At 48.0% G+C, this 144,179-nt stretch overlaps 2 protein-coding genes across 3 annotated transcripts in view; one reads left to right on the top strand and one right to left on the bottom strand.

The window, feature by feature from the left end:
- Map6 (microtubule associated protein 6) overlaps window positions 1-66,700 on the bottom strand; it is a 74,122-nt gene extending 7,422 nt beyond the window's left edge. Inside the window, exons 1-3 of one of the 2 annotated variants that reach the window (XM_036186895.1) lie at window positions 64,712-66,700; window positions 12,034-12,247; window positions 9,634-9,830 (exon numbers count right to left, since the gene is read on the bottom strand). In XM_036186895.1, the coding sequence (XP_036042788.1) occupies window positions 9,634-9,830; window positions 12,034-12,247; window positions 64,712-66,003 (1,703 nt within the window). In that variant the 5' untranslated portion in view covers window positions 66,004-66,700. The remainder of the gene's footprint in view (window positions 1-9,633; window positions 9,831-12,033; window positions 12,248-64,711) is intronic. The other variant, XM_036186890.1, reaches the window with a different exon arrangement.
- A 25,700-nt stretch (window positions 66,701-92,400) lies between these two features.
- On the top strand, window positions 92,401-112,902 carry Mogat2 (monoacylglycerol O-acyltransferase 2). Its single transcript, XM_036200906.1, has 6 exons — window positions 92,401-92,578; window positions 99,581-99,759; window positions 108,215-108,419; window positions 108,763-108,937; window positions 109,477-109,676; window positions 111,933-112,902. Exons 1-6 carry the CDS (start codon window positions 92,488-92,490, stop codon window positions 112,085-112,087), a joined length of 1,005 nt encoding a protein of 334 aa, XP_036056799.1. The 5' UTR covers window positions 92,401-92,487; the 3' UTR covers window positions 112,088-112,902.
- Window positions 112,903-144,179: the final 31,277 nt, after the last annotated feature.

Genomic DNA, 144,179 nt, shown 5'->3' with positions numbered 1-144,179 from the left:
AAGGGGTGTGGCCTTCTCTTTGTTCTCTGATTTTTTCCCCTCTTTATCCACTCTTTGCACAAACTCTATGGAGTGTCCACTCTACTAGGCCTGTGCCAGGAGCACAGAAGCAAGACCCAGGCTGTGCCTAGAGCAGTCCCAGACACATGCTCAGAACACGCCACTGCCGCCGCCGCCGCCGCCGCCGCCGCCACCGCCACCACCACCAGTGAACAGGAACTGTACCAGCCCTGTCTGGCCCTAACCCTGACTGGCCTGTCTCTTCAAACAGACTCAATGTTCTCTCTAGGATCAAAGACCTAACTTTTCTAGGAAGCCTTTCCTCTCTGATCCATGAAAGCATAGCCCCACACAGGCAGACTAGAGGTACCTGGGGCCCAGGCTCTCTGCTGGCATCTTCCTGACCTAGCTGCCTTTAGGGCCATCTCTAGAGTGGGCCCTCTAAGGGCATGGATGATGCTTGCTGCTCCCCTCCCTTCCTGCTTTCGCTCCTTTCTTCCTCTCCTCTAACATTTCACACATGCCTACTGAGTGTGTGGCCACTGAATGTAGCTGGAAACCCAGGAGCTGTGGCACGGGCTGGCATTCAGTAGAGCTGGCATCCTAGACGAGGAGCTAAAATCCAGCTTGCACAAGACCAAATTCTAACAACCATGTGTGTAGGACACGCACGTTTTCCTAGCCTCAGGATCTCTGGTTCTCTTCAACCCTGAGATCTCAGTTTAAGAGAATCTTCCATACGCTACAGCCTTTGGTTTTCAAATGCCGGGCCTGCAGCTTGGGATTGTTCTCACTTGCATTTCCAGAAGAGGAGAGGAGGCTGAGAAGGGAAGTATAAGTTGTCCAATGTTGCCCACAGTAAAAGCAATACCAGGACTCCATGGAGGATTTCGCCTTTCTCTTCAAATACAGAAACCCAAATACATCCAAAGCCTCAGAACCAAGTTTACTTGCACGGCCGCTGACTAGTCCTGGGTGGAGCGGATGACCTCTGCAGGTCTCAGCTCTGAGCTCCCAACTGCATCTGCTGAGAAATGCACCTTCTAGAACAGATCCCAGGAAGTGCCAGCTCAGTGCCCCTTCTCCCCAGTGCTTCCTGAACCACCCAGGCCAGATTGTGTGACCCCCAAGTTTACTTCTAGTTTGCAACACACCCTTACAGAGAAAAGAGCTCCAGGAAGCAGCAGCTTCTGGGCCCAAGGGCCAGCCCTGTTGGTACCATAAGCCCTACCTGAGCACAGTAGCAGTGGGAACACCAAGCCGGGCAGAGTCCACCCACGGTGGCGCTCAACACACGCACAGAAGAGCAGCTAGAATCACAGGTAGGAAGGGAGATGCTGCCTCCACAAGGCTTACTCCCAAGGGAGTGTGCCCACCCCCCCAGTGTGGCCGAGAACCCATGGCCTCCATGTGGAAGGTCACTGTAGTTACGGGAGGGTGCAGGTGTTCTGTGACAGCTGGAATCCTATCTGCATCCAGAGGTTGGACCAAGAATGAGCTGCAGCATCAACCACTGACTTCAAACCCAGGCTCACGCTCACAAGTTGTGGGATTTTGTCACGTAATCACTGAGTTTAGATTTCTTTATCTGTAAAGAACCCGATGATGGGAACAAGTGGTGTTAAAAAAAAAAAACAACAACAGTGTTTGTTCTTGTTCCTTTTCTGTGAGCTGGCCAGACAGAGTCTGTCTGGGAGCAGAGTCCTGGGTCCCAGGGCACTCTAGAGCTCTGGACCTCCTTCTCTCCATGTGGGCATGAGCCTCCAAAGTCAAGTTAGGCCAAGTGGCTAAGTGGCCCTATAAATGTATTTACTCATTTATTTAAAAATCATTGGACATCTTTTCTAGATTTGATTTTCTAAGAATGAAATAAATTCCCAGTTATCTATATAAGAAGTATTATAAAAAACCATATTTGGTTATGTTACCTCTAAGAAGGCAAAGTCAAGGGCAGGATTGATCCTCTGAAAGGGTTGCCAAGAACCTGATAATCCTGCTAATGGCACTTAAAAAAAAAATAATGCACAGGGCCAAGGCTGCCAGACAAAAATAGCTCAGCTCTTATCTAACTCCATGCCCCTGGGAACCTAGAAATTGATTTTTTTTTGTGCTCCCTGCCCCAATGTAAAGCAAAGGGTAGGGTCTTCAGCAATTAATCAAGGTCGGTTCCGGGTGTTTCAGAGAGGATCAATGTAAAAGAACTAATAATTGCAAGACTGGAATCTGTACGGGTGATTTATAGAGGCGCTCAGAGAGGAGGGCGTCCATGAAGGGCTGGAGAGGGGTGCGGCCATGAGAGCCATCTCTAGATAGGCTGGATCTCGGTCCCGCTGCAGAGAGTGGTGTTCCCTCAAGTGGCTGAAGCTACCACACTGCTTGTGGGGGTGAGAGGGAAGTGGTCCTCAGCAAAGCAACAGGAAGCCAACTATTGCCAAAGGCAGTCTATCTTCCCTTCGGCCCCAGCAGCCACTCACGATTTCACAGGGCAGAGAGGTGAATCGGAGACATGGGAAAGGCATCCTAGCTATGAGCGCTCTTCCTACCTGCCTCCTCCAAGCTCCAGCACCAAACAGATTCCAAGACCACACTACTCCTGGATGGCCCACTGTGCACTTCCTGAATTTGGATACCACATCGATTCGGAGGCTAAGGTAATTGGTAAACTGCAGTTTCCCCGAGGCCTTATGAAATTCTGGGACTCAGCCATGTCACACAGCTAGCAAACATCACAGCTTCGATTCGAAACCGGGGCTGCTGCCTCAAACTCCGAGCCAGCTGGGTAGCATCGGGAGAATACCTTTCTGTTATGCCAGAGATAAGGGCTCCTGCCCTGGGCAGGGAATGGGATAAGGCCATCTCTTACGATTACTCTGCATCTGAGAGCTCGTGATTTTCTGAAGTTAAGACTGTATGGAGAAAAGACGGCTACATCAAGTGCACTTAGGGATGCTGACCCAAACAGAGGCTGGCCATCATGAAAGCAGCTGATCTCTGCTTGGTTGTTGCCATGGCCTGTGCGCCACAACTGCTCCCTTCTTATGAACAGGGCAAGTTGTCAGTAGGATAAAGAAGCCTTGTGGAGGCACCATGGTGAATGCGGGACACACGGTGATTATGGTCACTCACCCACCTGCTCCGCTCACTCAGTAGTCACTCAAAAAACACTTCAGAAGACAGTCTCTGGAGTAGACATTGGGCAAGGACATACATGATAGAAGGAGCTAACCCTTCCCCTGGAGAAGCAGGATCCAGTGTTGGGGAGGCGGGGGTGGAGAGCAGGACACACACACACACACATATGAGCTGACACAGGACATGTGATGAGTTCCATGATGAAGATACACACAGGGAGCATCTTACCCAGCCTGGAAGGTGCAGGCAAGGCTTCCTGGAGCGGTCCCCTGAGCCGAGTCTTGAAGGATGAGTTAGCCAGGTGAGAAGCAGGAGAAGGGCATTCTGGGTAGGAGGGACAGCGTGGGGAAGGCATGGAGGTGAGAAGCAGCATGGTGACTGAGAACGAGCTTCCGCAGGCCGTGGGAGCCGGAGCCGATGGTTTCAAAGCAGGGGATGACATGGTCAGACTTGCAAGCCTAGAGAACCCTCCAGCAGCAGCAGCCCACAGCAATGGTAACAATTGACTTTTCTATGTACTTGAAATTTCCTGGGCCCACTGAGACGCCTGAGGCCATCTGTTGAGACAGCTAAGTATGATGCCTCGTGAGCAAGTGGCCAAACCTCTCGCTTGAGGACAGAGCCAGACTTTTCAGCTCAACTCCATGTTGGAAATAAAAAGCACCAAGGAGTGGCCTGCAGTCTGCTGTGGCAGGTGTCAGATCCCTGCTTTATTTTGGCTCCTCCAGTACCAAATGTGTTGCTTAGGAACCGAACATCCTCTGGATTCATCACACAGTTGGTAACAGGAGCGAAAAGATCTGGTCCAATTCTGACTTTCTCCAGTTTGCATCAGATCCCAGTATCTACAGAAAATGCTGGGCACGCTCGCTGGAGGGCTTGCAATGGCCCAGCCACAGTGTGATGTTGTGTGCTTATCTGTCATTTTCCTTAAGGGTCCCACTTGTTGGGAACCTGATTCATCCCAGCCAATCCTATGCTTCCTGTTTCTCAGGCTGGACCAAGCTGTCCAGGGCTTCCCCTCTAAGCTTCCCTGCCTCATCTGTTACCTGCCTCATGGTGCTCACAGGAAGAATGCTTCGGAAACAATTGAAACATAAATCATTTGGACATTATTCAGTCCATAGATTCCAAAGACTCCAATAGTTGAATTCTTTCAAAGCAATTGTTTTTCTCCTTCAGGCTTGTATAACTAGTTCTCAGTTAGCTGCTTTTCTTTCTATCAATGAGAAAGTCATCACACACCATCCCAGTACCACATGGTACTGAAACAATCTGTCTAGTGTCCATGTCCCTTACACCTTGGTGTCACTCTGTTCTCCTGAGTTGAGTATTAGTGTCTCTCCTTCTAGACTCGAAGGGGCTGAGAAAGACCCAGCTTCCAGCTGCCAACTCCACAGTGTCTGAGGCCCTTTCCATCTCAGCCAAACTTCCTGAGAAAAAGCCCAAGCTTTCCTGCTACTGCTTAGGGGGCACTGTCAGCCCTGTTGGTGGTGGGGCAAGAACCTGGGGTACCTGCTTGACTGTGAAGTGTGATCCAGGAGAGGGCCGCTTCTGTGGTCTCCATGGCCTCACTGTCCCAGCCATTGTCCAGGCTGTGCTGGCGACAGGGGTTTCAGGGAGCAGAGGCCTGCTTTAACTGCAGGCAGCCCACAGGTTGCACCCTGAAATATGGATACCTGAAATGTGAGATGCTAATATAGTTGAGCAATAAATGGCCCTTGAAACCAGCACGAGGTACTACAGGGGTCCACAGCCTTTATGAGGTGGGACTGGTGCTGGGTGAAATTGCACCAAATATATATATATATATATATGAAGCGAGAATTGAAACACGTTTCTAACCAATGTAGCAACGGTGGCCAGTTCTAAAACTCATGTCTGGTTTAGTTGTAGGTTGTCTTAGGAAAGCAATATGAATAAGACATATGGAGATATGTAAGTGATGTGTAGATTCATATGCTGGGCCTCTGGGCAGTGGCAGGAGCCACAGGTGTGTGGTGTTGAACCGGCTCACCTTGGTGGTACAGGTCAAGCAGGCCAGGCTGTCCTACCCTCCCACCTCTTCTCTGGGACTTGCCAGTCTGGTTCTGAGTACATCTCTTTTCTCTCTGTTGGGGCTTACTCTGGATGTCCTGATGTGTATTTTTAATTCTCCCTTTCTCTTTTGCCACTGTTTGCAACTCTGTTCAATCTCCCAATCCTATTTAGTCTCCCTTAACTGAGAGCAGAGAAAACTAATAGACATCTCTATCTTTAGTTACTGAGCAGGTTTTTTTTTTGGTGTATCCTGCCTCATATAAAAGTAGCAATGGTTGAAAACAAATATATAGTGACTTTAAAGTATTAATACCTTAGATTGATTTTTTTTTTTTTTTTTTTGGTGCATTTTCGAGACAGGGTTTCTCTCTGTAGCTTTGGAGCCTGTCCTGGATCTTGCTCTGTAGACCAGGCTGGCCTCGAACTCACAGAGATCCGCCTGCCTCTGCCTCCCGAGTGCTGGGATTAAAGGCATGCACCACCACCGCCCGGCCTAGATGGATTTTTGACGCTGCATTCCCAAACTCAGAAGTAGGGCCCGTCATAGAACAGGCGCGCCGCCCTGGGCTCCTGGGATCGATAGCATGAGGAAGGACCTGTGGCTGTGGCATGGTGAGGCAAAAGCACAATGGCAGAAGCATGCAGGGAATGGGTGCAACCTGGGCACGTGGAATGGAGCCCCCAGTCAGTAGCCACCGTAAGGTAACACTAGGCCTTTCTACCAGGGAACTCTGCACTCTCCGGCCTTTGCCACTCCCGCCCCCAAGTGGACTCTCCCCAGAGCCTGAGCTCATCAGGTTCACGACCCCTCTACACCTTGGCTCGGACACATCCCTCCGTTTGGCATGCCTTGGGTATGTTCCATTCTGTTCACCCAATCAACACCTACCCATCTGCTGAGTCCTTTCTCATCCATGGAACCAGCTAGAACAGACTCCTCCTTCATGCCCTGTGATCAGAGGTATGGTCTCAGTCTCCTGGCTCCCCTAGTGCCCAGCACAGAGCCTGGCACACAACAGTATCCAATCGACACGTGTTGGCGAAATCATGAGAGCAAAGTCTTTGTCTCCTGCTTTACTACAAGGATAACAAAGTGAGCTAACACGGATCTCCCCCGACCCCCCCCTCCCATCCCGGAATCTACTCCCTTGCCTTGAGACCTGGCCCAGATGCCCGGAGGACCTCTACCCTGCCCCCCTCCTTAGAGCCCTCGGACAGGAAGCTTTCCGTTATTTCCCACCCCCCACAGGAAAACCTGTTCTCCACTCGAGCTTCCACGTTCCCTGTCTCACTGGGTCCTCCTCTGAGCCACCCTTGTGGCTACTTCTTCTTTTTTTTTCCATCCCCATGTCAGGTACATGCACGACACAGTGAGCCAACCCCTGGTGCAACTTAAATGAGCAAGTGAAGACGCCTCTGCCCCCTGCAAGGAGAAAAGGCCAGGACACACCACTGCTGGCCACAGGAAGGGAAGAGTTAGACGGCAGCTTCTCACCCCGTGAGGTGGCGAGTGGCGCAGGCGGTCACCGTTCCAGGGACATGGCATGAAAACATTACACTACCTTGTTAGCCAGGGCATCTCCAGGTCCATCTTCTCCTTTCCCAACATTTAGCTCTGACTGCTTGCAATTAGTACCTGAGAGGCAATCTAAAAGAGGCAAGCTGCATTATGGGGACCCCAGGAAAACTGCAGGGCACAGCTCATCTTGTACAAAGAGGCCCAGATGCCAAAGGCTGTTTCCTTTACCTACTCAGCTGGGCCTCACCAAGGAAATGCGATCAAGAAAGTGGTGTTCGTCTTTAGCATTTATTTATAACTGGAAAAAAACCTGTTTGCTTTCTGAGCAAGCACAGACCACAAGACGTCACAATCAATTGGCTATACATGAATTTTTTTTTTTTGTCATTCTTTTACTAACAGCAGGAATGAAATAGCACCGAGAGAGGTGTGCACTACATGATACATAGACAATCTGTGGTATGCAACAAAACCCGGGCCACAAAATCATAGACACTTCCTCTCTGCCTCAGAGTGCCACAGCTTCATGTGCTGTCTAGGAGCTGGGGCAGAGAAGAGAAAGCTGGGCACAGCTTGGGTGAGTTTTGCAGGCAGGCAGGCCAAGAAAAAAAAAAAAAAAGGTCTCCATTCTAGCCCTCTTGCCCAAGGTGAACAGGGAACAGTAGGAAAATGTACGGAATGAGGGGAAGGCTTGGTCACCTGCAGAAAGACAACACCAAACACTGTTTGAGGAACCACAGTCAGTTTCGTCCAGTACATGGGAGAGACAGAACAAGACCGGCTGAGTTTTGTTTGTAAACAGTAGAAACCGAAGGAAGTGTCTTGTCAGTGGAGTGAAACATTCAAGAGTCAAAGTGAAGCGCCAACAGCTTTCGTAGGTGAGTGTGTGAGAAAGAACAGAACGACAGCTTGAGAGGGACATTATCCAGGTCATCTAAAGCCGCAGGCAGGGCAGAAACTCAGCCCCTAAGGCTAGGGGGTCCTTGTGGTAAGCTACGGCAAACTACAGTGTGCACAACACCAACTCAACTCAGTCACAGCACATGTGGGATACTCATGCACCTGGGTGTGTTACTATAGAGACCTGTCTGCCCACCAAGCCTGGCACAGTGCCCAGCACAAGGTAGACCATGAACAGTGAGTGAATGAAGGATCCCCTGTGCGTTGTAAACTCTGACTTACTTGATCTACGAAACACACAGCTATTCTACAGGGAAATAAAAGTGTGGCTAACAGCAGCTCTGGCTGATGCCGGGGCTTGAGACGAGCATGCGCTGGCAGCTGCAGTTGGAGTACTTGATAGAGTTCTCAGTAAACAGTAAGGTCGGCTAGCAGGTAGCCAGAAACAGTACGGAGCTCTAGGCATTTCTGGACAGGCACGTGAAACCTGTGAGTTGTGGCCATGAGACTCATCAATGTCTCCTCCCTTCTATAACATGCCTCCCTCACAGTCCGTGCCCTGAGATGGGAAAGACAGCATCAGGGGATGCCATAGACTTCATCTCTGGTTTGTTCTGTTAAAAAAAAAAAACAAAACGAAGGCTTGCACAACACTGCTGAGTTAATTCTCAAACCTGTCTCAACTAGCCCCAAAAGGTGCAAACAAAACCTTCACTGTCTGCCCAGTGAAACTGAGCTGGAGCTCCGGAGCTCCGCCTTCCCAAACTGCAAGGACCTGAAGGAACTTCTGAGAGAAGGAGCCAGGAGAGCTTCCCCTGAACCACGTTTACCACAAGAGAAAGCAAACGGCACCATCCCAGCCACTCAGAAAGCTGAGCAAATAAGGACTTCCAGGACAGGAGCAACCTATATGCCACCAGAACATTTCGGGTTCCCTCATAAGAAGGGTTCCTTTCCTAACCACTCCCTAATTCCTACAACACAACTCTCTAGGGGCTTCGGCCACACACAGGCAGCACTGTAATACACCAAGAACTGTTTCCAAGCACCAAAACGTCATAGATGCTTGCTAAGCCCTTAGCAGGGCACACACTCTGGCCAGATGCTCAGCACGCTGGCCTCTCTGTGAGGCAGAGCAAGAGCTTGGGCTGGAGGGTGTCTCACCGCACTTGCTGCCATGTCTACACACCCCAGCTGCACATCTTAGGAACAGAAAGTCACAATAAGTATGCTATGTGCCCTCTGTGCACTTGACTAGTCTCTGTTAAGCGGGTGTTTTGCAACATCAGCGGTATGCTGAGGGCAAACAGAGAAAAGTAGGTTCCCATCGCTGGGAGCTCCCTCTACAACATCTACAGCATCCCAGATACGCGCTCTGCCACTTCTGGCCGGCCCCAGCCAGTGGCCTATTACTTAACTCACTATTCAAAGCCGACTGATAGGCACGAAACACAGGCACACACTCCTAACAGAGGGGAGGCTTACTTCTAGTTAACAGACAGAATTCCATTTCATTGACAGGAAGGCCAAGGTTGGTTTGCTGTTGTCTTGCCTTTAACACTTTCACAAATTCTAACTGCTGAAGCCGAAGCTGAACTTGGGTAACATGCAAGCATCCACTGAATTTGGGAAAGAACATTTGCCTGGCGTCCAAAATCGAGTGATACAAACTGTGGGAGGCACAGGGGGAGGAGGCCTTGCAGCAGACATGGCCGGTTCCACCAGGGGCTGCACTTGGCAGTAGTTGAGACCTGTCCCAGCCGAGACCCACAGGGAGCGCACAGCCAGTGCACAAAGCTTCTGGTGGTGTCGGGGGGGGGGGGGGGGGGGGGGGGGGCTGGCTGGATGCCGCACCCCACCCATAGGAAGAGGCAGTGGCCTCAGTCTGTGAAACATGATTCCTCCCAGAAAAACCAACCACAGGGCTCCTGGGACACTCAGAACCAAGGCAGATGGGAAGTCTCTAATTAATTTTGTGGCCTTTTGTTTGTTAGTTTAAGTAAAGGGGGGTGGGGGGGGAAGGAAAGTGCAGTGACATTTACTCTTTCGCCTCAGCCAGTTTATTGTTCATCTCTTTGCTCGGCTCCTTGTCGTCGGGTTTGCTGGCACTGGGGCCCTCTGTGGTCTTTTTCTTGGCAGCCTGGCCCGATACCACCTGCTTGTCTTTGGCCTTCCTCGGGGGCTTATGGCTCGTTGAGGTCTTTTTTGGTTTGGAACTCTGAATACTAGGTTTCTCTACCTGCATGGGGAGACAGACAGACGGAGCACAAATATAGAAACACAAAAGAGAGGCGGTAGGGAGAGGAGATTTAGAGAAAGACATTATTAACAAAACGGTAGTGACTAGTGACGGAGTAGACAGGCAGAGTGAGGACAGAATTTCATCGGTGTCTGCGCATCTGGTTTCTGGTGTCCGAACCCACAGGCAGCCTGGAGCCACACCCTCACCTGCCGTTTCTCCCCTGGAGCAGACCAGGTGGTGGGCTAGATAATGGTTACAGAATCTATTGTCCCTCCTTGTGGGAAGGTTATGCCTTGCTCGCCTCAGGTCCAGGCATGGGGTTTGCTGTAGTCAGTGAGTGCAAGATGCTCTGAACATCTGGAGGAGGAGATGCTCAGTCTCCTGGGTCCTAGACTGAAGAGGGCAGGTAGGAATTCATAAGGATGAACCATGGTTGATCCCTGGGGTGGTGAGTACGTGGTTTCGGAACAACTCAAGTGTCAGGCAGGCGATAGGCACTACCAGCCGTATGCCGATCTCTGTCTAGGTATATCTCTGGCTGGATCTAGCCTGCTTCCCCAGAGCAGTCCAGTTTCCAGGCCTCTCCTCTAGATCTTTCCTCTCATTCTGAAGACAGAGACTTGCCTTCTCTTTCTCAGAGAACTCTGGAGTAACTGGGCTTGCTGAGCATCTCTAATTTCCCCAATCTCCCCTCCTTCCTCACTTGGACTCTTCTCTCTTTCATTGCCAACCTATATCCTGGAGCCTGTTTCATCTGTGGACGGACAGAGGTGGTGTTGGGCCTCCCAGGCTAGGCCATTCACTAACAGGTCCACTGACCTCATCCTGATTTGCCTGGACTGGGGCGGGGGTTTGCAGGACCCTGAAACTCAGAGCTGAAACTAGACGCACCCCAGATGAACGGGGTCGACCTGTCCCCTTGGCTCCAAGCTGGTCCTGGAACAGTGGAAATGTCAACTGAGTGCTAGACTTGAGGACGAAAGCGGAGAGTGGCCAGGTAGGTTCTGGAATTACGTTGGTCCCCAGCACGTTCTGCTACTACATGGGAAAAGACGGTTACATGCCCACTCCAGTCTGGCCTGACACAAAGTGAGTGTGCTTGTGAGCACACTTTGCTACTCTGTCCAACACATTTCTCCTGCTAACAAACTCATACTGAGATGCAATTAGGTAGAGTAGTGTTATCATTTAAAAAAAAAAAATGCCCCAATCCTCATTCAGAAACTGCTGCTTCAGTAGAAAATAACCAGGGACATTTTTCTCAGTGTGATGGGAGTGTGTGCCACACTGAGCACTCCACTGGGAAGAATGAGTGAAGGGGGACCTTTCCAGGGACTGAAGCGGGGTGGAGGAGGAGCTGCAGGGCCAATGCCAGCTGCAAGACAGGCCAGGGAAGGGGCTGCAACGCTGGGTCAGTTGCTCAGAGGCCAGAGCACGGCTCCTTTAAAACAAGGGCTTCAGCTCCCAAGTGAGATTTCTCTGTCGTTTTTATTCTGCATTTCTCTGTGGTGGTATTGTGTTCCCCATATATTGTGAACACTAATAAACTTATCTGGGGTCAGAGAACAGAACAGCCACTAGATATAGAGGCCAGAAAAACGGTGGCACACACGCCTTTAATCCTAGCATTCCAAAGGCAGAGATCCGTCTGGATCTCTGTGAGTTCAAAGCCATACTGGAAACAGCCAGGCATGGAGACTCACGCCTTTAATCCCAGGAAGTAATGGAAGAAAGCAGAAAGGTATATAAGGCGTGAGGACCAGAAACCAGGCCTGGTTAAGCTTTTAGGCTTTTAGCAGCAGTTTAGCTGAGATCCATTCCGATGAGAACTCAGAGGCTTCCAGTTTGAGGAAACAGGATCAGCTGAGGAACTGGCGAGGTGAGGTTTGCTGTGGCCCGTTCTGTCTCTCTGATCTTTTAGCAGCAGTCACCCCAATACCTGGCTCTGGGTTTGTTGTTATTAATAAGACCTTTTAAGATTCATGCTACATTCCTCAAATACAGAATCTGGTGTGCCAAATGCTAAGCTAACCTTACACAATGCTCCTTTCTAATGTGCCCTTTGAACTTAACAGCGGTACCTGTTGAAGATGACCCTGGTCCTGTGTGCGGAGGAAGGAAGGATTCATCGGGAGCTCTGGGGTCTAGCCAGAGCCCCACATTCTGCTTCCTCCAGGGTGAGCAGTAAGAGCTATCTCACCTTCGGGGATTCCTTGAAAGGCTCGCTGTAGAGGCTTCGTATTCTTCTACGCTCCATGGCCTTGTTGTCAGCTGCAGTGGGCTTATTAGCCTCCCCTTTGAACTGGGCGCTGTAGCTGGTCTCATGAACCATCTTGTCATCTGGGGGCTTGTACTGGGGCTTGGCTTTGATGGGTTTCACAGGCTTGATATCTGTCCATGCTCTGAATTCGTTCCTGTGAGTCAAAGAATGCACCAGTGATGAGAAACACCACACAGCAGAGAACTGCTCCCCACACCCGCTACCCAGGAAGCTGGCTCCTGAGCCACACTTGTGGCACTAACTGAAGTATGGCCCGCTGGCTGTCGGCATCACTGTCGACACAAAGGCCAACGGATTTCTTTCTCTCAGAGTTTGCCCAGGTGTGGAAATGGCAATAGAGATCTCGGAGAAAGAGATCAGGCTCCTCCCCAGGCCTAGACTCCGGGCATCCAGGACAGCCAGGACAGCCATTCTCAACCTTCAGGTCTCGTGAGCCCAGTCTCTGAAGCCAGCTGAGACACCTGGCACAGTAGGTGCTTTGGGAGCTCAATGACCATGGGATGCCTGAATAAGCAAGGCTAAAGGGCTTCGGACTTAGTTGAGACAGGCACACTGCTGCCTCGCAGCAAATACCAAGGCCCCCTTGCCACATTTTGTGTGGTGGTGGAGACCCGCTTAGGGCCCTGAGCACCAAAGGCAGGAGGTCTGCTGCTCACCTCCAGCCTCCAGCCCTTCTTTCCCCACTTCTCACAGTGAGGGACCTTTGGCGTCCAGAGTCTTCCAGGTGATCCCTCCCATGCTTGCTTCTTATGGCACCAGGCCACTAGCGACCGGGTCACTCTGGACGGAAGTCCCTGCGGTGTGTCTTAGTGCACAGCATGTCCCCCACATCGTTCGGACAGCATAGCCAGGACTTGTGTTGGCTGTGTGTGGGTAGGACGGCCATCGTATGGGTGTAAATGGCTATTGTTCTGTCCCTCACGTGACACATTTGTCACAGACATACCCCCATCAGTGTCTCTACTCTCAGCCATCTCTTGTGGTTTCTGCTCTTCTGATTTGTTGTTGTGTGTGTGGTTCTGGGTGTTGAACCCAAGGCCTCTCACGTGTTAGGCAAGCTCGTTCTCTCTCTCTCTCTCTCTCTCTCTCTCTCTCTCTCTCTCTCACACACACACACACACACACACACACACACACACACACTCTATTCCCTGCTGTTTTACTTTTTAATCTCATGTTGCCCAAGATTTGAATTTACTGTTTACTCAAGCTGGCTGTGAACGTGTTTCCCGCCTCCGCCTCCTCAGTAGCTGGGATGACAGGCCCGCACCATTAGGCCTGGCCACTTGGCTGTTTCTGATCTGTCATAAGGAGGGAAAGTAGGTGGCCCATGAAGCTGAAAACTGTAGGTGCTGAAGGCCCAAACAATCCCCCACTTTGAGGGCAGGAGCATCTGCACAGCAGCTCTGGGGTTCAAGAGATCTTAGTCAGTCTGTTGACCCTTGGGGGTCATGGACAGCTGTGCTTGGAAGAAGGGTTTAGTGTGGGCATCTGTGGGGATAAGTTGGTTCAAGGCCCCCTCTCATCCTCTGTGGTTCCTTTCCTTAAGGCTCAGAGATGAGAGCCACAGACATGGAGGCCATGGGGTCATGCACAGTGCTGTATGGCGGAGCCCAGTGAGCCTCCGTTAGCTTTGCCTTTACCTGCTAAGCAGCCCTTCTGCTTTGCACCTTTGCTTCCTGTCTGTAAGACAGAGGCATCAGGCTAGACAAGGTCCTGACAAGCTCCCAAACGTTCCTGTTCAGTGATGGGAGCCACCTGCCGATCTTTTCATCTGCTCTCTCAATTTCTCTGGACAATTGGCTCCTATGTGGCGAGACCACTGTCTCTGGGAGCCCCTCCTCAGAGCTTCAGGCCCACCTTTCTGGTGCAGCCTGGGCCTTCACCTGGACCTCTCACTGACTCCAACTCAGCATCCCTCCAGCCAGGCTCTCTGGTCTTCCAGCCCGTTTGCCTTCTCTTGGACTCCCATTTACACTCAGTCAGTCAGTCAGTGACTGGGGGGAGACTGGACAGTGTGGAACTCAAACAAGTAAAAACAGATGCCGATCTCAAGTGCAGCAGGCAGAGGCATTTGAGGTTACTACAGGGCAAGACCGAGCCCTGAAAGAGGATCAGTAGGAGCATGGAGGAGCTCCCGCTCCTGCCTGGAAGCATGGGAGGTTTCGGGACCGAGTCAGAGAGGTTGATGGAGTTGGCCAGAGAGGAGGGAGCAGGGAGCAGCTCCAGGAAGACTGCATAGCCCGCCCAGGTATTTCTGAGCAACGTGGCCTTGTAGGACTGTGAGCAGCATGGACCACTGGCTTGACATTTGCCAGAGAAGGGTACACAGACGAGAACAGTCACGGAGGGCCTGCTGGCCATGCTAGGGGGAAGCCCTTCTCTGTACCATGACTTTGCCCAGGGTTTCAAGCCAACGATGAAGCCAGATTTCTTTTGGAAAAGAACCCAGGCAGTGAGTGGTGTGAGTGACAGACCGTGGGGAGAATGGCTACTGGAGACCTGGCAGGAGGCAGTGGCAAACCAGGAACGAAGCAGATGCTGAGCCAGGAGAGCGGCAGGCACAGGGACGGAGAAGGGACTCTGGATCAAGGGCACAAAGGAGCATGGGTTGTGGGAGGAGACTGGGAGATGCCAGGAGTCTGGCGTGTGGGTGGTTGTGCTCTCATGTAGATGGGAAACTAGGAGGAGAGAGAGATACAGGATTAAGGCTGGGGGCTTCCTGTTCTGTCAGGGGCACCCAGCCCTGGGACTTTTCTTTCTCTCCTCCCTTCTCCATCTGCCTTAGCTTCATCCAAGTTCTCATGACCTGACTCCCAGTCAGTGTGGCTCTCCACGCAGGTCAGGGCTGTTGGGCCAGCGTAATGTGGCGCCCCAGCTGCCACGGCCTGCTGAAGATTCTGGACATTCCTACTCCTCAGACAGAGTCCGGCTTGATAGAGGGACCCGAGGAACAGACCTGGATCTCCTGTTATCGAAGCGATAAGATCTATCTAGCCTCCTCAGCTCCCAGTCACAAAGCTTCTAGAACCAGGTCTCAGGATCATGAGTATGGGCCCTAAGCACTGTTTCTTTGTTCCTCCCAGAGTGTGCTGGAAGCATCTTGTGTTTCCTCACAGATCCTGTGGCTGGTGAGTTTCTTGTATCAAGCTTGGAATGGGACCCTGTAGGAGAAGCTCAGTCACCCCAATCCTGAATACCCTTGGTGTATCAGATGAGACTTTAAGAGAGCATCTCATAACAGCTCCAACTGTAGCTTTAAGCCCAAACTCCACCCCTTACAACAGCTACTGAACTCTCTCTAAAATTCTCTCCTAATGAGGCTCTTTGTGCTGGAAAGATTTCCTGAGAAGAGGCCAGTCCAGACCCTCAACTCTAATCACAGAGCCGGTTTGTGGAGACTCGGTGGCAAGTCTCCCGGGCTTTGGATAGCTGCTAGTTACATTCAGAGCAGCGACTGAGGTGCAACTCCCAGGTTTGGTCTGGTTTTCAAAGACATCCACAGATACTGCCTCCACCTCCTGTCTAGACTTATGCCCCCTTTCCCTGGACCAATGCTTCAGATCACAGCATTGGAGTCCTGATGCCCATTCTCACTGCTGACTGGCTTGGCACATGCCACGGGCTATGTTTTCCAAGTTTTGTAATCTGCATGCTGTTCCCTCCCAAAGGATCCTACAAGATGAGGTTCATGCCCTGTTCCTATAGTGCCCACATGCTGCAATTCCTCAGGGTGTCATTCAGTACCAAGTCACCTGTCCAATGTTTGTGCACCGGCTGCTGAGCAGGGCTCTTCAGATGCATGATTGTACGCCATCCTCACCTCAGCTCTTGGCAGAAGTGCTGGCCTGTTTTGCTAGTGAGGACACTGGGCCACCATACCCTTCCCCAAAAGCATGCTGCCCTCCCTTTCAAACTGCCAAGTTCTACTACATCAGTCCACAATTCCAATTACCCAACACCAGCAACCTCTCTCCAGCACTTTCCCCAGCCACAGGCAGAGCTAGGTGGTCTCGTGTGGCCCACCTCTCTCTAAATCAGTTGCCATGTGCTCTCTCCCGAAGCCGTCCTTCCCTCCCACACCTAGGGTAAAGGCAGTGCTGGACTGACAACCGTTAAGCCAGCTCGGGTGTGACTGTATTTCATTGTTATAAATGTCAAGAACGGCCTGTTTCACATTTCTTCCTCTCTCTCAGTGTGGTCCTCATCTGATAGGACAGAGATTCAGCCTCTACCTCCTTGGAAACTGCTCAACAGGAAGACTCTGGTCTTCTGCCTGAAGGGGTGGATATGAAGTTACTGCATAAGCATCACAGGGCATCCGTGTCTCATTCCACAACATGTCCCCAAATCCTTTCGCACTCTAGCTTAGATGGAAGTCAACGGCCTCCTCTTTACTGTGGCTGGGGGGAATGGAATACGGCCAAAGTGAGGTAACTTCTAAGAGTTGGTCAATAAAGGAGTGGAAGGCCCCCCTTTGCTCTCTTTGGGGACAGAAGCCACTGTGTGAGTCAAAGAGCCCTACAGGCTTATCAACACTGTCACAGAGGGAGCATGTTATATATAAGCAGTTATGAATCCCTGAGCACTTACAGGGAGTTAAAGTTGCTACTGGGAAGAACTCTCGAGGCCCCACCCTTCCCCGAGGATCTAATTGTGAAGCAGAAGGGGACCATCGTGAGAAGGAGGAACGAGGGGGAAAAGTGAATATGGCCAAAATGCATTATACCCATGTGTGAAGACAGCAAGTGGTCCCTTGGCTAAAGTCAGGGGTTTGAGCAAGCTAGAAGTGGATCCTAGATCCATGCCAGCCTTCACATGGCCCTAAAACTAGAAGCATCTGGCTAGTTCTTTCTGGTCTCTGATCCTTAAGCCGCAAGGCTCTGGAGTAATCTGTTGCTGTGCAACAGATTCTAATACCGACCCCAATCCACAGCTAAGCTTCCATGCTGCTCCTCAACAGAGAAAGCGATGGGAGCTGAGCACAGAAACTGGAGTTCCCAGCAGAGCCACGGCAAGTTTCTCTAGTTACACACTGGTCTTAGGCAGCAGAAGCAGGCTGAGGAGGTAACCTAGTCTGTAGACAGTGTTTTGCAAGCACCAGGACCTGAGTTTGAGCCCCAGAATCCATGTTAAACAGGCTAGCTATGGTGTCACACTGTGCTGGGGAGGTAGAGAAGGGTGGATCGTGGGGCTCAGTGACCAGCTAGCCTAGTCTACGTGGTGAGTTCCAGGCCAGTGGAAGATGGCACCTGGGAAAGAACACCTGAGGAGGCGTCCTGTGGCCTCCGAAGCACATGCACACGCATGCGTATGTACACTCATCCATACCCCTGTGGAAAGAAAGAAAAAATGACAACCAGAAGCAAAGCTTCTGCCCAGCCGAATGGCTAAAGAGTCACCATGTAGGTCCAGCTCGTAGGAGAAGTCACGCCACACAGACCGTCACAGGAGAGCTCAACACTTTCAAGCCAAGCTAAACATACAGACACTGCTACTGAGCCTGAGCCAGGTCTTTAGAAAGAAATGCATAAGTTTGGTGTAGTGGTACACATCTTTAATCAGCACTCTGGAGGCAGAGGTGGGCAGATCCCTCTGCGTTCAAGGCTAAGATGGTCTATATAGTGAGTTCAAGGACAACCTAGTGATAACCTGTCTCAGGAAGAAAAGGAGGAGGAAGAAAAGGAGGAGGAGAAGTAGTCTTCTCAGCTCTAGGCCTCTGGCCATTTTTGAAGAGTGGCTGGTTGGAGGCCCCATGTGAGGGCTAAAGGCAGAATATAGGTTCCTGTCAGAATCACAAAGCCTGTGATGGATAATCAGATAATAAACATATTTGGTTTTCATTAGAGTCATTCATTTAAGAAAACTTATTTCAGATGTCTTGTATTCCAGGCAAGGATGCAACTTCTGTCTCCCTAGGGTTTATTGGCAGATGGGGAGGTGTCAACGGTTACAATCGGTTACAATCAGATACTTATCCGGCCCTTATTGTTCTCCTGACCTCTGCAAGTCAATACACTGGTACCCAGGGTGGGCAGAATTAGGGCAGCAGCTTCCAGGACGAGGCTTACTACTGAGTGAATTTCCGGTCAGTCTGCACAAAGCAGCCTCCAGTGAACAGCCGATGAACCGAGCGTCCAATACTGAACCCACTATAAGCAGATGTTTATTCTCTTGTCCCACTTAAGCACATTTGGCTGAACCGTCTCAAGGGCAGATACTGAAAGAGCAATTACAGAGGGACAGACCACAGACAGCTTGAGAACCCGACACTGAGGATCGGGGTCCCAAAAGGGGTGGGGTGGGGCAGCGGCTGGAGCACGGGGGAGAGGGTGTGGCCTCGGGAAAGAAGCATTGTGATGGAACAGGGTAGAAGCCATTATTTTGACTCCAGTTTAAAAAGGACTGACAGTTATGTGGAACAATGAAACAGGATTGTACAAGAAACAAGTTTCACGGCTGTTCCTCACAGTGGTCGAGACTTAGAACAATGGATTGTTGCCAATTACATCATGTAAAATTTTCATTCTCTTCCTACAGCCTCAGATTTATTTATTATGTATCTAAATCCTTGGGAAATCAAATTTTTCCCCTAGCCTCTGCACAATAAAAATTTCAACATTTCCCAGTTGCTTTATGCAGGAAGAAGACCATACTTAACTCGTAATGGTCCCAAATCTTCCTACAGATTTTCATAAGTAATTTATGTTGCCATGGAAACATATCAAGTCTCTGTTCAAAAGTCATGTCTGCATCTGCTAAATTAACATGTCTTCCTCGAAATGAAGCAGGCTCGGTCATGAACCCTGGCACAGGCAGCGGTGAGACATGGTCAGCTGCCAAGCTCTTCTCAGGAGGTGGCTCAGGGAAGTGGGATTTGTAGATTAAAAGGAAATGAATGACCCTGGGCCCAGGGTTAGAGCAGCTTGGAGAGCCTTTGTTCTTTAGAGGGAAAGGAAGATTGATTCCCGCAGAGGCAGCCAGGTCATAGAGGAGCTTTCAGACCCGATCCTGGGAACACGCTTGCACATATCTCTCAGTGCTTTTGTGTGAACAGCAAAAGGCAGGTACATACAGAGAATGCCAGTGCTCTTATCACTTAAGATCCAACAAGCTCGTTACACCATGTGAGCAGAATTCCTTAATAGTATTCTAAACAAGGAAAGAATGCTCTCTCTCTCTCTCTTTCTCTCAAAATTCTATGTCATACAAGTAAGGATCTGGCATGCGTAACAGCTGGGAATGACAGGTGTTCATGAAGGAAGTGGCATTCTGCACGTAGCTGCCATTGACGTCTAGTCACAGGCTGCATGCAGCTCACAGGCCTCTGTGCACCTGGTGAATGGTCTCAAACAAAGAAAGCCCATCCCCATAGCATGTATAGAGCCATGAGGATAGGGAGCTGAAAATGGAAACCAGGAATCAGTTCAATCCCTCAGGGATCTAATAAAAAGCTGCTAGGTAGGAGAATGAAAGTTAACGAGGTTGCTGGAAAGCACAGTGATGTGCAAAACCCAGTATTTTCACATGCTGCACTAGTAATAGGAGACAGGAACAATTTCAGAGAGAAATGGAAGAGTTGTTATAAACAGATTCAATATTGTTAGGATGACAATTACCTAGAAATTGGCTTATAAATTAAAGCTACCATTATCAATATCCTAGCAGAGTTCCTTGTAGAAAATGGTAAGCTGATTTTAATACATATATACATATTATATTATATGTATTATGAAAAGAAGTTGACAAAGCAAGTTTGAAGATTTATGATACCTGATTTCAAAATGTAGAATGCTATGGCAACCAAACATGTTGCCCTCATGAGGACAGCCTCATGGGCTTGTGAATATGGAAGGGGAAGGAGAGAGCAGATGCACATCTTTGCAGACTGTGGTGTGCTGAAGCTGACTCCCATTGGCTTACGGAGCTGACAGACTCTCAGGGATTGGGTGGACTGATTGCTAAATGATTGGCAACTCTTGGCCACTATTCCCATCAAGAAAATAGCCAATACCACCCACAAGTTCCCTCCTTTGTTCCAAGTGGTGTTAAGCATTTCCCATGAAACCGCTGGCTTACAGATGTGGCTTACAGGTTAGTTCTGGACAGATGTGCTAAGGCAATTCAGAGAGAAAAGGTTTTAACAATGTTGGGAAAGATGAATATCCAAATAAAAGGAAGACAAATCTCTGCTGGTCACTCATGCTGTAGACAACAATGAATTAGAAATGGACTATAAACCAAAAAGCAAAGCAAAACGAAAAACTCTCAAAGTCATAATTCTCTAAGGAAAAAACAAACAAACAAACAAACAAACAAACAAAACAGAAAAGCTTTGTGTCCTCAGAGTTCGTAAATATTTCCTAGGTAGAATACAAAAGTTAAAAAAAGGTGGTGGAGAAAGCTAACTTCAAATTCATCACAATTAAGCACTTTAAAAAGTCAGGTGGTTGGCAGTGGCGGTACACACCTTTAATCCCAGCACTCAGGAGGCAGAGGCAAGAGGATCTCTGTGAGTTCGAGGCCAGCTGGACTATAGAGTGAGTTCCAGAACTGCCAGAGCTGTTACACAGAGAAACCTTGTTTAAAGAAAGAAAGAAAGCCAGGTCTAGGGGCTGCAGAGACTACAGAGAGAGCACCTTGCTGAATCTCCACAGCACCCACATGGCGGCTCACAGCCACCCACAACCCCAGTTCCAGAGGATCCAACAGGCACACACATGGTGCACATACATGAATGCAGGCAAAAACATGCATACACATAAAATAAAAGTAAATCTTTTTTTTTTTTTTTTAAAACAGGCCAGTTGTGATAATAGCACAGCCCCGTAATCTAGTCCTCAGAGGCAGAGACATGAGCCATTCCAGGAACACCATAGTAAACCTCTGTCTCAAAGACAGAACAAAGACTTCAAGTTAGTAAATGGTGAATTTAATAGATGAAAATTAAGCATCTTGGTTTTCAGAGATGCCATGAAGAAAATAAGCAAACAAGCCATGGTCTGAGAGAAAACGTGGGCTGAACAATGCCTGATGAATTTACAAGCAACCCAATTTCAAAACAGGAACTCCAGGGACATTCCACTGGAGAAGGGATATGGAGGGCACGTGAGCACATAAGAGGTGTTCCCTGCTATGAATAATCAAGAAAACACAAGCCAAAGCCACAGTGTGACACCAGCTCACACTCGCTGACATGGCTACAGTGAGGAACATGGATGATGCCTAGTGTGACCTCGCAGACATTTCCGAGGAGAGTGCAGCCTCTTCAGAAAAAGATTTTTTTCAACTTCACCACACATGTAGCATGTGACCTAGCAATTCTCCTGAGCTGACAAACTGTACATGTGCAAACAACCTGTACATGAGTGTGAATAACATTGTTCATAGCAGCTCCAAAGCCAGAAACAGTGCAAATGTCCATTAACTAGCAAATGGAAAAACAAAATGGGTCTATGCATACAACACTACTCAGATTAAAGAAGAGACACCAGGGTAAATAAAGGGCAAGGAGGTGGCTTAGTCAGTAGAGCGCTGCACAAGCATAAGGGCCTGAGTTTGGATTCTCAGTACCCAGGTGAGTCTGAGCGCAGCAGCACGTGTCTGTCCCAGCACTGGGCAAATGGAGGAAAGAGGATCCCTGGGGCTAAGGGCTTGCTAACCCACCAGTCTAGCCAAATGATGGGCTCCACGTTCTGTGGGAGACCCTGTCTCAAAAATGATGGCAGAGAAAGACTGAGCACCTAGTCTCTACATGAATACAGACATACTCCATGTGCATGGCACACACACACACACACACACACACACACACACACACACACACACCTGCTTGCACACACACCACACATGCAGCATACACACGTGCTTGTACACAGCACACACATATACATACCATGCATGCACTCATATACACACAAACATGCTAAATGAAATAAAACTGACAGAAAATAGTACATGTTATACAACTCCATTTGTATTAAATTTCTAGAAAGACAAAACTGCAGAAACAGAAAGAGCACTAGCTGTCTAGGTGTGGAGTGAGAGGGAGCTGTCTTTTGGATATAGTTGCATAGGTTCACCAAATTTTATCAAAATATACACAAGGGGCTCAGGAGATGGCTCCATGGTTCAGAGTACTTGCTACTCCTTACAGAAGACCCAAGTTTGGGTCCCAGAACCCACATCAGGTAGTTCATTCAGAACTGCCTATGACTCCAGTTCCAGGGGCCTCCACAGACATCTGCATGCATTTCGTGTGCATTCAGACAAGCAGGCACACACAAGTACATATAAATTAAAATATATGCCAGGTGGTGGCGGTGCATGCCTTTAATCTCAGCACTCAGTAGACAGGCAGATCTCTGGGAGTTCAAGGCCAGCCTGGTCTACAAAGCTAATTTCAGGACAGCCAGAGCTGTTACACAGAGAAACCCTGTCTTGAAAAACCAAAATAAGGAGCTGGAGAGATGGCTCAGTGGTTAAGAGCACCGGCTGCTCTCCCAGAGGACCCAGGTTCAAATCCCAGCACCCATATGGCAGCTCACTCCAAGATCAGACACCCTCACACAGACAGACATGCAGGCAAAATGCCAATGCATCTAAAATAAAAATAATAAATTATAAAAAAAGAAAAGAAACACCAAAATAAAATAAAATCCAGTTGAACTGTCCCCTTCTGTGGCATCCCTTCCTTTGTAGGGAGATGATCTCTGCCTCCTTGGGTGCCCCAGGCCCTCTTAGCACCAGCCTTTCAGGCTGATCTCTGTGCTCTGAGGTTTTGTTTCCAAGCATATCTGTGGCGGAGGCCACAGTGGTCCATCTCTGCAACTCTGGCCAAAGTTAGCACACTTCAGCACGTGCTCAGTGTGGCTGCACAAACCAGTGAACACCCTCCTCACCGTCTTAATTCTAAAGTGACATGGAACCACAATGGCCAGTTATTCATTTTTCTTTTTCTTACTAATTTTAAAAATTGTCTACTCGAGATTAAAATAAAAGATCTGAAGCTTTTATGACATTTTTTCCCAGTTTTCCTGTTATCTACAAAAGTTTTAAATTTGGATGTAGCCTGTAATGGTCAATATTATGAACGTGGTAGGATATAGAATCACTTAAGACATGGGGCACTGGATATGTCTGTAAGAAGTTTCTAGACTGGGTTAATTGTGGTAAGACCCACCTGGAACAGAGGCTGTGCTATTCTGTGGTCTGAGTACTAGGTTGGATAACAGGCAGAAGATGAACTGAACAGCAGTGTTCATCTCTGACTACAGACATAGCTGACCAGCTGTCCTCACTCCATGGCCATGCCTTCCCAACCATGACTGACAGCAGCCCCTTGAAATGGAATGGAAAATAGATTCTTCCTTCTGTAATTTGCTTGTTGTCAGAGATTTGATCACAGAAGTGAGAAAAGAAACTAACTCATAGCCTAATCTATATTTTTCCTTTTGCATATTTGCTGAGTTATGCCTTAAAAGTCCTTCCCTAGCCTGGTGGTGGTACACACCTTTAATCTCAGCACTTGGGAGACAGAGGCAGGAGGATCCCTGAGTTCAAGGCCAGCCTGGCCTACAGAGCGAGTTCCAGGACAGCCAGGTCAGTTACACAGGGAAACTGTCTCAACAACAACAAAAAAATAACAACAACAACATCAAAGTTCTTCTCGGCCCTGAAATGGCATCAATATTTATTTATGATTTATTTATGATATTTATGATTTCAATTACAGTCAAGTCTTTAAGCTACCAGGAATTATCACTGCCCTCATATTGACTGACAAGGAGGAACAAACTTAACAGCACCTACCCCTGGCAAGGAGGGGAAAGGCCACCCCTTACTTTCTAGAGGCACCATGGGAGTTGTGGGGAGCTGCAGGGGGCCCAGGGCATCTGGGTGATCACTGATGACTTGTTTAATATGTCAGTTAATGAACGGAGCTTTTCACATTGTTATCCTCAGGCTGGGGACTCTACTACAGGGGACTCATCAGTAAGAAACACCTGGACAGCTGGGTGGTGGTGGTGCATGCCTGTAATCCCAGCACTCGGGAGGCAGGAGCAAGTGGATCTCTGTGAGTTCGAGGCCAGCCTGCTCTACAAAGCGAGTTTCAGGACAGCCTCCAAAGCTACAGAGAAACCCTATCTCAAAACACCCCCCCCCCAAATAAAACCACCTGGACAAAATAGAATATGTTCATGTATCACAAGCTCTTGGTTCTCATTGTTAGTGAGGGTCCCATGTCATATGACTGTTTAGAAATGAATGTGTTCTAAGTCTGACAGCTGGAGACAGGACTCAATCTCAGAACTTAGCCCATAGTTTTAGGTGCAAACATATTAAAATGGTGACCCCTTCTGCCCCAAATGTCATCTTTTGCTGCTTGTAATCCTGCAGGTGATTCCTATTAAGTTCCACCTCTGGCTGTCTTATCTCTCATCTGAAGTGGTAGGAGCCCTGGAGCACCTCACAGAAAGTGCAGCCTGGTGCTAACGGGGCTTGGACTCTAGTTAATGAATCATATACCTTTGTTAGGCACAAATAAGTGTTTATGACTTAATTTCTTTTTCTTTCTCTTTGCTTTTCTTTCAACATAGCAATTCTACTTCTACTAAGTTTTTAGCTTCCTGTTCACTCTGAGAGAAGTAACAGACATACTCAACAGCTAAGGAGATGTAAGGTTTTAAGAAGGGAGAAGCAAGGGAGTTCAAGAGAGAGACATTGAGTTGAATCATCCTTAAGGCTAGAGATTTATTAATATCACAGCAGGCAGTACTCAGGGAATCTGAAAACAGAGCATCTACTTTTAGGTTTCCATGGGAAAGGGGAGGTCTTAAACCATGAGGAAGCATGTTTAGTTAACATGTGACCTATTATACTGTATGATCAAGTTTGGGAAGTAGGATATTTATGATTTAGATTACATGATAGGGGCGACTCTTTCTCTGAGTAGGGGATGTATGATTCATTGGCTAATGTATGATTCATTCAACATGACAGTAGTCAGCCTCAGACTTCCAAGTGGCAGATATGTGTATGAATGCATGCATGCTGAGTGTATTCTTGCCTTATTTGAAGTCCTATCCATTAGTGCCTATGTAACTTGAAGGCTCAGGGTCTCTAACTTTTCTAGCCTTTTTTGTTTATATCCAAAAGAATCAGAAAGCTGATTTTATAAAAAAAGTAGATGGGGGTGCCTAAGGGATTAGTGGGCGTTGGAATCAGTCCAGCTACTTCCTGCTGAATTGGGGCGTCGCTGGGTTTGGAGACCCCTGTTTCATGGTGGGTAGACGGGCGGTGGCCTTTGGATTAGAAGCTGTTTTCTCTGTTCATGCATCAGGAAGACATTGTCCACTTGTAAAACCATTTGGAGTTGGGATTTGTTGACTTCTGGAAGAAATGAACTGTATAAGTTTATCGAGAAGAGGGGGAGCCAAGGGAAGTAGAGGAGTGAAGGGCAGGGCATGAGCCATGAAAGTAAGGAGAGGAAGGACATACAAGACCAAGCTTTTGGCCTATCAGCTCCCTGAAGGATATTCTGATAGCTAGATAAGATAGGTTGGAGGAGGTTGTGGAGGAAACCACTAGAATCTTTCTATATAGGCTTGGCTGTCCTGAAACTCACTATGTTGGCTCCAAACTCACAGATATTCACCTGCCTCTGCCTCCCAACTGCTGGGATTAAAGGCATGCACCAGCATTCATACAGTAAAGATGTTTTTTAAAATTGGGTTGTTGTGAGTGTTTCTAAGGTTACTCCAGTTGAGTGATTAGACAGATTGGTAGAGATTAATAAAGTTTTACACCTGTGGGTGCAAGCTCTTTTTGTTGCATATAGAGAAAGATAACTTAGTTGTTTCTTAGGTTAAATATGTGAGCAACCATATACTAGGGAAGAGTATCACTGTTTGTGACTACTTAGGAATGCATCACATTTTGGGTATTTTCTTAAGTCTGTTTCTGGGCCAGTAGCCCCCAAATGACAAGGGATCAGAAAGATTGGCCTCATGCATTTCCTTGGAAGATGCTCCTCAAAGACCATCTTTGGGCTGGTGCTGGTAGCTCTAGCATTAAAGTATAAGCAAACAGCAAGAATGGGTGAGACTCAGTGGATAAGCAATTTGGTTAGTTAGGCTAAATGCAGTGGGTTCCTTAAGCAGTTTTAATGAGTGAGGGATTTGAAGAGTCAAAAGGAAGATTGTTAGGAAATTCATGACATTGGAAGGCTCAGTTAAAGTGATCCCTGTCATTCCAAAGAACAACTCCACCGTGAAGGAAGTAATGGGTCTCTCATGCAGATATCAGGTATAAGAAGGAGCAGAAGAAAAACTGCCACCCAGAAGGGAGTGTCTCAGAGCCTCCCCATCAATCGTCACTTATCTGTTTGGCTGGGGTGTCTTCTGAAGAGGAATTTTACATCTTTGGTTCACAGGAATACATTATCTGAGGCAAGCTGCTGGACTCTTCAGGTACTGGAGTTCCTGTCACAAGATGTTAGGTTATACACAAAGGTAGGCAATAAATGGCTGTTTAAGGGGTTAGGATAGCATTTGATAATTTGGCTTTGGACTTGCAACAGTTTAATGTCTACAGTCATTGCAGTTTTAAACAGCTTTGGATGTTTAACCCAGGAGAGACTTTTTCCCCCAGGATCTTTATAAAGCTCATGGTTCACCCTGCTGGCTAAGCGTCACATTTTCTGTATGTAGAGGTCAAATACCATCTCCAGTGCTAGGAGATCTCATTCCTGCTATAGATGAGGCTGAGAAAGGCAGGAAGGTGGCCTTTATTAAAGTACAGTAGGCAGTCTGTTGAAGGACCTGAAGTGATTCAGCCCTACCAGACAAAGCAAGGTGCCTACTGTCAAGAGCTTCTGAGGGAAGAAGTCATGTAACATGAAGAAGCAAGCTTAGTTAATATCTCTCCTATAGTACAGGATCAAGGCAGGGGAACAGGAAAGACATGATTATGATTTTGTGACAGGGGTCACTCTTTTTGTGGGCAGGAGAATGGAGCTTGGTAGTCAATAGTCAGGTTGCCTCTAATTCTCAAGTAGCAGGGGCCTGAGTGTGTCCTTACCTTGTTTGCCGTTCTATCTATTTTAGGGCCTGGTTACCTGGGAGGGGGTTGGAGAGGGAGCTGTGTTCTCCAATAGAAATGTGAAGCTATTTTTCAGGTCACACAATATAAAGATGCTTCCTCTTGGGGCTAAAGAGATGACTCAGTGGCTAAGGGCATTTGCTGCTCTTGCAGAGAGGACCCGAGTTCAGTTTCTAGCACCCACAACCATCTGCAACTTCAGTCCTACGGGATCTAGATCCCATCAAAGAACCATAGCAGAAAGCTAAGTCACTTGCCTAGGCTAACCCCCGACGTGATAGAGATTCCACATAGCTGACATCTTTAGGGGCAGCAGGGAGTCACAGCCCATTGGCTACCCTGCTCCCCTCTTTGTAACAGGAAGATGGGCAGCTCACACACCCACTCTCTCACCTCCCAGGGCAGCCAGTCAGGCTGGAGGTTTCTTCTCTGTCAGAAGCACAAGCTGTTCATTGAGGCCCCAGCCAGATGTTGGAACTCAGGTCTGTCCAATTGCACAACTTAAGCTCCTCCCAAGTTCCCCGCAGAAGCCTGAAGCACTTTCTGTAGCCTGTCTCTATATAGCCTGTGCTTGCCTTGAATTTGTTCTTTCTTTTCCTATTGGGGAAACTGCCTTCAAGGTCTATTTCACATGCATCACAGAAAGAAGTGGAAAGAGACTAAAGGTGCAAGCCTCTATGAATGATGGGCCCCACAGGAGAAGGGCCATGCTATCACCTGCTCCCTGGTTCAGCCAACACATGCTGGACACACGCTTTGCATGCCGCAGTCAGCTGCCATTTTAAGCACACTCCAAGCCCTGCTGGCTGGTGTCTTCAGTACACACTGAGGAAACGCCTCAGAATCACACAAAGACACAGACTGACCTTCAACAACCTGTCACGGGGCAGGCTGTGAACCTCACCAAACGCAAAGACAAAGATGTCCAACAAGGGCACTGAGATCAAGGGCCGTGGGAGCCACAGGGCCTCACAGAGGAACTGAAGGTGGTTACAGAAGGGGGTGGGGAGGCACTGCCCGGCACCTCTTCCCTCTTCTGAAGCTGTTCCCGGGAAGGTCACGCCCACAGCCCCACTGACACCTCCTCAGCGCTGGGTGCTGTCCCCATCAAGCTCTTCCAGCTGACAGAGCACAGGCATGTCTCAAGCCATCAGTGGGCAAACAAAGCCTCGGAATATCTAATCTTTCGGGGAATAATGAGCATTTCACGAAGCTGCTCTCACTCCAGTGCCCTGCATTCTTAGCTACCAGCTGTGCTCCTCCTTAGACTGGTGACCTATGATGGGAGAGAGAGAAGCCAGAGAAGAGGATGTTGGGGCCTGGAGCGAGCCAGATGCTTCACAAAAGCATGAATTTATCTTCGACCTTCATGACAATGCTGTAAGATAGACTTTATCTCATCAATAATTGAGAGACCAAGCCGCAGACAGACAACGGATTCGCTCAAGGGCACACGGCTGGTAAACTGCAAGACCAGAAATCAAATTCAAAAGAGAACTACAAACCTGACATTTTCTTGCTATGTTATATTAATCTTTCAAAAATATACAAACAACAGTCCTCTTAAGCTTGCAAACCAAAGCACTCTACATCTCATTTCTCTCTCTCTTTCTCTCTCTCTCTCTCTCTCTCTCTCTCTCTCTCTCTCTCTCTTTTCCCATTTTTCGAGACAGGGTTTCTCTGTGTAGCTTTGTGCCTTTCCTGGATCTCGCTCTGTAGACCAGGCTGGCCTCGAACTCACAGAGATCTGCCTGCCTCTGCCTCCCGAGTGCTGGGATTAAAGGCGTGCGCCACCACCGCCCGGCCATCTCATTTCTCTTAATAACAAAACAAATGGTGGGACCACCTATAATCCAAGCAATTGGGAGGTTATCTATATACTTATGAGTGTATAGATAACCTGGGCTACATAACAAGGCCTTTTATCGAGAAAAGAGGAAAACTGACATTTCAAGATGGGGGTGTGGCTCAGTGATACAGTGCTTGTCCAGTGTGTGTGAGATCCTGGGTTCAATCTTCAGTGTGGCTAAATAAATAAGATAAATACATGAGTAAAATCATATTTGTAAATTATGCTACAGAAAAGAGGCTCACTTTGGGCCACAGAAAAGATGTTCTACCTGAGTAAACAGCCCTGGTAAGGGTCTGAAGGACCAAGGCCAGGTTCCCCAGCCAGATGGCTAAGAGTCTAGCTTAACTCACTAGTAGGCCTGTGGCCTGCCACTCTTGTCCCCTAATAGCTTAGCTATGCCCTCTCACATCTCCGGTTATTGATGATTATTGATATTACTTTCTCCCTCTAGACTACCCACCCAGTAGTCCCCATTCTCTTTGCTTGATCCACTCAAATGTGATTTCTCTTCTCTTTTTTTTAAAAAAAAAATTGCATTTTACACACACACACACACACACACACACACACACACACACACACACACACACGAGTGCCACAGGGAACATGATGGGGTCAGAGGAAAATTTGCAGAAATCAGTTTTCCCTTTCTACCACGTGAGCCTTAGGGACCAAACTCAGTCATCAGGTGGTGACAAGCTCCCTTACTGGGTGAGCCATCCTGCTGGCTCTCAGATGTGACTCCTGTGAGTCCACTGCAGCCACCACCCTCCGCCCCTCACACAATGGCTTTAGCTGTCTGTAGACAAGCCTGTGTCCCTGAGCATAGGAGCGGCCTCGGTTCCCCAGACCTTGTTCAGGGCCAGTGCAAAGCTCAGAGAAGGCTGCTGGGTGAACATGTGGCTGAGAGATGTTTAGAGCAACAAGCTGAACAGTGCCTAAAGACCTCATCTCAATCACAGGAAGTTAAACAAAGGGCAGTGGAGAGCAGTGAGTCAGGTGGCTGCTAGGGGATGAACTGTCGGAGTGGGGACCCACTCAAGCCCTCAGGGTAGGGGGTTGATGGATGTGGTCTGGGAGGTGCTTGGGTGAGTGACTCAGGCACTTGGGCACAGGAAGAGACCAGGGAAAGGGAGAGACTCCAGGCTGCCAGGAGAGGTGCAGTCACCTGTCCTGGGCCTCAGAAACCCAGGCACTGTGCCAGTACCTGGCATGAGAGACAAGGAGCTGGAAGTCTACTGAGGGGCAAGTCAGAAAGGCAAACACTTTGAATCATGTGGTACAGCTTCTGCCATAACCCAGAGAAACAGAGGAGGCTGAAAAGGCCCTGGGCAGAGTGCAACCCCAGGTACGGGGCACTGAGCAAAGTCTTACATGATGGGACAGGAAGAAACTGTCACAGATGAAAGGAGGTTGTAATCTTTTTGTTTGTTTTGTTTTGGTTGTGAGTTTCGGTTTTTTGAGGCTGGACCTCTCTTTCTATGAATTCCTGGATGTTCTGGAACGCAGTAGATAGCCTAGGCTGGCCTCAAACTCACAGAGCTCCTCCTTGCCTCTGCCTCCGGAGAGCTAGGATTAAAGGTGAGTGCTATTGCCGGGCAGTGGTGGCACATGCCTGTAATCCCAGCACTCGGGCGGCAGAGGCAGGTGGATTTCTGTGAGTTCAAGGCCAGCCTGGGCTACAGAGCTAGTCCAGGACAGGCTCCAAAGCTACAGAGAAACCCTGTCTTGAAAAACCAAAAAAAAAAAAAAAAAAAAAAAGTGAGCGCTACCACCTCCAGCCCTAGGTCTACCGTCCTGTTTGTCTCTCCGCTTTTTAGAGCCAAGTCAGACGGAGTCAAACGAAAGAGGAAGCAGAGGGGGACAACGGGCAGCATCAGCACAAACAGCTTCCAGCTCATCACTCAGCATCACTCAACACACGCCTGGAGGAGCCCAGGTTCTGCCTCCCTCTGGAAACTGCACCATTAGGGGAGCCCTGGGGACTCTGGGAAAGATGGCTGGCTGACCAGCCTCAGCTGGCTCTCACAAGCAAAACCCTTAATCAGGCTGTTGCCAGGAGCAGTAGAAAGAGATAAACCAATTAGTGGTGGTGGAGAGGGACCTGGAGGATGGTTGTGGGAGCCTTTCTCAGATGGCCGTTACCTTGTGCCTGGGGCTGGCTCTACAGCCTTCTTGTTAATATGGTGGTTGTTGTTTTGCAGTGCTGAGAACTGAACCTAGGACTTCCCATGCCAGGCTAGCATTCTACCACTGAGCAGTATTACCAAATCTTTAAATTTGCTTGTTTTGAGACAGAATCTCCCTAGGTTGATGAGGCTAGCTTTAAATTTATGATCCTTCTGCCTCGGCCTCCTGAATAGCTGGGGTTACAGTATGCTCTCGTGCGTGTGTGTGTGTGTGTGTGTGTGTGTGTGTGTGTGTGTGCATGCTTTCTTTAATTGTTATAGGGAATGGGATGGTAACAAACAGACACGGAAAGCCAGGTCTTCCCAGGAGGTGACTTGTGTGCTTCACCACATCGGGTTAAGCGATGACAATGGGGGCCACCAGCTCACAACCTTCTCAGGGGCAGAGAGTGGGTAACCACCTTGCACACTGTCTTCTCTCACACCCACAAAGGCCCTGTGAGGCGGACACTGCTGTCATCACTGTCATGTTACAGTGGAGGAGACAGGAGATGAAGAAGTTAGGTGTCCTGACCTTGGACAGGACAATCGGATGCCGGGATTTAACAAGAATAATACAATCAATGGCCATGTCCCAGTCTTGAAAGGGGAAATTCACCCAGGCACCAGGACAATTCCATGTTCCAGAGCGAGGCCTGTGCTCCAGATTCAGGATTTTCAAAGGTGGAGACAGAGGGCACTGTGGCTCTGGGGGCTGTGTAGAGAGTCCAAGGGCACATGGACCTTAAGGGCAGTGATGGACTGAGATGGGACAGAGAGAGGGACAATGGCGGTGGAGTGCACCGCCTGCACACTTGCTTGCACTGTACAGTGCTGCTGATTCTCTGAGTTAGGGGTCAACCCGAGGGGCAACTGGCTCTCAGCGGTAGGTCAGAGGGACTGTGGGATGCTCAGGGGTGAGGAAGGAACATGAGAGCAGCCAGAGAGATTTGAATGTCCATTACAACACCTGCAGGGTGAGCTCTATAGCAGTGGGGGTGGGGCTCTGATCGTCCAGCCAAACACTCAGGACACGGAATCAGCCTCAAACTCCTGCTGGTCCACAGTGAGTGTGCCAGTCTAGGCAAGAGCTCTCCTGCTGACCGGCCTCTATGTTGGCTCCCAAACAAACACACCAGCCAAGACTTTAGATACGCTCTACACTTTCCCATTACACAGAGATTAAACAAAATATAATACAGCTAGCTAGCTCTCCCAGGACTTGACCATTATCCTAATTTTCTCAGGGTCCCCTAAAGACACCATTGCCAGCCAGCCACAGAGGAAGCAGCATGGGCAGTATGGAGAGATGAGGTAACGCCATGTGACAGAACACAGATTAAAATAAATGAGTTAATTTAAGTTATAAGAGCTAGTTAGGAACAAGTCTAAACTATAGGCCAAGATTTTATAATTAACACTAAGTCTCCATGTCATTATTTGGGAGCTGGCTGGCAGGATGGAGAAAAAGACTCATCAGAGGGCATCAGATCTGGAGTAACAGATGGTTGTGAGCCACCGTGTGGGTGCTGAGAACCAAACTCAGGTTCCTTGAAAGAGCAGCAAGTGCTCTTAACCACTGAGCCATCCAGCTCCAGCCTGGGTCTTCCTACTGTTCTTTGTTTGGGACTCCAGCAGGTCAACTTCAGCCAATGGAGCAGTTCCTGTTAGGAGCCAGCACCATGCATTTGCAGTATAATCATTCTGAATTCCTTCTTCTTTCATACAATCAGTAAAGATTTCACCACAAAGAGAAAAAGGCTTTGCTCTCAGGACCAATACAAAATGCAGTCCTCTGTTTGGAGATAAAAAGGGTTGGAAATATATAGCTGCTGCCACTTGAGTGCGTGTTAAAACATTAATATAAACTGCAATAGTCACAGCCAAATAGCTAGTGAAGGTCCGAGTCCATGCCTGTAAACAGAGCTGCATGTTGGCACGGGCGTTATGTGGAGGGAGCTAGGCTCAGAGGAGTAACAGTCAGGGAAACCAGAGAAGAAGGATGGGGATGTAGGTGTAAGACAGTGTGAAGGCAATCTTATTGACATAGGAGCAAAGCCTCACTTGTCCATAAATGACATATTTAACCATTACATCTCCCAATCCACAGCCATGAGAGATCTAGAGGTGGAAGAGGTCAGGCCCTACCTTAGGGAAGAGTATTTGACAAAAATATACTTTGGCTGTCAGACTTGTGTAGATCAGAGTGTGTTGTGTGCTGCTGTCTCTACCGCCACATACTTTCACTGTCCTGGCTGGGATGCTGTGGGATGTTCTGTATGTCAAATGTGTTGCTCTGATTGGTTAATAAGTAAAACACTGATTGGCCAGTAGCCAGGCAGGAAGTATAGGCAGGACAAGCAGAGAAGAGAATTCTGAGAAGCGGAAGGCTGAGGCAGAGAGACACTGCCAGCCGCTGCCATGGCAAGCGAGATGTAAGGTACTGGTAAGCCACGAGCCACGTGGCAACTTATAGATGAATAGAAATGGGTTTATTTAAGAAAGAAGAACTAGATAGCAAGAAGCCTGCCAAGGCCATACAGTCTGTAAGCAATATAAGTCTCTGTGTGTTTACTTGGTTAGGTCTGAGCGGCTGTGGGACTGACGGGTGAGAGAGATTTGTCCTGACTGTGGGCCAGGCAGGAAAACTCCAACTACAAAGAGAAAACTCTAGCTACACTGGGACACTGTTCTAACTGCCTCCCTGTCTGCATCTCCCTTGATAGCTACCTGCAGAGGCAGAGAGTTGGCAAGCCACTTCCCCCCAACCCAGCCTGAACTCCTGTCTACCCTGTAACTTCTGTCTCTGCCTCATTTGAGTGTCACAGTAATGCTGCCCTTGTGGGATGAGCATACCTCCTCTTCCACCTCTTCCAAGTATTTATGAGGAGTCAGCAGTTCTCTGAGTGTTGGTTAGAATCGCCTGAGAATTTGTTTCTGGAACCCACTGTACCTTCAGTACATGTGATGTTCTAGGAAGGATTTCAAATGGAAATAAACTCATTTCTACAATTTTACACCTTATTGATTATAATTTATTACAAACATTTTAACTTAAATACTTGAAGGATTATATATCCTGCTATGTGGGTGCTGGGAATCGAACCCGGGTCTTCTGGAAGAACAGCCAGCATTCTTGATCCCTGCCATCTCTCCAACCCCCTTAGTTAAATATTTGAAAGAGATTTCTACATGACAAGTCACATAATTTTGCAGAAGTCTAGACTGCAAGGCAGATGTAAGGATACTTATATCCAGACTTGAGTTTTTATAGTCGTGACCTACTAGTCAGTCCTCAAAACCCCTCAGATTCCTTTGGGTATCAGATAAAATCCATTCACTTGAACCCTGCCCTGGATTCTAGCTTCCTGTCTGTATCCTTCCCAATCCCACGATTCATTGCAGGAGTCAATGACTGTGCTGGGAGAGCAAAGTGGTTAACTTACAAGGGTAGTGATCTCCAGCATTTCATTAATAACAGGATGTATCCATTATCTCAACAATAATTGCTATCAAATTGTGCATTCAACATGTTGGAGAATTTAACTTAACTCTAGGATCTACACCTTAACAGGTTCCTGGGAGATTTTAACGCTGCCAATCAGAGGGATACACTCTGAGAAAGCCCACTTTGAAGTTGTTAAGGCCCTGTGATGACCAGAGAAAAGTGGCTGGGATAGGACCCTGCTCAAGGCAGCACATGTCTGGGGAGCCAGTGACTGGCTTGGGGCGGAGACCTGGAGTTACTGTGAAGAGGCTCAGAGGGTCAAACCTCAGTCATGGGTGGGGTTACTCACCCAGTCTCATTCGTGCTGGGCAGTTCCAAGTGTGGCCACCAGGAGGGGTTGAATTCGTAACCTCAGTTTGCTGTTGATAGCTGTATGATGTCAAGAACTGCCCTTCCAGGTGCTGGAGCGATGACTTGGCAGTTAAGAGCACATACTGCTCTTATGGAGTGTCTGAGTTCTAACTCCATGCACACACAGTTCACACAACTGCCTATAACTTCAGCTCTAGGGGGACTCTGATGGCTTTGGCCTCGCACTTACACACACACACACACACACACACACACTTTATTAAAAAGAAAATAAATCTGAAAGCCCTTTCTTCTCTGAGCCTCACATCCCTCATCTATAAAATGAAGGTGTCAGTTATTTTTTTCTGAAGTACTGTAAAAGCTGGTTTTTTTTTTTTTTTTTTTTTTTTTTTTTTTGTTCTGGGATGTTAGGGATAAAATGCATGGCTGCCCCATGCTAAGCATACATTGGATCATTTTTCCAGACTCTACAAGTATCTTCTTCAGAGCCCAGCCTCTGCCCAGCCTCCTCTCCAGCTCCCTTTCCAGCTGGGATCATTTAACACAAGAGTCAGCAGGAGTCAGTACCAACGACATTGATGGATGGCCCTCCGGTGATTGTCTCAGCTAACAAAACTCACACAGACAAAGGGAGGAAAAAGAGGCATATTCTAAGGCTGGTGATTCTGTGATCTCCTGCTCACTCCTCACAGGCCTCAGCAGGAGACCAGGGAAATTCAATTGGAAGAGAATGCACTTATCTCCTTTGATATATGGAGGGGGAGAGGAAGGGGCACAAGGCCAGTTCTACAGGAAGATCAGAAGAAAAGGATCGTGTCTGGTGTCCCAGGAGATAAGCACTTGTTTCACTTAGTTGGGATGATCCAATTCCATCCAGCACCACCACCAATAAAGGCATTTCTGTTTCCATTTGCTGTTAAGGATGCCAGACATATAAATGAGTGAATGTATGTTCTTTTTTAAAGGATTTTTTATTTTTAATTGTGTGTATGTGTGCCTGGGGGGGGATTTGTGCACATGAGTGCAGGTACCCGAGGAGGCCAGAAGAGGGTGTTTGATCCCCTGGAGCTGGAGTTTCAGTAAATTGTGAGCCACTGCAAGAGCAGTACATGTTCTTGACCACCTCTCAAGTCCCAAATGAGTGGTGCATTTCTTTTCTTTCTTTCTTTCTTTCTTTCTTTCTTTCTTTCTTTTCTTTTTTTTTTTTTTTTTTTGTATGTGGAGCTGAGGATCGAACCCAGGGCCTTGTGCTTGCTAGGCAAGCGCTCTACCACTAAGCTAAATCCCCAACCCCATGAGTGCATTTCTACCAATGGTGAAATTACCTTTGAGCATGATAGACAGTTCTTACATTAAATCCATTAGTTTAATTAACAAATTTCAAATTCTTAAGAGCTTCTTTTGATTTCTTCCACGCCCACTTCCTAGCAGAGCCTTGGGAACCAGTGTCAGCTCTGAGGTCCTGGGGGCAGTTGATTGACCTCCATGAGCCTCAGATTTAATCCTCACTTTCCCCTACCCCAGCCTGACAGAGGGGAATAATCTGATATAGGAAGTGTGCAACTGTTCCAAGGACACAAGAAGTGTGCAACTGCTCAGGGTACAGGAAGTGTGCAACTGTGCCAAGGACACAGGAAGTGTGCAACTGTGCAAAGGACACAAGAAGTGTGCAACTGTGCCAAGAACACAGGAAGTGTGCAACTGTGCCAAGGACACAAGAAGTGTGCAACTGTGCCAAGGACACAAGAAGTGTGCAACTGTGCCAAGGACACAAGAAGTGTGCAACTGTGCCAAGGACACAGGAAGTGTGCAACTAAGTTAAGGACACATGGGAGATTTATTCTACTTAGGGAAGTGGGACAGTAGGAAAAAATGCCAAAGAAAATATGAGTTCAATCTTGGTGACACAGATTTTCCAAAAACTGGAGGTATTGTGGGGCTTATCACAGCCATGGGGTAGTGAAAATAGGTTCTACCAGACATGGGAGGTAGAAACATGGGGGGAACATGGCTGTCCATGGAGCCTGAGTGTGGGCAGCCAGGCCTCCACTCCCCTGCCCAGATGGGAACCAGGGAAGACTGAACAGCACAAAGCCAGACTCCAGGGGTTTCCAACATGCTTTCAGTAGAAAGGACTGAGAGGTGATAACTCTGGGGAGCCATGACCTGGATTCAAATTTCCATCTTAGCGTAGCATCTTTACCAGTTTTTGTTTGTTTTGGTTTTGAGACAGCATCTCAACATCATAGCCCAGGTTCCCTGTCTGCACGGGGGTCTGTGGATGTGCTTTTCCTGTTAGGGGAAGCCCTGCTGCTGCACACCCCTGCTGACCTCCACCATGACCTGGAGGTGATGGGGCCGTGAGTCCACCCCGGCTGCCAGTCTTCCCCACCAGCACTTCCAACTTCCTCAGAAGTCTCCAGAGATGTGTGTATTGATCCAGAAAGACACCAATGCTTTTCAAAATACTGTACAGGAAAACTTTTCTTAATGAGTGTTTAGGGCATTAAGATTGGCTTTGTCATTTGTAATTTTGAACTATAACAGCATTGTTATTATTATTACTACTATTATTTCATTGAGCTTTCTCACACCAAATTACTAATGAGGTAATTACCAGCATAATAATTGCTGTATAGTTTAGGGAGGCAGGAAGGAAAACACAGAGTGTAACAGGCAGCTGGATGTGGGCTGTTCTGTCAGAGGTCAGAGGCTCATCCAGGGAAGGCTGGTGAAGAATGGCTATCAGTTCATAAAATGGGCGTTTCTCAGAGGACTGTAGAGGTAGCCAGATCGGGAGGGAAGGAGAGGGGGAGGATTTCGGGTCTCTCTGATGCTGGGTGGCCTCTTGGGGGCGACTTGGATGGATGGAGACTTAAGAACTAGCTAGAAATTATCTTCCAGGCAGTATTCAAGCGGTGTCTCAGGCAAGACACAGACCAAGACTTATGCAGCTTCACTGCACTGCAATGAAACAGAAAATGGACCCTCCTGGCGGTGCTGTGAGGACTGACGCCATGACACCAAGGCACAGGTGGCATCAGGGTGCTTAGCAGTTGTTAGTATCCAGCCCTTCAGCCACTGCGGCTCACAGCACTGGATAACAGAGGACCCCATCCCTTACACCAAAGGGCTTATCTGTGTTCAGTTATTTTTATCCATGTATTTTCCCTCGAAATGGCCCAACTCGCTTTCATTTAGTCTGTCAGTTCATATTTTTAAAACGCTGAGGTAAAAATAGAAACCTTGAAGGCTAAATAAGGAATGTGAGTCACACAGCTGCATCCACAGCTGAGTTGTGACTGGAGTGTCCTCAGAGTCTTAGGGCTTGGCTGCTGGCTTCCCACCTTTTGAATGGTATCAGAACATCTGTAACACTAGCCTCCCCGCTCAGCTGGCCTGGGACAGGGGAGCCTTGAGAGGAAGGCTTTAGGGAAGCGTGTTAATTCTCATCCCTGTGACTAATGTTGAGCTCAGCAGATTTGCCAGAGGGAGGCAGCCTACACATGATATCCCCTGCGGAAGACACTAGCATGTGAAAGGTATTAAGTACATAAAATCTCCGTGGATGTGTAGAATTTAAATTCATTCTGGAAGGCTGCTAGCATTGCTCTCTCGGGACTGGTCAAAGGCTCCCACGCTGCTTACGATTACCCAGGGTGGGAATGAGGGCTTGTTAAAGCACAGGCTCCCACCTTCAGAGTCTGGTGGATTCTGGTTCCAGGGGGCTGTTTAAACAGCACCCCGGGTGATTCTGGTTCAGGCCCATGGATGGTGTATAATGAGGTGCTGATCTGCACCAGCCTTGGGACAGACACAGAATGAAGCTGGCTCAGAGGGTTTCTGTAACTTGCCCTAGGCGGTCAGCTTGCCAGTGAAAGGTGGCAGCTGGGCTCCTTCCCCTCATCTGCCCTGCTCAAAAGCCGCAGCTCCTCCATGAAGCCTGGGCCAGAACAAGTAAGAGTGTCCCCTCTCGACGCCGGAGTGTGCCTCTCTTCTGTTACGTACAGCTGTCTACCCTACACATAACGAGCTAAACGGCTGCCTGGCCTCTGAATTTCGGCATGCTGTCTGGTGTTTTGGCATCCAGGGCCTTGCTGCGCTGGCTCGTTTCGTCAACCTGACACAAGCTGTGGTCATCTGGGAGGAGGGAAATACCTCCAGAAGACTGGGCTGTAGACAAGCCTGTAGGGCATTTTCTTAATTAGTGATTGATGGGGAGGGCCCAGCCCATGGTGGGTGGTTCTATCCCTGGGCTGGTGGTTCTGGGTCCTATAAGAAAGCAGGCTGAGCAAGTCATGAAGAGCAAGCCAGCAAGCAGCACCCCTCCATGGCCTCTGTTTCAGCTCTTGCCTCCAGGTTCCCACCCAGTTTGAGTTCTAATACTATGTTGAAAAAGATACAATTCCCACTTTCTCACTTGCCCTTCAAATGATGGTAACTGACTCAGACATTAATGTCCAAGATATATCTTATTTTAATTATGTGTCTATGTGTAGATATGTGCATGTAAATACAGGGGCCCACAGAGGCCAGAGGTGTCAGATTCCCTGGAGCTGGAGTTACATGTGATTGTGACCTGACATGGATGCTGGAAATTGAACTCAGGTCTTCTAGAAGAGCAATACAAACTCTTAACTACTGCACCATCATTCCAGCCTCAGACACAAACATTTAAAATAATAGAAATATATCCAATAAAGTAATCTCAGCTATTCACACTGTCTGGAATGCGCTATCTTTGGAGCATTCTTGTGTGACAAGCAAAACCCTCTGGAGGCTTCCCAGTGACAGACAGACAAGAGCACAGGACCACAGGCCTCAGGAGCTTAGAGAACTTGTTGAGATTCCAACAAATCCATTCCCTACTCTGAAATCATCTCTCCATGCCACTGGACAAGCCACAAATGCATCTTGACAGCCTCAGATGTCACATTATGAAATAGAAGGACAGAGTAGGTCACGTATAAAACTCCTCTGGTCACCAGACTGACAGAGGACCTCAACAGTTGGCTTTAAAAGTGGAGCTGTGCCGGGCGGCGGTGCACACACTTTAATCCCAGCACTCGGGAGGCAGAGGCAGATGGATCTCTGTGAGTTCGAGGCCAGTCTGGTCTACAGAGCGAGTTCCAGGACAGCCAGAGCTGTTACACAGAGAAACTCTGTCTCGAAAAAACAAAAACAAAAAAGAAAGAAAAGAAAAGAAAAAATTGGAGCTGTTTCAGAAAGGGGAGAAGGGAGGAAAGAGGAAGGAAGAGATGGGGGAGGGAGGAAGAAAGGAAAAGGAAGCTGGTTTTGAAGCAGCAGTGATTAAAAAGCCGAATGTAAGTGAAGCGTCCGGTAACTAGAAGAAAGGTTCAATACATTTCAGAGCCATATGACAGAAAGGTGTGCAATCTAAAGATGTGAGTGGTGTACACATTCGGGACAGCCTTGTGACAAAATCCAATGTTTTATACAAATAATATACACTAGTAACTTTTGTTTTTGTTTTTTGTTTTTTGAAACAGGGTTTCTCCGTAGCTTTGGAGCCTGCCCTGGACTAGCTCTGTAGACCAGGCTGGCCTCGAACTCACAGAGATCCACCTGCCTCTGCCTCCCAAGTGCTGGGATTACAGGCGTGTGCCACCACCGCCCAGCTTTTTGTTGTTGTTGTTTGTTTTGGGTTTTGGTTTTTCGAGACAGGGCTTCTCTGTGTAGCTTTGGAGCCTGTCCTGGAACTCGCTTTGTAGCCCAGGCTGGCCACAGAGATCCGCCTGCCTCTGCCTCCCGAGTGCTGGGATCAAAGGTGTGGGCCACCACCGCCAGGCATTAGTAACTTTTAAAAGCTAAATGATATAAACAAAAAGTTTACAAAATTTTAACATTGTATTTATTTGGGGGTGGGGCATACATGTGCCACAGCTTTCCTGTGGAGGACAGAGGTCAACTAGTGGGAGTTAGTTCTCTGATCATGTGGGTCTCAGGGACTGAACTCAGCTGAACTTAAATGCATAGTTTTAGCATCCTAGGGAAAATGCAAGGCGGCCAAGGAGGAGGCTGTGTACTGCCTTTGCTAACCCCGCCCCGCTTTGCTAACTTCCACCACCTCTGTCCCCCATCTCAGAATGGTCCCACAGACCTGGAGAAAAGGAGCCAAGCAAGTGGTCAGGACTCCAGCTGAGAGGCAACTGAAAAGGCCTCCTGGCCTCCTGGTCTCCAGCAGGCAATTCTCATTGTCCCCACACACAGGGTCATGGGTCACAGTGGGGACTCAGCACTCACCAGGGGGAGCTTCCCCAGCTTCTTCCACTCTTCCCCAGGGCCTGGTGGAATAATAACAATATGGTCTCTGGCTGTTGCCCTATTCCAGGTCATTATACCACTGTGAAGTGCAATTTTCTACAAACAGAAGTTTCCAGAAAAAGCCACACCTGTGTTAACCACACACTCCAGGGCTCATCCACTAACCAGAACTCTTTGATTGTAGGGAGTTGGAATGTTGCAAATCCAGAATCAAATCATCTTGGGCTATCTTAATAGACATTCATCGCTCACCTCTTAATAGACATTCATTGCTCACCTCTGTGCCTGACCTAAGACCTTTGGGATGTATCCCTGCAGACTACTGTCTTCCACACTCAATAACATCTGGAACCCACAGTTTAGTCTTACCTGCTTGGGAGTAGCCCTCACCTGTGGTCCCCAACAATGTGTTAGGCCAATACACTGATCTTCCCTTTTCTTTTGTTTTGTAACTAAAGCTCACATAACCACTTCTATGGTGAAACATACTATTCAAGGAATGGAATATTTGTTCCCAGGCCAGGGCCACTTAATATTTTGGCTCAGAATAAACCATCTTTTATCCCCTTTGTGGTGACAGCTGTGTTTGGTGCTGACGGCTTTGGCATCCAGTGTGGGGCCCCAAGGACCTTCCACTTTCACAGAAGAGTCATCTGGATTGAAGCCAGATCCAGCACAGACTCCTTTTTCCCAGCTGCCCTTGTGGCCTCCTGAGCAGACACTGGGGAGATTTTCTGAGCCTGGGCCTCCCTTTTGCTTTAGTCCACAGCTGCTGGTTTATTTGGGCTGGCTGTTGGATACATTTGTTTGTTTTCAGAGAGTTGTTTGATTTTAGAGTGTTTGGTCGGAGCAGCTGGTCGCTAGATCTGCCCCCCTCCCCCATCCCTCTAACAGAATTCAGACTTTTTTCTGTCTCCTCGTATTTATTGTAATCTTTCCTCTTTCGATTTAGAAATTCTATGGGTGTCAGATCAAGACACCAAAACTAAGATGCTCTTGCTTCCTTCAGCCCAGCAGGGTGGAGGAGTGGGGGGGGGGGGCTCTCCCTAAGTGGACAACAGTCTCATAGGAAGCCCAGGCAACACCCCAGTCCTGGGTAGAAGGAATCTTGCTGGCTGGGCTGGGAGAACACATGTTAGTGGTGATCGGATAGTGTCTCTAGCCCCGCAATGTTTTCATAAACATGAGCGATAAACCTGAGACACGAGGGCAGGAAGAGATCTCATGAGACCTGAGGCGGCTATTCCAACAAACTGTACTTGAGTCTGATCCCAACACAGACCGACCCTCCAGCTAGCATAGAGGGTTACAGTTTTCAAGGAAGAAAACAAAACACTAAAATGAGGGAAAAAATTCAAGGAAAGATAAGAGTAAAAAAAAAAAATCATGTGGTACTCCAGCTGGTTTTATGGTTGATAATTATGGAGACTATCTGATATTCCCAAACTGTTTTTTTTTTTTTTTTAAATGCTAAAATAGGAATCCTGGGGAGTCTGGGGGGGAGGGGCGGCTTCCTTCAAAATCTAAAGACATCTTAGGAGGAAAAGATAAAATTGTGTGTTAACCTCCCCCCCAAATTAGAAGCTATGTAAATAAAAACAAAGCAACCTGGTTATTCAAGATCTCCACCTCAAGCCTGTCCCAGCTAGGGTGCAGACCTGCGGAGTTTTAAAATTCTCACTTCTTCTTCTAGTTCTGCTGCAGCACAGGCGTGCAGGTCAGACATGGGCAGCCGCTGCCCAGGGAGTTGAAGCATCCTTATCCAGGCCTGCAGCCTATTAAAGGGCCCCCAGGACCCCGGTTTTAACCCTTTCTTGTCTTGCTGCTCATATTTGACTGACTACCTACCTATACTATCATCATTGCTTTGTCTTATGCCTGAGTTCTAACATAAAGATTACACCACCTTGGTTTATGGTGGAAGTGGTTTTGTCCGATTTCTTTAGATATGTGCTTTGTAATATATTTACACGATAAAGTTCTGCCCTCCCCTAAAAAGTATAAACAGTTTAAATTCCTTAGTTCACATTTGACTGGAGCTTTCAGCTTTCCAAGCTGAAACACTACTACTGGTTCTCCTACATCTAAAAGCCTTACCTCTTTTTTAAAAAATTAATTATCTCTTTATAAAATAATTATGGGGCATTCTATGAGAATGGGCAAAGGACCACATGAGTCATCTATGCTAAAAAGAAAACTACACACTTAAAATGATAAATACCAATTTAAAAGTGGGGCATTTTTACATGGTAAACTTCAGAAGATAAAGAACTACACAAGCAAAATCCAAAACCAGGTGCTTTTATCTGTTAAAGAAGACAGTACAGTGAGGACTTCCTTCAGCTGGGTGGAGAGGATCTCATCAGGCACTTCTCATCACCTCCTGGGTGAGAAACTTCTGGAAACAATACCTTGGGTCTGTATACCTCACTTCAAACTTGTGTCACCTTCTGAGGATACACATATCCCCAGCTGACCCCTGGCTCGAATCAACCCAAAAGCTAAGAGTGCCCTTAGGCAGCACCCAAATTTAGGGCAGAATCTCCTCACTTTATCTGTGCTTCCCACCAGCGTATTTGGTTAGAACTTGCTCTCCCAGCTCCCATCTTTAAAATATTGTGATGTGATGTGATGTGTGTGTGTGTGTGTGTGTGTGTGTGTGTGTGTGTGGTGTGTAGTGTGTATATGTGTGTGTGGTGTGTGTGTGTGGTATGTGTGTATGTGTATCAGCTTGACACAAGTTGGGGTCATTTGAGAAGGACTATCAGTTGATGAAGTGCTACCCCCATATTGGCCTGTAGGGGGATTTTCTTGATTAATGATTGATGTGGGGGTTCCTGCTCCTGTCTGATGGTCCCAGGTCCATCTTTATGTCTGTTCTGAGGGTTGAACTCAGGTCACCATGTATGCATGACCAGCGCTCTACCCTCGAGCCATCTCACTGGCTCTAAAACTTTAGTTTTGAAAAGAAAAGTAAATAAGGGTTCCCCCCCCCCTTAACTTTTCTGTATTGTACACACTACTTTTCCTACTAAAGGAAGAGGGTCTGAGCATGGTGGCACAAGTCCATGAGGGAGGGGTAAGAGGATCTCTTGAGAGTTCAAGCCTAACCCGGTCTACACAGCAAGTTCCAGGACAGCCAGAGCTACACAGAGAGACTGTCACAAACAAACTGTGGTGATATTGTCTTCCCCAATATATCGTGTACCCTAATAAATTTATCTGGGGTCAGAGAACAGAACAGCCACTAGATAGACATACAGGCCAGAAAATGGAGGTACTCTCACCTTTAATCCTATCACTTGGGAGGCAGAGATCCATCTGGATCTCTGTGAGTTTAAAGCCACATGGTGACTCATGCATTTAATCCCAGGAAGTGATGGCAGAAAGCAGAAAGGTATATAAGGCATGAGGACCAGGAACTAGAGCTGGTTAAGCTTTTAGGCTTTTGAGCAACAAACAGTTCAGCTGAGATCCATTTGGATGAGGACTCAGAGGCTTCCAGTCTGAGGAAACAGGATCATCTGAGGAACTGGCAAGGTGATGTGGCTGTGGCTTGTTCTGCTTCTCTGATCTTCCATCGTTCACCCCAATACCTGGCTCTGAGTTTGTTTTTATTAATAAGACCTTTTAAGATTTGTGCTACAAGAGACAGATAAATTGACAAAAAGCGATGAGAGAAGAGAAGAGACAAAACCTGATGAGATTCCTGGTGAGCCTCCTGGGCACGGCCGGCCCTGCAAACCCTTAGCCTGACTGCAGGGTTCCTCTGCAGGCCCCGGGCTGGCACAGCTCTGCTGAGACCCTCCCCTGGCCCTCACCGCTGACTGCTTCTCATTCATTGAGCACACACGAGTCTGTCTTTCTTGGTTCCACTTGATTTCCACTTTTCCTCATGGCCAGCTGCCACAGTGTCCTCTTGGTAACTTCCACACTGGTTCCCATGGATACCCTCCACTCTCAGGCAGTTAGGACTCAGAGCAGATGGCTGCCTGCACTGGGTGGGGACCAGGCTGTAGAATCCCTGAATTATCTAGTACTCTGATTCTTCTGTCTATCCCCTCACACACACACACACACACACACACACACACACACACACTCATGGATACACACACACAAACACATATACACACATTCTCACTTGTATACACACATACATACATATACTTAACACAAATACACACACACACTCATGAATATACACACACAAACACAGATATGCACATTCACACTTGTATACACACACACACATATATTTACCACAAATACACACACACATACACACATACTCATGAATACACACACATACACACTTGGGCACACATACACACATACATACACTTACATATACACATTTATACATATACATCCATACAGATGCTCACACAATCATGCTTGACTCTGGCCTTTACAAGGAGCTGATGATATTTCAAACATTTGCACAGCATCCATAATCTGCTTGACTATGAACTGTATACTTTGTAAAAAAGAGATAACACTTTCCCATGACAGTTTATGAAGTTTATTTTTTTCTGACCCATTTCACAAATGGTTGTCTGGACCAAGACCTTTCTGAGTCAGTGTAGACTGTGGGGTAGGTAAAGGAACGTAAAATAATATTTAAGCTCAGCATTTTTATTGCTATTGTCTGCCTCCTGAGTGCTGGGATTAAAGGCATATGCCCCATACCTGGCAAAATATTTATTGATTTATCTCATTTGTATCAGTGTTCTGCCTACATGTATGTCTTTTCACCCGTGGAGGCCAGAAGAAGGTGTCAGGTCCCCTGGAACTGAAGTTACAGATGGTTGTGAGCTGCCATGTGGATGGGAGGAATTGAACCCAGGTCCTCTGGAAGAGCAGCCAGTGCTCTCAACTGCTGAGCCATCTCTCCAGTACTAGGCTTTTGAAATATCAAAGCCCACCAGTGACACACTTCCTTCACCAAGGCCACAACTCCTAATCCTTCCCGAACAGGTCCACCAACTGGGAACCAGGTACTCAAACACATGAGCCAATGGGGCCATTCTCATCCAAACCACCACAGGCTCCTAAGGGAGGAAATGGGGCCCTTTACCAAGGCCATACAATAAATAGTAAATGGGAAGGCTTGGGTTCAAGCTAATATTTTCTGATCCTAAGGCATTCATTGATCCTCTACACCACGGCTATCAGATCAGTATACAATTGCAGTAGTTCCCCCTCCCCCTCAATTCACAGGGATATGCTCCAAGATTCTCAGAGTATACCAGAAACTGTGGGTAGATATCTACTATCTAAATGTGGGGTGTGTGTGTGTGTGTGTGTATGTGTGTGTGTGTGTGTGTGTATACCTATGACAAATTTTAATGTATAAAGTAGGCAAGTTAGGAGAGTAACAACAATAACTATTAATAACTATTAATAAATCAAGTATAGTATAATGTAATAAGTTGCCATTATCACTACTCTTTTTCTCGAAGCCTTCGAAAAGTAAAATAAGGCTCTGTGATAGCTCACAGTCTGAGAACCATGCTACTCTAAGAGACTAAGGGCAGGTAGCATACACAGCTTGGATGTGCTGGGCAAAGAGATGGCTCGCATGCCAAGTGAGACACAGAGGGTGGTGTGGGGCTTCATCAAACTACTCACAATGGCATCTGATTTTAAATGCATGCTATTTATTCTGGAATGTTCTGTCTAATGCTTTGTTGCCGACACTAACCACAAGTAACTGGAACCATGAAGAGAGGAAGGTTATGTACTAAGCTCCTTGTGATCCTCATCTTTTTTTTTCAGAACTTTCCCCTCTCCTATCCATGCTGCCAGTACTAAAGATGTTTGTTACTTGAAAATATCCATACTTCTTCTGATTTGTCCTTTCTGGCTCCAAGACAACCACTGGGATCATCCCCACCAACACCACCATCATCAACAATACTACCATCATCACCAACAATACTACCATCATCACCAACAACACTACCATCATCACCAACAACACTACCATCATCACCAACAACACTACCATCATCACCAGCAACACTACCATCATCACCAACAACACTACCATCATCACCAACAACACTACCATCATCACCAACAACACTACCATCATCACCAGCAATATTGTCATTACTATCACCAACACCATCATTATTATCGTCAACAACACCATTGTCATCACTATCACCACCACTACCAACATCATCAGGACCACCAGTACCATCATTATCACCATCACCATCACCATCACCACAACCACCACCACTACCAACATCATCAGGACCACCAGTACCATCATTATCACCATCACCATCACCATCACCACAACCACCACCACTACCAACATCATCATTATCATCCTCTTATTTCCCCCGACTTTTTGAGCAGGAACTGGCACAGGGTCTATTGGGACATCTACAAACATGGATCTCACAGTCGTATGCCTGATGCCTAATGAGGTGCCTCATTCAAAGCAAGAGCTCAGCCAACATGAACTGAACTGAACAAGTGACTAGTCTCTGTGCTAAAAAAAAAAACCAGTCTCTGCCATCTAGAAGAGGTTATGGTGGAGCATGCAAAGTACCACCCCATAAATGAGACTGGGGTGACTCCCGTGTTCAGGGTCATGGCAGATAGATTCTGGTTTTGTTCTTGGAGGATGGGGAGGGTTGGTTTTTCTAAGACAGGATTTCACTATATTAGCCCTGGATGGCCAGGAACTTGCTGTGTAGACCAAGTTGGCCTTGAACTTACAAACTTTCTGCCTCAGCCTTGTGAGTGCTGTGATTATTGGCATGTGCCACCATGCCTGACAATCTTTGTTTTCTTGAGACAGGGTCTCAATCTAGCACGGCTGGCCTGGAACTTGTATCAATCCTTCTGCCTTGGGCTCTCAAATGCTGGGGTATGCCTGGCTGGGACGTACCTGGCTGGGTCTTAGGGTGGGGACATCTCTGGCTGGAGCTTACATTAGTGATGTACCTGGCTGAGATGTACCTGCCTACTTGGGGCATACATGGCTTAAAGATTTCTTTTAAATAATACCGTGGTTTGAACCCAGGATGGTGTACATGCTAGATAAACACTCTTATCCTTGAGCTACACCCCCAGTTAGGCTAGACTCCTAGTTGGCATCAAGAAGCCTCTCACTAACTCTAAGTCTGCTTTAGACCAATAGAAGAGCTTCTGTGAAGATATGAAGCCAGGTCCTTCCTCATGGCGGAATGCTTCTGTGCTGCACATAGATCTGAATTCTAAGCAGAATCACTAGTTACTTCCCTGAATGCAGTGTAACACCACTTATTTCTTGTTTATTTACTTTAAAAACCTTGTTCCTATTTCCAGGGAGAAATGCACACAAAATGGCCATAGCAGCTAGAGACTAATACTCTACAATGGCGAGGATTGTACCTTTCTCCCTCAGCCACTAGGAGAAATGGCATGGCTACTGTTATGTACGAAGACAAGGAGACCCTTATGTTATCAGTCTCCCGCTGCTTTTCAGCTCAAAGGAACAAGACAGTGACTATGTATGTCACACGGGAAGAGTAAGGAATGCTCTTTGGGAAGCACAGTCAACCCCAGCATTTCCAGGCACGCGGTTCAGGGAGCGATTGGCTAGTTACACACACAGGCTGAGCATGGGTAGCAATAATAAACTCAATAGCACAGATTAGATGCTGGTAAACTGCGCAGCCCAGGGGCCAAATACAAGTTTGGTCTGCCACAAACTAGGAGTGTTTTTTGGTTGGTTTGTTTTGTGGGGCTGGGGCTGGAACTCAGGGCTTCCCACACGCTAAGTAAGTGCTCTACACTGAAACCCACCCCCAGCCCGAAGGGTGGTTGTGTAGATGACTATTTCCTATCAATCTGCTGAAAGCAACTCTAGTTCTGAACTCAGTCAGCCCATGTTATTTCCCAAAACACTTCTTCTTCCCTTACTTCCTTTTCTTTTCTTTCTTTTTCTTTTTTCTTTTCTTTTTTGTTTTTTTGGGACAAGGTTTCTCTGTGTAGCCCTGGCTGTCCTGCTGGAACTAGCTCTGTAGACCAGGCTGGCCTTAAACTCACAGGGATCCACCTGCCTCTGCCTCCCCAATGCTGGGATCAAAGGTGTGCGCCACCACAGACCAGTTTTTCTCTTCCCTTTTTTTTTCTCTTTTCTTTTCCCCTCTCTCCCTCTCTCCCTCTCTCTCCCTCTCTCTCCCTCTCTCTCTTTCTCTCTCTTTCTCTTCCTCCCTCCCTCCCTCCCTCCCTCCCTTCCTTCCTTCCTTTCTGTTTGAGACAGAGTTTCACCATGTAACTCTGGCTGGTTTGGAACAAGCTATATGGGCTGGGTGGATCTCAAGCTCACAGATTTCCAACTGCCTCTGCCTCCTAGGCACTGGGATTTACAGGCGTGCCACCACACCCAGCAGAACATTGACCCTTCTCATCAATAGTCCTGTGTTACTCTTTAAGAGTGTATTCAGTCAACATTACTATGGTGTTTTACATTTTGGCAACAATATTTTGGGGGAATTTATTTTCTATCTCTTTTTGGAAAGATTGATTTCACTTTTATTTATGTGTCTGTGTCTGTGTGTAGCCTGTGGAGGCCAGAAGAAGGTGTTAGGTCCCTGCAGCTAGAGGTACAGGCAATGTGAGCCACCAATGTGGTGCTGGGAACTGAGTGCCGGTCCTTGGGAAGGACAGCAAGGGCTTTTAACTGCCGAGTCATCTCTCCAGCCCCTCTCCTTACACAGTATCACTAGCTTGGCACGCTGGAACGCAAAGCCTAAACTATTTAGTCTTTCCTTTTACAGAAAGTTAGCTGACTCCTAGTTCAGACTGCAGCCACTTTTCCAGACTCATCACCATTGCGTCTCTCTGTCATATACGAATGTTTGTTGTCCCCAATAAGCATAGCTACTTTCTGTGGCCCACAGTTCCTTCTTCCTAAAATGTGCCCCCCTCCCTACCACAGGTCACATTGTTTTGTTCTCTAAGCCTGACCCTTCAAGGTCCAACTCAGACACTACCTTCCTTAAACACATTCCCTGATATGTCAAGTCAGAACTGGTAACACCCCCCTGCTCAAAAAGTGCATGACACCGTGGGGCACGTAATTTAGTTTGCTATGGGGGTTGACATTATAGCTGCTTCTCCTCCCATGGTGCAACAGTCCCGGGCAGGAAGCGCTGGAGGAGAGTGTTCCCACTCAAGTCTGCTAGCAGACGTGTAATGTACGATGCTCTGCTGTGGAATGCGGGGGGAATGAAAGCTCACCTGACTCCTATTGGAAAAGCAGCCTAACCTCTACAGGAACCATCTAGCTTTTATTTCTGCCAGTTACCTGGGTGTTTGCCTGCTCTAAGGAAAGAGTACCTGTGCCCACCAAGGCTTATTAAGTTACAAGGGTGGAGAGTTGTGTATGAACAACATGCCACAATGTTATGACTTAGAACTGACACTGTGAATCCATCCTCAGAGCCCAGCATCATCCTCCCACATGGCCAGGCTGTGGGGGCACAAGGCTGGTGAGCAGCACCACCCTCTAATCCCCCCTCCCCATGCTCCTCTCACGTACATGACACCCATGAGTCTTCATTTGCCTGCTCCCTGTGCTCTCTGAATGGAGTCTGAGTAACTGGATTGCACTTTCAACCCAGTGGAAGCCATGGAATCCACCAGACAGAAACTGGTCTCCAGGAAACTCTGAGAAGGATGGTAAAAGACTTCATACACTAGATACTTCCTCCGAATTCTAGCAAGCCGTCTTCTGTGCAGGACCAGAGACCCCCCACAAAAGACACATGTCCCATCTACAAGAAACGTAAGCTAAATGGACTTTTGGAAATACATATTTGTTATTTTACTTCATGTATATGAGTGTTTTGCCTGTATGTCTGTATGTGCATCACATGCACACCTCTGGGATCCCATGGAACTGGGGTTATTGATGGTTGTAAACCACCACATGGGTGCTGGGAATTGAACCCAGATCCTCTGCAAGAGCTAGTGCTCATAGCCGCTGAGCCATCTTTCTGTCCCCTAAAAACTTTCTTTTATAGGCCTGCAGAATCATGAGATAGATGCCAAAGGCATAGAAAGCTCCCGGGATGCCTGGGCTCTTGGGGAGATGGAGGAATAAAGTTGTGGAGAAATAAAAATGAATGCTTAGCTCAGTATCATTACAGTCCAAGGGGAAGCTCCATCCAGAGTCTGTGCACCTAGCAAGTTAAAAGCCTGAACTTTGACTAGACGGGAAGAGAAAGGGGGTCAGTCGGGGTGGGAAGGCCAAGAGCGGTAATGGGAAGACAATAGGGTCAAAATGCATTAGATCTATGTAGGAAAATGTTATAAAGAAATCCATTTAATGCCTAACTAATATATGCTAATGATAAACATTAAGACAAATACAAATTAGAACATAGAGCTCTACTGACTACAGAAACAGCTGTAAATCCATTTTCAGAGAAATTTAAGCTTGTTAACAATCATTCATTTCCAATTGCTGTCATTGAGACTCAGATTTTATAGTTTCTGTTTTCAGCATGCAATGTTTTCATGAATACAAAGTAGCAAGAGCCTCACCTCCCCCGTTTAGTTTATATTTGCAAAGACAAAGTATACATCAGTAATTCGGATGACTGGCGGACTACATATGCCCACAGAAAATCTCACTCAAGCATACCATGGTTCCTTCCCAGAAATCCAAGAACTTGATCAAGCAGAAAAGCAAATAGCCAAGAGGCACTCAAGCCCGGAGTACCCAATGAGGATGGGGCCCATTTACTATGTACTGTAGGCTACACACGGTGGTAAGGACTGTGCACATCGTTCCTTCACGTGTTTAACTAATTGTCTAGCTGCAGGGCTGCTCAGCAGTTCTTACAGAGCTCCTGAGTTCAGGTCCCAGCACCCACACCGAGTGGTTCATAACCACCTGTGCTCCAGTGCCAGGGGATCTGACATGCTCCTTTTGGCTCCCACAGGCTTCTGAACTTACACACATATAGATTCCTCCCTCCTCTACATACACATATATTTACATAATGGAGAATAAAAAATTAAAATAAACAAATCTAGCAGCAAGCACATGGTGGCACACACTTGTAATTCCAGCACTTGGAAGGACTGAGGGCTTGGAGCCAGCCGTGACTACATAGCAAGACCCTGTCTCAAAAATCATCTAAATTGGGTGGCGATGGTGCACGCCTTTAATCCCAGCACTCGGGAGGCAGAGCCAGGAGGATCTCTGTGAATTCCAGGACAGCCTGGTCTGCAGAGTGAGTTCCAGGACAGCCAGACAGAGAAACACTGTCTGGAAAAACCAAAACCAAACCAAACCCAAACATAAGGACCCAGCTAGGTGCTGGGAGTGCTGACAGAGGAGTCAGGTAAGAGAGGCGTGGGCTTAATGGGGTGTTTGTTAGGCCTTTCAACATCTTACAAGGTGGGTGTCGCTGGTTGTGTGTTACCAATGAAGAAAAAGGTTATGTCACACATCCAACGTCTTATAGTTAACACGTCAGACAGCAATGGAACCCAAAGCCCCAGACAACACTAGACACCTGGCTGTCCGCCCCCTCACCTCCCTGTCAGATGCCTCCTCCTGGTCCCTTCCTTCCACATGAAGCTAGCTTCTGGGCCCTGACTCACATAGGCACAGCTTCTCCAGCACATGGTTGTGACCAGGCTTCCTCAGTGTTTCCCACAGGCTCCTACTACTGACCGGCTCCTACAGCTGTAATTTTCCTGCTTCGTGCCTCTCACTGGACCAGGCACTCACACAGAGTAACTCATCACCACACCACCAAGGCTTGGCCTAGTGAGTGCCTGAGGCAAGGGGCCACAGGGGTCTCCTGAATGGATAAGTGAAGACTTCCATCCTAAGCCACTCTGTTCCACCCTCTCAGAACAATAACAACAAAGCAGTGGGCGGCATTGGCTGTGGCTGTTGTACCGTATTAAGCATTAACTTCCTCCAGGGTCATCAGGACTCTGCGAGGCCGCTACTGTGTTACTGTCCCCGTTGAACTGACCTTCCCAAGGCCACACAGGATTCAAACTCTGGTTCTGATGGTCACCAACTCCTTCTCAAAACACCAGGACACCTCTCGGATGCAAGCAACTCTTCCCTCCTCCAGTTTTCCAACAGAATCACCCAGCCCCTGCAGGTCTCCCCCCCCCCCCCCCCCCCCCCCCCCAACTCTGGTCCCTGGTTTTCACCTTCATGGTGGCCTGCCGGCAACTCAGATAATGAATTCACGTTGCTCCCTCATGACAGCGGTCCCCTGCAAAAAGGGTCATGTGCTTGTTGCCAGCCACAGAGAGGCCCAGTGTCCCAGCCTTTCATGCTTTTAAGATGGCTGCATTGAACTTGAAATAAAACTATTAATCCCCCTGCGTTATTATTATGGAATTAAGACCACATAAATCCAACCTAATTCCCTGCTTTTACAGCAAAAGCCTCTTTCACAACAGACTAAAAGCCCCCCCCCCCCCCAGGATAGGAAGGATTTAGAAAGAAGGAGGAGGCGGCTCTGAGGAAAAACTGAGTGAAATTGCATACCGGCTGAGTGTGGGGCTCATGACTCAGCTCAGGATGGGATTTGGCCAGAGCACCTGCTGGGGTCCCTGGGACTTCAATGTACAACCATGGCTGAGACCCCACGTCCACCCCCACCCCCCCGGGAAAAGCATCAAGTGTGGGAGCAGGAAGCAGAAAGTCTGGATGCACAAGCTAGGCCTGATCCTAGAAAGTGCTGACCTCAAGCCAAAGTGCTGAGTCTCACCCTGGAGGGAGAGGGGTCCACACAGAGCTCAGGACAAGGAGTGGGGAGACCTCTCTACCCCACCCCAACACACAAACAATGTTGATGGAGGGTGATTGTATTGATTTAGGAGAGGGAGCAGCAGAGGTTGGTTGAGGCAGCAGCCCTTTCTGGAACAGAGTGTTCTAGAATAAGTGAGGGCTGGGAAATACAATGGACATGCTGGAGCTGCACAGGGCAGACAGGGCCATGTTCTGGAATGAGGAGAAGTGGATTTCTGGGCCTGTCAGACTACTGACTGGCCATGGGAACTCAGTTCCCACCTTTCCCTAACTCTGCTTTACATCTTTATATGGCGATATTAGCCTGGCTAACTTAGGAGACAGAGGCAGGTGGATCTCTGTGAGTTAGAGGCTAGCCTGGTCTACCTAGTAAGTTCCAGGCCAGCCAGGGCTACATAGATTTACCTTAAAAGATCATAGAAAAGCCTAAATAGGAGCTGGGAAGACAAGTACACCTCAGTATGGTACCCTGGCACAAGGGCTCAAGTTCAACACACAGCAAGCATACAACATGCCAGGTACGTGGCACGTGCTGGAAAGGCAGAGGGAGGCAGAGGCAGGGGGATTCTTAGAGTTTTCTGGCAAGACACGCCAACCTGATTAGCAGTCCCCAAGTCCCAGTAAGAGACCCTGTCTCAAAGATGGACCTCACCGAGTGTGATATCCTTCGGCAGGCACACACACACACGCACGCACGCACGCACGCACGCACGCACATGCACAGGTGCATACATGCATGTGCCCACGCCCTGAAATAAAGACAGGTGAAAGCATGTGGTGGAGTGGGCACTCAGCAAGCACAGCTGAAGCAGAGCGCTGCCTCTACTGTCTCAGTTTTAGCTTTGTCTGCCTTCCTCTTAATCACTGTGATTTAATTGCGAGTAAGCCTTAGGTAGGAGGCTTGAGAAAATGCACTGTAGGAACTGTCACCAAGTGGGCCAACTTTCTGAAGTTACCGTTAGGAAATGGACAGTGACCACAGGGCACAGCAGAGTGAATGAAGCAAGTGTTTCCCCGGCTCTTAGGGGTTTTGTGGCTTGAGGTCTGGGCACAATTTCCCACCCCACATTAGGCTTGACCCTGCAAAAGCCTTCCATTCATGTGCAAATAATTACGCATCAATGTGGAATAAGTGAGGAGAAGCGTTATTCACTACACAGTATTCAACGTGTCTTGCCAGTGTGGGGGAAGCTAGCGGGTAGCGACAGTCAGTGATGGGCCTACTCTCCTCTTGAGTGGGGCAGGCAAGCATGGGGGACAACAGCCTGTCACTCACTGACCCCCACCCCTACCCTGAGATCAGTGCATGCTGAACTCTGATCTCAGTGTACTTCCCCTCCCCTCCCCTCCCCTCCCCTCTTCTCTTCCCCCACCCAGACTAGCATCTCTGGGCTTGGTTCTCACCAACAGGTGGATGTTGTTCAAATCTTTCTTTTTCTGTTCTGCCCTTTCTCCTTCCTGAGCATCAAACTACATCTTCATTTAGTTACTTTGTATTTTGATTCACACACACACACACACACACACGCACACACACACGCACGCACGCACACGCACACGCACACCTAGAACAAAGTCTACATGTCCTAACCATTGGCTCTTGTAGACTGATGCCACTCTAACTCAGATAGACATCCAGAAGACACTTTCCCAACACCTTGGAAGGTTCCTCAGGCTTCTTCTCAGCCCGCTACCCACCCACTCACTGGGAGCACCACTATTCTACCTGCCATCAGTGATTCCTGCTTGTTTTTGAACTTCATATAAAAGGAGTCTGCCGGGCGGTGGTGGCGCATGCCTTTAATCCCAGCACTCAGGAGGCAGAGGCAGGCAGATCTCTATGAGTTCAAGGCCAGCCTGGTCTACAGAGCAAGTTCCAGGAAAGGCGCAAAGCTACACAGAGAAACCCTGTCTCGAAAAACCAAAAAAAAAAAAAAAAAAAAAGAGTCATGCAGTAAATGCAGTTGTATTTATTTTCTTTCACTCACCATTATGCCTGTGATCTATTTAAATTCTTGTGTGTCACGGTCTTTTTCATTGCTATATAGCAATGGTTCTCAGTTAGGAATAAATCCTTGCTGCCACAGGGATGTTTTATGGAGATATTTTTATTGCTACAACTCAGGGCAGGGAAGGATAGGAAATACCACTGGCATGATGTGAACAGACGAGAGGCCGGGGTGTTGCCAAATACCCTGTGGTGCAAAAAGCAGCCCTTCATGAAAAGGAATCATCCCGTTGAAAATGTCTCAGTGCCGAGATGGGAAATCTCTGTGTATCAGTCTCCTACAGCAGCCGTAACAAACTGTCAGAACGGAATGGTCGGAAGAACACAAAGCTGGGCCTGGTGGCATGGACCTGGAATCCCAGCTACCTAGGAGGCCTTCTTCAGTGAGTTCAAGGCCAACTAGGGTAACTTATTGAGACCCGGTCTGGAAAAACAAATAGGGCTGATGATGTAGCTCAGTGGTAGAGGGTTTGCCTAGTATGCACGAGGCCCTGGGTTCAATCCCAAGGGGAGAGATAGAGGGAAGGAAAAGGAGGAGGAGAGAAGAGAGCCCACAGAAACTTACGGAAGGCCAGCTCTTCCGTCATTTCTAACGGGTCTCACTGGGGACTGCGCAAGCAGAAGACATTTCCTCCTTCCCCCAGCTTCGAGGCTTGCTTGCTTTTTGGACGCACAGACTCTTTTCCATCTTTAAACCTAAAAGCAGGCAGCCAAGACTACGACCTGCATCACCCTAACACTGGCAGCTGTCTTCCTGTTTTTCTGCTCACACTCAGCCTCCCAGGGTTATCCAAGCTCCTCTCCCCACTGCAAGATCCACCTAACAGTCCCCTTTGCTTTATGTATCCACAAGCTCCAGAAATCAGAGCAGGGCAACTCAGAGGGAAGTGTTCTCCTGCCCACTTGTCCCTGCGATAATACTCTCCGTCACCTGTGTGCTCATACACACTTGCATTGTGTGCGTTTCTCTAGTGAAGATGCTCTTTGCATTCTTGCACACATTTGTGTTCATTTCTGCTAGGCATGTTCTAAGGAAGGAGCTGTTGAGTCATAGGGCAAACAAAAGAATGCTATAAAGTGATTGTGCCAGTAGTATTTCTGGTTTAATTTTTGACTAAGAATCTCTTTGTAAACCTTCTGAAGACATTGCCAACTCAACTTGTCCAAACTGCACTGTCCAGCTCACTGAATGATTCACTGTTTCCCAGCTCTACGGAGCAGGCATCAAGGGAATGTCCTAGATGCTGCCCGCCCCTTTCTGTTTCAGCACTAGTATCTTATTCTGTACCATCGACACACGTTTGCACTCTTCCCTTGCTGAAGGTCTTATCCTCTCTCACCTGGACACAGACTTATTCCTCAAGTCCATCCTTCCCACTGCTGGCCAAGTCACCTTTCCTCAAATTCCCACCTGATTTCCTTTGTTTACAGGATAAAGGAACTGGCCTCATCCTGTCTTGGTCCCTCCTTGACCCGTTTCCCACTTAGTGCCCACTCATATCTTGCAAGCCGGAGCGCACCACTCACTTTCTCTCCTGAGTGCTTTCTGAATAACTCTCCAGCAGGGGGGAACTGATTCCTCTCTCTGTGGCCTACCCCACCCTGCACAGTAACTGCACAGCACGTGTGTGCCGGCCGACAAACACTAGACACAAGCTCTTGGGAGCAAGGGACACTGCATCACCCCAGGACTTAGTTCAGGGCGTGACCTAAGGGAGACACAGCCATTTGGTGGCTTGAAAACATGCATGCTAACGAGCCCTGGGAAGAGGAACGCCAACCAGAGGGGAAGACTGCCATACCCAAGGCCTGACAGGTCAAGGACCACCACGGAAGTGACACAGAACCAAAATTTCATTCTTTGGGAAGACAAAGAAGCAAAATTAATCTCAATAAGACTAACCTTGAAAAAAGAAAGAAGGAACACATTAATATTAGGTATGAAAAAGGTAGAGCCACAGGTAAATAGAGATTTAAATTTTTGAAAGAATGCTATTATCAAATTTATGCCAATAATTTTTGTTTGCTTGTTTTTTGTTTTTTGAGACAGGGTTTCTCTGTGTAGCTTTGCACCTTTTTCCTGGAACTTACTTGTTAGACCAGGCTGGCCTCGAACTCACAAATATCAGCCTGGCTTTGCCTCCTGAGTGCTGGGATTAAAGGCCCAGCTAATGTCAATAAAATCTAAAATTAGAAACCAGAAACTATCAACATCAACGGCTGGAATTGGCTCAAGAAGAAATAGAAAAAGTAAACAAACGAATCGCATTGAAGATGTCTAAATTGTAGTAAAATACATTCATGAAAAAAGCAGGTCCAGAGGGTGCATAGGAGATGCCGATGTGATATTCAAGGAGCATTCCCTCTTACACAACTTGTTCCAAGCAACTTAAAGGAGGGGAGTCTATTCATCTAATTTTACAACTTCATCCCAATATTACATGAATCCAATATTTTAAAAAAAATGGAAATGGCAGACCAATTTCCCTTACAAATGCACATGCCAGTATTTTAAGTTAAAAACAACAAGCCAAGCTCAGCATAATAAAAACATTTCTCTTATCCAAGCAAGGTTTATCACAGGACAATAAATATGCCTTGGTATCAGGAAGAAATCTATTAACATAAAAAGTACAACCGAACATCAGATGATATAGAAAAATTATTCAGTGGGATCTAACAGCCATCCACATTTTTAAAAGTTTCTGGCGTAAGTCGAATGAGGCGTTTCCTAACCCGTTCTCTGAAAACACAGCAGACTCCATCCTTACTGATGAAATGTTAGAAGCAGTCCTGTGCTCCCAGACAGACATCTATCATCCCGGACCACTCAAAACAACACTGGATATTCTAACAAATGCAAAACAACGCAAACAGGACCCAGACATATTGGAAACCTGTCAATAGACTACCATGTGCTAGATATGTAAAATCATCCCATAGACAAAACTAATTACAAGTCGGGCGGTCGTGGCGCACGCCTTTAATTCCAGCACTCAGGAGGCAGAGGCAGGCGGATCTCTGTGAGTTCGAGGCCAGCCTGGTCTACAAAGCGAGATCCAGGCACCAAAACTACACAGAGAAACCCTGTCTCAAAAAGCAAAAACAAACAAAAACTAATTACAATGTGATAAGGTTATGGAACACAAGATTAACTTAGAAAAATAAATGTATCAGAGCAATAATACATTAGTAAATGTAACCACTATGCTCCTCACAAAAGGAGCAGAATGAAAGGACAGTGTATAAGTAGGAGAAGACGAGAGTGTGGCATTAGCTCAGGCCAATGGAACAGAACAAGGGGTCCAGAAGTGGTATCCAAGTGTATGTGACACTTCTGCACTGGAGGAGACATCCTCTATTAATGGGGGGAAGGTGAGCCTTAAAAGGGGTGTGGGACAAGGACACATGAGGAGAGAGGGTTTTTTTGTTTTTTTTTTTTGGTTTATTTTTATGTATGTCTGTATGTGTGTATATCTCTGAACATGTGTGTGTCAGACTACCTGGAGCTGGATTACAGGTGCTTATGAGTTGAGTTGCCGGATATGGGTGCTAGAGCTCAGGTCTGCTGCAAGAGCAGCAACTGTTCTTAATTGCTAAGCCAACCTCCAGCTAAGCCAACCTCCAGCCCTAGGGCATTTAATCCCTAAATCATTCTCCAAATGAATATAAAAATCAATGAGGTGACTACAGACTAAACTGTAAAAAGATGATATCAAACTTTAAAAACCCATATAAGATCTTAAGGAGGAAAATTATGTCAGTTAAAGATGTAAGAGACATGAATAAAAAGCATGTTTAGCATGTTTGTACAAAGGCAACTTATTCCTTAAAAACAGACAGCAGTGTTTTGCCAAAGAAAGCCTTAAGTCTAACTCAGCAACAAGAATAGATGTGGGGGTTCCACTTTAAACTTGCCCAATAGGATGTCTGAGGACATGCCCAGGAATCTGATGCTTGGGAAATTCCCTAGGTGGTTCTTCCACATCCTGAAGTTTGAGAACCCTGACTTAGGAAGAGACCACAACCTGGCTGGCTACAGAATCACTGAGAAGTTTAGAATGTTCAGCTGTTCAGACCATAGCCTAGATAAACTGCATCAGAATTTCTGGGTGGGACACCTATACATTAGCATTTAAAAAAAATGTATGTTACCCATTTGTGTGCATGCATATCTGTACACACATGCATGTGGAGGTTGATATCAGGTATTTTCTGTGGTATTGCTGCACCACCTTATTTTTTGACACAGGTCTCTCACTGAGCCTAGAACTCACCAATTCAGGCAAGCTGGCCATTAAGCTCCAGGGATCTGTCAGTATTTGCTCCAGAGCTGGGTTACAGGAGCATGCTGCCCACCCTGACATTTTATATGTCAGGCTCCGGCCCTCACGCTTGCACAGTAACCCCTTTACCAACTGAGCTATCTCTTCAGGCCCTGCATCAGCATTTTTAAAGACTGCTATGCATCGAGGTTGAGACACTTGCCCTAGGTGAAGGCTTGTACAGAGAGGCCTGTGGGCCCCGCTAGCCTTCCCCAGGTGAGCATTTCTCTCTGGTGTAACTTGGCAGAATTCAGGATTTATTCCAGTTAAAGAAGACATGACCTCCTTCCTTAGGTAAGATTAAAACTTACTCATTGGTCTACCAGCACCCTGGTTGGCATGTAGCTTGGTGGTCATTTTATGCTGTTAAGCTCAACCACATGAAACTGAAAGGAATTTATCAATATGTAGGTGAATAAACTTTTCACTAAGCCCTAAAAATCCCATTCAATCAAGAAATCCAAGCACAGAATTAGACTGTGAAATACACAAGCAGGACAAACAAAACCCTTCCCTTTGAGTGCTCGTGAGCTGGGGAGATGTGAGCTGGCATATTCAACAAGTAAGCCAAGACAAAAGAGTTCATATAGTTCATTGTGAGTAGAAAGAAAGGAATCATTCTGAAAGGCAGGGCCGAGGAAGGTGATGAAGAGTCAGTATCTCAGATTGACATGAGGACTTGGGAAGTAGAGCAAAGTCAGATGGGCCTTCTCCAACCTTCATGCGAAGCTGGAAGGCAGACACCAAGGGTTCTTTTTCTTTCTGACTTTGTTATTGCTTTCATTTTTCAAGTATTTTGCCTCTGGTTTATAAATTGCACCTCGCAGAGCCCCCGCTGATTTCATCTAGGAAGAGTTTGTCATTAGCATCTCTACAGGGAGCACCTGCTACCACATCCATCCCTATTAGCTGACAGCCAGGGCAATGGGGTTGACTGGGAGGGGAATTTTAATCCCTTCCTTATGACTCATCTATTTCCTAATTGAGGATGCCAGGTCAAATGTCACAAATGACTGCTCAATAAAATCTACCTTTAAGACACAGTTCTCGATTTTATAGTATCATCTATGTAAAAAGAATATATTAAAATTTAATCAACCTTATGATTATGAATAATGACAAAGATACCTCAGATACCACTTGAGTGCAAAAATCTCAGGCCAGTGTGATGGGTTATAAATCAAATGAGCTGTTGAACAGGACAATGTCTCAAAACCAGAATAGGCCGGGATAGCAGATGTTATTTACTGACTGTTATTTAGCATATGTATGATCCTGCATATTGGGTGTACATTACATTACACACCAGTATATGATGATGATGGATCATATGGCCTTTTCTCCCTACTAAAGCAAACTGCTCAAATTGCTATCAGAGGATGGATGTCACTTGTAAAGCCCATGAGAGAAACCAGCTGCCATGGCGTAAACACACCATGATTTATGGAGAGAGGCAGAAGAAAAGGTTTTAGAAATCAAATTGTCATTGACATGAAGCCTAATTTGGTTTCTATGGTGATTAGGCCCCTCTACAGTAGATGTGAAGCATACTTAAGGAACTGTCCAGAATCATAGCAAGAAAAAGAATGTCAGACAATAGGCAAGGGGGAAAAAAAAATCAATGTTCCAAATAGGCCTATACATCCCAAACATATTTTCTCTACAGTATATTTATGTTAATTTATAGAATATATTACTTCTTCACAGTTACTTTCACCCAAAGTCCCTTTCTCTAGAATTGGTTAATGTTTCTTCTGGAAAAACAACAACAGCAACAAAGTAAATTTCACAACAAATTTGGCATAAATTCAAATTTTTCACTAAAGAAAAGTCTGTCTTTCAGCAACTCATTTTCTTAATGTTTCAAAATAAAGCACTGATGGTCACAGAGTCATATGTATGCGTTTTGCAGAAAAAGTGATTTAAAAAAAAAATGAGATGTTCAAAGATTGTCCCTGCTAGGTCGATAGACTTCTGGTAGCCGGTAAAAGCGGTCATTCTCACAGGCATCAAGAGAACCATGTCCCCTACTCAGTCTAATCATCCAGTATTTGCGTAATTGGGAACATGAGGCAGGGTATGCCTGTGACAGGTAAGGTTTTTGTTGTGGGGAAGACTGCTATACAGAACAAAGGCACAGACCAACATTTGCAGTGAGTGCCTCCGAGGGCCATGTTTGTTTTCCGACTGTCTGACCCAGCTTCCGCCAACAGATTGAATCCAGCCAGCTCAGAAACCTAAACTGAATGCATCACCCCAGGCAGTGTGGGAACCTTGGATTGGCATGCTCTCCATGAAGGTGAGAAGAAAGAAGATCCTGCCAGGTGGCTGGTAAGGTACCACCCTCCAGGACAGGGCAGAGTGGAAATAGGAAGACAAAGGGGGCAGCAATCCCAGGTCAGGCTCCCCACAGGCTTCTCAGATAATGAGCCAGGACTTGTGAACAAGAAAGCTTGTCTTCCTTTGTGCGGTTTTAACGCCCTGCTTGTCCATTCCCTTCTTCCCTTTGATCTTCCACTACTAGTGCAAACATCACTTCCCTGCGGCTGTCCAAGGAAAAGGAGCTTCCTCCTTCCTTGACCCAGAGCTGCAAGTGGCGCACTACCAGTATGGTTGTGATACCACTTAACCCAGAGAGAGAGAGAGCGTGGGAGGCAGACCTCGGGAAGACACGGAATTCTGAGGCAGGGGTCTGATTTTGCCTTAACGAGAGAGTTTCTATATCTTCTAGTCTTTTGCTGTGTGTGAAGGAATGCTTGCCATGTCCACTGAAGACCATCATTCTGACCCGAGGAAACGCACGGTGTTGACAGAGGACACTTACTCTACAGTCCTTCCTATCACGCTGGCAGGGAAAAGGTGCCCAATTGACTATGGCACCGATGAAGGGCCCCAGGAGCCACGCCTGGACAATACTAGCTCGCTCACTCATCACGGCACACCTGCCTCCTCGGAACCCCAAGTTCGAGTCAACCAGGGTCTATCAGCTAATTGATGTTGGTTGACATATAAAGGAAGGCCTAAAAGTTAAACATTCCGAAATACACATTGGATGGATGAAGGATGAGAAAGCAGGCTGGAAGGCCAAGGCTGCAGCCCAGGAGAATTCTAGAGACGGGCGTGTGCGTGTGTGTGAGTGTGTGTGTGAGTGTGTGTGTGAGTGTGTGTGTGTGTGTGTGTGTGTGTGTGTGTGTGTGTGTGTAAAATGGGGGATGCTTCCATCCTTGAATGCATTCATTTAGGAGGAATGTGAATGTGCCAGAGAGGATAAGAAACACATCTACTGAACCCAGAGGGAGAGAGGATCTGCCTCGGTAGGGAAGAGGGCTGGAGATATCTAAGAAGCAGACACTAGATGAAGGAGGCATCATGTAGGAAACTGTAATGGACACAACAACAAAACTACCACTACATCCCAGGCATGACCAGTCCTCATGAGTCACCTCTCTCCATCCTCCCAACGGCCAGCACAGTGTTTGGCATACAGTCAATCCTCAAAACTATACAGAAAATGTCACTCTAAATCAGCGCTTGTGTGGACAGTCCTAAGATAACTTGTATTGATTCCATCTTACAGATAAGATCTCAGGCCGGGGAAGGTTAAGGAGCTCGCCCAGTGTGCCAAAGCTACTGAGGAATCGGGAGGAAAACGAATTCAAAGTACTAGTGTTGGAGAAGGAGAGTCATTGGTGAGACATGTGGGAAATCTAGAAAAGGGTGTGGCACGTGAGTGTCCGCCAGGGACTGGGGGAGGAAGCCAATGAGAGACCAAGAGAAAGAAATGGACTAGGGAGTGGAACGGATTGCTTGGCAAGAACTGAGAAATGAATGGGTGGCAGTGGAACCAACTGGGGTGGGGCTGGGGGTGGCAGTATCCAGGCCTGGGCAGCAGGAGAATTGGGCAGGACAGGAGGAAAGCACACTTTAGCTTTAACTGACAAGGGCTCTGTGGGGGGTAGGGTGCTGAGCTAGGCAGCAAGGAGGACAGTGTGGTTTAGGGGTGGCACAAAGGGTAAGCTGGGAAGACCAGGGTAGAAAATGTTAAGGGCTTTCCTATAGGGCGGGGCAGAGAAGTCTGGGTTATGAGGGTTCTGGAATGTGGCTAAGGAGAGAAGGCGTGGCACAGCACTAGAGAGGAGGCCGAATGAGGAGGTTTCTGTGGGGAAATGAACCCTGGATAGTCCTCGCGAGGGGACGAGGGTGACCAGCATCACCTGTTACCCCTGTCTCACCTGTAGGAACTGCTCACTGTACTGGTCACCTCCTCCCGGATTTGCCTATTGAGGGCATCTGCCACGGCGCGCCCTTTGCCACCTTCGAGCCCTGCGGCTTGGGCATGGGCAGCGGGTGTCTGCTCGTGCCCCTCAGAGCGACGCACCATCCAGGCCGGTCCTGCCTTCCTGCGCGTGTCACGCTCATCTGCACCAGAGGCCTTTCCAGCTGCAGGACCTCCCTCTTGGGTCAGGGACTGAGCGGGAGGCAGTGGCGTCTCCTCGTGCCCTTCTGTGCGAGTCACCATCCACGCGGGCCCGGCCTTCCTGCGTGTGTCGCGCTGGTCTGCACCAGAGGCCTTTCCAGCTGCAGGACCTCCCTCTTGGGTCAGGGACTGGGCTGGGGGCAGAGGCGTCTCCTCGTGCCCCTCTGTGCGAGTCACCATCCATGCGGGCCCGGCCTTCCTGCGTGTGTCGCGCTGGTCTGCACCAGAGGCCTTTCCAGCTGCAGGGCCGCCCTCCTGGGTCAGGGACTGGGCCGGGGGCAGCGGCTTCTCCTCGTGCCCTTCGGTGCGAGTCACCATCCAGGCGGGTCCTGCCTTCCTGCGCGTGTCACGCTGGTCTGCACCGGACGCCTTTCCCGCCGCCAGCACCCCGGCTCCTCCACCGCCTTCCGGGTCCCGGGCTTCGGTAGAGGTCTGCATGGTCCCGCGCTCTTGGCTCTGCGGACGACGCTTGGGCACCCCAAGAATAGACGGGGAAGGTTGAGAAGTCGAAGGGATCTGCACCGGCTTGGGGATCCAGGGGTGGTCCCCGCGGCGGGGGAGTGGCCAGGCGCGGAAGTCCTTCTGGTACTGTGTCTCGCGCTCGAAGGGCGCGTCGGAAGGCTGGTACTCGCTGCGCGGCCGGCAGCTGGGCTCTGGCCGCTGCACTTTCCAGGCGCGGTAGTCCTGTCGCATCACCGAGTCCGCGGTGCCTGAGCCGGAAGTGGAGCCCGAGGCCGCGCCCAGGCCCGGGCCACTCCGGCCGGGGGCGGTTGCACTCTCGCGGTCGCCGCTAGGCCCGGGCGCCGGCCCTGTTGCCCGGGCAACTACATCCGACTCTCCCTGGGCCGGCTGCGTCTCTATGGCGACAGCGCGCGAGGGGGCCGCTATCGCTGACTGCAGCGGCGCTGGCGGCTGCGGCGGGGCCCCTGGATGCTCCGTGGCCTCCGAGTACTTGGTGAAAACCAGCGGCACCGCAATGTCCGCCTTGTCCAGCTGGTTCCAGAAGCGGGCGATGCAGCAGGCCCTTGTGATGCACGGCCACGCCATGATGCTAGGTGCAAAATCGGTCCTCTCTATCTTGATGGTCCTAAATCAAACCCCCAATCTCCTTTTAACCCCACTCCAGACCCGACAATGTGATTCCCACCGCTTCCTCCCCTTAGCAGCTGTTTTCCTTGTCCTCCTCCCTCAAAGAGCACCTGGGGACGAGATACAGCTGAAATAAAGTCCACAAAGTCCCTCGATTACCGTCTGCAACCGCCTTCGGCAGAGGACCTGCTGTGGCCGGTGACGGATGAGAGCGAGGTTCGGCGTCCCAGAGTCCAGGCCTAGGGCGTCTGGGCGCGTCCTTCCTGCGGCTCCGGTGTCACGCAGACCCCGGGCGAGGGAGGAGATGCTTGGCAAGGAGGCTGTGGGCTTAAGCCATGGCGCAGAGAGAGGGCTGGGCAAAAAGGCTCGTGTCTCCTTTCCGTCTGGTTCAAGTCGGCCGCCTAGAAGGGCTTGGCAGCGGTCACCTCCAACCCAGACAGAGCAGAGAGTACAGCTGCCTCGGCCTTATCGGTACCCGTGGTGATGCAGCCGCCGCCGCCGCCGCCGCCGCCGTCTCTACTGCAGAGAGGCGGCCCCACCCTTTTTTGCGGCTCAGCAAGGGAGGGGGGTGATCAAGAAAAGATGCTGAGAGTGTGCGCGCTGCAGAAAAAAATCACCTGCTGTCGTCAGTGTGCGCTGCTGAGAGGTTGCCCTCTCCCTGTCCCCTCCTCCCTTCTCCCTGGCAGCTCCTCCCTCTTCTGTTCCCAGGCAACAGCAGAACTGGGTCCTTGGTAGGTTCAAGTCCCAAGCTCTGAGGACTTGCTGTCCTTGGGTTGCTGGCTTCACATCCTGGATCCCAGGCTCCTCTTTGGTAAAATAGGCCCAACCACTGGATGAGTGCGGATATTAAATTAAAAAGTATAAGATCCCCCTCCCAATGAAATGCTTGTCTCAGAATAGATGCTTTTGTTCATTTTTAATTTTTTATTTTGCTTTCAATTATGTGCTTGTGTCTGTGTGCGGGTATGTGCACGTGGGTGTGGGTGCCTGTTGAGGCCAGAGGTGTCCAGTTCCCCCGGTGCTGAAGTTACAGTTATGAGTTCCCATCCAACTCCATATGGGGGCTAGGACCCAAACTCAGGTCCTCTGGAACATCAAAGTTTTTAACCACTCAGCTGTCTCTCCAGCCCCTGAGCAGATACTTTTAAAAGGGAAGCTGCTGTTAATGGTCTGTCGCCAGGCTATACTTACACTCAGCGCTGCCGACTCCTGAGCTAAACCAGGCCTGTCTATATAAAGGGCTTCCTCGGGTGTATGAGATTGGGGGTGCAGGCCTAGTGGAACCCTGGCTGCTCTTTCTCTCAGCAATCCTTGGGGAGCTGTGCTCTCTACCCTCTCAGGGAAAAACTCGTTCTTCTTCAGCCCAGAGGCTACACTGGGGGAAAGGAAGAGAAAAGAAGATTCTGGAAAGGGGCCTATGGAGGGAGGGAATCGATTGGGTGGGAAAGTTCCCTGGGAAAGGGCAAACCTTTCCCTAAGGTATTCTCTGTTGTATTCCTGCCTTACTTTCTACTCTGGAGTCGAACAGATTTAGGGTCTAACAGACCTGGTTTGGCTCTGACAGTATCTTGGTGACTTGGGTTATCTCTGGAACGGAGGAGCTAATAGGTGCCTCAGGTTTCATGAGGAGAGTTGAGCACTCACAGCAGAAGCCTGTAGTTCAATCAGATATTCAGAGATTCAGATCCTGGCTTCTGTACTCTGGCTGCAAGGCCATGGACAAATCATGGCAACCTTCTGACCCTTAATGTGGTCTCTGAACGGGGGTGTGTATTCTGAACTCTCGAAGTTATTCTCAAAACTAAAATGACACAGTTCACGGGAGATTTTTAGCTGCGGCACCTGGCATATGATAGTGGCTCTTTCGGCTGCTACTGTTAATATTCAAAAGGCCTGTCCAGAAGATCCACAGGCAGAATCTCACAGATAAACCACTCAGAAGCCTACTCCAGGAGACCCCTTGCTTCCTTGTTAAAAAAAATTCATTTTCTAAAAATTCCTGTTATTTCTTTACTTTTAATTAAATTAATTAGTGTATGTATGTGATATGTATGTACATGTCCAGGGGAGGACATTGGGTATTCTGCTCTATCAATCTCTGCCTTTTTCTCTGAGACAAGATTTCTCACTGAACTGGAGCTAGGCTGGCCAGCCAGCAAATCCTGCAATTCTCCTGGCTCTGCCTCACACAGTGCTGGGGTCCCAGATGCTCCTCTGGCCACACTCTGATTTTTTTTACTTCACTGCACAGGATTTGAACTCATGTTCTCATGCTTGCACAGCAAGGGAACTGCACTAGGAGGCCAGTTTGTACTGGGATGCAAGAGCACATGATCGTAAGGTGGGCATGCCTTCTTAGGGGTGGCCCCCTAGTCAATGCCCTGACCTCTTCCCCTGGATTAACCCTTAGAAGGAGGCAAGGTCATGTTGTCAAGGTTCCATCCCTTATGACACACATAAGGCCAAATAGTAAGCTGTGTTTCAAATTAGCTCTGACTTAGTAATAAGCCCTAAGGATCCTTCCATAGCTTAGTATCTCATTTCTTTTATTCTGGGCTAAGTAATATTTTTATATGGACACACCATAGTTTATTTACCCATCCACCTACTGAATGGCATGCTGGTTGCTTCAATGTTTGGGGAGTTATAAATAAAGCTGCTAAAACAGTGTATATGTTTTTCTACTGACATAAGCTTTGAACATCTTTGGGTAATTATCAAGGAGCAGGATTGTGAGCACATGGTCGAAGGAGGGTTAGTTTTATAACAAAGCGAACTGTCTTCCACCATGGTAGTACCAGTTTGGAGTTTTCAGTATTAACAATGAGAGCTCCCGCCTCTCCACTCCTTGCTGGTGTTTGGGGCTCTCTGCATTTTGGTTTCTTGTTGCTTTAATTTGCAACTCCCTGCAACACACTATAGTGAACACTCTCTTCTTATACCAGTTTGCCCAGGTCCAGCTTCTTTAGTGAGGGATCTGTTCAAGGGGTTGTCCTTAGAGTCTCCACTGCATGCTATCACACACACACACACACACACACACACACACACACACTCAAAATAAATACATGCAAAAGTCTAATATTTAGTAGGGTTTATCCTAGGACTGAGCACTGGTTTAATAGCAGAAATGTGTAGATATAATTCTACCCACACAGATTGAAGTGAAAGAGCATACTACATCATCTCAAAAGAGTGATCATATCTGACACCCGGTAATCAGTTCTTAAAATATCCTGGAAAGTAGACCTTCCCTAGTACACCAAAGGTGCCTACCCTGCTTCCTGCTTTTTTGTGAAATGTTGGGCTCTTTCCTTCAACCACTACAGATCAGAGGACTGTGGGGCACAGTCACAAGGCTTCGGTGATGAAGCTGTGTAGTTAGTTCTTGGAGGATTCACAGGACTTCTGCTGAGGCTGCCGTAAGATCAACTAGGAATGAAAGAAAGCAGGATAATGACATCTTTGAATTCTGAAATCAGAATAAAAGAATGATAATAATTTAGGATCATGAAACATCCTACAATCTCAAAGTAGTAAAATGACAGAGTTCCAGAATCACTAAATGAATATTAGACTATTAGGTCGAATATTAGAGGCTAGAAATCATAGACTCATACACAAGTGTACATAAATACACACACACACACACACACACACACACACACACACACTCACTTCACTGGTTGTTGCTGTAGGCTACCATAGATTGAATGTATGTGTCTACCAAACACATATGTTGCTAAAACCCTAACACTAAGCGGCTAGCATTGGGGGAAATATAGAGAAGGACCGACTCCCCTCCCTCCCTCAGATAAATGCCCTTATAAGAAGAGGAAGAGGCCGGAGTTCTGTGGTTGCAGCATCTGTAAAGCAGGAAATGGGCCCTCAGCAGACACCACTTCTATCAGTGCTAGGTCTTGCACTTCCCAGGCCCTGGAACTATGGGAAATGAACATGTGTTCTTTCGGTTCCGGATCTAGAGTGTTCTGACATAAAACCCAAACAGGCTTTTGTGATACACAGTAAACACATCTTCTCTTTACTGAACTAAAAGAAAAAAGTTTCTTTAGACTGCATGAGAACATTTTGAAGACCTTTTTTTTTTTTTTTTTTAATATAACGTCCTCGGATTTCTAAGTAGTCTGTCATTTATTATCAGGTCCAAAAATTACACTAGGCAAGATCACCTGACACTCTGCAACTCTTGTGTTACTCATGGAGTTTTCATCTGTTAATTTTAGCAACTATTGATGCCTCTTGCCTAGCACATGTATCACAATAATGTTTGTGAAATGGTGATTTTTCTGCCTCCATTATCTCTTCCACTAGCTGGACTCTGTTGTAACACTATGGATTCATGAATATTTTTCTTGTGGGTTTAATACATTATTTCACTTTCTATTTTGAGCATTATATTGTCCAGATTTTGCAAGTGGGAGTCCTTGGTGATGGCTCTAGACACCTTTGGAAAAAATGGCCCAGATACATTTTAAATTCCATTCTAAACATACTCCTTCCCTGCCTTCCTCCAATATTGCCATCATGTGGAAGAAGATATAAATGCATGTTTTAGGTGTGTTTCTTAAATATACACGAGTCAACAAATGTGTATTCAACATTTTTTTTTCTGAATGATATTATCCTTTTCTTCTCTTCTGTCTCCTTCTCCTTCCTGAGATGGGGTTTCTCTGTGTGGCCCTGGCTGTCTTGGAACTCACTCAGTAGACCAGGCTGTCTTCAAACTCAGAGATTTGCCTGCGTCTGCCTCCCAAGTGTTGGGATTAAAGGCATGTGCCACTACTGCCTGGTTTATATCATCCCTTAAGAAGCTTTCTCAAGGCTGAGAAGATGGCTCAGTGGGTAAAGTGCTTGCTGGACTGGGTTGAAGACCTGAATTCAGGTCCCCAGAACAAATATAGAAGTTGGGTATGGCTGAATGTGTCTGTTACCCTAACACTGAGGGTAGAGACAGGTGAACTAAAAACAAGAGTTGTTTATTTTGCTTTATGAGTGTGCGTGCTTTGCCTACATGAATGTTCCCCTGGAATTGAAGTTACAGATGGTTGTGAACCACCATATAGGTACTTGGAATTGAACCTGGGCTCTCTGCAAGAGCAGCAAATGCTAATAGACAATGAACCATTTCTTCACTTCTAACAAGTGGCTCTTTTTTTTTTTTTTATAAGATTTATTTATCTATTATGTATACAGAAGAGAGCACCAGATCTCATTATAGATGGTTGTGAGCCACCATGTGGTTGCTGGGAATTGAACTCAGAACCTCTGGAAGAGCAGTCAGTGCTCTTAACCTTTTGAGCCATCTCTCCAGCCCAACAAGTGGCTCTTTAAGGAACTGTCCTTCCTTTGACATTCCCATAAGTTTTATTTATTTATTTTGTTTTTTTGATATAGGGTCCCTCTATGTAGTCCTGGCTGTCCTGGAACTCACTATGTAGACCAAGCTAGCCTCTAACTCACAGAGATCCTCCTGTCTTTGCCTCCCAAGTGCTGAGATTAAAGGCATAAAAGAAGATACATATGTGTGTATCTTTGCACATTAATGCAGGTGCCTTTAGAGACCAGAAGAGGGCGTCAGATCTCCTGGGGCTGGAGTTAAAGGTGCCTGTGAGCTGCCTGCCATGGGTGCTGGGAACTGCTGGGGCCCTCTGCAAAGGCTGTATGTGCTCTTAGCCTGAGCCACCTCTCCAGCCCCCTCTTAAGGCAGAACCCTCTCAGTTTCGTGGGATGTGAAGTCATTCAGAAGAACCCTGCCCCTGGGTTATTTCAGTTCAGGCTAACGGTGCTCTTTACTTTCTAGACTTCCTTACAGCTGAAGAGAGTCAGGTGGCGGCTTTCCCAGCGAAGAATAAACAGGAGATCCTTGGGGATTTCTGAGAAAATGGTGCCTTTCTGACACGGGAGATTTCCCTTCTGCCTTCCTTCCTCTGCCGCCTTCATTGTGAAAACTGGACATGAGCTAGAGTCAAACTCCTGTTTGTCTGCATGAGGAGACAAGCTTGAGAACAGAAACTGTCTCCTAAAGATTGTGGAGATGTAGACAGAAGGAACCTGGACCTGTCAGCGCCTCTGTGAGAGCTACACTGGCCTCCTTGAATTCTGCTTGCTTTAAAAGTCTCTGGGCTTTTCTTTCTTTCTGTCTTTCTTTCTGTCTTTCTTTCTGTCTGTCTTTCTGTCTTTCTTTCTGTCTTTCTTCCTTCCTTCCTTCCTTCCTTCCTTCCTTCCTTCCTTCCTTTCTTTCTTTCTTTCTTTCTTTCTTTCTTTCTTTCTTTCTGTGCTTTAGAATTTTTTTTTTTTTTTTATGAGAAAAATAAACACATTTTTGGCAGGTCAGTTTCCTGTGGCTTTTAGCCGAGTACAAACCTTACTGGAGACAACAATGGTTTTAAGTTTTTTGTGTTTCTTTAAAAATGTTCTTTGAGATCCGGAATAGTGACATGGGTCTTTAATCCCAGCACTCCAGAACCAGAGGCAGGTAGATCTCTGTGAGTTTGAGGCTAGCTACACAGTGAGACCCTGTCTCAGGGGAGCGGGGTAGACAGAGAGACAGAGAGGCAGAGAGACAGAGAGACAGAGAGACAGAGAGACAGAGAGACAGAGACAGAGGTGTTCTTTGAGCGGTATGCCTTTTCCTCACTGACAGGCAATGCCGCCTCTAGCATGTGGTAATTTTTTATACTCCTGAGGCTCTGTGTATAAACAAGCATTTTGTTACATTGGTTTATTTACTTATTCCTGGCCAAATGATAAAAATTATTGTGGGTGTTAATAATTAACAGGGTGAATCTCTCCTCTTCTGTCCCCTCCTCCTCCTCCTCTTCCTGCTTTTCTGTGTAGTTATTTATCTTTCCACAAATACTTCTGAGTTCTTACTAACCACCAGGTCCGATTTCACACTGTGTGACCCAACACTAAGCAAAGCAAGCAAGACTCTGTGCTCCTATGTGCCCCCTTGGGCATTGCAAGTTACACTTCCTCATTCCCTATTCATTTTTGAGTCAGTCTGTCCAATTCTTGACAATTTTAATAAAAAGTCTTATGAATAGTTTCATGGGGTTGCATTCAACTTACTGGATATTTTAGGAATTTCTATGTTCTGACTTTTGAGGCTTTCTACTCTTGAAGACATCACTCTATTCACGTGATTCTTCTGCGATGCTCCTCGCCCCCACCCCAGGTAGAAATGGGATGACTTTGCAACGTTTTGTTCTTAAATAATTACAGGCCTGCAGTTTCAGAACCAGTGCAGAAAGGTCCCCAGTGCCCATCACACAGGCTTTTGATGGTGAGGTCTCAATTATAGCACGCTATCAAAACAAAGAAGTTGCCATTAGCATCACAGTTATAGACTACAAACTTGATTCGGGTGTCACTGGACTTCCATGCGTTTGGCTTGTGTCTTTAAGTACCATCCTCTGACACTTCATTCCCTCTATGATTGACATCACAGATGTCATAGAGCACTTCCATCACCATGCTGCCTCTTCCTCATCACGCCCTCCCGGGTCACCTTGGTTTTTCCAGCAACCACTGGTCTGGTCTCCATCTCTAGAATCTAGACTGTTGAGAATATTATGTAGATGCAGTTATGGCACAGAGATCCTTGAAGGTCATCTTTCTTCACTCACTTCATTCGTGAAAGTTCATCCAACCTGTTGCAGGTTTCCTTTTTTGGATGAGAAATATTCCATTGTTTAGAGATGCTGTGTTTTGTTTGGTAAAGGACCATTTGAGCTGTTTCTATTTGGGAATATTAAAGCATTATGCTTTTATGAATTTCATGTACAAGTACTCTCTATTGTTTCTTATGAGCATAGATGCTGGATTCTATAGTATGCATGTTTAACTTTTAAAGAAGCAGCCAGACTAGCTTCCAAAGTGTCTCTACTATTTTACACTTCCCTAGTTTCCCTATATCCTTGAAAAGTCCCAGTGATGAGTGTGTGTGAGTGTGTGTGAGTGTGTGTGAGTGTGTGTGAGTGTGTGAGTGAGAGTGTGTATGTGTGAGTGTGTGTGTGAGTGTGTGTGAGTGTGTGTGTGCATGAGTGTGTGAGTGTGTGAGTGAGAGTGTGTGTGAGTGTGTGTGTGTGAGTGTGTGTGTGTGTGTGTGTGTGTGTGTGTGTGTGTGTGTGTGTGTGGTTTTCCAAGACAGGGTTTCTCTGTGTCACAGTCCTGGCTGTAACTCACTTTGTAGACTAGGTTGACCTTGAACCCACTGAGATCTGCCTGCTTTTGCGTCCCTGATGCTGGGATTATGTGCATGTGCTACCATGCCCGGTGCACCATTGGTTTTGATTTTGCCCATTCCAATAGATACACGATATTCTATCCATCAGCTTTCTGTCACTGTGACAGAATACCTGAGGTGGTTGCTTTCTAAGGAGGAAAGGTTTGCTTTTGGCTCAGTGTTACTGGCTTCAGTCTACGGTCATTTGGTACCCTTGTCATCTTAGTTCTTTTTCTAGTGTTGTGACAAAACGCTGTGACTCAGGAAACTTATGGAAGGGTTCGTTTGAGGTTACACTTCTAGAGGAAACGGTAGCAAACACCAAGTGTTGGCAGCAGGAATTACTGAGCGCTCATGTCTCCAACTACAGACAGGAAACAGAGAACTAACTCAAATAGGCAGTCTTGATGCCTCAAAGCCCCCCCACACACACACACCAGCCCCCCCCCCAACACACACACCAGTGACATACACATACTTCCTCCAGCAAGGCCACACCTTCCAAGTCTCCCAACTACTACCAAATGGGACCAACTATTCACATGCCTGGTCTGTGGGGTCATTCTTATTTAAACCACCACACTTGCCTTTAAGACTGTTGTGAGGCAGCAGAAAGTGACAGGGAGCCCCATGGCAGAAGATCTCTCACCGGGGGCAGCTGGTAAACAAAGACAGAGGACAAGGTTCCCGACATTCCCAGGGCATGGCCCCAATAGCCTAACTTCTTTGCAGAAAGCCCCATGTCTCAAAGGTTCCACCAGCTCCCAACAGAGCCATGACTGGGAATCAGACCTTCAAACACATGTTTTTGGTTTTTTTTTTTATTTTTATTTTTTATTTTATTTATTTATTTTTTAAAAACACTCAAGATTCAAACTACAGAGTATTATAGGTTTTTACTATGCACTTCCCTATATTTGTGATGTGGGACATCTTCCCATGGCATCCTTGAAAGGATGTACTTTAAACATGCAGCATTGTGATTAATTATGATTATAGGCTAACCATCATTACCAGCTTGACCAGTTCCAGGACTGTCCAGGAAACACACTGCTTAATGTGTCTGTGAGGCTGTTTTCAGAGAGGTTTCACTGAGGAGGGAAGACATACCATGAAGTTGGGCAACACCATCCTTGTGGGGTCTGGACTGGAAAAAGAAAAACAGGAGTCGAGTCTGTTGGCTCTCAGACTTTTTATCCTATCACTCAAGAAGCAGAGAGGCAAGTGGGTCTCTGTGAGTTCAAGGTCAGCCTGGTCTACATAGTGAGTTCCAGGCCAGATCCTATCTCAAAAAGAAAAGAAGGAGGCTGGAGAGAGGGCTCACTCATTAATTGCTGTTCTTCCAGAAGACCTGAGTTCTGCTCCCAGTATTCACATCCCGTGGCACACAACCACCTGTAGCCCCAGCTCCAGGGAATCCAACACCCACTCTGGCTTCCAAAGGTGCCTGCAGTATACACATACATAAAAATAAAATAAAATTTTCTTTTTCAAAGTTAAGAGAGAGAGAGAGAGAGAAGCCGAAGAGAGGAAGAAGAGAGAAAGAGAGAAACTGAGTTGAGCACCATGTAGCACCATTTTCTGCACCCTAACCGAGGGCTGATGGGACAGTCACCATGCCTTCTCCACCAGAAAGGATTGTGCCCTCAAATCGTGAGCCAAAATAAACCCTTTCTTCTCTTTTAAAAACAGATCTATACGGGGGGAGGGGGTGTTAAGTGGGGGTGCGGGGAAGATGCATGCCTTTAATACCAGTACTCGGGAGGCAGAGCCAGATGGATCTCTGTGAGTTCCAGGCCGGCCTGGTCTGCAGAGCAAGATCCAGGACAGGCACCAAAACTACATAGAGAAACCCTGTCTCAAAAAACAAAAACAAAAATTAAAACAAACCCCCCCAAAAAAGATTTGCTTTTATTTTTAATCTTGTGTGTGTGTGTGTGTGTGTGTGTGTGTGTGTGTGTGTGTGTGTGTGTGTATGCACATGAGTGAGGTGACTAGAGGTGTCAGATCCCCCTGGATCTGGTGTCACAGGCAGTTGTGAGCTACCTGACATGGGTGCTTCGAACCAAACTCAATACAGGCTCTCAACTGCTGAGCCCTCTCTCCAACCCAAACTTTTCCCTTAAGTTGCTTGTTAGCAGGGATTTTGCCACAGCTATGAGACAAGTAACGAACACAGTAAGCAATATGGTTGTCAAATGTTCTTCACGAACCCATCTCTTTCTTCTCAGAAACCATTCAAAACTCCCCACTATTCATAAGCTGTAAATCGCCTTGAATTTACATAAATGACAGATTTCCTCCTCTCTCATTTTTATACCTCTCATGCCTTTCTCTTGGCCAGTCTCCATTACTGTGTCTCTAGAATTATTTTTCTGAATGTTTTCCCCTAGTTTTTCAAGACAGGGTATCTCTGTGTAGCCCTGGCTGTCCTAGAACTCACTCTGTAGACCAGGCTGGCCTTGGACTCAAAGTTTTACCGGCCTCTGTCTCCCTAGTGCTGGGATTAAAGGCCTGTGCCACCACCACCTGGCTTATTTTCCTGGACGTTATTAAGAATGTTCCAGTAATTTCCCATTAAGTATGATGGTGAATTTTGACATAAAATATTTAGAAACTATCCATCAACTTCTATTTGACTCAGAAAACCTTGTTTAAAAAAACTCTAGAAGAGATGATGGACTTATAAAAATGCTTTTCCAGTCTCTTTATAGACAACCATATCATTCCCACTTTGATTTGTCAACATATTTAATTATAATAACAGTCATTCTTATTCAGCCATGCTTGCTTTTTTGATAGAACACCAGTTCAGCGGTGATGTGTTTTTTCTTTTAAATGTGCTTCAGAATACCCCTACTAAATTGTTACGAGTTATTGTACTAATATTCATGAGTGAGTTTTATCTATCATTTTCCTTTTGCTGGGCTTTTGGCAGCTTTTTGGTATGGTCACTGGCAGGTGTGGTTTCTGAGAAGTGTGGCAACGCCTTCCTCTCCCAAGCTCTTTGAAGGGCAAATGGAACTCAATCTGCACTCTTCCTGATGACCTGACATAACTCACCTGGGAATCCCCTGCATCCTGGGGACCTTTGTGTATCTGACTGTCACAGGGATCATGTCATTCCCCTCTTGAAGACCCGTTCTCAGAGTCCACTGCCCCTGGAATAAAATCTAGATTCCCAACTGTGGCTTTCAATACCCTGCATGAGCCTGCTCAGGTCTGAGCATCCTGCTCTCGCCCAGTTCCCCATTGTTGGCTATGCCCCAGTCACCTCGCTGCCTGTCTGCTGTTGAAACATACATTGGAAAGAGCCTAATGTGAGGTCCTTCAGTCCTCTTCTGTCACTCTGTTCCCTTAATATGTAGTGCCTTCTACTCCAGAATCACCTTATTCACTTTAAAACCTAGTGAAATGGTTCACTCCTTTAATCCCATCACCCAGGAAGCAGAGGCAGGAGGATCTCTGTGAGTTCCAGGACAGCCTGGTCTACAGAGTGAGTTCCAGGACAGCCTTACTGTTACACAGAGAAACTCTGTCTCTAAAAACAAAACAAAACAAAAACTTATTTGTATGTAATGCCCCCTCTCTCACCCTACTGTTAGCTGCTAAGCTCTTTGAGTTCCCTGGGATCTTATTTGCTTTATTTACTCTATTTCCATGTTACAATTATATTTATAAAAAAGGCAGATAGAAAAAAAATAAGTCCATTGAATAAATCAATCAAGGGATTGGTAAAAAGGACACCTGAAAGAAAACTGGTACCATTGTCAGAGAAGGATGGGAAGGTGTCAGCACAGAGTTCAGATCTGAACAAGTTTAACAACAGCAAAGAAGCCAAGTGAGACATCCCATAAAACACAGATTTGAAAGTTACTCTTACACTTTGATTGATTCATGTCTTCACCCACCTGCTCTAGTGGGTGTGGTGGTAATGGTGGTGATAAGATGGGATGGTGGTGGTGGGGATTAAACAGATGAAGTAGTGGTGGTAGATGATGGAATGATTATGGCAAGGGTAGGAATGGTAATGATGGTAATAATTTTGATGGTAGTGGTAGTGATAATGGTGGTGGTGATGTAGATGGTGATGATGGAAATAATGGTGGTGATGTAGATGGTGATGATGGAAATAATGGTGGTGTTGGAGATGGTGATGGGGGTGTCTTGTTAGAGTTTTATTGCTGTGAAGAGACACCATGACCATGGCAACTCTTATAAAGAAAAAACATTTAACTGAGGATGGCGTACAGTTTCAGGGGTTCAATCCATTATTGTCATGGCAAAAAGTATGGTGATGTGCAAGCACATGTGGTGCTGGAGAAGGAGCCGAGAGTTCTACATCTTCATCCACAGGCAGCAGAAGGAGACTGTGTACACACTGGGCATAGTTTGAGCAAAGGAGACCTCAAAGCCCACCCCCACAGTGACACACTTCTTTCAACAAGGCCACACTCTCTAATAGTGCCACTCCCTATGGGCTAAGTATTCAAACACACCAGTCCCTGGGAGCCACGCCTCTTCAAACCACCACAGGTGGTGATGATGGTGGTGGTGATGATGGTGGTAGGGATGATGGTGGTGGTGATGATGGTGGTGGTGATGATGGTGGTGGTGATGATGGTGGTAGGGATGATGGAGATGATGATGGCAGGGGTAGGGATGATAACAATGATAATAACTTTGGTGGTAGTGATGGTGATGATGGTGGTGGTGATGATGATGGTAACAGTGGTAATAATGGTATTGATGGTGGTGTCGCTGTTGATGATGAGGATTATGATAGTAGTGGTGGTGATGGTGGTTGTTGTTGTTTGCTTTTTTCTCTTTTGGGGGGGCTTACCACCCACCTCCCAAATCAGCCACACACAGAAACTTATTCTTAATTATGAATGCCCAGCCTTGGCTTGGCTTGTTTCTTAACTTTAAATTAACCCATCTGTCTTTTGCCTCTGGGCCTTTCCAGTTCTCTTACTTCTGTAAATCTTACACTTACTCCAAGTGGCCTGGAGTGCAGCTGGGTGGCTGGGCGGCTGGGTGGCTGGCCCCTGGAGTCCTCCCCCTTCTCTCACTCCTAGATGTCCTCTCCTCCCAGATTTCCCCTGTTTATCCTCTCTGCCTGCCAGCCCCGCCTATCCTTTCTCCTGCCTTGTTATTGGCCGTTCAGTTCTTTATTAGACCATCAGGTGTTTTAGACGGGCAAAGTAACACAGCCTCACAGAGTTAATCAAATACAACATAAACAAAAGTAACACACCTTAAAATAACATTCTACTGCAGGTAATGGTGACAGTGGTGGTGGTGATGCTGATGACGTTGTGATGGAGAGGATGGTGGTAATGGTGGTGGCACTGCTTATGAGGATGGCATCTGGAACATTCTTTAGAGATCTTGCTCCTTGCTTATCAAGAAGGGAAGCATTGTCCATGGTTATGTGAGCAGCACATGCAAATTGGTGGACAGAGGCCAAGCCAAGTTTGTTCTGCCATCTTTGCAGGATGACTACAGTTTGAACAGAAACTGGACACCAGCCATCCACTTCCTGTAAGGAAAATACACCAGTGGCAATCCATCAAAACTGGTTTGCTGACATAGACTGTTTCAGGATGAATGTTCAAATTAAGTTTTTTATTCTGTTTTAAAATATAAGCCTTCTCTTTGGGCTTAAGTAGTCAGGTCAAGTGGGACAGCCAGGGGAAGGAGCTTTTCATTAGTCAGTTTGCATCGGTGACTGCCAGAGAATGAGGCCTTGAACCCATCCCAGAGGATGTCCATTTAGCCTTCTGCACCTGGGACATGGGACACTAGACTAGAGACTCTGGGGACAGTGGAGGGAGAGCAGGGGCTGTTGGGAATAGAGAGACACCTCTGACAGGAGGCAGAGTGAGAACACCACCGGCAGAGGCCCCAGCATCCCTCAGCAGTGAAGAAAACAGGCCTCCTGTCTTCCTCACATAGGGCCAGATGCCTGGGTGTCCTCATGCCGGGAACCAGGGAAGTGGGGAAAGGAAGCCAGACTGAGAGTCTTGGTGACTGAGCAGACTGTGGACTAAAAATACGTGGAGGAAACGGTTGCATATCACACGAGCCCACGCCTTCTGACTCTCACCACGGCCCACAGCTCCGTGAGTTTGGGACACTGGAAATGAGGCCAAAGTCTGCAAGAGCCGGTGCTTCTGGCCTCTGAGTTCACAGAGGAGACAAAGCTGAAGAAAGCTAGAGTCAGCGTCACGCAGTCATGGAGAGGTGAGCTCAGAGTGGCACCAGGAGGTAACAGGCTGTAGAAGCCGAGAATTTCCCAAGTGCCCCCAGAGCAGGAACCAAACCTCTGTCCCCCCTGTTCTCCTCCCCAGAACCTTCAGGGCACAGCAGGAGTGACCGTGATGACCAAGGAAGTGAGGTGCTGGGACCTAACGAAGCCCTAAGATCTTCGAGGACCAGGCTTCACTGAAGAGATTCGGGATGCTTTAATTGCTTTCTAGATTCAAATTTAGGAGTCTTCAAGAAGTTACACAGAGTAGTGGCTCATGTCTTTAATCCCAGCTCTCAGAGGTAAACAGATAGATCTCTGTGTGTTTGAGGCCAGCTTGGACTACATAAGAGTTCCAGGACAGCTAGAGCTACATAGAGAGACCCTGTCTTAAAAACAAACAAACAGCTGGGCGGTGGTGGCGCACGCCTTTAATCCCAGCACTCGGGAGGCAGAGGCAGGCGGATCTTTGTGAGTTCGAGGCCAACCTGGTCTACAGTGCGAGGCGCAAAGCTACACAGAGAAACCCTGTCTTGAAAAAAAAAAACAAAAAACAAAAAACAAAAAAAAACAACCAACCAACCAACAAAACACCTTACACTTGAATTATTTAAGCCTTCAGAAGAATGTACTGGTTCTGGATGGGATCAGAAAACAGCAACATTGAAATAAACACACTTTGGAGTGAGAAGTTGGCTCAGTCAGTAAGTGCTTACTCTGCAAGCATGGGGAACTGAGTTTGGATCCCCAACACTCACATAAAAAGCCTGGCACAGCAGTAATCCCAGCCATGGGGAGGGGGACACAGGCTAAGCAAAATCTGCAAAAACCAATGACTTCTGGTCTCCACATGTGTGTACATATGCACACGCACAAACATGTAAACACATATAATATGTTCCCATACCCCCAAATAAATGATTAAATGTTTAAATAAATGTCTACAAGTGCAGGGTTTTTTAAAAGACTTGTTTATGGGATTGGAGAGATGGTTCAGTAGTTAAGAGCACTGGCTGCTCTTCCAGAGGATCTGGGTTCAATTCCCAGCACCCACATGGCAGCTCATAACTCTTTGTAACTTCAGTTCCAAGGGATCCAACACCCTCACACAAGCAGACATGTAGGCAAAACAGCAATGCACATAAAATACAATAAACTATTAAAAATGATTTCTTTTTATGTTATGTATATGTGAGTGCCTCCATGTATGCATGTGTACCACGTGAGTGTCTAGTGCATTCAGAGGCCAGCAGGGAGCACTGGACCCTGGAACTGGAGTGACAGCCAACCGTGAGCCACCACATGGGGGCTGGAAACTGAACCGAAGGCCCATGCCAGAACAGCAAGCACTGTAAACCTCTGAGTCATTTCTCCAGCCTCAGTACAGTTTCCTGCCAACTAATCAAGAGGAAGCCAGGTCAGCTTCAACTCAACTATTATACACGAGTTCAAGTTGCAAAAAAACAGAATGAGTAATATACTCTTCCCCAAACTGCAGATAATAAAAACCCTTTTAAAATGTTTATAATCCATTTATAATGCTCATTACGATGAAGGTGGACCTCAGTCAGGTCCCAGAAGGCCTTAAGAGAACTCTTCTAGCCTGGCAGAGCAAGGTCCCTTAGGGTCACGGCAGTTGGCTATAGTGGGAAATGGGACTGAGTGTCACAACTGAGCAGCTGGGGTGACGCCAGGGCCATTTCCATCAGTAGCTGTGGTCTCTTAAAACACTGAGGAGGTCCAAAGATAAGTGGGCCCCCACGGGCTGCACACAGGATCAAACCCTGTCTGAGCAAGAGAGCAACATGGTTAGAAATTGGTTCCAGGAACACCAGTGATTTCCGCTGTGGAGGAGGGGATGGATGGGATGTGAAGGCTGGAGGAGTAAGGATGAGGCCGGAAAGAAGTGCTCAGGTGATGACAGCATGGATTGGGGAGACTGGAGCGGGATGATAGATTTGAGAGCTGTACCTCTGGTAGAAATAACTGGACTTTCTAAAGGACTAAAAGTGGGGGTGCTGAGGAGATGCCTGAGTGAGTGAAATGCTTTCTGTGAAGCATGACCACCTGAGTTCAGATCCCCAGCACTCACATAGAGAGCTGGACACAGCAATGCACCCCTGCAATTCCAGGGCTGGCGAGGCAGAGACAACCTCTGGCCTCCGCACTGATGCACACATGGGCATACGTTTGAACACGTACACCCCTAAAAAAAAGAACAGAATAAGAAGTAAGGAAGGAGGAGTTTGGGTCTCCTGCCCCAGAGCCCTGGGTTGAGGGGCAGGTAGGTGGTGGAGTCACCCAGAGCCAAGAAGTACAGAGACAGAAAATGTCAGTTTGGGGCATTGAAGGCGTGGAGGGTTTCCAGGGTATCTGAAGAGACCTGCCCACGACTCGAAGTGACCTTTTGGTATCAAGATTCAGAGCACAGAGGAGGGCATTGTCAGGTCCAGCTGAGCACAGATTTCTTTTCCTGGGAGCCTACAAGGCACATCCTCATGCTGCTGCATACATCATACATCACTCACTTATACCCCCACCAAACTTCTGAGGATGCTCTGTTGGTAGTGAGGCAGGTCCAGGGAGGTGGGAAGAGCTCTCCAACTTTAAAAAGTCAGGCCTTTCCTCTCCCACTGTATGACTGCAGCAGGCAGTCCAGAGGAAGTGATGTTTGGTTCTCAAAGATAGGCCAGGACAGTCAGGTGGGCATGGTAGTGCACCTGGACACCTTTAATACCCAGCGCTCAGGAAGTAGAGACAGGGGCATCTCTGTGAGTTCCAGGCCAGCCAGAGGCTACATAGTGAGACACTGTTTAAAAAAAAAAAAAAAAAAAAAAAAAAAAAAAAAAAAACAAACCAACCAAACAAAAAAAAAAAACCAAAAAACCTGCGGAGTGGGAGAGTGGGGGTTGGTACAAAGAGATCTGGTCACTACCTGAGGAAGAGAAAAATGGTAGAGAACAGAGCCTGGGAAGGGGCTGTAATTGTCCCAGGCTGCTGTGGAAGGCACACTCAAACAACAGAAATTGATACCCGTGGAGTCTGGAAGTCAGTGTGATAGTCAATGCTGACTGGATTTAGAATCTATTAGGAAAGATGTCTCTGGGAGTGTCTACGAAGCACTTCCAGAGGGCTTTCACTGGGAAGGAAACCTCCCCCAGAGCCAGATGGTGCCATGCCCCAGGAGCTGAGATTACAGGTTACACATAAAGGACAACGGAGAAAGCCAGCCGAGCAGAAGCCTGTGTGTGTGTCTGCTTCCTGACTCTGGACATCATGTGGCCAGCTGCCTGGGGTACCCATACCATGCCTTCCCTCCATGGTGGAATATACCCCTAACCCTGAGCCAACATAAACCCTTTCATGTTGTGTTGCTTTTGTTTGGGTATTCTGTCATAGCAATGAGAAAACAGTGTCACACCAAGCTTAAACGTGTGTCAGCAAGGTGGGTTCTGCTGGATGCTCCATGAGAGGCCATATCATCTTCGGTCTTTTGACCCTTATATTCAAAGAGCATCTTCCCAAGTGTCTCTCGTCCATCTCCATGTAGCCGCCTTCTGTGCTTCTGGTCCGTCATTAATCTCTTACAAGGATCGTTGTGATTACATTGGACAACCAAGTAGAGGGTCGCATGAGGTGACTTCAGACATTCCTTAAGTCATACCTGCCATATTCCTCTTACTGTATACAAAACACTGTTCACAGTTCCGGGGGTTAAGATATGAGTGTCTCCGGTGGGGATGACGATGTTTATCTTTCCATATATGTCCAGCAAATACATTATTATCAGGGCAGAAAGAACTGCATTCAGCCCTGAGAGCCAACACTGTAACTGTAAGGCTTGGGCCCACGGGCTGTGTTCTAACAGTTAGGCAAGCAATGTTGGAAACAGCCAGATTGAACAGCGCTGAAGGTTCTTTATAGACAGACTTCTCAAAGCCCCTGCCATGCCATGCTCTCCAACTTTAATCTTAACTCATCACAGAGCTGTACTAACAGCATCCTACATTACAGTGTGGACATTGCTGCACAGGCCAGTCTGCTGCATGGGCTGTGCAGCCTGCAGAAAGGGACCCTCAGAAGAGTAGGTTCTTCCTTCAGCTCTCAGAAAGGTTGAAGTGGGGGAGAGAGCCTCAGCTTGGCATTTCCTCCTTTAGTGAACACATTTCCCAGCGGGAGGTGAAGAGAGGTCCCTGGGTTAGAGATTCCTGTTTGCTGCCTGGGAGGAGTTCACCTTATAATGTCAAAGTGAGGAGAAGAACCGTGGTCCTGGCATCAATGGGGAGAGAGGGGGGAGTTCATGTAGGCCATGCTGGTTTGAAATTCCTTGTAATGTCCAAGTAAAGAACACAACTGTTGGTCTGGAACCGTGAACTTGGGGGTCATCACCCATATCAGAAGGAAGGCCACTTGTGTGAGGAACAGAGAGCATGTCTGGACCTAGTGGGTTCACAATGATCTCATTAGAACAAACAAAAGGCAAAGAAAAGTGTCATTTCTGTGGTAAGCTAAAGTGATTTACACCTCTGGCATTGCTTCTCCCTCTGAAGATGAGGTAACATCTCATCCTCATAGTGCCTGACACTCAGGGCAGTAGCTCAGAATCCTCCATCCTGACAGAGAACAGACAGATCTTCTCCAGACAAAGCCGGCAAGGTGGGACTAGTCAGCCAACATCCAAGCCCGACCCTGGCTCCTGATTCCAAGTCCTGGCCCTTCCTTCCAAGTCCTTCTGCCTGCAGGTTCTCACAATGACCACCAGAGGGAGCAGCTCTCGCTGACTCCCCTCTTCCAATTTCCCTCTACCCGCGTCTCCTTTCATTAGGGTTTTGAGCCTGGGGATTTTATGGAATTTTCAGGGTGGGGTGGGGTGCTGCTCCAGTCAGGCAATGGAAAGTGTGACAAAGGACAAAGGAAATGCTGGATTTTAATGAATAAGAAGGACTGAAGTGGAACCTTAATTCTGCTTTAAAAATCAGTCCAGAAACCAGACTGTGGTGGCAGACGCCTTTAATCCCAGCACAGCTGGGTTGATCTCTGTCAGTTCAGGCCCAGCCTGGTCTACATACCAAGTTCCAGAACAGCCAGGGATACAGACTCTGAAGGGAGGGAGAGAAGGGGGAGGGGGGAACAAAAGAAGAAAATATTAGTCAGCACACCTGTGATACTGGGCACTGAAGAAAAATGGTAAGGCCTCAAAAAAAAAAAAAAAAATCCACTATATTGAAAGGCAAAAAAAAAAAAAAGAGGTCGGGCACAACGTGATTAAAAAACATATTTAGCGGCGGGGCGGTGGTGGAGCATACCTTTAATCCCAGCACTCAGGAGACAGAGGCAGGCAGATCTCTGTGAGTTCAAGGCCAGCCTGGTCTCCAAAGTGAATTCCAGGGAAGGCACAAAGCTACACAGAGTCTCAAAAAACAAAAACCACCATATTTAGCAACTCCTGGTACCTATTTATGCTCAAAACTCTGCCTTCCAAGTGCAGGACTGAAAGCCCTGTACCACCATGCTCTGTAAAATTTAATTCTTACTGGAAAACAGAAATAGGAGAAGATTTCCAGTATCTGACCAAATAATATCTGTCTAAGGAAAGATGATTTGTGTGAACACTGTATTTGCTCATCAAATAATATAAAAAAGACAAGCCCCAAACAGGGAGATTTACAGTCTGTGTTACTGTAGTGCATTTTTGGGGAGATGGCTCAGCGGCTCATGTACTTGCTGTGTGTCTCTGAGTTCAGATCCCCAACACCCATCAAGAAACTAAGCAGAGTGCAACTGTGACCCAGACCACACCTGTGGACCTGGGAAGGCAGAGGCAGGAGGCCTGGGCTTTGCTGTCCATCTGTTGAGCTGAATCGGTAAACTCTACATTCATCTCAAAAACTAAGATGAACAGCAATTGAGGAACACAGCTGATATCGACCTCCATTTGGACATGCACACATGTGAGTCTGCACACACATGTGAAAACACTCATGGGCACACACAAGTGCACACCTGTAACCCTAGTACTCTGGAAGCTGAGGTAAGAGGACTATCATGAGTTAAGGCCAGCCTGGGCTATTTAATGAGCTCTTGGCCAGCCAGGGCTACATAACAATACCTTGTCAAACAAACAAAAAAAATATATACATTTTTGAAAGCTTTGAAACACTGTAAAGAAATGGAGAAAATGAAGACCAAGCTTTTCACAGAAGAGGAATACCTATAAATAGATACTCAACTTCAGTGATGTGGAGATGCTAAGTGAGAGCATTTTACACCTTGGCAAACAAAACAACAACAAAACCCTGGCCAGTCACAGCCAGTGCCAGGAGGATGAGGACCCAAGGGCCTCTCCAGTGTGTGTCCATTTTGGAAAACAGTTTGGCCCCAATCCCCAACTTGGATCTTCACAGTCTCTTAGATTCAGCGGTAGATCTGGACAGTCTCTTAGGTTCATCAGTAGATCTGGACAGTCTCTTAGGTTCATCAGTAGATCTGGACAGTCTCTTAGATTCATCAGTAGATCTGGACAGTCTCTTAGATTCAGTGGTAGATCTGGACAGTCTCTTAGGTTCATCAGTAGATCTGGACAGTCTCTTAGATTCAGTGGTAGATCTGGACAGTCTCTTAGGTTCATCAGTAGATCTGGACAGTCTCTTAGATTCAGCGGTAGATCTGGACATTTTGAGACTATGGGAAGGGGATAGAAAAGTGAGGGCTGAAGCCACCTGGAAGTGTTGTTGTTTGTTTTTTACTCTTTTGAGGGGCCCGCCACCCAGTGCCCAAATAAATCACACATGGAGGCTTATTATTACTTATGAATGCCCGGCCTTAGCTTGGCTTGTTTCTAGCCAGCTTTTTCTTAAATTATCTCATCTATCTTTTGCCTCTGGGCTTTCCCTTTTCTATTCCTGTATACCTTTCTTTGTTTCTTACTCTGTGGCTTGCTGTGTAGCTGGGTGGCTGGCCCCTGATGTCCCCCTCATTCTCTGGCTCCTTGATCTTCTTCTTCCCAGATTTCTCCCTCTACATATTCTCTCTGCCTGCCAGCCCCACCTATCCTTCCTCCTGCCTTGCTATTGGCCAGTTCTTTATTAAACCATCAAGCATTTTACACAGGCACAGTAACACAGCTTCACAGAGTTAAACAAATGCAACATAAACAAAAGTGATACACCTTAAAATAATCTTCCCAAACATGGAAGTGAGAGTCATCTTCTGTAGAAGCTAGGTGTGCAGAAAATGGCTTTAATGTTTGTGTGACATTTCTATCAACCAACAGCCGGAACAAGAAATCCCCAGAAAATGATACCCAAATGGCCAGAAAGCATACTGCCCCATGCTAAACCATGCTAGTTGTTAGGAAAATGTTACTATGAGCACAGAAAAGAACACTCATCAACATGGTTACAGTGCATTGGGCATATAGCATAGTGGTAGAGTGCTTGCCTAACATAGGCAAGGTCCTGGGTCCCAGTACCATAAAAACAAAAGAGTCGCAGTGTTGAGAAAGACCAGACCGGTAGCAACCTGGAAACTCTTATTATGCTTGTGTCCCCACCACAGAAAACCATGTAGCTCTGTGCCATGATCCACCAACTCCATTCCCAGGCCCATGACACACAGAAGTGGACAAGAAAGTGCACTACAGCATGTACAAGGGGTCGGCCAGATGGCTCAGAGAGAGAGGAGCGTGTTGCTGAGCCTGGGCCTGGATTTAACCCCAGAACCCATGTAAAGGTGGAAGATGATGGTTTGGGCGGCGCTCTTACCCTGTGAAGAAAAGTCACGAAACATGACAGAACCCACTAGCAAGAGTTTTATTGAAGAAAGGAGAAGGGACAGATGTGGTCAAGCCTGATGAAAGGGCACTTGAGGCAAGGTGGGTGGGCGACATGGGGCCCGCCTTTTAAGGACCATCCTGCGCATGCGCTCACCGGCCCATTTGGCTACTCCACGCATGCGCATAGATCACTTGGTCACGCCGCAGGAGATGCAGGAGATTTACGTGACCGCGCAGGGCATTGGTTTCCTAAGACGTATGATCCGGAAATGACTAGGCATGCGTGATCACGGGGGTGTGGCTGGAATTCCTATCAGAAGAGAACCCATGTGAAGGTGGAGAAGACTGATTCTATAGAGTTGTCCTCTGACCTCCACACATGTACTGTAGCATGCATGTACCAACCACAGCAACACACACACAAAATAAATGAAGTAATGAAAATTTTAAAACTACGTGTAAGAATGTCCATAGTAACACAACCCACAGTAGTCACAAAATAGATACACCAGAACAGTCACACCATGAAATACTATACAGTAAGAAGTACCCTACCAGCTGGGCAGTGGTGGCGAAGGCCTTTAATCCCAGCACTCGGGAGGCAGAGGCAGGTGGATCTCTATGAGTTGGAGGCCCACCTGGTCTACAGAGCGAGATCCAGAACATGCACCAAAGCTACACAGAGAAACCCTGTCTCAAAAAAAAAAAAAAGAAGTACCCTACCAACTTACAATGTGGGTGACTCAAATATACAGTTATAAGCCAAGTAACCCAGTCTCCAAAGAGTACCCACTGTATAATTCCTCTTTTATAAAGTTCAAAAACCGACACAAGGCTGGGAGGGGTGGTACAAGCTATGGTCCTCGGACCTGGGAGGTAGAGGCAGGAAGATCAAGAGTCATCATCAGCTCTGGGTTTAAGATTACCTGGGCTCATGAGACACTGCCTAAATAGATAATCAATAAATAGGCAAGCCGTCAGTGGTGGCACACTACTTTAATGCCAACACTCAAGAGGCAGAAGCAGGAATCTCTCTCTGTGAGTTCAAGGCCAGTTTAAGGTACAAAGCAAGCTCCAGGACAGCCAGGGCTGTTACACAGACAAAACTTATTTTGGAAAACAAAAAGAAAAATGAGCCTCCTCCCCAAAACAACAAGAAGAAAAAGGTCAAAAATTAAATTTAAAAACAGTGATGTTGGGGTTCAAGGACTAAGATGGGAAGCAGACACAGGCTCCTACTCCTAACCAAGATCCTGTCTGTAATTGGTACTCAACGATAAAGGAAATACTTGTCTTTCTTAATAGAGTCCCATTGGGCATATTTACCTCATCCAGGGCCTTCCTCATGCCCAGGAATAAATGACCAACACAAAATGAACTCAATGGTATTTTCATAGACTTTGTCTCATATTGTTTTGTTTGCAAATTTTTTATTCTCCTTTTGCTTGTTTGGTTTCAAATTTTGTGTGTGTTTCTTGTTTTTTTGTTTGTTTGTTTTTTGGGTTTCTCTGTATAGCTTTGCGCCTTCCCTGAAACTTGCTTTGGAGACCAGACTGGCCTCGAACTCACAGAAATCCTCCTGCCTCTGCCCCCCAAGTGCTGGGATTAAAGGTGTGCACCTGCTGCCACCCGGCCTGTTTGTTTTTTAAAGTGAGAGAAAATCTAAAAGATGTATAGTTGGGTGGGTAGGGAGGCAAAGACAATCTGGGAGGAGTGGGGGAAGGGAAAATTGTGATCAGAATATATTATGTGGGATTTTTTTTTCAATTAAAAGTAAAGCATGGCCAGGTGGTGGTGGCACACGCCTTTAATCCCAGTACTCAGGAGGCAGAGGCAGGCAGATCTCTGAGTTAGAGGCCAGCCTGGTCTACAGAGGGAGTTCCAGGACAGCCAGGGCTACACAGAGAACCCCTGTCTTGAAAAACAAACGAACGAGCAAAAAAAGTGATGGACCTGGGGTGAGCCTCAGTTGGTAGTGTGCTTGCCTATGCATGAAGTCCGGGTTCCATCTGCTATGTGCATAAACCAAGTGTGGTTGTGCATGCCTGTGATCCCATCCTTGAGGAGGTGAAATTGGAGGATTAGAAACTCAAGGTCAACCTTGGCTGGATAGTAAGTTTGAGGCTAGCCTAGGCCACCCATAAAGAAGCATAAATCTAGTAGAAAAAAAAGAAAAAGATCAGGGATGAGGACGGCAGTATCCTGTGGGAAGGAAGGACAGCAGCGATGAGGACAGCAGTATCCTGTGGGCAGGGAAGGAGCTGTGACGGGCAAGGACGGAGGGACGCTGGCCATGCTCTTTCTGCTCTTTGTTTTGGTCACTTACAGAGGAACAGCGCAGGACTGATGGTACTTTATGAAAATATACCACTTTGTACACATTTGTTTTTTTCGATTGACGATGTTGTGTACTATTCCCCAAGCTCCTTATGTAATGGAGTGGTTCCCTCGGAGGGGGTGTAAGCTTAGTGGAGAGTGTTAGATTATTGGAGATAAGAGCCTTTTCTTTACAAACGTTTTGTCTCAGTTTTGGGTTGTTTGTTTGTTTGTTTGTTAGAGTCAGAGTCTTACCATGTAGCCCTAGCTGTCCTGGAACTTGTTATATAAACCAGGCTGGCCTTGAACTCACAGACCTGAGTGGTGGCATTAAAGGCAAGCGCTGCTACTCACGGCCCCATCTCGGGTATTTTGTTGAAGAGATAGGAGAATAACACATATGATATATTTTAAGTCAATTTCTACCTTTACCAAGACAGAGATTCTTTTCTTGGGTATGAATGTGTACATGTGTGTGTACATGTGTGTGTACATGTGTACATGCACATGATCACTGGTGCCTGCAGAGGCCAGAGGTGTCAGATTCCTTGGAGTTGGAGTTGCAGGTGGTTGTGAACTTGGCTACATGGGTAACTGGGAATAGAACCGGCGTCCTCTGCAAGAATGGTAAGCGCTCTTAACGGCCAAGCCATCTCTTCACCCCAAGGGGAAACATTTAGAAGAACGAACAGAACAGACATGGTGAGGGATAGATGTGACTGGAAAAAAACAACAACAAAGACTATCACGTGACTCTGGCTATAGCCCCAGCAACTGGGGCAATACAATTACTCTTTGCCGTGATAAGAAAGGCTGTGGAAGAGCTGGCCTGGGCAGGGCATGGAAGTCAACTTCAGTATGGCAAGCATGCTATGATGGATGGCCCCCACCAGGCACTCTGGTGAAGATGTCAAGTGACCACATAAGTCTTCAAGTCTAGAGGCAGGGAAGAATTCACAACTGGAAGCTCCAGGTCTGGAAGTCCTTTTTATGGAGACAGAAAATAAGTCACTAGCCCGAATGCAATCTTTAAAAGAGGCAAGGAGAATCAGGTCCCAGCATGGGGCAAGCAGAGACTAGAGGCCAGCCAGGGCTCCATGTGAGGTCATGTCTCAAATTGAAGAGGATGAGGAGGAGAGGAAGGAGGTGGAAAAAGGGGAGACAGAACAAAGCAGCCCAAAAAACAGTAGCTTGGGAACTGTGAGGCAAAATCGGAGAGAGGCTTCAGGGATATGAAATGATCCATGGTGACCGAGGCTGCTGATGGGCCAAGAGGAGGTTTCATACTTCACCACTGCCTTTAAGGGAACTTGTGACCACAGTTTTGTGGAGTGTTGATGTGTGAAGTGTGGAGATATCTACATGGGGTGGGAGATGAAAAGGCCCAGAACACAGCCTTTCTAAACGTTCTGCTGGTTACATAAGCAGAGGAATGGCAGATGGAGGAGACATGGGTAGCTGATTTCCTGATAGGAACTGATGCAGCTTGTTTGTAGTCAGGGAGCAGAAATTTGGGAGAAAGGCAGGAAAGCAGCTGGTGGTGAGGGCCTGCCACTGCATTCCCCTTGAGGGGTTTCACTGTACCTAGAGCAGGATCCAGGGGGCCAGAAAGGTGGTTTGGTAGATAAGGCATTGCCTGAGAGGACTTATAAGGACCAAACAGGTCTCGCTATCTCTTTCCTTTTGTCTGGTCCCAGCAGAAGGATTCCAAGATTTCCTCTAAGTAAAAGGATCTGGCGTGGGCGGAGCAAGGAGGCCCTGGCGAAGGCTGGGCTGGGCTGGGCCGGGCTGGGCCGGGCTAGCTCCTGCAGCCTTGAGCAGAGCGGTGTGTGGAGCCTCGGGAACCAGCTCAGCATGGTGGAGTTCGCACCCTTGTCGGTGCCGTGGGAGCGCAGGCTGCAGACCCTGGCGGTCCTTCAGTGGGTCTTCTCCTTTCTGGCCTTGGGTAAGAGGGTAGCCACCGGTGCAGGGGAAGGGCCCGGCAGCCCCAGCGGAAGCACAGGATACTTGATGGAGAGATTCAGGAAGGGGGTTTGCTGGGCTCAGAGTTCCTGTGCAGAGAGGACCCTGGGGTCTGCCAGAGCCTTGTGTGGGTAAGTAGGGTCTCCTGCATCTTGGGAAAGCTTTGGTTTCCGAGAGTTGGGCGCAGTTTCTCCAGGCTCTTGCTGCAAGCTGCTGAGGGGTGGAGAAGCATCCAGTGCTGGGGAAATCGCCCGGGCTTCCTGCTGCTCTGAGAGGGAAGCTTTTACCGTTCTGAAAAAGGGGAGCTGGAACTGAGGCCAGGGAAGAAGGGACCAGCCTCTGCTTCACCAGCTGCATGATGGGGATGGCAGTGTTGCCCTATTGGGTCTTTGTAGATGGAAGGTGGGAACCCAAGGCAGACCTGGCCTGGCTCCTTAGGTGTGGATCTGACTTCTGATCCACCACACCCACTGATGTGTGGCTGCACTCCAGCTCTGCTGTGGAGCAGGAAGGAAAAGCGGCAGGGAGCACACGGGACTCTTAATCTCCTTTGCTGGCACCAGACTGGGGAAAGATCACCACCCCAGGACTGGGGTTCAGCCTGGGTCCAGACACTGCAGGCTGTCGAAACATTCACACGCTGGGTACATGTTGATCACACACTCATATGCACATGTATACACACATGTGTGTGCATGCTCCCTTAGGGCCACCTCACAATTCTTCAGCTATCGGGTTTATTCCTGCAAAGTGGGTCTTCCAGGATCCTGCCTCTAGCACCCATTTTAATTGGTCTGCACCTCTGTCCCAGGGTTGGTAAACGTTTAAGTACCTCTGGTAGGTAGCACAGCCCAGCAGAAAAATGGTATACTTGAAAGGCCCAGGCTGTAAATCAGGAGCCTGGCCCCTGCTCCTTCCAGAGGAAGGAGGACTGAGGGGTGGGCAGAGGGCACTGGGAGGAAGTGTGGGTATAGAAAATAGCCCATAGAAAACAGAAGCAGGAGCCCAGGCCCACGGCTGGCTTAGGTCAAAGGGCACCGGAGACCCAGAGCCACGTAGGCCATAGACACAAGCTCACAGGGACGGAGGGACACCAAGTTCAGCCTGCCACCTGTGACCCTGAGGGCAGGAGTACATCTGTCTGGGCGAGCTTGCTCCAACCGTGCAGCCTGTGGTACCTGCCTGGCCCTGCTCTTTCAGGGTCTAGCAAGACCAGAGAGTATAGCACAGACACCAGGGCCCCCCTGAGCCAGGAGGAGCTGAAGAGAAGGAAGGAAAGGGTTAGAGTGGGCGGGTTTACTTACCCCTTATCCTGAGGGCAAAGGAGAGCCACAGACCAGCGGGAAGTGACAAGGTCCACTTTGTATTAAAGGTCCCCGCGCCTCCAGCTGAGTGTCTGCTGTGTGGCAGATGAGAAGGTCAAAGGCTAGGCAATCAGAGGGGGTCAGTGTCACCAGATCAGGCCCGTGGGCCGAGACCTGCCTGAGTGTTTCGTTTTTTTTTTGTTTTGTGTTGTTCTCCTTTCTTTCTTCCTTTTTGCAGTCTAAGAGCCAAGAGTTTCTGCCATTTCTAAAAGATTAACTTTTAAACTGCTACTCAAGAGCTTCTGTAACATTTTCTAATGTGCATCTGACATCACAAGTTCTAAAATGTCTAAAATGTTGTTTGCTATCTTGCCTCTTTTTTTTTTTTTTTTTTGGTTTCTCGAGACAGAGTTTTTTCCATGTAGTTTTGGTGCCTGTCCTGAATCTCTCTCTGTAGCCCAGGCTGGCCTTGAACTCACAGAGATCCGCCTGGCTCTGCCTCAAGAGTGCTGGGATTAAAGATGTGCACCACTGCCACCTGGCTGGCCTCATTATTTTTACGATGATGATGATGATGATGAAGGAATGGCCTCCGAGCCTTGAAAGCATGAGGATCTCAGTTCAGAGTCCCAGAACCTCTGTAAAAATGTCAGGCATAGTGACACATACTTGTAATCTCAGCACTGGTGAGGCAGAGTCAAGAAAAGCACTCGATGGCCAGCTAGCCTAGCCTAATGGGTGAGCTTCAGGCTAATGAGGGACACCGTCTCAAAAGGAGGTGGACAGCCCTCCTGGAGTTGACACTCAGGGTTGTCCTCTGGCCTCTACACACACTTGGACATGTGCATGCACACACACACCCACAGGTGAACACACACACACACACACACACACACACACACACACACACGTCATAGCAGAGAGGAGAGGGGGAAGGTGGGGTGGAGATGGGTCCACAGATGCATGACTTAAGGAGGGCTGGGCAGGGGAGATGGTTTTGATGGTAAAGTTGGCTGCACAAACATGAGGTTTAGAGTTTGGGTTCCCCAGCACCCACACAAATACCAGGTGGGGCTGATGGCCTGCCGGTAATATCAACACAAAGCCAGCAGAGACAAGGGATCCCTAGAGCCAATTAGTCAAATCCGTGAACCCTGGATTCAAGAGAGAGACTCTGCTTCAACACCAGAGAGTCATAGATAGTTTAAAAAGACAGAGATCAGAGAGTGACCGGGGAAGGGACCCATAGCAACCTCAAGCCTCCACAAGGGCACCTGAACACCCATGTGCCCTCATGTGAACATACATACACACAAACATGCATACAAACCACATACATACATACATACATACCGAGAGAAAATACAGTGTGAGTCTAAAGCCTGCCCATACCCAGCTTCCCAGGCAGGGAAGTATGAAGAGGAAGAAAAGACTGTGTGATCTGAATAGCCGGTTCAACTGGACATATGGGATGTATTTTGCTAAAATGGCACCAAAGGAGCTGGGAAAGTCAATTAGGACCGGGCACAAAAGGCTCAGGCCTGGAGCCAAATGCTTTCCAGATGGGCTGCTACTTGTTTCTGTTTCTTTTCCTCAAGTCTCTCTCACGGGAGAGTGCAATCCCTTGGCGTTGGTCTGTGCTGTTCTTAGCTGTTTTTGTTTTATATTTGTTGAATGAATGAATGAATGAATGAACGAACGAATGAACGAATGGCATGGGCCAAGCACTGACTCTCAGGTATTACCCTGCTAGCTTGCTATGGATGCATAGCCAGTGTGCATATCCTCTCTGAGTCTCTAAAAAGTAGGGGTTTAAGAAACCTCAGGCTTGGCTGGACATAATGGCACATATCTCTGATCCTGTGAATTTGAGGCCAGCCTGGTCTATATAGTGAGTTCCAGAATAGCCAGAGCTACATAGTAAGACCCTGTTTCCAAAAATACCAAACTGAACCACACCAACAAAAGAAACCGCAGACTTGTAGAGACTGGGTAGAGGAAGAAAGGGCGATCTCCCTAAATCACCAAGCAGACCCACCCTGGGCTTGCTGTTAACAGGTGGAGGGAGGAATCTTTCTGGGAATCAGGAGGGCCAAGTGAGACCCTTCTGGTCGAGGAGAAAGTGCTCTCTGTTTTTCCCTAAACCTTGTTTCTTTTTTCTGTCTGCAAAAATGACTCATTCAAACAACATTCTAACCTTTAAGTAATCCATAATCCTCCCCTCTAGGTAGCTACTGTTAATGGTGAGTTTTCTTCTTGAGAGAGGGTCTTACTAAGTGAGAACCACTGCAGAGACTTTGGGTTGGTCCAAATGCAAAGAGCTATAGCTGAAGTTTTACTTACTTATTTTACATTAATAAATTGGGGTTGGGCCGGGGAGATGGCCCAGTTGGTAACAAGCTTGCTGTGCACATATGAAGACCTGAGTTGATTCCCAGGGACCACATACCAAGCTGGATGTGGCAGGATACACTTGTAAGGCCAGCTCTGGGACAACTAAGACAGGAAGATCAGGAGGCATTCCAGCCAACCATCCTTGCTGAATCAGTGAGCTCCAGGAGACAGGGGGGTGTAGGGGTGAGCTCCAGGAGATAGGAGGGTGTAGGGGTGAGCTCCAGGAGACAGGAGGGTGTAGGGGTGAGCTCCAGGAGACAGGAAGGTGTAGGGGTGAGCTCCAGGAGACAGGGGGTATAGGGGTGAGCTCCAGGAGACAGGAGGGTGTAGGGATGAGCTCCAGGAGACAGGAGGGTGGAGGGGTGAGCTCCAGGAGACAGGAGGGTGTAGGGGTGAGCTCCAGGAGACAGGAAGGTGTAGGGGTGAGCTCCAGGAGACAGGAGAGTGTAGGGGTGAGCTCTAGGAGACAGGAGGATCAGGGAACATTCCCACCAATCATCCTCATTGGATCAGTGAGCTCCAGGGTCAGTGAAAAACTCCTGTCTCAAAAAATAAGGTGGAGGGGTTAGGGACTTAGCACAGTGATGGAGCATCTGCCTAGCAAGTCAAAGGCCCTGGTTAGATCTTCAGCTTTGGAGGAGGAAAAGGTGGACAGTGATAGAGGAAGACACCTGACCTCTGGACTCAACATGCACACCCACACAAGCATGCACATGCACACACACAGATTTTTTTTTTTTTTTTAAATAAGGTTTACCCTATGTAGCTGAGGCTTGGCCTAAGCTTAAGCCCTCCTGCCTCAGCTTCTAAGAACTCTAATTACAGTCACATACTATGGCAGCTGCTGCTCTTCTCCAGCGCAAAAAGCGTAAATAGATAAGTTTAAGTCAGCCTCCCTTCCTCCTTGTCTCCTGCTCGGAAGACCTTTCCGGCTACATCTGTGCGGGCCTCTGTCCCTACTCACGCTGGCACTGGCTTCCAAGCCCTCTGCAACCGTCTCTGAAGATATGTAAGACAAACACAAAGTAACAAAACCACTGCGGTTGCTGGTCTCTCCACCCCTGCGAGGGGTCCAGCCTAATGTGAAGGCGGAGCCGGGTACGGATTAGGGCAGATGAGCCTCTGGCTAGGAAAGAAGGCAGACACCTGGCGGGACAGGGACAGGCTGGCCCTCAGAATGCAGTTGTCTTCTTCCAGGCTTGCCACAGACACCATTTGTCTGGGTTTGTATGAATCCTCTTTGTTTGGGTATCTGTGAATAATTTCCTGGCAATTGAAAACAAGGACAAATGTGGACTTCATCTAAGTATTTACTAATGGAGAAGCAAACACGCACCATGGGACATTAATGGAAAGGGGGTGAATTCCGATGACCCCACACGATGCTGCGCCTGCAGTAGTTAGGATTATAGTGAGAATGGGTGGGTGGGAGGAGGTAGTGGGAGCCATATCTCATCATAAGTATGGAGAGTTTCTGTTTGGGAGGGTAAAGAGTTCTGGGGACAGATGATACTAACGGCTGCATAAAGAATGTACTGATGGCACTGAGCTGTACGCTCACAATGTAAGGCGATGCCCTTTATGTTCAGTACATTTTATTAGAACCAAAAACTTCAGAACGGGGCTGGGGAGAGGATTCAGTGCAAGTGTGAGGATCCCCAGACCCTAGGTAGATGCCAGGTTGGCATGACAGTCTGCCAGTAATTCCAGCACCTAGGGGGCAGAGACAGGGGATGCCAGATCGGGGCAGCTAGACAAGCCAGTACTGGTGGGCTTTGGGTTCAATTAAAAATAAGGTGAGAAATGATGGCATAACGTGAGGAGCGGTTGATGAAGATTCCCATTGTCATACATATGCACATTCCACACACATGTGAACACACATATACATGCATACCCACCACATACAAATGCAAAAACAACAACAACAACACAAACCTTTCGGACAAAACATAAAGTGCCCCGAACACCAAACTGGAAAGCTAGTCTCATGGGGCCAACGACTTTATTGGTCGTTCTGGCTGGCCCACCAGCAGTTGGCACTTTGTAGATGCTCCATGCAGGATGAGGATTTGTGGCCCTCATCCATACCCTCTGACTTCTAAATCTTTTTGTTCATGCTAGTCAAAAGCCCCCTCCCCCACACCAGCAAGTCTGTCCTCTACCGTCTCCAAGTGAGCTTCACAACTGGGTCTGGCTTTCTTTAAGAATCTGAGGGCTGGGGATGTAATTTAGTCAGTAGAGTGATTGCCTCGCATGTACAAGACCCTGGGTTGGATCCTCAACACTGCATAAACCAGACTTGGTGGACACCTATAATTCCAGTATTTGGGAAGTAGAGGCAGAAGGATTGGGAGTTATCTTTAGCTACACAGAGAGTTTGAGGCCAGCCTGGAATACTTGAGAGCCTGCTTCACAAGAAAAACAACAAAAACAAGCAAACAGAGAATCCAGGGACTGGGTGTAGCTCTGTGGTAGGGAGAACACTTGCCTAGCATGTACGGATCCAAGGGTTTGATCATGATGCCGAAAGGAAAAACATCAGCAAATAGAAGGTATTGCACCGGTGAGGTGGGGTTGTATTCATGGGGATGATGCTCCACCAGATGGGGTGTGGCCCCATAGACCCGCTCCACCTGAGATAATCAGGATCCGCTTGCAGCAAGGGTTACAGAACCATGGGCAAGAGAGACTTCTGCATTCCCACTGGTCCCAGCCTTGCAGTGCCCCAGGGTAACCAGATGATGTCCCCACAACACACAAACCAGAGTAGATTGGATTTAGAAACACAGAGAAATCTGGGGTGGCTGGGGTCCTGGCCATATAGGTGGGTAAGGTGGGGCAAGAAGAGGAGATAGTGCCAGCTCACAGAGCTGATGCTTGGCTGAGCTGTCAGGCTGTGCCTTGCAGCAGTTGGACACATGGCAGAGCCTTAGGAAGGAGTCTGAGCTTAGCTGTGGCTGAGGGTGGACAGAAAAGGGCCAGAAAGAAAATTGTCTCCTTTTTCGCTAGGATTCTCAAAGGTAGAAGGCAGAAGCTGATTGAACCCATGGCTCCATTTATGGAGCGCCTGGTGAATGCATATGGCCTTCCTGGAGGTGGGGGCAGTGTAGGTTGAGATATCCGGTATGGTGGGGGAAATGGCATGTCCTGATATGTGAGGCATGCAAGCTGGTGTCCTCCCAGTGGTGTGGGCTTGACAGGGAGGTCAGTGCTGGCTTGGGGGCACAGTCATGGAAGAGCTAACTGCCTTCCTTGCAGCTCTCAGGCTCTTGCTTCTCTCCCAGCCCAGGTCTGCATCGCCATCTTCATAGGCCTCCTGTTCACAAGGTTCTGGCTCTTCTCTGTCCTATATGCCACCTGGTGGTACCTGGACTGGGACAAGCCACGGCAGGGAGGCCGGCCCATCCGGTTCTTCAGACGCCTGGGCATCTGGAAGTACATGAAGGACTATTTCCCTGTCTCTGTGAGTACCAGGCTTTGCGGGGGTCAAAGGGCCCCTGGGCCACTCATCTCTGTGGGGACAGGGGCTTCTGCAGAGCAGAAGGAGGCCCGTGGAAGAGCGTAGTGTCTCTCTTGCTGGGTGACTTGGGGCCAGTATGGTCACTGAGGAATAAATGTGGCTTGAAGGGGATATGCGTGTCTTATAGGGGCAAAGCCAGCAGCAGTCAAGGTTGTGGGTGAAGATGATAGACAGCAGGTCTTAAGAGACCCCACATTACACTCAGCAGATTGGGGGACCCAAGGGTAAGACCTGGGTCACACAGAGAACTCTTCTACAGACTTCTGCTTTGATCACACTGGGCACCCCAATCCGCTCAGGAAGCCTCTGGACAAGCCCCTGGCTTCTGCACTGGTATAGGACTGCCTCAGAGTCTATTCTGCCTTATCACTGGCAGGCAGTCTATCCTCAGGCAAGGCTCGGCCCATGCTGGCCTCAGTGTCCCTAAGGATCAGCAGGCAGTATGACATCTCCTACCGTGAGTGCCCTCAAATCCTGGCACTTTGGATTCACTGCACTTTCAGGTCACTGTGAACACGTGGCCTTGGACTTGAAGGTTGTTCCTGAGTGGAGCAGATTCCTGAACCTGAGTGAGCGGACTCTGAGAGGCCCAGGCAGTGCTGGCTTACTGATGGGATGAAAAGGCAGTGGGGACGTGAGAGGCCAGGCCTGGGTACTTGGAGCATGGCTTACGGAGCTCCACAGATTAGATCCTAATCCAAATCTGCCATGTAACATGAGCCTGAGGCGGGTTGCCCAGTCTCTCTGTGCCTCTGTTTTGGCATATTTAAGATAGAGATAGCTGGGCATGGTGGCACACACCTTTAATTCCAGCACTTGGAAGGCAGAGGCAGGAGGAGCTCTGTGAGTTCGAGGCAATCTTGGTCTATATAGTGAGTTCCAGGACAGCCAGGGCTATGAAGAGAGATCCTGTCTCAAAAACAAACAAACAAAACAAAACAAACAGAAATGTTGCTGTACACCTTCCTGAACAGTGTGGATTCCACCAGATTGTGCAGACAAAGTCCTCAGACAGCCTAAGTAATAGCTGTTCTCACACCATGTAACTAACTAAGTCAGTAGGACACTGCCTGGACCCTGGACGCTCTGACCTTTACCCCCACCGACTTCTTCCTCCCTCTGCAGAGTCTCACCCCTTCCTATGGTCCAGGGCTCAAGTCCTGAGCTATCAAAGGAGGATGGGTGGAAGAAACAGGTTCACAGAGGTTAAGCAACTTGCTTGCATCATGGAGACTCCGGTCAAGGATCCTACCCTGTGCCCTTTTAAGAGTCCTGTGGCCCCACAAAGGTTGACAAAGTTGGGTGACAATGGCATGCAAGTGCCCCTAGCTCTCCAGTGAGCAGAGCCTCCAAGGAAAGGGGCTGGGTAGGAGCAGGAGGGGCTAGCAAAGACTGTCACTCAAGGAGAGGGAGTCAAAGGCTGTCAAAGGAGAGGGAGCCTGGACTAGCTTGGGGGACTCAGATGAGTGACAGTCACCTCTGCCCCTCAGATGTGTATAGTCTACAGGGGCTCCTCCTAGGATCTCAGAGCACAGCGCAGCACAGCACCTCACCGCTGGCTGAGACCCAAGAGCAACCATGGACACGTCTTGGACAGAGTCCACAATCCCCACCCCAGGACCTCTGAGCTCTGTGACTGAACCCCCTTCCCTGCCTCACCTCTCTTCCCTGTGCCAGGAAGGTCAGGGTTCTCTGGGAGGGTGTGCCCTCCCACCAAGGTGTCAGTGGCATGAAGTACAGAGTCAAAGGAAACCTGGCGAGTCCTGACTCACCAGAAGAAAGGCTTCCTGAAGAGCCGACCTCACAGGCAGAGGCGAGGAGCTTGTCCAGAGGCCCCCTGAGCTGGGTTGGGGTGCTCAGTGTGACCAAAGCAGATGCTAGCCTGAGCTGTGGCCGGAGAAGCAGGTCAGGTCAGTGGAGCCCCCTAGAGGTCACTTCCCGAAACTATGACGGCTAGCTGACATTTTCCAGGTCCGGGTAGCTCAGGGCTCTGGAGGACATCTGCTTCTTCCCACTCGGATTCCCAGCAGCAGGGCTGACAGAAATGATAATAAGGAGGTCTACGGTCTTCCCGCCCAATTTGCAGAAATTTGAATGTTGTTTACTACTTACCCTAGGCTCAGTGCAGAAGCGCCGGCCACGGGCAGGCGATACCAGTGAGTGGCCAGCAGAGGGAGAGATGCTGGTCTCTTAGGATGTGCCTGGCTTAGAACCGGGGTGAGCAGGAGAGAACTGTGGCCTGCAGAATTCCCTTTCCATTGACCTCCAGGATACCTTCCCTCTCTTCTGGGCACTTTTCCTTCCCAGCTCTGCTGACACCTCCCGCCACCATCCACAAGCCTCTGCATTCCCCATCAAATGCGGTCATCTTCTGATGATTTTCAAGTTTTGATTATTTGTTACTAAAATTTTTACAAACTAGCTTCCAGGGGTGGAAATATCAAACAAAACTAGGACATTATGCCTGTACCACGGAGCTTTCCAAAGTCGTCTTTACTGCAGTTTCCTAGAGGGAACTGTCCCCACCACATGTAAAAGATGGTCCAGGAGTTGGGTGTCCCTGTAAAGATTTCATCACCCAGAATAAACACACTCTACACAGGCCAAGACCTTGGTAGGGACCAAGTTCTGTGACCGGGACCATGACCTGGGGTCAGGAAATGCTGAGCACATCACACTGATCATTGTCAGAGTCAGCTTGGTACAATGCAGATCACCTCTCATCCCACCCCTGTCCCTGCCCCTGTCCCTCCCAGCAAGTAGCTTCCAGGAGGCTTTCTCAATCCCTGTTGACAATCGGGACTAGATAAGTCCTTTGTACTGACTGGCAACTACCTACTATGTACCAGTACCAATGTCCATAGACAGACGGGTGGGAGATGGCAAACTCGATCCCCTTAGTGAGGACCACTGCTCCAGAACCTGTGTTCTGGGTCCTAAACTCCCCCCCCCCCACTCATCCCTCCTTCCCTCTACCCGAAGTCCAACCAAGAACCTGTATCTTCCTGGATTCCCCTGGCTCCATAGCCCCCACCCCATTATCCGTGCTTTCACAGTATACCCTGCCTTGGGATAAAAGACATCTTTGTAGCAGCCCACAAGGCCTGGCAGTCTGGGCTCTTCCCTGGCTTTCTTTTCACTTCTTCGGTCCCAGTTCTCTGAATGTTAGCCATGTCACCATGCAGGGGGCCTAACTGGAGCACACCCCGCTTCACTAATCCCCACCAACTTTCACACAGAGTTCTGACAGGGCTTTGCACTTGGGGCCTGGATGCCTGGGCTCTGCCCCTTCATTAGCTGTGTGAGCCAGAGAAAGACCAAGGGTCTCCATTTCCCCCTCTGTACACTGGGGTGCTGATACCAAAAATGTTCTCAGGGGTGACAGCGGAGGACAGAGTGGGTTGGTGTGTGTGTGCTGTGCTTGGCACAAAGTCGGTGCTAGGCCTGTTCATCCACTGAGACACTCTTTCCAGCTCCCAGGGCTTATACAGGCTGCATGTCTTCAACTCTGTGATAGTCTTGGTGGTAAAACTTACAGTACTGTATGGACCATATCTTGATAAGATGTTTGGGATGGAGGGGAAATAGAGCTTAGAAATGAAGGATAGATCCATAGATGGCAGGCAGTGTCAGCCAAATGACCCCATTGTGTTGCAGGAAGGTGGAGCAGAGAATTTAGCTGAGAATCTGGAGAGGCCAAACTGGACCCAAGGCCACACAGGGAACTACAAGCAGGTGCAGATAGAATATCCAGCCTTTCCTTCATTTATCCATCTGGCTGTGAGGGAGGATACAAAGAATTTTGCTCCATTCCTGCATACACACATGTGTCCACCCAACCAGCTATACACACATGCATACTTATCCATACACACTTGCACACATCCATACACACAAGGAATAGGCATTTATACCCAAGGCCAGCACCAGATGTACTGAATCAAACCCTGTCTTCCTGCCAAGTAATTTATGTGCACAGGTAGGCACCAACGGCTTTTCCTACATGAGGATATTGATCCACTTGCCATTGGAGCAGTTGAATAGGCTGCTGATGCAGAAGCCTGGGGGAGGAACCTGGAATTTGCAAGGTTGACTAGAAAGTTCCAAAGCTAGTCCTGAATGCCCTGTGTTCTGGAGCAAAGGCTTTCTGGATCCCTCCTGTGCTCTCTGAAGGAGATGGCAGGTCTCAAATCCAAGTCAGCTCTGGTTTTGGGTGATTCTCCCATCCCCTCTGCACTCCATTTGCTCACTTGCGCAACGGTGCTATCACACGGCAGCCAGCCCCTAGGGCCCTGAGAAGTGTCACAGGCTAGCAGTACTGGTGCTTGGTGTGTCCCAAAAGAGCCAAGAGGACAGTGGACTCTGGAGCATGTGAGCCACAGAAGGTCTGAGAAGGCACAGGGCACATGTGGAGAGACAGGGGTGAGCTAGTGTAATTGTGCACTGTATGATGTTCAGGTCTTCTGTGCAGACATGGAGAAGGACCTTGCCATTAAAAGTAATATTTTAGAACCTTCCTTCAGAACTGAAAACATGTTCATACCTATCAGGACCACGTTGTTCATAACAGGCAAACAGCAGAAACTACTCAAGTGTTGAGCAGCTGATAAACAAAATACAGTCTGTCCATATGATGGAATATTATTTGGTCATAAAAATAGAGTGAAGTATTTATCTGTGACACAGCATGAAAGAGACCTGGAATATGCCAGTAAGTCCAAGAAGCCAGTTACAAAGGTCATATGTGTATGGCTTCATTTATACACTGTCCAGAACAGGCAAACCGGGTGGAGAACAGATTAGAGGTTGCCAGGGCTGGGGAGAAAGGAGTGAGTCATAATGGCATGGGTTCCCTTCTGGAGCCGTGAGTGTGCTCTAGAGTCCGTGGTGAGTTTGCACAGCTGTCCAGAGTGTACCCGACCACACATGTTCAAGCCTGGATCTTATGGTATACAGATGACACCAACAAAAATGAGTGGTCCAGAGTCCAGCAGTCTGGCTGCTCTCTTCTCTAGCCCCACTATCCAGTGCCAGGCCCAGCCAGGATTTCTCCAGTCACCCACTACCTTGCTTGGCCACCCTCCCCTCCTCTAGCAGAACTGACGGGACTGCAGAGAGACCCGTGTACTTCACCAACTCCCCTCTTCTTCCTCGGCCTCCGGGGAACCTGCAACAAGCCTGGCAGGGAAGCGTCACCACTGTCCTGTTAGCAAATGCAACCGAGGCACCAAGGAGCCAGGAGCCAGGCACCACCCTGAGATGAGCTCCTGGGCTCCTAGCTTAGGGCTCTCTCCTGTGCCTTCCTTCTGAGGGGGCTACATCTCCTCCCACTGCCTTCCTTCCTTCTCTCCCTAGGTCTACTCTCCCAAAGCATCTCCTCTCTCTCACCATGTGTGGCCACTCAGTCTCTAAACTCCACAGGGAAACACAGAAGACACCAGTAGAAACCACCTCTGGGAAAGCTCAGACTGGGCCTCAGTGGGACCACAGTCACCCTCCAGTGCACACACTTGCATGTGTGCATGTAAATACATATGCAAATGCCAGCTCACTCGGTCCCCATCCTCACCAGGATATTTCTCTGTACACAAAGGCTTTGTTATCAAGGGTGCAGTTATCCATTTGTTCACTTATGTATTTAAAGTAGCAATGTGTTCTTGTTCAATATTCCAGAGAACTAAAAAGCAGGTATGAAAGACTTCATTTCTTTCATGGAGAATGGCTCAGGCAGCAAAGCACTTGCCTCACAAGCCCAGGGACTCGAATTTGATGCCCAGTACTAATGTAAACATGCCAGGTTGTAATGCTCACTTTAATCCTGTCGCTGGGGTAGAAACAGAGGACCCCTGGGGTTCACTGGACAGAGGGTCTAGCCTCACTTGTGAATCCTGGGCCAAATGGGAGACTCTTGTCTCTAAAAGGATGTAAGTGATACCTGAGATTGTCCTCTGACCTACACACACACACACACACACACACACACACACACACACACACACACACATTCCCTACTCCCCATTCTAGACATATCCATCACCCCAGATCCCGTCCCTAGGAGCAACTCGGACCATGAGTGTTTGGTGCAGACATAAGCAGTGATATTTCTCCCTCTGCTCCACTGCACACTTTGCCCTGCTTCTTGCTGTTCACGTAACACACCATCCTGGCTTGCTTCACACTCCCCTGTGGCCATAGTCCTCCTCCTCTGCCTCATTCCCAGTTTGCCCAGACAAGCCCTGCTGGTGGACAAGTTTCTGATGTTAGCAAAACCTGATGCTTCCATGAGTGACACGGCTCGGATGGCATCTGACCATAGTGCAAACGATCCTGTAGGCTAAATCATCCCTTGGCAGTGGAGCTCCTGGGATGAGAGAGCTGTTCTCTTTTGTTTTGTTTTGTTTCACAAATTTCCAATTGTTTTCACAGAGGAGCAGAATTTCAATAGCAGGTGTTCCCACGTATGGAGCAAGGAATGAGCAGCATTGGCAGGATCCTGCATAAGCTAGAGCCCTGACTTTGCTGGGGTTTCCATCATCTCCTAGGTCCCCTTGGTACTAGGGGAAAGGGGTAGGCCTTGTCTGGGAAGGCAACAGCCTGTCTGCCTGAGGCTCCTGCAGGCCTTGCGCGGAGGGGCCTGCCATGCTCTGGAGGGTTTTGGTGGACTCTGTGTGATAAGGGGTTTTCAGAGGTCAACTCAAGATCGAGGACAGGAGGGTTGGAAGCTCTGCAGCCGGGATGGGAGATAGGCTTAGGTCCTCATTTCTGCTTCCAGGATGTTGAGGTCAGCTGCTTCTGTGCCCTCAGAGATGGCAAGAAGCATGCCCAGGGGGACAGCTACTGTGAGTTTTGGCTTGCTACAGGGGGACAGCTCAACTGGCAAAGCTTAGCTTGTGGAAAGGGCTGCCTCTCTCCCAGGGGGTGCAAAGTCCCTGCCACCAGTCCTACCTGGAAGCCTCCTTCTGCCCAGGCATGCCAGGGGGATGTGGGCTGCTCTCAACTCCCAGAGCTGTGACTCCCAGAGCACAGGGCACTGAGACTCGGAGAGCAGGTTCCTGGCAGAGTGGGAAGGGATTGGTGCCACCTAGAACACAGCCTCCAGCAATGATCTTTGGACTTGGCTACCACCCAGGCAGATCTCTCTCTCTCTCTCTCCTTGCCTTCCATCTAACTTGTGACAGGCCTCTGCTGTTTCCTTCCTGTTCAGGCCAGGTTAGCTAGCCCTCCAGCTGCTAGGGAGTCTCCCATTTCTGTCTCCACCTCACTGTGGATGCCATTCATGCTGTGTATCCGACCTTGACCTGGGATCTAGGAATCCAGACTCAAGCCCTTGCGTTTACACAGCTAATGCTTTTACACAGTGAGCCATCTCCTCAGCCCCCGCCATACCTGTTCCTCACCCCACTTCACCTAGAACTGTTTGATGATATGTGGCTCTCATTCCGTTTCTGGTGGTAACTCTGGGCCCTTGATGCTTCAGGCCTGACCAGTCAGGGTAAGTTTCTGCCCTGGCATAGCACAGAGTTAGTAAAGTTGGAGTTAGGTTTGGCCTGAGGACAGCAGATACACTCCCATGACTCACCAGTTCCACAACAGATCAAAATCTGTCCCTGGTCTAGCTTGTAATCACTCACTCCTCGGATGGGTGGGCCAACTTGTCTTTGGAGTGAGGTCGAGGTAGAGTGATTCCAGCATGGTGATGCTCCCTTGTGGCCCTCATATCCATCCCTTGTGTCTTCAGTACTTTCCTATTGCTGCGAAGAGACACCATGACCAAGGCAACTTATAAAAGGAAACACTTAACCAGGGGCTTGCTCACAGTTTCAGAGGGTTAGTCCATGGTCGTCATGGCAGGAGTTATAGTGGCATACAGGATAAGACAGCTTATCCTCAAGTTGGGGCCAGACTGGGCCCGGTATTGGCTTTTGAAATCTCAAAGCCCACTCCCAGTGACACACCTCCTCCAACAAAGCCACACCTCCTAGTCCTTTCCAAAACAGTTCCACCACTTAGGGACCAAGCATTCAAATATATGAGCCTATAGGAGCCAATCCCATTCAAACCACCACAGCATCCTACCCAGTAGTTAGGAATTTCGGTCCCTTTTCACTTGAACCTCTTAGCAGAAGAGACAGGGTCTTTCTGGGACAGGGTCAAATATTCCAGCTTCACATAGGCATGGGCTAGCAGTTTGCCCAAAGCCAGCACCCGGTCTGTGAAACCTTCAGCACCGATGTATCACCCACTGTCCCACAAGACACCTCTCTCTGTAGAAGCATCCAGGAAGCTCAGTCTTGTGATGAACTTGAGACTCTGAATCCCAGAGTAACACAAACCAGTAGCAGAGCCAGCACTGGCATACAGACCCTGCTGCTCATCACCAGCTTGCTCTCTCTTGCAGTTGGTCAAGACGGCTGAGCTGGACCCTTCCCAGAACTACATCGCAGGCTTCCACCCCCATGGAGTCCTGGCTGCTGGAGCCTTTCTCAACCTGTGTACTGAAAGCACAGGCTTTACCTCCCTCTTCCCAGGGATCCGCCCTTACCTGATGATGCTGACTCTGTGGTTCCGGGCTCCCTTTTTCCGGGATTACATCATGAGCGGGGGTGAGTCTCCTCACCCCGGCCCCAGTAGCTCAGGAAGATGAGGCTTCTGGGTGGGCAGGGGCATCTGGGAACGGGCTGTCAGTAGTTCTCTGTTTCTTCCAAGTGCTTGTTCAGCAACAGCAGAGGCTAGACCCAAAGAAGAACTTCCTGCATCGCTGTGCTGGGAAAGCCCATGCTGGGATGGGAGGAGGAAGAGAGTTCAGAGATCCCCGGCTGGTGGGAGTGTTGTTGGGGGGGAATCCTGGCTCTGTGAGCATTGTTGATGATTTCTTTTTTGGGCTGCCCTCATCTTCACACTCCTGCCCTTTCACCTGGTGTCTGACCTACCTTGCTCTCTCCCTAGGGCTGGTCACATCAGAAAAGGAGAGTGCTGGTCACATCCTGAACAGGAAGGGCGGTGGGAACTTGCTAGCCATCATCGTTGGGGGCTCCCAGGAGGCACTGGATGCCAGGCCTGGAGCCTACAGGCTGCTGCTGAAGAATCGCAAGGGCTTCATCAGGCTTGCCCTGACATATGGGTATGGAATTCTGGGACAACACTCGGGGTGGGGACGGCAAAGACGATTATCGCTTCTATTTTGGCAAGCAGATTCTCAGGCCATATGACGGAAATTGTAAGTTGGTGCCTCACAGCCAAGTTTCTAGATACATTTCCATAAAGGAGACTGGGGGAATCAGTGGTGAGAAGGGACATGTTTCCTGCTGCTGGTGTGAGCCCTGAGACCTTTGGGAAGGGTAGGGCTGGGAGCTTACTGCAGAGATGCTCACCCACCACGGGGAGAGGCATCTTTGAGGAAGCCGAGCAGCCAGCTGTCACAAGGAGGAGTTTTTTCTAGGTGAAAAGTAAAAATGTTTTGCACTGAGGAGGAGGCTCTAGAACCTTCTGGTCTACCCGTCATGGTAGCCACATGAGAGATTAGGGACCTGAAAAGGCTCTCTGAAGGTCAGAGAGGGGTCAAAGGCAGATCTGCTCCGGTTCCTGGCTGCTGAGTCCTGGCTGGGTGCCCTTTCCGTCTGTGCCTTTCTGGATTCTCCCATTCTCCCCTGTGTCCTGTAGGGCAGCCCTTGTGCCAATCTTCTCCTTCGGGGAGAACAACCTGTTTAACCAAGTTGAGAACACGTGTGGCACCTGGCTGCGCCGTGTCCAGAACCGACTGCAGAAGATCATGGGCATCTCCCTCCCTCTCTTCCATGGCCGCGGTATCTTCCAGTACAGCTTCGGGCTCATGCCCTTCCGCCAGCCCATCACCACTGTAGGTGAGCTGAGACCCAGACTGGCCAGGGCAGGCTGCAGGAACAGGGCCTGGGCTAGATGCTGCAGGGAGCTTGAGGGTGGGGAAGATACGCCCTCATCCTCATGGGACTCACATTCTAGACAGGCATGCACACCCACACGTAGATAACCCTACCAGAGGGAAGTCTGGGATAAGAGCTGTAACAGACATAAAGGTACGGATGGCGGAGCACTCATTCTCAGCGAGGTACTGATGGCGGAGTACTTCATTCTCAGAAGGGACAGCAGGGGACCTGCTGTGTGTCAGACATTACACTTGTCCTTTGCCATTCTCAAGCTTGGTTTTTCCTAGCAACCTTTGAGGTAGGGATGATTATATCTCCATTTCACTGATATAAAGTGAGGCCCAAAGAAGTTAAACAAATTCCCAAAGCTTGCATTGCCTTTGAGGGACAGAGCTGAGGCTGTCCCTGGAGTCTCTCTGACCTTCCTTAGGCCAGAGAGGGAGGGGTTAATTGTGACCCAGATGATAGAGTAAGGCTTGTGAAAAGGAAGCAGAGAACAGAGATGTTAAAATTCTGTGCAGGGATGGGGAGGTGGCTCAATTGATAAAGGATTTGCTGAGCAAGCGTCAAGACGTGAGTTTGGCCACCAGTACCCATATAGAAGCCAGGCACACGGCCCGGTGGTATGCACTGTAATCCCAGTGCTGAGGGGACCGAAATAGGAGGCTCTCTAGGTTTGGTGGCTGGCAGTCTACCAGGTGGCAAGCTCCAGGTTTAGTGAGAAACCTTGTCTCAAAAAAATAGGATGAAGCATGATTGAGGAAAATGCTCAACATTGACCCCTAACCTTCACATATGCTCACACATGCACACAAACACATACATGTACAAAAAAGAATGTTTTAAAAATCTGTGTGCCGGCTAATAATCAATAGACTCAGGCTCTGCCTTAGACTGTGTGGGCTCTTCCTGTAAGAAATGAACCTGAGCTTGGGCGTACAGACTTAGCACAACTTTTCACCTACTTGCGCTCCTCCTTAGTTTTCTTCTTGGATTCCCACTTGACATTTGTAGAGAGGACTCTGTTCATTTCAACTCTACCCACCCATCTATCCACCTGCTCATCTATCTGTCCACCCACCCACCCACCCGCCCATCCATCCACCCACCCATCCACCCACCCATCCACCCACACCCATCCATCTATCCACGCACCCACCCACCTATCCACCCATCTGTTAGTTGAGCACAGATTTGGTAATCCCTGCATAATTGACTTATTGGTTTGTATGGCAATGTCCTCATGTATTTGAATGTTGTTGTTGTTGCTGCTGCTGCCTCCAGAGGTATTTCCAAGAGGAGAGGGCACTGCTTGCACAGCCACACAGATTTAGAAGTTTTATAAGAGTCTTCCTGATTCTTCTCTATGGCATGGAGCATTACGTATCAGTGCACATGGCAGAGAAGAAAGAAGGGCTACCTGGGCTGTGACACCCCCACCCCAGTTCTAGAAGTGCAGGCACCTCCAGTTCTCACATGTTGAACCCTTGGAATCACATGTGTGCACCCCTAGCGTTTAAAATCTAGTACTGCTTCCACCTGGTTACTTGGGATAAATTACTTAACTTCTCTGAGCCTCATTGCATCAAGTGGGAATAATGACAGGTTTTGTTTGCCTGGGACTAAGGGAGAGAATCCATGTAAAGTGTATGTGTATTGCCCAGCATATTGAAAGCTGGCTGTTAGGATACTAAAGGTCTGGAGTGAGTTGTCCTAAAACCTTAGAATTCAGTACCTGAGGGCAAGGGAGATAGCTCAGTTGGCAAAGTGTAAGCAAGAGGAACTGAGTTTGAAACCCCAGTGACTATGAAAAAAATCTGGGTATGATGGCACATGTTTTTAATCCCAGCACTCGGGAAGCAGAGACAGAAGGATCCCTGGGGTTCACTAGATGGCCACCCTAGCCTAATCGATTAGCCCCAGGCTAGTGAAAGACTTGTGTGTCCATAAACATGGTTGATGGTGTCTGAGGGACAGTACTGGAGATTAACCACTGGCCTCCACATGCATATACCTGCACATGAACGTACACTTGTCCACATACATGGGGTGAGGGGAAGGGGGAGAGGGGAGATAGAAAGCGAGCCCAGAGTACCTGAAATCAGAAGAGCAGGGGTGAGAGTGAGACACCTCGTGGAATGACTGTAGGAGTGGCCCTGCTCCCAGGGCTCCTGAGACTCACTCTGGACCCCTGTGCTCCTCTGTCCCCTGCAGTGGGGAAACCCATACAGGTGCAGATGACACCACAGCCCTCAGAGGAGGAGGTGAACCAGCTTCACCAGCTCTATATCAAGGAGCTATGCAAGCTCTTTGAGGAACACAAACTCAAGTTCAACGTCCCCGCTGACCAGCACTTGGAGTTCTGCTGAGCGACTCCAGCCAGAGGACAGCTGCATCCGAGAGCCTGCAGGAGTGTTGTGACCAGAGGGGACTTCCACAAAGCAGTGTCCTGTGCACTGGAGGTGCTGTGGTGAGAGAGCGGACTTCCACAGCCACCCTGCACTCCTAGGAAGCCAGCTCCGGCTGGCAAGATGGAAGAGGAGGTGGTCCTAGCCCTGAGATGTGCACCTGCAGCCAAAGCTCTGAGGTCTCCCTGTCCTTGGCCTGTCTGCCCATCTGTAGGATGGGGAAGAAAAGCAAGTAGAGAATCATTTCCGAGGTCTCCACCCACAGTTCCAATGTCACTCAAACATGACCAAAGGCCCGCCAGGGAAAAGGAGAACACAATTCTTCTTCCCCTACCCTCAGTGACAGTGTGAAAGAAGCCAGAACCCCAGGCCTCCCCTGTGCATGTCCCCCATCCTGCTCCCTGGTGTCCCTTCTTCCCCTCTGGGCTGGAGAGGAGGGGTAGCTCACTATGCCCTGGTACCCATCCTATGTTTCTTCTAGATCCTGGGTCCTCTGAGCTATGACATCGATACCAAAGGAGCCCAGTAGGTAGTTAAGGAAGGCAGAGCTCAGTTCCCCTTAGCTACCTGACCGTCACTGAGGGTAGGTCTCCTTGCCATCCTTCTGAGTCTCAGTTTCCCCAGCCTTGACAGCCTGGGAGCCTCGGTGCTCACATCACATGGGCTCCATTGGGGAGCCTCTTACTCATGCTTTATAACGAACTCCAGCCCCTGTCTTGGCACAAAAGGGCAGCTCCATTACATGTTACCTCAATAAATGAAACGATTCTGTTTTATCTCTCTTCTCTTTCTTTCTCCCAACCAATGGGGCCAACCAACCGGAGCCTCAGCTTGGGCCCTCAGCCTTGTCCTGTGGCCCCACCCTCTCCTCGGAAGCTGAGTCAACTACACCATAGAAGACCATGTCCGTCTCCCCTTTCCTAATTGGTCACCCCGAGAGTTTTCCACCTTGGAAAGAAGGAGGAAGGGACATGCCTGTGGGCAGATAGCACATTGGAAGCCAGCGGTGATGCATGGGTGGCTGTGTGTCTCCCAGGTGGGCCACACTCTGGCCAGGAGAACTCTGGATTCCTGGGTTGGAGATCCTACACACGCAGGAAAGCCCAGGGCATGGCTAGATTGAAAGAATGCCTGACTGCCCCTCCCCTGTAGTGGGGAGCAGAGCCCTTCCATGGAGGAGCAGTTTCTATAATCACTGGAGAAGTGTGCATTGGGATTCCAGCCCCAGCCTCACCTATCTCCTCAGCAAATCAGTCACCTCTAAACCTCAGTTTTGACATCTGACACAAGAACTCTAGTGTTGTGAGCAGTTCCCAAGCTGTGGGGTCACACCATGCCTCCATGGAATGCTGCACAGTACACGGAAATTAGCAGTTCCGTGACATGGGTGTTCAGCACCTTGTGCAGGCACCTGGGGTTGAGAAGGGCTGGTGTGAGACAAGAATCAAACAAGGTGTGTGGTGGTGCACACCTTTAATCCCAGCACTCGGGATGCAGAGGAAGGGAGATCTTTGTGAGTGAATTCAAGGCTGGCCTGGTCTACAGAGTGAGTTCCAGGATAGCCAGGACTATGTAGAGAAATCCTGCCTCAAAATAAAACAAAATCATCATACCAGGAGCCAAAGGCAGAGGAGTCAGAGAAGGGAGTGCTATCTTCAGGTCCAAGGAAGATCTGAGGAAGTGGCCATGGCTAGGGCCTTAAAGAAAGGGCAAGGCAGCAAAGGAGATGGCCATTAGGGCCCATAGCAGTTATCTGCCACCGAGTTAGAGCCACCAACTAGCTGAAGGCAGCGAAAGCCTTTATTTCTCCCAGTTCCAAGTTCAGCTCTGGTGCAGCCGCAGTGGGACACGTGGTCATGTGAGGCTGGGGTGGCTGTATGTGTTGTGACAGCGGGGCACAGGGCCTGGCTTTATCCTGACTGCCTTTTTAGCACCTGTGGTGACTGGATTCCGATGGGATGACAGTCCTGGACTACACAGCATGCGGTATCCATTCCATCACACACTGTGCATCGAAATGGTCACAAGGTCAGGAATCAGAAATAGATTCTGCCAAGTGTGAAGAGGAGGGCCATCACATCGCAAAAGGTGCTGGAGAGTGCTCTTGGCCATCTTTGCAAACTGTCTACAAAAATGTAAAAGTAAAAGCCTATGGCAGAACGCACCCCCCACCCCCACCCCACACACCTCTCCTTTCTGCCATAATAAAGCCATTGCATCCCAAGGGGCCCGGTCAACCTGGTGTCTCTGGCCTGTCCCTGTCTCCCTCTCCCTCTGACACTACTCTCCCTACTCAAGATCCTTCCATTGTGCGAGGCTGGGGTTCACGCTAGTCTCCGTCTCAGAGGGAACCAGAGGACAGTCTGAGGAGGTTGTGCTAAAGATACGATGTCTTGAGGTACCCACAGGTGTTGGAAACCACAATGAGTGGTGCTGTAAGCAACAGCTGTCACCAGATGCTGTCGCCACCCAGGAGGCCTAGAAGAACAAATGGAGGCAAAGAGTCCCCAAGTCAAGCTAGTCAAGGGCGTAGGCAGCTTTGAGAGAGTTGATAGACAAGAGCAGGAAATGTCTCTCCCTCCATACTTCCTCCCTTCCTTCAACTGCCCGCTGAGGGTCCAAGTCCAGAGGAGGCTGGGCCCGTGGCTGCATCCAGGCAGGTGAGCTGCAGGCCTGGGAGCAAGGCTTGGAGGGATCAGAGGAAGACAGATGATGTCTGCCTTGAGGCCCAGTGTTAGCTTGTTCCTCGACAAGCTCTGGTCCTTGGTGTTTATCTTAGTCCTTAGCCCTAAGCTTCTGTCCTAGGGACACTGTGAGCACACTCATTGTCACCTCTGTGATCTTGCCTGCACTGTTTCTCAGACTAGAATGCCTCCCTCCCATCACCTTCTGTTGCCTGATAAGGCGTCCTGATCCTTCAGCGTGACTCATCTAACCCGGGGAGCTTCCCCAGTGCCTGCGGGCAAGAAGTGCGCCCTCTGGCTGCCTGGAGCTGCCCTGCACCCTCTGGCTGCCTGGGGCTGCCCTGCACCCTCTGGCTGCCTGGGGCTGCCCTGCATCCTCTGGCTGCCTGGGGCTGCCCTGCATCCTCTGGCTGCCCTTCCTCTGCCACAGCTCTCTGCACCAGGTGGACACTAGGTACCATTGGCAGGACAAGAGTACACTCTCTCAAATAAAACCCAAGTTTCCAAGGTCCTCTTCAGTATTCAGAATAACACCTATGTCTCTCTTCCATTTGGACTTCAAAGCCCTATTTCATCTGCCCCTAGGCCTGGCTAGCCTCACCTCAACCTGTGTGTCCTGCACTGCTCCTGGGGCACACTGCTCCTCAGGGCACACTGCTCCTGGGGCACACTGCTCCTTGGGGCACACTCCTAGGCTTGCTCCATCTTTGGTACCTTCTGTCTCTTCATAATACTCTTCCCTATGACCCAGTCAGCGTCATGTAGCCCAAGTAACCCCTTGTGTCATACCTCAGTCTACTCTTCTCTGTCTTCCTCCGTGAGTCAGGATGGACCTTTAGTTCTGAAGCAGAAAAGGGACATGCTCATCAATACATGAGGGCATGAGAGGACTTTTCCATCTTCAGGGGTTTGGGAACCTCTGAGAACCAAGAACAATGCTTAATGTCTACACACAGAGACAGACGGACAGACAGATGGACACACACACACACACACACACACACACGCACACACACACACGATCTAGAGTACCTCAGCAATCCTCTAAGTGAAGCTGGCAAATTGGACTACACTGCATTCTGGACTTTTCTATTTGGTCAAGATGGTTAGCTATTGCTGTCTATAATAAATTATTTTAAAAGTTATCTGCTTGCTGGGTGGTGGTGGTGGTGGTGGTGGTGGTGGTGGTGGTGGTGGTGGCAGTGTCACATGCCTCTAATCCCAGCACTCGGGAGGCAGAAGCAGTCAGATCTCTGTGAGTTCCAGGCTAGCCAGGGCTACAAAGAGAAACCTTGCCTCAAAGAAAGAAAAAAAGAATAGAAAAAAGAAGTTATCTGCTTTAAGGGACACTTTACTGATTCCAAGATCCTGAGGGTGGCCTGGGAGTGACTTAGCTGGTGATTCTGGCCCAGGGGCCTCCAGAGCGGCAGCTAGGCTGCTGGCTAGGCTGAGCCTTTAAAGCTTGTACAGGGGCTGGAGAGTTCACCTCCACACTCACTCACGTGACTGAAGAGCGAGAGCCTCCGTTCCTTACCAAGTGGGTCTGGGCCTCTCCATGGCCCACCAGTGATGGGGCCTCTCCTAGAGCAAGCGAGTGTGCAGAGAGACGGGTCACCTGACTGTTATGACCTCTGAGTCACATGAGTCTATTCTGCCTCAGTCGGTTGGTTAGGTGTGAGTCACTCTGTTCGGGTCACACTCCCTCTAGGGTGGAAGACAAGAAGGTAGCAGAAGCTAGCACTGTAATGGGACGAGCCCTCAGATACTTAGCTGGGCTTCTCTGGCCCCTGTGCTGTAGCACGAGGCAACCGGCCCAGAAAACACTGAAGGACAGACACCCCGCTAGCCAAGGAGAAAGCATGAAGATGGGCGGGGCGGGCCGGAGCAAAGGTTGGAAACAGGAGTGATAACCATGACTCCCCCCATCCCCCCACCCCGGTCTGGCTGGCAGAAGAACAGGGTGGCCTTTAGAGGTGAAGCTGCCAAGATGGAAAGAGAAGAGAAAGACTTGAGGAAGAAGACTTACCCTCTTTCACATGCCCTTAGAATCCCCATGTTACAGATACCAAAAGCACAAGCCAAGAAAAGTGTAGAGCCCTGAGCTCAGAGGAAGCCTTTGTGTGTTCAGTTTAAAGGGTGCTTTTCATGGACCAAGGTTCTGAGATGGAGGATACTGCTTCCAGCAGTTGGATTCCCTAACTCTACACACATAATGGGCTCAAGTACTAATTTTCATGTTCCCACACCTCCTGGCCCTCTCAGGGCTTCCCTTAAGGTGTCCCACTCTGTGGGGAAGGCAGTTTTCTCCACCTCAACACACATGCAAATACAAGATGTGTCAGTGTGATCCAGAAGGTCAGAAATCCTCAAATGATGGGGACAGCTGGAGTCTCCTCCGGAACCAGGCTGCCCTTTGGCCTGGGAGAAGTTCTCAGACATCATCACCCACGAGGACAAAGGGCTTGTGAGGCCCAGCCTGTCTGTCACTGCTTTATGATGACTTGAGCAGAGGCGACAAACAGGGCAGGGGTCAGTCAGCATGGTAGAGCCTGTGGCCACGCGGCATGGGGTCAAGGCTCAACCTCCCACAGAGGCTCAGCCTTCTTAGGACAAGGAGGTGGGAGGGGTGTCACTTTGCTAAGTGAGCAAAGGCAGACAGGAGGGACACTGTGGGGAAACTGGTCAGTGATGTGATCAGAGTACAAGGGTGAGACCTTGAGAAGAGAATGTTTGAGGGGTAGGTCTGTGTTTAGCAAACTTGTATCAAGTCCTCGTGATGGACCAGAGGCTGGAGTTAAAAGTGGTAACCCAGGTGAGGTTGGGGGGACCAGTCCCTAGCTTTTCCTTGCTGGCTGTCCTAGAGAACCCCAATGTTAGGGAGGCAGGAACTCCTTCACAAAGTTGAAGGTGGTCTGGAAGACCTTGGAGCTGGTGTGGGGCCTGGGCCAGGCCACCAGGGCAGATAGAACGGGCTGAACAGAGCATCTATCATTTTGTTTTTATTGCTGTTTTGAGATAGGGTCTCACGTTGTAGTCCTGGTTGGCTTGGAGCCCGCTATGTAAATCAGGCTGACCTTGTACTCACAGAGATACAATTGTCTCTGCCTCTGGACTGCTGGGATGAAAGGTGTGCACCACCACACTTATGTTTATTAAAGACACCACCCTCTTCACACTTAGCTGATGCCCCATGTAAATCATGTCTTTATCTGTCACTCTGTCCATAAATGAGTATTTGGTGAATACTCACCCCTCTTGAGGAACTCCAAGGATGACACTGACAAATGTGTGACTTGGTGCTTCTCACAGACCAGGTCCGGGTATTTCTTAGCTTCTGTGGCTTCCTTTTCCCACTGCACAAAGCCCACCAGAACATTACCTTTCAGGCCGAGCTGGGACCAGGTACAGCCAGGCTCATCTTCAGTGGAGAATGAACAGACTTGAACCCATGAAATGGAAGGAATCCCTTACTGGCAGCCCCTACCCTCTGCAACATTCATTGATACAGGATCTTGCTTATTTAGCCCTGGCTGGCCTCAAACTTTCGATCCTGCTCTAGCCTCCTGAGTACTGAAATCACAGGCCTGTGCCTCCATGGCTGCCTAGGGATCCGCCTGGCTCTACTGGGATTATAGGTGTGCATCACTACTGCCCGGTTCTGGCTTAAATTTTTGAATTGGAAAAAGGAATAGGATTTGGATCAGCTAGGAAAGTACAAGGACTAGAATTTGGATCCCTAAAACCCATATAAAAGCTGGGGTAACAGCCACCTGGAACCACAGCACTGTAGGGGAAGGTAGAGACAGGCAAATCCGTGGTCAGTCATGTTGAACTTCAGGTTCAGGGAGATGCCCTGTCTCAAAAGCTAAGGCGGAGAGGGATGGAGGAAGCTACCTGCCATCAAATGGCTTCCACACGCATGGGACATGCAAACACACACACAAACATGAACGCATATACACAGATACACACAAAACAAACAGATAAATAAAAGTGTAACAATTTAAATTATTGTGCTAGTTTTTGTCAGCCTGACACAAAATAGAGTCATCTAGGAAGAGGGAACCTCAACTGAAGAGCTGCCTCCATCAGGCTGTCCTGTGGGCAAATCTGTGGGGCGTTTTCTTGATTAATGATTGATGTGGAGGGACTAGCCCACCATGGGCGGCGCCATCCCTGAGCAAGTGGTCCTGGGCTGCAAAGGAAATCAGTCTGAGTAAGCCATGGAAAGCAAGTTCATAGTCAGCATTTCTCCATGGTTCCTGACTCTGCTCCTGCTTGCATCCCTACCCTGACTTCCCTCACTGATTGATGGTGAGTGGCACATGTGAGCCTATTAACCCTTTCCTCCCCAAGTTGCTTTTGGTCATGATGTTTCATCACAGCAATTGAAAGCTAACTAGAGCAGCTGCAGAGTCAGGCTGGTGGCTCATGTCTATAATCTCAGCAGTTGGGAAGTAGAGGAAGGAGGATCAGAAGTTCAAGGACATCTTTTATTTTTTAAAAAAGATTTATTTATTTATTATGTATACAGAAGAGGGCGCCAGATCTCATTACAGATGGTTGTGAGCCACCATGTGGGTGCTGGGAATTGAACTCAGGACCTCTGGAAGAACAGCCAGGGTTCTTAACCTCTGAGCCATCTCTCCAGCCCCTCAGGACATCTTGAGCTATAGTGAGTTCAAGGCCAGCCTGGGACAAGAGGCACTGTCTTAAAAGCAAACAAACAGAAATTTTGGGGATCCCAAGAAGGAATATAGACTGTGATAATAGAGTTGTTTCTGAAAAGCATGTTAAAATGCCACCAAACAGAGTTGGAAACTAAGGGACAGACTTAAGTAACTCTAGAACCTAGGACATGGAGTAGAAGTTACAGGATTAACATCAGAATGGGATGGACACAGCCTTCACTGTGTCTGGGGATGCTGAGTTCCTCCAGGGGTGCAAGTTCCCATTATCTGAAACTGCTGGGCTTCTAGGTGGGAACAAACATCCAAGTGGTCGCTGGGAGCTGGTTTCCTCAATGCTGGAGAAGGAAGACTGGAATGCTCTGTGTAGTCAGGGGACAAGTCAATGTGGACTCATAGTATCTTCTCACAGCTTCAGATGGGCGATGCAGAAAGCAATAAAATACTGGTGTATACACGGGCTAGTACACACATGGGCTGCCTGGCTCTGGCTTCCGAGAGAGCCTAGAAGCACATGCACCCAGAGTCTGGGTTTTAGTTCCTACAGAAGGGCTTTCCCAAGGCCAGTGTGATGGCACAGTGGATAAAGGCACTTGTCAAGCCTGAAGAAGACCCGAGCCCCGCATGGTGGAAGGAGAAAATTCACTCCCACAAGCCTTCCTCTACTGTCCATATGTGTATTGTTGTGTATGGGTTCTCACACACATACATGCACATCAATACAGGATAAATTAACTAAAAGGAAGGAGATTCTTGAGATAATTGAAGAAGTGGCAGATTCTAGGGCTGAGGCATCTTGGAGTGCCGGAAAATCAAGACCAGCTCGAAACCAGCCAAACAAGAAAAAACAAACATACAAACAAATAGCAATGGTAATACCCCTGCCCTCACCCACACACAGTGATCATCTTCTTACACAGGAGCCAAATGGAAAGATTTAGTGACCATGGCAGAGACAATTGGAAGAAGAAAATAATACCATAGCATTGAGATGCCAACCTAAAATATAACCCAGACATCCTTGAGCATGTGCTGATAAATTAACAAAATAAATAATCAAGAGAGACGAGGTAAGTCTCCCTTTCAGAAACACCCCAAATATTGCGGGGCTGCACTTCCCTTTAAGAAATGGAGTTTAGGGCTGAGGATTTAGCTCAGTGGTAGAGTGCTCGCCTAGCAAGCACAAGGCCCTGGGTTCGATCCTCAGCTCCCCCCCCCCAAAAAAAGGAATTTAACTCTCCCAGTTGAACTGGGGTTACATAACAACCTGCTTTCAAAAGTAAGGTGTTCAAAGAGTTGGGTGCGGCGGGGGAAGGCACAGGAAGTTACCTCACAGGGAAAATTCTGACATGAGCAGGTGACTGAGGCTAATGTGACCAGTGATAAGCCACGTTGATAGTATGTTCCTTTGATATGTCGGGATGACAGTGGCACTTTATGTTCCTGATCTTCCTTGTAAGCCTCATAACCCCTGTGTAATCTTGAGGAAAAAAAAATCAGACAAATGCAAATTCAGAAATATTCCACAAAATATTTTATTTGCACTTTTCAAAACTAAAGGTCACCAGAGAGTGTGAGAGCCTGAGCATTGTCACGCGGGAAAGAAGACTAGGAAGATGGGACATCCTGCAGGAGGTCTTGGGACAGATAGGACTCATTAGAAAAATCAGTCCCTAACATCAGAGTTTAGTTAATAATAATAACAACAACGGACCAGTCCTGGCTCTGTTGATGTGACTAAAATATAATGTAAAATGTTAAATGGGGTGGAGGTATGGAGGGACCTTCTGTTCAGTATTTACTAGTTTTCTGGAAATCTAAAATTATTAGTTCACTTATATTCTAAAAAGTTGGTGTGGGATGCCGAATTTGTTTTCTGGGGCTGTTGCAGCAAATGACACAAGCTTGGTCACTTAATACCAGATGCTAGCGGGGCTATGGTGGCAAACTCCTCTAATCCCAGCACTCAGGAGGCAGAAGCAGGTGGATCTCTGTGAGTTCGAGGCTAGCCTGGTCTAGAGTTCCAGGACAGCCAGGGGTACATAAAGAAGTCGGGTCTGGGGTGGGGATGGAGGGAGCCCAGACACTAGGGCTAGTGAGATGGCTCAGTGGGTAAAAGCCCTTGCCTGCAAGTTTGATGACCTGAGTTTGATCCTGGGAATTGTATGATGGAAGGGGGAAACTAACTCCAGGCTTGTCCTCTGAGCGCCACAGGTGTGCCTCAGCATGTGCACATACACAAAAAGGAACAAACAGAACAAAAACCCCACCCTAGATTAGCTGTGGGGTAGTTCAGTGGTAGAGCACCTGTCTAGCGTTTGTTTGCAAGGGTCTATGGTCTGAAGTTGGTGGCAGTAGTGTCACTTGTACAAGTTGTCAGGAGGGTCACCTTCTCTCAGAGGCCTCAGAGGATTGACTGTTTCCTTCATCATCTACTAAAGCTCTATCCCTTGGCTTATGGCCTTTCTACATCTTCCAAAGCAGTACTGTCTTCAGCTCTCTCTGCCTCTGTTCACATGTCACCTCTTGCCTTCTGTTTCTGTAACAACTCTTCTTGATTCTTTGTCCTTTTTCCTTTCTTTCTTTCTTTCTTTCTTTTTTCTTTCTTTCTTTCTTTCTTTCTTTCTTTCTTTCTTTCTTTCTTTCTGTCTCTCTGTCTCTGTCTCTGTCTCTCTCTCTCTCTCTCTCTCTCTCTCTCTCTCTCTTTCTTTTTGAGACAGTTTCTCTATGTAGTCCTGGCTGTCTTGGAATTCACTCTGTAGACTTTGTAAGCCTTGAACTCAAAGATCTGCCTGCCTCTGCCTCCTAAGAGATGGGATTAAAGGTGCCACCACACCTAGCTAGAAAAATCTTCTTCTGTAAGAACACAAGCGAAGCCGGCAGCATGTCCCAGCACTTGGGAGGCAGAGCCAGGTGGATCTCTGTGAGTTAGAGACCAGCCTGGTCTACAGAGTGAGATACAGGACAGGCACCAAAACTACGCAGAGAAACCCTGTCTCGAAAAACAAGATAAAACAAGACACAATAGTGATAGCATTGAGAGCTCATCCTGGTAATTCAGGGTAATCTGCTGTGGGATGTCTTTCTGTGTGCTGTGAATATATGGTGTTCCCATTGGTTACTAAATAAAGCTGCATTGGCCTATGGCAGGACAGGATGGAGTCAGGCAGGAAAATAATGAGAAGAAAAAGGGGGGGGCAGGGAGATGCCAGCAGCCACCCAAGCAGCAGCAAGATGCCAGCAAACTGGTAATACTACGGCCATGTGGCAATTTATAGATTAATAGAAATGGGCTAAGCTATAAGACCTAGCTAGCAAGCAACTTGAGCCACAAGTCATCCAGTTTATAATTAATATAGGCCTCTGAGTGATTATTTTATAGGCGGCTTTGGGGCCATGGGGCCGGGTGGGACCAGGGAAACTTCTGCTACAGTAATCCTATCCCAAATCCTTAATAGAATCATATTTGCACATTTTTCTTTCTTACCACATAGAATAAGCATTCAAGCCGGGCAGTGGTGGTGCATTTGGGAGGCAGAGCCAGGCAGATCTCTGTGAGTTCAAGGCCAGCCTGGGCTACAGAGTGAGTTCCAGGACAGGCCTCCAAAGCTATACAGAGAAACCCTGTCTTGAAAAACCAAAAAAAGAAAAGAAAAAGAGAAGGAGTAGGAGAGAGAGGGGGAAAAGGAGGAGGAGGAGGAGGAGAGGAGGAGGAGAGGAGGAGGAGAGGAGGAGGAGGAGAGGAGGAGAGGAGGAGAGGAGGAGGAGGGAGAAGAGGAGGAGGAGGAGGAGGAGGAGGAGGAGAAGAGGAGGAGGAGGAGGAGAGGAGGAGGAGGAGAAGAGGAGGAGGAGGAGATGATGATGAGGAGGAGGAGGAGGAGGTGGAGCATTCACAAGTTCCAGGGCCTAGGATTGACTTTTTGGAGTATCATATTTCAGCTTACTAAAATGCCAAGCAAGTTATTCATTCTATCTGTATGAGCCTTAGACTCCTTTCCAGGAAATTACATGGTTTAGACAATTTGATCAGCCCCTGGGCTGGTTAAAGAGGAAGATAGGAGCCTGAGACTCCCTTGTCTTGGGCATATGAGACCTGGCACTCCCCTCAATGTACTCCATCCCCACACAAAAGAGGCATCCATGTTAGGACATAATGGTTGATCAAAGAACTAAGAATGGGACTCTGAGTCCCAGGTTCAAATCTTAGCGCTATCCACAGCTTTCACTGTGATCTCAAGGACATTTTTGTCCACATAACGGCATATAAAGCAATTCAAGAAGCGAATGGGAGTTACTCTTGCCCGGAAAGATCACAATTACAAACAAGATGTTCATCTGTCCAGTATCTTTCACTAGCTGATCTCAGTACCACCCAGGAACTGAGTAATGCTTAGTAATGGTAGAAATGATAGTGATGCAGACCAGACAGCTTCCAGGGTGATTGAGCAGAGGGGAGAGTCTCCTTGTTTCACACTATGTCCCCAAGTCTAGTTCACACTATGTTCACACTAGTCTAGGCCAGGGTTAACAAATGACAACCTGCTCTGGAATGACTGTGAGCTAAAAGGGGTTATCAATGAGGGCTTGCAGCCAGTCTGATGACAGGAGATAGGACTTTGAGCCCATGTTAGGAGAGAACTTAACAGAGAACTCCAGGGCTCGTGAGATGGTTTAGCAGGTAGAAGAGTTTGAAGTGCAACCCTGATGACCTGAGTTTGATCCTCTGAACCCACAGTGGAAAGGGAGAACTCCCGAAAGATGTCCTTTGATATCCACTAACATGCCTGTGTGTGCACATGTGTGTACACCCACCATCTTTCTCTCACACACAAATACACATGCAAAAACAAAACTAGAGAACCCCGTTCTTATTTTTAGACCTCTAATACAAGAAAAAAAAATTATACAGCCGGGCGGTGGTGGCACACACCTTTAATCCCAGCACTCGGGAGGCAGAGGCAGGTGGATCTCTGTGAGATCGAGGCCAGCCTGGTCTATAGAGCAAGATCCAGGAAAGGCACAAAGCTACACAGAGAAACCCTGTCTTGAAAAACAAAAACAAACAAAACAACAACAACAACAACAACAAATTATACTTGATTATTTACTTAGAATTTAGTTAGTCACATTTTGGTGTGAATGAATTCCTTTGTTCTGCTTGTTAGAACACTCCCACTGTCACCTTTTGCCGGGTGGCAAAAGCCATGTGGTAGTCAGGTTGTCCAGTAGCCCCTGTCCTCCCTTTTAAACAACGTGACCTAAGCCATCCCATGTCTTCCTTCCACGACACAGCCAGCAGCAGCTTTCTGGTGGTATTTCGCCTCATCAGTCCTTTGCAGCCGACTTCCTTGAGTCCTGCACATGCTCTCTGGGTTCCTTGGCTGTCCACACTCCTGGCTGCTGACAGCACTCCCTCCCCTTCAGCCAGGATGGATGTCTGCTTTAGGGTATCTTCCCCGGCACCGTGCCCAGGCTTCCCCTTCTGCCTAAGATACATTTTTCTACCCAATGCCAATTCTTCTGGGTCTTCCAAGTCATTGAAGGTATCACCCCCTCTGGAAAAGCTTCCCCAGCTCTACTTCCCTTGTTAGGTACCTCTGCTGACTTTCCACGGCCTCTGCTTCCTGCCATTCCTATTGACCATACTCATTAAATGCCTGTGGCCTCTACTAGACTGGGACAGTCTACACTGATGGCCATGAAGTCAATGGCCAGGCTCCTGCTCTCCCTTGCTACTTGAGTAAGGGGCAGGCAAGGGCTGGGACTGGGTATCATGAAGCCCAGTTCATTTCCTTCTCTGGGCCTGCTGTTCTTCATCTGCACAATATGGGTACAGTGTTCCTTGCTGGCTCTCAAGCTTGGGTCAAAGGTGGGAGTGGAACCTTGTGTGGCATAGTGTCAGCAGCTGAGCTCCCAAACAGTTTGATCAGTCCTCACAGGCAACCCCAGACAAACACAAGCCTGGGCCCTGGGTCTGGCGTGACCTGGGTCATCAGAGTCAAAGGTCAATCCTCTGTGACCTTGTGCAACTGACTCCAGTCTGGACACTGCCTGCTACCACTTGTCCCATGATATCCCTCCATCCCCAGCTTCAAGAGTCAGGAATGAAAAGGACCTTGGATGGCCAGGCTTCTGATGTGAGCCGTGAGCCTAAGAGTACTTGCATGCAAAGATGTGCTTGGGTGTGTGAATGTTTCTGCAAGAGTAGCTGTGTGCACATGGGCTGTGTGAAAGCATGCACACATCTAGGCAGGTGTCTTGGATGCATGTCTGTGTACACTACTGTGCACATTTAAGTGTGTTCCTGTACCCTAGGAGCAAGAGTGTACATGGTTATGCATATGTAACAGTGGGGTTCCCCTTAGTTCCTCTAAACTGTTACAACTGGTTCTTTGGGGGCTCCAATGGCTCTGTACCCCTCTCCAGCATTCCTACTCATCACCATGCTTAGGGATCCCAGTTTCTAGGGACTCTCACCCATTTCTCTATCAATTCAGTGCTGTTAGTAGAGACCAGAACCCTGAAGTGATAAGGGTGACCTCTCAGGGTGGTGCAGGGGACAGTGGCATGCTCCAGCAGACTGCCTCAAGCCCTTTTTGAAATTTGGTGGTGCTGGAGATTAAGCCCAGGGTCCCAGGCGTGCTAGGCAGATGTTCTGCCACTGGAATTTGCATCCCCAACTTTCAGACTTCTTTTTTGTTTGTTTGTTTGGTTTTGGTTTTTCAAGACAGGGTTTCTCTGTAGCTTTGGAGGCTGCCCTAGAACTCACTCTGTAGACCAGGCTGGCCTCGAACTCACAGAGATCCACCTGCCTCTGCCTCCCAAGTGCTGGGATTACAGGCGTGTGCCACCACCGCCAGGCTCAGACTTCTTTTATCATTGCTAAAGATTCCGTTCTGTGCTGAACTCTTTAGCTTGCTGGGGCCCCAGAAGACACTTCTGATGTGCCGGATATGGCAAAGGCCTGGTGACCTTCAGCCAAGAGGGAAAAGGCCTCTGTCTCACTTAAGCTGGAACAAACACTAGGACACAAGTCACATTCCAGGGCCCCCTTTGGGGTTGGGCTGAGGCCCCAGCCTAGCTTGGTTGTTTGCTCAGTGTTTTCTCCTGCCCTGCCCTGCTTCCCAGCTCCATTCTGGGCTCTTCTCAGGGGTTTCCTTTTCCACTGTTTTCGTTGTCTTGTCTATCATGGGGTCTTGCTATGTAGCTCCAGCTGGCTGAAACTGGTGACCGTCCTACCTCAGCCTTTTGAGGCTGGGATTATAGCCATATGTAGCCATATGTAACCATCATAGCCATATAACCACCATGCCTAGCCAGGGCATTTCCTTAGTTAGCCAATCTCACAGGGACTCTTCAGCTGAGACAGGCATAGATCTTACCCAGACTGTAATGCCCATGTCTCAAGACTCCCGAACAAGACCACCACAGAGCCGAAATCCGATGCAAGCACAAAGGGGTTTATTAATAGCAAAGCAAGCCCAGGCTTGGTTCACGTCCAGCACTGACTAGCAGGTGGAGGAGGACAGCCCTGAGCTCTCAGGGTGAGGGGGTTTTAAAGGGAAAAACTGCAAGCAGGGTAGTACAAGCCTTGACGTCATATGATTGGGTGAGGGTGTGTAACCTTTGAATTTACTGGTTGGGGGTTACAGTTATTATTTTTGGGCAGGCCTGGACAAGTCCCAGGCTCTGTCCTTGAGCTGCCATCCAGGCTGGCTGGCCTCGCACGTTCACATTGACCCATGAATGTAGCTCTAAGTTGGTGGGGGGGTCCCAGAGAGTAAACACCTGACTGAACTTTGAGCAGTCAGAGTACGTGCAGAAAGGGAGCTACTGCAAGGACTGTGTCTTTTGTTCATGGCCCTCCCAGAAACTGCTTGCTCAAGTCTCAGGAAACTGACATTGAGGCCTGGTCTCTGAGAAAAGACTGACAGCCTGTCATGGTGTCTGCTTGGTCCTTTCACAACAATCTGCTATACAAAGAGGGCACTGAAGTACAAAAAGGGATATAAGGTTTTAGAGGCCCTCGCTTGCCAGCTGGTGCTACATGCTCACTTTCATCTCCTCTGAAGGGCTGAAGCCATCTTGGTCATGATCCCCCAAAACCCTGGGCTTGGAAGGTTTTGATCCAGCTGGTCCCCCAGTCCTGGGGTGGTCCCCTTAGCCTGGCACAGTGGCTCATGCCTTTTATCCAGACACTCAGAAGGCAGAGGCAGGCAGAGCTCTGAGTTTGAGGCCTGCCTGGTCTACCAAGTGAGTTCCAGGACATTCAGGTCTACACAGAAACCTTGTCTCAAGAAACAAGCTGGGCATGTTGGCTCACGCCTATAATCCCCGCACTTGTTGGGCAGAAGCAGGTGGATCTCTGAGTTCGAAGCCAGCCATGGTTCTGTCTTAAAATACCAAGAAAAAAAAAAAAAGAAAGGAAGGAAGAAAGGGAGGGGGGACGGAGGGAGGGAGGGAGAGAGGGAGGGAGAGAGGGAGGGAGGGAGGGAGGAAGGAAGGAAGGAAGGAAGGAAGGAAGGAAGGAAAATCTGTCTTGGAAAAACAAAACAAAAACAACCAACTAACCAAACAACAGCAGAGGAGAGGATGTGGGTGGATAAGGTGAGAATTCCTCTGCAGACTTCTCTGCCACACTGTTGTCCAGATGGCTACCAGGAAGGCGGACGGACTCGGGGTGATGGCGTCTTGAACTCCTCTCTCAGGTGGGCCTTGTATTATAATTCAGAAACTAGAGGCTTGAATTCCACCTTTCACTCTCCTACTGGCTTTAAGGGGTCAACCGATTCCCTGTGACACGCCAGACTTGTGTGTACAATGTTGGAAGGGAAACACGGCAAGGTACGGCATTTCAGAGCACGAGACTCAAGCCTTGGGCTGGGAGTGTGTGGCTGTCATGCCTGGAGCCTTAGGTTTGATATCCATCACCACACCCTAGCATGGTGATTCATTCGTTTACTCCCAGGGCTGGAAGGTCAGAAGATCAAGGTCACCAGGGGTTACATGTGCCCCTGTCTCAAAACAAGAGCCTCAAGCCTCACTTCCACAGCCCATGCCCATGGCTCTTTGAATAACCGAACCAGCTACTTACCTAGCCTGTGACTTAGTTTCCTCATCTGTCAATGAAGACCGTCACAGGAGTGACCTCACAGGCTCTGGTGAGGATTAAAAGGGACACAGCACACAGAGCACTTGGCAGGCCCCTGGCACACCGTGAGCTTTGAGATCTGGTGGCTATTTTTGCTCTTGTTATATACCAAGGTTGTATAACTGGCTCTGTCCTGTGGCCTCACTGACTTGACATAGCTCCCAGGCTTTGTGACTGTCAAAGGACACTGCATGAAGGACACACTAGTGGAAGCAGTCTTAAAGGTTTTTCCCTCCCTGGTCCTCCTGCCTGGCCTCTAATGCCTTTCCAGTTGGGTGCACAGGGCAGGTGAGCTCCCTCAGATTGGGATGGGCATGTCTCAGTATCTGCAGGATCCTCCGCTGATTGGCATAGCCCATCCCTGTTTTCTTGTTTGCTGAGGTGAACAGAAGGTCAAGCAGGTTTCACCTTTCCCCCATTTCCCTGACAGCCCTCATCCAGACAGGGTCATGTTTCATTTTGTTTCTTCAAGTTAGAACTGTGTTTGTTTTGAGAAGATTCTTTTCAATGTTTTTTTATTATAGTTATTGATAATGTGTGGTGGGAGTGGGGGTGTGTCTGGGGTGGGGCTGCATGCCAAAGTGTGCTTGTAGAGATCAGAACATACCAGCCATCCCTTCCTCCAGTGAGTTCTGCGGTTTCTCTCAGAGGCTAGCTCCTTCACCCACTGAGCCATCTCATGTTTCAATCTTTAATTATGGCAAAAGATGGGTTACATAAACCTTATCATTGTCCAAGTACATTGACCCATCACCACCTTCCACCTCCAGAATGTCTGCCCTCTTGCAAAGCCCCAACACCAGCTTTCTGTCACACTGAGCAAAAGTTTTCCGTTTTCTTCATCATCCTTGTTTCTTTTTTGTTTTTCAGTATTTTATTTAATGTGTTTGAGTGTTTTGCTTGTGTGTATACACATGTACCATGTGCTTGACTGGTGTCCACGGAGGTCTGAAGAGGACGTGGAATCTCCTGGAACTGGAATTGAAGACAGTTGTGAGCTGCCGTGTGGGTGGGACTCAAACTCAGGTCCCCTGGAAGAGTAGTTGGTTCTCTTAACCACGGAACCCCTTCTCCCCTGGTTTCTGTTTTCCTGGTCCATGAGAGGATTGAGTTTGGTAGTGTGATACTTTTGTTGTTCTTTGTTTTGTTTTTGGTTTTTGAGACAGGATCTCACTATGTAGCTCCGGTTGTCTAGTAACTCACTATGTAGACCAGGCTGGTCTTGAACTCAGAGATCCATCTGTCTGTCTCTGCCTCCTGAGTGCTGGGATTAAAGGTGTGCACACTAAGCCTGGCTAATTGGTTTGTTTGTTTTTCATTTTTGTGATACATATATATATATATATATATATATATATATATATATATATATATTTTTTTTTTTTTTTTTTTTTAAACAGGGCTTTTCTGTGTAGCTTTGGAGCCTTTCCTGGAACTCACTCTGTAACCCAGGCTGGCCTCAAACTCACAGAGATCCGCCTGCCTCTGCCTCCCGAGTGCTGGGATTAAAAGTATGTGCCACTACCACCTGGTCTTTTTATAAGTATTTATTGAAACCAGGTGAGGTTAATCTCAGCAGATCTCTGAGTTCAAGGCCAGCCTGATCTAAGTAGTTAGTTCCTGGACAGCCAGGGCTACATAGTAAGACCCTGTCTAGGAAAAACAAAACAAAACAAAACAAAAAACTGAAACCAAACAGACAAACAAAAAACAACAAAAAAAGAAAGATATTTGTTGATCATCTCCTAAGTACCTGATGCTGTGGCAAACCTAGAATGCAGGGGAGACTCACAAGTTATCACCAGCTATAAAGATTTAAGATTCAATGAGATTTAAAAATACAAAAAATAAATTTGCTCATTTATTCATTCAACAAACGTCCTCTGCCTCCCACCCCCAGTTCAGGCTCATGGAACCAGGAAATAGCAATAGAAGATCCCATCTCCTCTCTCTGAAGTTTTTCTGATTAGTGTCAGAATAATGGAGCCCCCATCCCTGCACCTCTCAGCTGAGCTAGCTCTTACCCAAGAAAGGCCCAGCTGCTAGGGAGATCTGGGGAATGGGCACCATGTTCTCTGGATGTCTGGGGAGAACAATGCCTTGGGAGCTCAGATAATGGGTCCAACCCAGCTCTGCGCGAGTTTTGTGATCTTGGATTAATTTCTTTCCTTCCTTCCTGTTAAATAGGAATTAGCAACACGATATTCACATGCCCCACACACCCTTGTCCCAGCTAAACTTGATCATGAGTCTGCTTCAGCTCTGACAATCGAGGAGCTCTGTGAACACAGGGGCTCTGGTTGCCACATTCTGTGGAGGGTAGTTTGTGGGAGTTGTCTTTTAAACCTTTTAAAGCTGTCTCTGTGGGTGACTGTTCCAAAGCCATCCTTTATGCTCCTCTTCCTGTTCCTTGACACAGATTCAAACAGCCCCAGATTGCTGGCTGGTTCACCTCCACAATACAGAAAGACTGTATAGTCCAGAGGTAGCCAGGGACTGGGCCAGAGGTCACAAAGCAAACAGACCCGCCTTCCTCTTCCCAAGTAAGTCACTTTATTACCTGGCCCTACCAGATCCTCTCACCAAAACAAATAAAGCCAAATCCTCAGGGTCTCTAGTAGTTAGTGCTGCAGGCCATCCTTCGAGGGCATGGGATGGATGCCTTTGCTGCCTTGACCAAGACTACCAAGCACGGAGCAGGGATGGTTACTTGCAAGGCTTTGTTTTTGAGTTTTACATGGTCAGATTTAATCTTCACACTATCTCTAGGAGGTGGGGTAACACTCTGGACAGATGACATAACTTGCCTGGGCTAGACCACACTACAGGATACGGTGAGGCTAGCTTCACACCAGGCACCCAATTTTCCAGGCAGCCTAACTGGAGCCCGTTCTGAGTGCTCACTGTGGAGCCCCACCACACGGCTCAGGAGACTGAGGGGTACCCTCAAGCTCATGGCAGCAGATGTTTGCGCTCAGCTCCCTGACTCACAGCTCTGTGGTTCGGAGAGTCCTACTGGGGCTCTTTTCCTTTCCTTTCCTTTCCTTTCCTTTCCTTTCCTTTCCTTTCCTTTCCTTTCCTTTCCTTTCCTTTCCTTTCCTTTCCTTTTTCCTCCCCTCCCCTCCTCCCCTCCCCTCCCTTCCCCTCCCCTCCCCTCCCCTCCTCCCCTCCCCTCCTCCCCCCCCCTCCCTTCCCCTCCCTTCCCCTCCCTCCTCTCCCCTTCCTTTCCTTTCCTTTCCTGTCTCTTCCGTTTCCTCCTCCCTGTTTCCTTTTCTTTCACTATAGCACGAGGGATGGGAACTAGAAGCCAGTATAGGCCAGACAGGTGTTCTACCACTGGGATGCTGCCTTGGTCTCTTTACTTTTTATTTGGGGACAGGATCTCACTAAGCACTCCAGACTGGCTTGAACTCACTCTGTAGTACAGGCTAGCCTTGAATTTCAAGGGACAGTAATCTTTCTCTGCAAAGTTTAGACTCCTGGCTGGATGGAGTTCACGTGACAAGTCCTCCAGGGCTTCCCTTGTGAACACCAAGTGTCCTTCAAGGGAGTCAGTCAGTGTGGGTCTACAGAAGGCGGCTGGGAGCAAACTCAGAAGCAATCTAAAAACAACTTACTCTGACAGTTCCAGTGTCGTGGGGGGTGGGGAGCCAGAATTTGGACTTCTGAGTGCTTCTCCGGGATTCTAACTGCCAAGAGCATGTGCAGAGATGCAAGGGACTTTATGCTGTTTTGCACAGTCAGGAAGTCTACCCCTTGCTCTGAGAACATAAGTGTGCTAGAATCCCTTAGGGAAACAGCAGTAGATCATCCTGTTCTCAGGGCCCAGGCAGCAGCACACTGCCTGGGGGAAGAGCTTAAGCAGCTCCTCGAACACACGTCCTTGGTAGTCCTAAGAGGCTACTGTGGAGTGTAAGACATGAAAAACCCATGCTCGGAGAGGGCCAGGAAATCACCTCCATCCTACGAACTTTGCTGATACCAAGCAGAGGCGGGCCACCACTTGGGAGGGGTGAGAACTCTTTTCCCCCAAAGACTAACTGTGGGTCCATTTACTTAGGAGGTTGAAACCAGAGGACTGGGAGTTCAAGGCCAGGCTGGTCAACTTTGTGAGACCCTGTTTCAAATTTAGAAAGTAGAAAGAAGACTGGGGGTGCAGTTCAGTGTCAGAATGTTTGCATAGCATTGTGAAGCCCTAGGTGCAATCCTGGACCTCTCTGTGCAATGTGCAGGTAGCTGGACAGATTCATTAGCTTCTTCCCTGGTAGTGTTTCCTACTACTGTAAACTCAGGGAAAGAAGAGGCCTTGTGAGTCTGCAAAGTTTTAGGGCCTTCCTGAGCCTTAAGGAGCCTCCTTCCAGGCTGGACTGTTTCAGCTGGAAGGAAGTTGCTACAAGGCACATATATAGCAAGAATAGTGAGCCTACATTCACTTGAAATTTCATGCACAAATGTTCATTGTAGCATTTTTCATTGTAGCATTTTTCATTGTAGCCCAGAGGCAGACAGAAACTATATATCCATCAGCTGATGGACAGCTACACAGATGTAGTACCCACAAAACCAAATAATATGATTCTGAAAAGAAGTACAGTGCCATACATGCTTCAACATGGGTGGACCATGAAGCTACATGAGAGAGGTGGAAAAGATTATGTGATTCAACTGCTGTGAAAATGTCTAGAACAAGGGAGTACAGAGTTTTCTGTTTAGAGCTGGGAGGGATGATTGAGAGAGAATGATGGATCCCCCCCCTTCAAGTTTTCAAAACCATTTATGGTCCAATGGATGGAACAGTACATTCGGCGCTGTACGCATCTGCAATGGTGTGAATGGCACTCACCACTGCACCAGCAGCACTGGGTCTAACTCCAGAATTTTAAAATCCCCAAAACAGAAACACTTCTGTGATTTTCCCCTTACCTTCAGCTCCTGGCAATGACAGGGTTTGGGGTTTTCCCCCTGTGATGAAATGTTCTAAAATAGACTGTGATGATTGCATGATTCTGTGACATACTAAAACATTGAGCTGTGTGATTTTAATGGTGAAACACATGATGTATGACTTATAGCTCAGTGCTGCCATCACAAAATGGGGTGTGTATGGCGGGGGAGACCAAGACACATCCCCTGAGGCCATCCTCAGCATGAGGTAACAGCTGCCAACTGCTGGAAAAGGTTGCAATGAGTAGGCAGGTACGCAGTGACAGACACAACCCAGAGCTGACCTGGTGACTCCAGCCTGTGTCCTGCCTGAGACAAAGGGCAGCAGTGCCCATTTCCAGGCATCAGTTCTGCTTACCTCAGCTTTACTTCCTGTTCTGCGCCTGGTGTTCAGCATTCCATCAAGAAGAGGAGGGGGGAAACACACTTACACTATCAAGAAATAAAGCACACAACAAAACCAGAAGGTCAGATGAGTGGAAATGGAGGGGTCAGAGCTGTAAGGTAGAAACCTAACTCTAATTAAACATGAATGGTTCCAGTAGGAACCATAAATATCCTGGATGATCTTATAGGGAATTTACAGAGACATGAAATCTATAACACTTATAAAAATGGTAAATAATATATCAAAGAAGTGGTGGGTTGACCAGATGGATTAGTGGGTGAAGGGGCTTGCCACCAAGTGTGATGACCTGGGTTCAGGTCCTGGGATCCACATGGTGATGAGACAGAGACAACTCCTGCAGGCTTCCCCTGGCCTCCACACAGGTGCCCCACATATGCACATATACATTAATAAATAAATGTAAAAAAGCAAAAAGGAAGAAGCGTCGCTCATCAGCAAATTGGGAACAGCTGAGGAAAGAAACCAGCCATTCTCTATAGCAATAGTCACACCCAAAGACAAAGAGAAAGAGAGCCATGTATGGGAGGAGAGAAAACACAGCTAAAGCCAGGGGACAATAGAAAACAGTCCAAATATACATGCAGTTCGAGCCCCAGGAGGGAAGAAGAGAACATATTCGAGGAGATAGTGGGTGAGAATTTTCCAAATTCAACGAGAGACAACAAATCACAGACCCAAGAATTCTGGCAAAAACCTCCAAAAGGAGAAACACAAAATATGCACATGCCTAGGATATATAGTTAAACTGCCAAAGACAAAAAAATGAAAGTAAAGGTTAAAGGCCACCACAGGGGAAAAGTTATATCCGAAAGAACAAAGACAATATTGACTTCAGGCTCTTGTCAGATGTTTGCAAGCAGCGCACAACAGAGTGACGTCTCCAATAGGAGGAAGCAGTCATCCCACCATGCCACCCCAGTGGAAAGACCACTCCAAAAGGGTGGCTAAAAAAGAGTTTGAGCCATGCTTGGTGGCGCACGCCTTTAATCCCAGCACTCGGGAGGCAGAGGCAGAAGCAGCTCTTTAAGTTTGAGACCAGCCTGGTCTACGTATCGAGTCCAGGACAGCCAGGGCTACAAAGAGAGACCCTGACTCAAAATAACAATGACAACGACACCACTTTGAAATACAAAGGTTAAGTGTGACTACACATATCCGGCAGCAGATGGAAATCTAGATTTACCCAGAGAAATGAAGACTGCTGCCAACTCCAAAATAAAACAAAAGAAAGTAAATATAAACCAGTCCCACAGTCGCTCAGACCCAACCAAGAAAGCACACAGAAACTTACATTGTTTAGAAACTGTATGGCCGTGGCAGGCTTCTTGTTATCTACTTCTTCTATCTTAAATTAACCCATTTCTGTTAGTCTATACTTTGCCACATGTCTTGTGGCTTACCAGTGTCTTTACAGGTTGCTTTTCATGGCGGCGGCTGGCGGTGTCTCTCTCCAGCCTTCTACTTCCCAGAATTCTCTTCATGTAGTGAGTAAAGCATTTGGCTGGTTAAGCATTCAGGCTTTCGAGCACAGTTCAGCTGAGAGCCATTGGGATGAGGATTCAGAAGCTTGCAGTCTGAGGAAACAAGACCAGCTGAGGAACTGGCGAGGTGAGGAAACTGTGGCTTGTTCTGCTTCTCTGATCTTCCAGCAATCACCCCAATAACTGGCCTCGGGTTTGGTTTCATTAATAAGAACTTTTAAGATTCCTACTACACTGTTGTTATTGCTCAAGTGTTTTCTGCCACCCAAATTCAAGTTGGGACTGTAATTCCTCAATGCTGTGTCTGGATCATGAGGTGGAGTCCTCATGGATGGACTGCTTCCTTTTGGGGATTAGCTATGTCTTTAGAACACACCTGCTTACCTGTGGAAACAGCAGGTAGCCCTCACTTATTACGGACACTTGATCTTGGACTTTCCAGAATCCAGAATCATTAACCAAAACAAACCTCATTTTGTAATAAATTATCCAGTTCCAGATGTTTTGTTACAGAAGTGGTAAGAATACCAAATAACTGTTCTCATTTTAAATCACCTTGTAGCTCAGCCCTTACTTAGGACATGTGAAGACTTAGGTCCAATCTCTAGCATTGAAAAAAAAAGGGGGGGAGAGGAGTTTTTACTAGACCAAAAGTAATAATGGCATATTGTAGTGTTTATAATATCTGTAGAAAAACATAATACAAGGGAAGAGAAGGGGGAAATGGAAATTGCTTATCCTAAAATAGTACCTTATTACTCAGGGTAGACTAATGAGCTTAAGTTGCATGCTGTAAAGCCTGGATTAACTCCTAATTCTGTTGTCAGCACTGGGGATCAAACCTGGAACATTCTGCAAGCTAGTTAAGCTCTCTACCGCTGAGTTATATCCCACTCCTGTTTTGCTTTTTATTTTTGAGACAAGGTCTTGTAGCAGGAATCTTAGAATGTCTTATTAATAAAATAAGGTAGGTAATGGGGTGAACACTGGAAGATCAGAGAAGCAGAACAAGCCACAGCTTCCTCACCTTGCCAATTCCCTAGCTGCAAGCTTCTGTGTCCTCATCCCAATGGCTCTCAGCTGAACTGCTGCTCGAAAGCCTGAATGCTTAACCAGCCAGATGCTTCTGGTTTCTGGTCTTCATGCCTTTTATATCTTTTCTGGTTTCTGCCATCACTCCCTGGGATTAAAGGCTTACTTTCTGGAATTAAAGGTGTGAGTCACCACGTCTGGCTATTTCCAATATGACCTTGAACTCACAGAGATCCACCTGGCTCTGCCTCCCCAGTGCTCGGATTAAAGGCGTGTGCTACCACTGCCTAACCTCTATGTTTAATATTGTGGCCGTCCTGTTCTCTGACCCCAGATAAGTTTATTAGTGTGCACAATATTTTGGGGAACACAGTACCACCACAAGGTCTCACTAAGTTACCCAAGCTGGCCCTAAACTCTCTCTTTAATCCACACAGGCTTTGAACTTGTGACATGTCAGACTTAGGACCCTGAGCAGCTGTAGCACCAGGCTGGCTTTAAACATTTTAAAGAGATGTAACTAATAACCCAGCAGTGGAACAGAATGAAGTAAAAACAAAACACTAATCCAAAAGCAGGCATGAAAAGAGGGGGAAAAGGATTTTAAAAGTCTGTATAGGGAGATCCTACAACATCGGGCAAAGTGGAAGTTTGGAGCTGTCTTTCAGATGTGATGTCAGCAGCAAAAGGCTGAGTTTGACCGGTGGATTTTTTTTTTTTTTTTTTTTTAAAGATCCAACTGTATAGACTGTCTGTGGGAATTGCACTTTGGGTAGGTTCAGAGCAAAATGGAAAAAAGCTGTATCACAAAAATATTACTTGGGCTGGAGAGATGGCTCAGGGGTTAAGAGTGCTGACTTTTCTTCCAGAGGACCCGAGTTCAATTCCCAGCACCCACATGGCAGCTCATACCTGTCTATAACTCCAGTTTCAGGGGATCCTCACACCTATGGCAAAAACACAAATGCACATAAAAATAAAATAAAATATATTAAAAAATTACTCAAACACATGATCACAAGAAAATTAGGTGGTTATGTTAATATCAGACAAAGGAGGTTTTCAAATAGTAGTATTGGGAATAAAAAGGGTATAATATGTAATAACAAAGAGCCAATTTATCAAGAAGTCAAAACAACCCTAAATATACAGAGCTTAGTAGCCAATCTTTAAAATAAGGCAAAACCTGATAGAATTGAAAGAAAAAAAAAAATACACAAACCCATACTTTTAGCTGAAGGCCTCAAATTTTCTCTCCATTCTTGAATTGATAGAACAGTTGCTGTGGGGTTAGAGGGAGACTTGGCAGGACAGATATAGCAAGACTCTGCCTAAAAAAAATCCTCAACAAGCTTTTTAAAATGAAGTCATGCAAATTATGTCTTCTAACCAAAATGGACTTAAGAGAGTAGAAGCAAAGCTGAATTTCCCTTCTCCAATGTTTGGAAACAACACAGTTCTGAATAAACAAACCCAAAGAGGAAATTACAAAGGAAAAATTTAAATGTTTTCTATTGAGTGAAAATGTAAACACAACATCAAAATTTATAGGGTACAGTTAGAGCAGTTTTTAGAGAGGATTAAATGTTTACATTAATCCCAGAACTCAGGAGGCAGAACCAGATGGATCTCTGTGAGTTGGAGGCCAGCCTGGGCTACACAGTGAGTTCCAGGACAGCCAGGGATACATAGTGAGACCCTGTCTCAAAACAACAACAATAAAACACACATACACACCAAACAAACAAACTAAAAAAAGTAAGAAAGGCTTGGAATCAATAAAGAAAAGAAAAAAGCAATTATAGACAAGGCAAGCAGAAGAAAGGCATTCAGATAAAAGTGGAAATGAACTTGAAAACAGGTAGGTAAATGAGGCTGGTGAAGAAAAAAGAGGAGTAAAGACGCAGACTGTGTGAGGATTAAAAAATAGTTACTACTAGAATTAATATTAGAATTAGAATATTCCAGTAGAATTAATCCAGAAATAAGAGATCTTTCACATCCAGAGAAAGGAAGCAATCTAGAGGCAATACTGTGTAGTTATGCAATGTGAGTAGTTATTGGCATCTAATGACATTTGAACCACTTCAGTTACATTGAGAAACTCCCCCCCCCCCCCCCAGACAAGGTTTCTCTGTGTAGTTTTGGTGCCTGTCCTGGATCTTGCTCTGTAGACCAGGCTGGCCTTGAACTCACAGAGATCTGCTTGCCTCTGCCTCCGGAGGGCTGGAATTAAAGCCGTGCACCACCACTGCCCAGCAGAGAAACTAATAATTTAAGACACAAGAAAAAATGATATAGAGTACTGAATGTATGTTTTTATTTATTTTTTAAATATATTTATTAAAATTTTTCCATTGTACATACCAACCCCAGTTCTCCTCCCTCCCCTTCTCCCAACTCCTCACCTCCCTCCCACTCTACCCCCATCCACTCCTCAGAGTGGGTAAGGCCTCCCATGGTAGTCAACAAAGTCTGGCATACCAAGTTGAAGGAGAGCCTAGCCCCTCTCCATTGTATCAAGGCTGAGCAAGGTATCCCACCACAGGGAATGGGCTCCAAAAAGTCAGTTCATGCACCTGGGATAAGTCCTGGTCCTACTGCCAGTGGTCCCCCACAAACAGATCAAGCCACACAACTGTCACCCACATTCAGCGGGTCTAGTTCAGTCCCATGAAGGTTCCTGAGCTGTCAGTCCAGAGTCAGTGAGCTCCAACTAGCACCGGTCAGCTGTCTCTGTGGGTTTCCCCAGCATGATCTTGACCCCCTCTTCTTCTTCTTCTTCTTCTTCTTCTTCTTCTTCTTCTTCTTCTTCTTCTTCTTCTTCTGAATGCCTAATGCCGTTTATTGTAGGAGGGAGGAGGTCTTAAATACAGGCTTACAGCACAAAGGGAGAACCCCAGATGGCAGAAGTTCGCTTCTGATGTTTTTGTTTTGTTTTGTTTTGTTTTTTGAGCTGAGGATTGAACCCTGGGCCTTGCGCTTGCTGCCTAAGCGCTCTACCACTGAGCTAAGTCCCCAACCCCGTTTCTGATGTTTTACAATCTTGCATCTAAGCTGTTGAACGTATGTTGTATCTTTACACCCAATGATGAGGACATTTTCACATTGCCTATGTGCCTGTCTGTGTTCCAGTGTTAACAGTCCAAACTGAAATTACCACTGGTTTTTAAAAATGTCAGTGCCTTTCATCAGTGAAATTTGCTTACATGAAAGCCATATTCAAATGAAGACCAACGTTTTCTTTCTGCTACACATTCACTTAACGGTATTTCACTGTAAGATTCAAACAGCTGGATAACAAAACTGTACATTTTCCCCTTAAAATTCCCTCTAGACTGGTTCCAAAAAGTGTAATAGTGACAGCACAGTTCCCTAGGGTTGTTTCCTGGGCCGTGAGCTGAGTGGAGGCATGTATGAATTTTTCCCCCTCTCTGCTCTGGATGTGGATATGACTAGCTGCTCCAAGTTCCTGCCTTGACTTTTCTGTAAAGATGTACTGTAACCTGCAATGGTAGCCAAATAAACCATTTCTTTTAAAATAAAGAACACACAAAAAAAGGAAGGTAGAAAAGAGCTACCACCACGCCCACAGCGGGAAGAGAATAGCAAGTGACTGTTACGAATTTTGATATTTGTACTACATGTTCAGCAGGGTATTTGATAGTTTAGACTAAATGTCCCAGAGGAGGGCCATTTCTTCCATGCGTGCTTCTTGTATAATACTGAGTTTGAGGCCAGTCGAGGAGGGAGCAGGAGGGATATGGTGTGTCCATTGCTGTGGACAAGAAACCTCTGGTCCCAAGTGGGGTGAGGTTGACCTGGCAAACTGGGCTAGCTAACTGAGTTCAAATTCCCCTGAGTTTATCTTGGGGCTGAACCTATTTCTCAATATCAGGCACACAAGAGGTGACTGCTGCAGTGGCAGACTTAATTCTGGGGATTGCCCAACACCAGTGCTGCAAAACTCCCCAAATGCTCCTCTCCACCCCTCCTTCATCCTCTAAGCCCTTCCCAGCTGGTCGCAGGTGAACAGAAAGAAGCAAAGGCCTTAGCATTGGCCTGACCAAGATGAAGCAAGTCCGTCTCCTCCTCTAGTCGCCCTCCTCAGCCTCACCTCTAACTAGTTCCCTTCTCAGTCCTCACCTCTAACTAGTCCCCTCCTCAGCCTCAGTCCTCTAACTAGTCCCCTTCTCAGTCCTCACCTCTAACTAGTCCCCTCCTCAGCCTCAGTCCTCACCTCTAACTAGTCCCCTCCTCAGCCTCAGTCCTCACCTCTAACTAGTCTCCTTCTCAGTCCTCACCTCTAACTAGTCTCCTTCTCAGTCCTCACCTCTAACTAGTCCCCTCCTCAACCTCAGTCCTCACCTCTAACTAGTCTCCTTCTCAGTCCTCACCTCTAACTAGTCCCCTCCTCAGCCTCAGTCCTCACCTCTAACTAGTCGCTTTTCTCAGTCCTCACCTCTAACTAGTCCCCTTCTCAGTCCTCACCTCTAACTAGTCTCCTTCTCAGTCCTCACCTCTAACTAGTCGCCTTTCTCAGTCCTCACCTCTAACTAGTCCCCTCCTCAGCCTCAGTCCTCACCTCTAACTAGTCCCCTTCTCAGTCCTCACCTCTAACTAGTCGCCCTTCTCAGCCTCAGTCCTCACCTCTAACTAGTCCCCTTTCTCAGCCTCAGTCTTCAGCTCTGCTTTAAGGTTGCTGTGAACCCAAATCTTCAAAGCTATTGTGATGGTCACGGAACAGGAAGCACTTGGTGTGCTCGGCACAAGGTTGGATCTGAATGTGTAAGTCTCCAGCCCTCCCTATTGGAGTCTTCTCAGAGAACTCCAGTGCAGACTATACACCTTGGTTTCTAACTTGACCTTGACCTTTAGAAGCTGCAGCAGGGCAGAGGTGGAGTCTTTTTTCTCTCTGGTTCATGTATAGAACTTAGCAAAGAACTTGGTAGTGATAAATGGTCATGAGCAACTGAATATACATTGGCAGATGAATGAGTAGCATCAGCTGGCCTAAGTTCTATGAGATTTAAAACTGTGTGGTCCAAGTCCACTGAGTATACATGATGGTTGAAGTAGGAGTGGACAATAAGATGGATAAGATCCATCCTTCATCCTTAAATAATTCAACAAATGTTTCCTGATGTCCACCTTCTCTCAGACCTTGTGCTGGGCCCGGGAACCTCACAGGTGGTCCTCGTTTGGGCAGGTCACCACCTCCAGGCTCCCATTCTGCAGCTGAAGATCACAGATTTCTGGGTAGGGTCCCTGGCACACCAGTAGAACATTTGTTTGTTTGTTTGTGCTGGGAATAGATCTCAAAGCATGGTAAAGACAGGGTCTGCCACCAGCTTGCTGGAGCAATGTACCACAGAGCAAGCCCACACTCCACTAGAGTTCCCTCATCAGCCCAGTTCATCTGCACTGCAAACCAGCAGCAGCACTTCCTGGGAACTTGTTAGAGATGCAAATTAAGGGCTCCCAACTCAGAGCCATAGAACCAGAAACTCTAGGAGTGGGCCCTGCCACCTGGTGGAGTGTGTGGTGTGTGTATGTATGTGGGGGGTGGGTGTGGGTATTGTGTGTGTGTGTGTGTGTGTGTGTGTGTGTGTGTCTATGTGGAGGCTAGAAGTTGCAATCTTCAGCTGCTCTCCACCTTATCATTATTGCTGTTGCTGTTATTTGACAGGTCTTCCACTGAAAGCCAAAGCTTACTAATGTGGTTAGGTTGCCTGAAGCTCACTGATTTGACCTGGTGGGTTGGCCAGAGAGCTCCAGTGGTCCTCTTGTGTCTACCTCCCCAGTGCTGGGATTGCAAGCATGCACCCCCCCCCATTCCTGGCTTTGTATGTGGGTGCTGGGTGCTTGCATGGCAAGTACTCTGTCAACTGAAGCATCTCCCCAGCCCAACTGAAGGGTGATTGTGATGTACCCTAAGCGTCGACAGACAGTACAATGCAGCAGTAATCATGGGCACACAGAGACTGGCTCAGTTTGCCCTTCCTTCACAACACATTGATTGCCCAGGCTTCCCCTCCCTACCTTTTACTGGCATCTGTAACTTCCTCCATCTGTTTACGTCATCCACGGGCAGAGGTGCTTCCCTGGGTTGTGGGTTTCGATGTGTTGCGAGCGAGCGAGTCTTGCCCACTTCTCTGCAACTCTGCACAGTCCAGAACTTACTAGAGGAGGCTTTGTTTGGGAAACAAGTCCTGAGGCTGTTGTGGAGTTCAGTTTCCTCCTGACTAAGGCCATCGTGAGGGCATCAGCTCTTCCCAGGGCCCCTCACAGTGTTTTCCTTTGTGAGGATCGATCCTTTCCTGGGCTGAGGGGGAGGGGACATTTCTGGTCTTCACTTACACTGGCTTCTCGGGACATTTCCCCCCATTTCTACTCCTGTTATGTTTGAGTAAAACCCTTTGAACATGTTGCTGCATCTGCAGGCAGGAAGCTCTGTCCAGCTTGCTCCTTCTTCAAGGATGGTCCTTCTGTGAGTGGCACTGTCAAGAACTGTGAGCTGTTTCCATCTCTTCCTCCTCACTCCAGCGCAAGGTGGGCGGGGCACTGTACTTACTTCCAGTGAACAGAGCCTAGGGAAGCTGAGGCCTGAACAGCATTATGAACATATGGCAAGGTCAGGGCTTTGTGGTTTTGGGGGAGACGGGGCAAACCCGGTGACGGTCTGGGTGTGTATAGATTAGAAGTGTTTTGATTAGAGAATACTCAGAACTACCATAAAAAAATAATCTGATGGCCCTGTCCTGAGCTCCTGCTCGGTTCTAGGGGTCTGAGAGGGGCCCAGTGCTCTGGAGCCACACCTTCTGCCTTATGTAGGCACACAGGCATCCCGATGTACCCTCAGCATGTCCCTGGCCCATGTTTTCAAATGGTGCTTCCCAACCCCTCGAGGACTCAGGCAAGAGGGTTAAACATGTATTGGGGGGGGTGACCATATGGAACCCTGGGGTCCCCCTTGCTAAGCTAGACCATCCTTCTTACCTATGTCACCTCTTGGGCTTCTGAATAAAGCTGCACTTGAAGCAAGGGTTTCAGTGGTGAAGAGTTGGGACAGCCCGTTATAGAGAGATATCCCAGCACTTTAGAGGCTGAAGGAGGAATATCAGCGTGGGTTTGAGACCAGCCTGGGCTACATTGTGAGACCCTATCTCAAAAATCCAAAACAAACCAGGTAGAGTGGCTGGTGCCTGTGATCCCAGAACATGGGACGGTGAAGCAGAAGGCTACCTGGGTGTCAAGGGCAGTCTGAGTACAGACAAGCAGCAGGAGCAGAAGAGCTGGGGCTCCATAGCACCATGCTATGTGACTGCTTCCTTCCCCAGGATCTAAGCGCGGGAAGAGCTCACCAGGGTCTCAGAAAAGGTGGGCCAGCCAGAAGGGCAGATGCAAAATGCATGCACTGTGACTTCTCTGTAATGTAAGGGTGTAAGACTCCCACCCCCATGCCTGTGGGGAAAAGGCCTCGGGTGAGTTGAGTAAGACTTTTGCAGTCTGAATGATGCAAGGGGCTCTCTGTACACACTGCAACAGGACATTCTAAAAAGGGGGCTGGAGCTGCTTTGATGCTGTTTCTGGAGGGAACCAGCTCAACACTACCCGGCTATCAGTCAGACCTGCCACACAAGACAGGGCCACAGGCCTCTACT

This window comes from Onychomys torridus, chromosome 1, assembly GCF_903995425.1.
Source record: "Onychomys torridus chromosome 1, mOncTor1.1, whole genome shotgun sequence".
Classification (NCBI taxonomy): Eukaryota; Metazoa; Chordata; class Mammalia; order Rodentia; family Cricetidae; genus Onychomys; species Onychomys torridus.
The sequence above is the reverse complement of the archived record's forward strand: the minus strand, read 5'-3'. Positions and strand labels throughout refer to the sequence as shown.

What these genes read in the sequence shown, in the direction of transcription:
- Mogat2 (XM_036200906.1), top strand. Translation starts at nt 92,488, where the DNA reads ATGGTGGAGTTCGCACCCTTGTCGGTGCCGTGGGAGCGCAGGCTGCAG. An exon ending in CTTCTCCTTTCTGGCCTTGG is followed by an intron (nt 92,579 to 99,580) that starts GTAAGAGGGTAG and finishes CTTCTCTCCCAG; the next exon opens with CCCAGGTCTGCATCGCCATC. An exon ending in AGGACTATTTCCCTGTCTCT is followed by an intron (nt 99,760 to 108,214) that starts GTGAGTACCAGG and finishes TCTCTCTTGCAG; the next exon opens with TTGGTCAAGACGGCTGAGCT.